Here is a 144,179-nt window from a genome sequence, read left to right on the forward strand (position 1 = left end):
ATATATTTATAGATGACAACCATGAAGTTTCGCATAAATAAATTGTCTATGTTTTTATGAATGTATGTATGTGTATGCGCATGGGTGTATGTACGTGTGTGTGTATGTACATGTGTATATATGTGTATATTTATATATACATATGTGTATATATGTGTATGTCTGTATGTTTATGAATCAAAATGTGTATCCGAATAAGTTTATATTTTGTTTGTCTGTGCTCTATATTAATTTGTTAAGTATTATAATATATTCAAATGTAATTGCCTAGCTTGGAACGGGGTATGTACCCTTGTTAGCTGGGCAAAGTGAATATGGAATTAAAATAAAAAAATAATAAAAAAAAATAAAAAAAACAGCCATTGACAGGTCATAAGCCCTGTAGATGCCTAGACTTCTGTATTACCTTATCTTAAATGTTCTTCATCTCTGTTGTAATATGTTAATAAATTAATTGTGTTTATTTTTCTAAATTATGTATCATATCGCTTTGCAGTTTTACAGCTTTTCCTTTTAATTTTTATCTTTTATATACTTCATTAAATGTGTTCTGTTATGTCAATGCATTGTAAATGTAACTGTGCAGTTAACATGGAAATTTGCGATAATTTCTCAAAAGGTAAACTAGGATCTGACTTGGCAAAATATTTTAATACGTCATCATTTTGAAGAGCGGACAGATTTAAGTGAATCTTTTATGTGACCAACCGGAACAAGATTTTCATCGGAACCAAAACCGAACTTCGGCTTCTTTTCTAGTGTCGGCCGAAACTTATTTAAATAAGAAGACCATTTAAAACTACTTTAAAAAGAGAAAAATTAGGTGTTTTTATTGATAAACCTTTTGAGTTCAATCAAATAAGTGTTTAATAAAATACTCGCACCATGAAATAAAAGGCGTAAATTTCATAAGCATATATTTTTTATTTTTAGAGCTTTTCAATTCGTTATTTATTCTTTTTAGTAAAAATACATATTTGCATTCTTATAATTTACAGAAATATTTCATTTTGAGGGCCATTTTCAACGAGTTGTAAATAACTGACTATTAGAAAATGGGAATGAAGTTGGGGTGGAGTGGGATTCGAACCACGGACCTTTGATCCGTGAGTCCGAGACACTAGCCACGGGACCTCAACCCGATTCTACCCGATCTTCTAAGAGTTCTTCAATGGACATGTACACTTGAGAAACTTTAACAAACTATAAAGAAATTCCAAAAATATAAATACCTATAAAAGATCTTAAAACTCACGAGAACTGGCCACGTAATCTGACACATCTTAACCGCAGGTTTCGGCTGAGCTGAAGTTTCGGCCAATATTTGGCCGAAACTAAAGTCGAGACCGAAACTCTTTTATTGGCCGAAAATGAAACCGTATCCGAAACTTCGGTCGGTAATTACATATTTTTTATATATTTTGCTTGATTTGCACCTTTGAAACCGAAATTGATATCTACATCCTGTTAGTACTTCACCATAAACTTTTTAATTTGGGCTAGTGGCCGTGCTTCAAGCCCTGATAAAAAACAAATCATAAAGTTGCATGATGACAATATATCTGGTTTAGACATTTTATTCTTAACAGTGATATAAATTGTATTATTTGTAAATAATGTCAAAATTAGTTCCAAGCAAAAAAAAAACACTCACGGAAGTATTTACTTCAACTTGTGATTCTTTTATAGTTTCCCTTATATACACACATGTATAAGAAAAAATAAAACAGTTATTATGTAGAAGCATTTTTACAAAGATAATTTCAAAGCGCTACAGTAACGAAAAACTAGGCCGATATTATTGAATCACAAATTAAAGTGCTTCGCGAAACTGTTATTAAAAAATGATTGATGTTTATATCTATACCGATAGAACCGTGGCCACCCCCCAGAGATCCTCCTAACTACCCCTCCTCCCACCTAGAATTCAGGATGGCAATTTTTCATCCCTTGCTTATGACCGAAACTATTTCAGCAGGTGGATTCCCAGATTTTTTTGCCCAAGCTACTCTAAGCCGTAAACAGTTAAATTTGTAAACCCTGCTTTTTTTGAATAATGAAACGCCCTTCTCTAATATATTTTTATTTTATTTCAGTCAGATGGCTACATAGTGCAGAGCTAATTCTACCATTTAAACACAAAACAAAATTTTATATTTGAAGCACTTATGGTGGTCTCAGCATATCCCGCCGTCGCTCGAACAACGGTGAATGGATCCACCCTCCAGTAGCTTGAAGAAGCGCGTTGTTAGAGACTCATTTCTTTCATTTACTGACCACACATTATAACATTTACCATTCTGCCCATTTATGTAATAGACATCCATATTCACATATGAGGGCACAACTTGCAAACCTGGCAAAATCCAAAATCTAAAAAAAGTGATATAATAATTGAAACTTACTTAGAATACAATTTTTTTACAATAATTATAACATAGTCAGTTAAAAGTACGGCTTTGTTTGTAAAAACTTGACTTTTAAACTATCGAGTTTGTTGCAAAAATGGAAACCTCTATTTGAGTATTGCAAAGTTGTAATGTATAAAATTTTATTTATTATTTTATTACTGTTTGTTGACATAATCATGTTTATGTAATCACTGTTTACGTATAAAGTATTTACTGATTATAATAAAAAACATGAAGTTTAAAAAAAAATTGAAGTTAAGAATTGTATCAGTTTTTTGTGAATTGCTCAAAATAAAGAAATATTACTTTTGCAGGGGTTTGCAAGCAGTACCCTCGTATGCCATTTTTTTATTTCTTTGTTTATTACATGCTCGATTATAATATACTAATATTACATTCGCACGCGTTGTGGCCCAATATAAATAATGACAGAATGGAAACAACTAACCACATCTATTATTGGAAAGGGATAAGTTTTTTTTTAGAAATACGTATTCGTTTATTTTTAAATATAATATTTACGATATTATAAGGTATTCTTTATTTCCAACTTTTTTTTCTCTCCTTGAAACTATATACGTTTTGTCCTCTACAACATTTCAAATTTAAAAGCTAACGACGATTTTTTTTTTAAAAACAATAATTTAAATATAATGCGCAGACGCATGATTTTTTATTATCGTATTTAAAGAAAATTTATTTAAATATGTTTGATGTTTACCTCTTACAAAGAAAATTAAGAAAAAAATAGCTTTACAGGCAATAACAGGCCAACGGATGCAAATGAATACAACAAAATAGAAATAGAATATCTACCTTCTCTTCTGTCTATCTCGCAAGCGGCAATAACAAAAAAAATAAACTTTGATATAAATGTATCATAAATTAAGTAAATAAGGAGTGCATGTTATTAAAAATGCACCTTCACTCATTGTAAAATATAAAATGTGTGTAAAGTTTTTCATAAATTGACAGTTTATGTTTAATTTATAATACTACATGTTATTAAATATTTGTAAATAACCACTAGCCGACTTTTCTATGTCTACCGGTTTCGAGACGCACCCGTCTTTTTTTCAGGACACCAATTAAACCAACATGCAAAACCTACTATACACCGTAACCAAAGTTGTTGCGCAAAAATATAAAACCAAAACGACATGCATTTTTATAAGCACATGCACTGATTAGGACCAACATGCACTGATTAAATTGTGAAAATATTATATGTTGTTTAAGAAATAGTTGAAAAAATGTAGAGGGGTTTGAGGGAGGGGGCAATCTTAATAGGTTTAGGGTGACCACTACAGTGGAACATCGTTTAAAGGACTATATTGAAAGGTTGTTTGATTATTGATCAAAGAAACATTGTTTTCTTAAGCGTTCCTGATGTGTAATATTTCCACATTATTTACTTTTAACCCTTTATTATTTGTATGTAAGATTTTAACTCCTGTATTTTTATTAAGGACATGATTTAAATTGATTAGGTGATTTGCGAATTCAGAGAAATTATTATTGTGTAGACGCCTCAAATGTTCTTTAACACTACCTTTTTTCAACCATTTCTCATTCAACATACGAGAATATTTTAATAATTTAATCAGTGAATGTTTGTCCTAATCAGTGCATGTGCTTTTTAAAATGCATGTCGTGTTGGTTTTATATTTTTGTGCAACAACTGTGGTGAAGGTGTATAGTGGGTTTTGCATGTTGGATAATGTGTTTACTTATGTAATTGTTTATTTTTATTAATTTGAGATATCATAAATATATTTAAGTAAATAATTAAAGATTTGAAAAATAAAATAAATATATTTATTTTATTTTTCAAATCTTGTGTTCATTCAAAAGTTTAAAAGAAAAACCGTTCCGAAAATATACAGAGAGAAATAATGTTGTTTTTTATTATGATACGATTATCATGTAAAATTCAATACAAGTATTTTATATGGGACGAAAGAAGAATATATTTTCTGTTATTTACATGTTTGCTATGTAAATTTATTTACCTTTTCCGCATTGACAATATTTATATTATACTCGTTCTTTTCACACTTTATTTCACATCCTGCCGATTCGTACAGTTTTGGAATAATGTATTTGATTTGTGCAAAGCCTATCTGTTTTCCGGATCTACCCTGAATTTTGTCTAAAGGTTCAAATGTGATACGTACCAATCATGCGTCAAGGGTTCTTTTTTAGATTGACTGACAAATGTATGTCTTGATATACAATTGTTGCCAGAAAATAACACAGGAAATCACTTAGTACCGCTCGTCCGGAAGATAACACAATGCCTGATAAAACATTATTTAGTGATCCTTTTTTCCTTTCTCGTTGCTTCCTTCCGGAACTGAACTTTGACGTACTTATTCGTTTCTATAAACTTAAGTGGAAACACTCCATCTAAGACTCACTAAAACAACTTAAGAGAAAAGGGAAAATTAAGTGAGGGGTTTTAGTTATTCGGATGCCTGTTTGAATAAACTCCATTTACTTATCGCTTAAGCACATTGACGTATAAAACACATGTTTAAGATTGATCAACGACATTAAAACATACACACGTCGTCCTCAGAATTTCGATAACATATTATTATTCAAGTTTGTGCAAGTTCTTAATGGAAGCTCATTATAACACTAGTCAACATGATTTTTATCTCACGCGTACCATTTGGTGCACTTTACTCGTGAGCCTGTGATGTCACACTAGTCTACATACAATTTAAGACTTAATATGTTTTTATTTAATATAATATAAATTTACAACATGTTAACAAAAAAAAATATAATAAAGCAAAATTACAGAAACAAAAAGGGAAGCAAAATACCATACCAAAAAAGTAGCAACCTCTTGTGCTTGCTGTGGGATTACAGTATTAATAATTTAAGCACAAAATACAAATGTATTTAAAAAAATAAATGAAGGGATATAAAACATTTTTCATACATAAGTGCATACACATATGCATGCAAATGCGCATGCGTGCGCACCCATGAATAATTTATTTATTTTTATTTTGTGAAATCAAATAAAAATACACACATATATACGCACACTCACAAGTTTGATACAGTTCATTAGTTTGATACAGTTTACCAATTTACAGCATCTAATGAATTTTTTTATATTTCCAGATTAACTTTTTATAATTTATTTGTTATTTTGTTTCAACGCCAGGGAGTGTGAAATGTTATAATTATAATTTAAAATACAAGAAAAATGTTCAGTTATTGATGTATGAAAAACTGCAGAAATAATATTTTAAAAGTCAGAAATATTTATGAATATATTATGATCCAGGAGTGAAGGTCGTTGTCTTTTTACATCGCTCTTATTTTTTTAAATTAGGAAATCGTATTTTCCGTTTTTTTTCAAATTTACATTTCCACACCGATTTTGGAAAGTAAAATTTGTATAATGCTGAATTTTAATATGAAAAATATTTATCCTTGATACGCGAACAATTAATATGTTTAGGAGAGAGCACGAAGATAGAACTCATTACAAGGAAGACAGATACGCTGTTCTGTGGTCGGTGTATGTGTGGAAAAAAATCAGTCGGTTGTTGGCAGTGAGCGGGAGAGCACGCATGTAAGATGCCCGGAGTTTTTATGATTTTTAATTTATTTTACAGGAGTAAATTATATGTTCGTTTTTAAAATTATGGAAAATAAATTATTGAAGAGTATATCTCCATGTTTTTTTTTTTCAAATGTCTGAACTTTAGAATATTTCGTCTTTTGCGTGTAGTAACACGATGTTACATCACCGCGTGCAAAGGAATTATTTATCGCAGTCTTTTAAAAGTAAACGCAGTTTTTTTATCCTGTTTTCAAATACGTATTCAAAATTTCTCCATCACCCTCAGAATTTCGTCAAGGCCATGGAAAATACTCCCGGTTTCATGTACCTCATACGGAAGTTCCTTTATATAAGAGATGTAAAAAATAAAAAGGGAATGTTTGTGGGTCCACAACCACAAATACGATAACTATTGCACGATAAAAAGTTTATGGAACTATTGAATTCACTGGAAATGGAAAAAAATTAAATAATGCAGCTTGGCAAACGTTCAAAAATGTTACTGTATAAGTCAGTGATCGAACAGTTACTATAAAAGTCAACGTTTGAATATCGTGCAGTTGAGAATGGAGAAAGTATTAAAATGTTTAAATTATTTTATTTTATTTTATATGTACAGATTTCATGTTTATACAGAAACTTAATTTAAAAAAAGTAAATAAATAGAAGGGTCTGCCATCCAATAACATGCGTTCAATGAACTGTAATTTGTAATTGTAAAGTCGACTTTGTCGGCCTCGTGGTGTAATGGTCAGCGCGTTTGCCTACCAAGCAAGAGGTCGCGGGTTCGATTCCCGACATGGTTGATTTGAAATATTTGTTTAAAAGGGTGTTTTCACACTTGAATATTTCATAGTCCCTGGACTGGTTTCTGAAGCGTAAGACTGTAATTTCATCATCTTACCTTCATGTAACTAAAAAAAATAATATTTTTTTAAAAAGTTTTATTCATTTTAACAAATAAGTAACATACATAATTGTATTTTTGCTCCCGCAAAGCCGAAGCTTGTCTGCGGGTTACATTACAATTGAAGAATAACATATATTTATACACTTAAGTTTCACTTGCTGTTTAATAATTTTTTGACTATTTTTTTAAATGAAATTATGTTTTTTTCTTCACGATTTTTAGCTGGTATTAAATTGTACAGTTTTGGTACTACACTACCCATTGTTCTGTCACCATAGTAGTTTTTCTGTCGTGGTACCATCAGCTGCTTTGCCGATACTTGTCGGGTCATGATCTGGTGGTTTATTTTGGATTTAAAATTGCAATCGAGGAAATCATTTGTCATTATCTTATACTGACACTGTTTGTTAATTGGCAAAACGATAACAAAATCAAATAATATTTTATTGTTGTCTTTTGCCTCATTCTTTATTTTTACTGGTACGAAAATTTTCAAAATTTGTACCTGTGGGTTCAAGACTATCCGTATAAGATTTAAAACTTAGTCCCTATATTCTTAATCCATATTGAATAATTAGGTCAACTAGCCCCAAGTAAACTAGTCTCAGCACTGGGTATGGTATGTATGGTTTTAAATGGTACATATTAAGTAGGCAAACTCTTAGCTTATAGCTGTTTTTATCTGTTCTTCCCAATTAAAAGTGGAATCTATAATAATACCTAAATACTTATACTTTGATACGTGATCTATTTTTATGCATTTGCAGTCTTGTAGATTGATATGCAAGCATTCGTGAGTGTGTGCATATATTAACAAATCTTCTTTTAGTCTATTATATGGGGACGTAATGTGTAACGCTTTCGTTTTTTTTTACATTTATTGTTAGGCTATAATCACGTGACTATCTTAAAACTTGATTAAAATCTGATTGCAGTTTTTGCTGCGCGTCTATTTGTGAGTCTCCAATAGCAACAATTGCCGTATTATCTGCAAACTGATAGCACAGTGAGTGTTGTATGACACTTGCCATAGAGTTACAGTATATCAGGTATTCTAGGGGACCAATTACTGACCCCTGGGGTACTCCCGTTTTTACTTGTACTTTTTTCTGAATATGTCTTGTATTTTCACAATTATATTTCAATTATTGAGATAGTTAGCGAGTAGTTCTTTATACTTTCCTCTGATCCCAGCATCGTCCAAACATTCTACAAGGCGAGAGTGATCTAAGGTGTCGAAGGTTTTAGCATAATCGACGAATATAACAATCACGTGTTTTTTGTTATTTAAGGCTTGGCTTACATTGTTTGCAAAGTCAGACAATAACTGTGTTGTGTTTTTCCTTTTTTGAAACCCATACTGTTTACAATTTATTATTGAATTCTTATCAAGATATTTTGTTATATTCTGAACCAAGAATGTTTTAAATATTTTATTTATACAAGTCAATATAGAGATAGGTCTATAGTTACAGTATTCCAAGTGAGAGTTTCCTTTGTAAATAGGCCTTATTATAGATATTTTTAGACAATCAGGATAAATCCCCTTTTCTAGACACATATTTATTATTTTACAAAGCAAGTGCCTGATATTTTCCTTTATATATTTTAAATCTCGAACTCTTATTGAGTCTGACGATTTTAGTGAGTTAAGCTCAGTAATATTTTTTTTTGTATTTGAATAGGCCTCGCATATGGGAAACGCAATGATTGCAATTGTTTTTTTACATGTACGTTATCCAATAGAGTTTTAATTTTGCAGTTATGTTTTATTTTTTCTATTTCATTCACAAAACTTAAGGCGAAATCATTTATTATATCATTTATTTCTGTATTTGAGCCAATGTGCTTCATGACAACGTCATTAAGGGAGTTTACATGATCAAGATACGCTGGTTACCAATGCAGTGCCCTATGCACCATTAGGTGCGGGAAGGGAATGATGATGATGAAAGTTGACTTATTTTGATAGCATATTAAAAAATTAAAATATATAAAAAACCACTGAACTTTCTCATTGAAAAGTAATTTATTATCTATTATAAGTTTGCCTTCATAATTTCTTATAAAGTCATTTTTCAATGATTTTTTTAATGACTTTTTTTACAACCCAAGAGTCTTACAATGAATTAAACTTAACATAACATCACCTTAAAATACATGATATTTTTTACTTATTTATCAATTTAACAGCTATAATAATGGGGTTGTTTAAAAAGAGTAGTCGATAAATTCCCCCTGTTCTTGTCACCAAAAGAGTAAACACACAGACAGTTTAAAAGTTTCTGGGGAAAATCTCAAGGCACTAGAAAGTGAATTTCTTCCCCTACAGGATACCTCCTAAGATTATTTATCTTCCTTTTGTTTGTGTGGATGATTTTCTTTTGCCAGTCACTAAAACGCTCATTAAACGAGGTTTCACAAATAAAAAGATTATACTGAGATGTGAAAATACAAAGAAACTCACAATCAACTTGTAAATATACGAAATGAAATGAAATCGTTTCTCAAAATGTAAAATAATAAATAAACATAATGGACCTATAGATAAGCCTCGTTTAATTTATTTTTTTATATTAATTTTAAAAAGTAGACACCGAATCAAGGTTGTTTCATAAAAGTATTTTAAACAGGTTAAAGCCTGATAAAAGGTGAGCAAATCATACGATTTTGCCATATTTAAACGCCGTTTTTCACAAATTTTGCCATCATAAAACTAAAGTAAATAAATATTCAATAAAGCGATAAGCGTTTTAAAGTATACCAGATAAAAAAGTTTACTCAAAGCTAATATAATGAAATTATTTTTCGACCGACAGATTACGCTTCTTGAAGTTTTGATGAACTTTAGGTACATAAATACTCGTTTATTTTTTTTTATGAATAATAAGAGAAAAAAAATGAATAAAAAAGCAATTAAAAAAAAATTCATATGATTTTTATTTTGAAAATAAATAAAAATAACTCAAATTTAATGGCATTTTCATTAAATTCTAAGTTTAGTTATGCCATCAATTTAATTTTTATATATATTATTGGTAAAAAAGATTAGGTCAAGCTGTTTTTAATGGAACGGGATTTTTCGTTTTTTTTTAGGAATAATATTTTTGAGTGTTTATATTTCAGTTTTACAATATGTTTTTAGCAAAATTTTAATATTCATATCGCTCTAAATAACTTAAAATACGTTATGAAATAAATACACAGCAAGATTCAACAAAGTATTTATTGTTTGTTATTGTTATAAACATTGAAATGTACTCACTTCTTGCAGATTTTGACATATTCCTCAAGATGTCCAAATACTCTTCCCTCGTAGACTTTTCCTCATCAAACTGTTTGACCGGAAGGCCCTTGGCTTTCCCGTTAAGAACAGTATGTATCGCTGCGGCAGTGAGGTAGCAGAGGCTGTTTCCTTTGTTGGAGTGAGGACCGTAGTTGTGAAAGATCATACCACATACTTCCCAACCAAAACCCTGGAAAAAGAAATACAAAAATAAATAAAACAAATACTAGTAAATATTTGTAAATAACCGTTACCGACTTTTCTATGATTACGGGTTTCAAGACGAACCCGTCTCTTTGTCAAGACACTGAATCGAAATCCCGCTTACCATATTTTCCATGGTACACACAAAAATATTAAAACCAGCCTGCCGATAGGATACATGCTATTGTAAGCTAACACTAACTTGACTGCTAGCTTCTAATATAATGTTTTCTAACAGCAAGTTGATTTAAACACATTGTCTTAGTACTATGGTGAAGATGCATACTGAGATTTGCATGCTACTGTACATTATAAGTGGCCTAATGAAAAGACAGGTACGTCTGAAATTATGATGTACGAAGCCTATGTCAAAAGTAAATTGAGTTACATGATCGCCTTTTGGGGAACTGGTAACAAGACAGACATAACAAGAATACAAAGACAACAAAATAAAATTCTTAAACTAACATACAACCTACCCTACCTGACCTCTACGACTGAACTGTACAAAAAAACACACCAGTTTGACATAAACTACTTGACTAAAATTGAGACCTTAAAAATTGTGCACAAAATAACACTGGGAAACATACAAGACGACGACATAATATTAGTCAAAAATGCTGACATACATAAATATAACACCAGACAACAAAAACACTATCATATTGAAAAAGCAAAGACAAACACAGGACAGTCAAAAATACTACATAATGGACTTAAACACTACAACGACCTACCTTACTACTTGAAAACTTTTAATGGAGACAAATTTAAAATCAATCTGAAAAAGCACATGATGACTGAACTAACTAGACTAGACGAGACATAAAATGACTAGACAATATTAAATTTCTAATGTTACCCTAACGGGTTTTTTAAAATTGTAAATAAATAAAAAATAAATAAAAAAAACCGGTAGATACGAAGTCGGTTTGTGGTTTAGGACAAATATTTACTTTCATTTGTTTGACAATAGAGATTATTTGTACATAAAATAATATCCCATTTTTAAAGACATTTTTTTTTTATAATGGGCCAACAGCTTTGACAGTTTATTTATAAAGTAGTTTTCTCCTGTAATATTTCTATGTATGTACTTGTAAAAACAATCAATGACCTTTATTCTTGGAAACTATTTTGATAATAACATCCAGTATTTAATAAAATAATGTAAAAAGAAAGGAAATCGTGTCCGGCGGGAAAAACAGATTTCTGTGGACATAAATTCGACTCTATATTTCCTAATGAAAACTCCAAAAAATAAAACATTCTACGAGAATCAATTGGATTGAAAAGGCAATATTTATCTTGTTTTTTTCGTATTCTTTTTCTGTCAGGGTTTGTATTTTGAACGATATATTATTCGTCTTGTTTACGCATGTGTTTTTATAGCGTTTTATGTACACACAACAATAATGATCGGATTGTTTTTTTAAAGCTAAAAATGTGTTTTGACTTTGAATAAACTTGAAAAAGATTTACCAATTTTTTTAAGGTCGATCGATTCATAAAAAAATCTGCCTTTAAAAATGTACAAAAAAGTTACTTCCTCAGTAAAATTTTGTACTTTGGAAATAAATTGTATCAGAATATTTTATGAATTTGATTTGCGAATATTTACTTTGAGATAATGTGTTTTTATACCAGAACTAACTGTATTACGCATTTTAAGGCTGATAAATTTATTATCGGGCTTGTAGTAAAAGTGTTTTTTTTATTAAATTTTGAAATCGTCCATCTAGCGGTCAAACGGTCAGTCAACGCATTTGCTTACCATTCTTTGGTCTCGGGTTCAATTTTAGATATTGTTGTCTTGATTAATTTATTTAAAAATGTGTTTTTACAATAGAATACTTCAAAGTCCCTGGACCTAATATGTAAGTCTGATCATTTATGTTTATGTAACAAAAATGATATATTTCTATTTTCTATAATATAACGTATTTTTATCACAGGATCACACACTTTATTTTTTTCAGCATTACAAAATTTAGTCGGCAATATATATATAATGCTTTTTCTTTTTAATATGAACATGAGTTAATTATTAAATGAATGTATTTAAGCGTCGTTTGTCGGAATTACAGCACTGCAAACTACTTATTTCTGATTAGTCTAACTTCCTAGACCCATATTAATCAACCCTCTCAAAGCTCGCGTTACAGCTGTGAGATATAATATTTTACACCTAAATATGTAATACCATCCCTTGTTTCAAAGGGATGCTGTACAAAACATATTTACCCCTTCAGCGCCCGTCAAATTTACTCCACAATCTTAGCACAAAAAGTTAAGTAAGTTTCTGGGTTATTATAATTTAATTAAAAAATAGAAGATTAATTACAAAACATTTTAAATACGAGAATATTTTCGGTAACTCAACAGGGATGGAGAACCTCTTTGAGAAGGGATTTCGGAAAAGCAGCACTTACGATATTGTTGGATAGTTTACGTTATCATTTTTAACACTGTCACATTTACCATTTGAGGGCAATAGTTGCAAACCCGGAAAAGTCAAAAGAAATTTATTCAGAATACAATTGTTAGCAATAGTTATAACATTTTCAGTTCTAAATTATGCTTTTGAATCGGGTTTTAGTTTCGTGGCTAGTGTTGCGGACTCACGGACCAGAGTTCCGAGGTTCGAACCCCACTCTGCCCCAACTTAATTTAAATTATCTAAAGTGAGTTATTTACAACTCGTTCAAAATAACCACAAAAATTGAAATATTTGGGTCAATTATAAAAACGCTAATATTTCTTTTCAATGAAATAAAAAAAAAGTGTAAGAATCTAACTTTTTAATTATTGTCTTTGTTTCAAATATGGCAACCTCTACCGACTTGAATGTTGCAAAGCGTACAACCAAAATTGAATTTATTACATCGCTACTGTTTCTTGAAATAATCTCCATTATTTCGTCACTGTTTACATGTTAAATATTAAATTTATATGCATAATAATAAAATATAATTCAAAATAATGTTGAAAGTTGTTGCGTTAGTTTTTTTTAATTTGCCTAAATAAAAAAACCATGAATTTCCACGGGTTCGCAAATCGAACCCTCATTTATCCTCGGTATAAACATTCATATTCTTTTGTCTATTCATTTTTAGGAGGAAAAAGAATGAGAAAGTTTGTTGATTTTCTATCAAACTAAGCCAATTTTTTTAATGCATCATATTATCATGCTACGATTTTTAAAGTTTTCGACATTTTTAAATACTCCGCCCGTGACGTCACTAATTTTCTTCGGTGAGTTGTGCTGATTGGTGTGTTGGTTCTATTTTGCAACTGACGAGAGAGTGTTAATGTTAAGTATGGGTGGATGCTTTACCCTGTACTTCTACATCGCAATACCTTTTTTAAATGTGTATTGAAAAATGATTATGTTTAAAAAAAAACAACTCATCATATGCAAATTCAATTAGAATGTAAATGTGCACTTATAATGTAAATATTGATAACTTAGAGAGTCCAGAGAAAATTCCTACTACATGTAACTTTATGATGGGTCTTCTTCTTTCTGAGATATCATATAATTTGCTATTGGAAAATTTGCATATATCCTCCTTTTTAACTAGACGCAAAGTAGCTGTTAGTACTTTGCCTGCTTTTATTAAATCAAAAATGATGTCAAGTACAATGCAATAATTTACCAGTTAAATCGATATTAAAATTAGCTACTTCCTTGCTACTAAATTATCATAGTGATGAAGTAACCTGTCTTTATTTGTTAATATCAATATGTGTATGTGCTCTTAATTCCTTTTTTTTTATTCTTTCAGATATATTTAACAACACTTGGTAACAAATAAATTACAAACTTTTGAATGACTTCTGCTATATCTTCTTAAACATGTTTTTATCGAATTAATATTTTAACCTTTGTATAACTGCTACCTATTTTTGTTTATAAACTTTACTATGTATTTTATAAACAAATTTGTATAGCTAAAGCCCTATGGGCGTTTAATGTATGAAAAAAAAACACAAATAAAAAATAAATAAACTTATTCAGCAATATGATTTTTACGATCATATTTAAAAAATCGGGCTAACCGTAAACAATGCGTTGCTCCCAATAATTAAAAATAAAGCAATCTCAAATCACAAACAACAAATGCACGCCATTTAACTGAGCCAATTTTTTTTATTTATATGTATCGTATTATTTTAAAGGTTTTTTTAAATGGTTTTGTATTTTTTTATTACTCCGCGCGTGACGTCACTATTTCTTTCAGGCAAGTTGTCCTGATTGGTAAGTTAGCTTCCTGAAAATTGGAAATCTATCACATTCATTTGAAGAAGTCCATTTATATTATTTTTTTATGCCTTTTAGAGAAACTTCGCCGTACAATTGAATGCTCTAATTTTTACCGCGGGTAAGAACACATTTTTTATATACAATTTCCCGTAACACTGAACATCTTCTCAATTTGTTTGAATTAAACGTAATTATGCAGAAAGCAGCCAGTCCAAAATTAAAAAAAAAAAAAGATATTGGTATTATCGAATTCAGGAAGGTCAATTCTATGTTCTGTTTTAAACAGCCAGGCCACGTTCTTACAAAAAACTATAATTATCACCTTTTGGAAATTTAATGATGTCAAAATGTCATTAAAATTAATGTCACCTCACACATTCAGAGTTCGTACGGGGTTTCTTTCAAAATTAGATCTGTCTATCATTGAAGTCATTAAATCTGGTCAAATACATAATTCAATCAATTTTTATAAAAAAACGAATGCATGCATCATTTATTATTTGCCAAAGTAAAAACTTTCCAACAGTTGTGTAGATTTTATTATTCACTCTTTTCACAAAAGTGCTATTATCTCAGTTTTCTATGGCTGGTTGTTTTCTGCATAACTACGTTCCATTACACTCTACCCTAACACGAATTCCAGTTTTCAAGAATTATACAGCTTAACCCTTGATTCATAATTGCACACATATTTCAAGATTGCACAGTCTAGGGAACCAGATTAGTTGTATTGACATTTTTCACATTAGCCAAATTAAGTTTAAACTTGCTATTAAAGAAATAGTTTAGGGTTCTGGCTGATGTTTAAGTATTTATGTTCATTTATAAAAAGAGAAAAATAAATGTACAAATAAATACAGGTTAAATATATTTATAAACGTACTAGTAGATATTTGTTTTTTTTTTTAGTTTTTAAAATTATAATTTTTGTATATTTTCATTTTTTTTCATTTTTAATATTTAATTTTTTCAAAATGTATTTTAATGGCTGGACTATAAAAAACAGCTACTTTAACAAAACAAACGTTAAAAAAAACTTAAAATAATAATTTAGTTATTAAGTAAATTAATACCGTTTAATATTATATTGAGGATTGATTAGAAAGCCGGGTAAAAAATTCGACTACCCTAGCAATACTTACAAAATGTACATCTTGTTTTATTTCACAATATGACAGATGGTAAAATAATCGAATTTTTAATTGATATTATTAGTGAATTCGCTTCTTACACGTGAAATATCCCACCCTATTCCCTTTTAATTCCAGCAATATTTTGACCCTAACATACAACATGGCATAATTGAATTTAAATCGGCAATTGCGTACGCAACGCAAGTGACGTCTATGAGTAGCTGCCAAAATGTAAAACTACTAATTAATGAGTAGTTTAATCGGCTTCAGTTTGAAAGATATATTTGGTTAGTTTTAGTAGTAATATTTATGTGCAGAATAACAACGTTTATTATCAGCAGTGCTTCTTACTAAATTGTGTATCGTTTGTGAGTATCAAATAATTATCGTATCTAACCGTATAATTTGTTTTTAATAAATATTTCCGAGGTTAAATTTCGTGTGTCGTTCGTACAATATTGTGTATATGAAGTCTTTTCCGAAGTAAAATTTTGTACGTGCATTTTTACAAAAATCGCGAAACATTGTAAGTTTATTTTAAAATATATACAAATAAATTAACATGCAAACCATTTTTTTTAAATCAGTGTGTAGATTTATACTGGACAAAAATATATGTAAATTCTTTTTCAAAAAAATCGCGTTTGGTAGGTTACGATATTTTACGTAGGTGTCCAATTACATTTTTGTTGCCATATTACCATCTTACATTTTCTTTCACACACGCCAATCATTCCGACTTGTAAATTTTCAAGTATTTGTCGAATACGATCATGCAACGCATTTATCGATTTTCCTTATTTTTCGCATGTATCAATATTCTCGTCATAAATCTTATTGACCATTATTTCGCTATTTATTCTCTCCGTGTGACGTCCAAACTATCGCAACATGCTTTTCCTAATTTTGGCAATAACGCTTGACTCAGTCTTTTATTCTGAGTAAATAATATTACAACATGTTATTTAGTAACACGAGTGCAAAGATAAGTCAGTACAAATCACTGTGCTAGGATTTTTTGGTTTACATAATAATAAATCCTTCTTGTAAGACCTAAACTCCCACGAGCATAATGTTGACAGGAATAATGTTTCACGCTGCCTACTTACGTAAGATAAACATGTGCTATTCCGAACTCGTGTTATTTGTAAAGGCTCAGTTTATCCAAATATTTTTCTCACTACAAAAACTCACCGTATTTAAGTAATAAGCTTCTACTAGAAAACTAAACATACGACTCATTTAATTTTCAAAACGCTCTTTTTAATCAATCAATAACTTTTATATATCAAGCAATCAATAACCATTATATATCATTTTTCTTTGTATGTTGTAATGATGCTTTCATTTGTGCTGGGTAAATAAAATATTCAAGTCAACAACCCTTTGGGTTTGTTTAAACTTTTGTAGACACAAAATGGATTAAGATACTCAACAGAAATGGATAGCATTTAAGAAAAGGGAATGTGTAAGTTGAGGCATTTATATGGCTTATGACCTGTCGTTATCAGGATCAAGTGGCCATTTTACATTTTCATTCGGCCAAAGCTCAAAAATTCATATTTTTTCGATTCTTCCATTTGTTGATTTCATGAGAAATTTAAAAAAAAATTATTGGTGCGAGTGAGACTCACCTGCGGGTTTATATCGCCTACCCAATCCAACATGAAAAAGTATTTATAAAAATTTTATATGCCGTATTTTTTGGACCATAAGACGCACTTTTTTACCGAAAATTTTGGTTGGTCTGATGCGTCTTATTTGCAAAATACGGTACTTCTTATTGGATCAGTTGCATAAAAATACAGTACTAGTCTACATATTATGTAGGTGAAGTAACTCAAACGCCTCAAGAAAGGTTTCAGCTCTTTAATTTCACAAGAATTATCACATAGAAGAATGAAAGGACTGTGGATGTTCAAACACGGGCAGAAAATTAATGTTTTACAGTGTTTCAAAGTCAATGCTTTAACCAGCCAATCACGTATTAAAAGCCCTGTAGATGCTTTGGCTTCCATATCCAAAAAATATAAAAATCCAAAAATAAATCTGAAAACCAGGAATTGAAGCTGAAATTCAATGCGAAATTCGTATCTTTTGCATGAGTTATATGGGAGTCGAAAAAAACAACGAGAATCTCACTTTTTAAGGATTAATTAGGTATATTAATACTCAGCGCATTTTCACATCATCCAAGAGGTGTCATGTTTGATTCCCGGCATGGTTGAAATGAAAAGACCATGTGAAAAGGTGTTTTCACACATCAATAATTTATAGATCTAGGATTGGCACCTTAATGTTACAAAAATGACCAAGATACGCTATGGTAAGTGTGATGCAGTGACCCTGTGGAAGGCATAACCAACAAGCCGTGAAGTTGGCAGAGCCAAACACCGCTTTGGCCCGCATCGCATAATCCTATGCAACGTCAGCTCGGACAAGTTATTAAACGTCGTGAATCGGAAGAACATGCACATTTCAACTTGACATTTTGTGTCACCCGTCCACCAGCTCCTCGCCAGTGTTCGATCTTGTATCTTCCTTCTGTACAAAATTATAATGATCTAACTCGTGTGTATCTACTCAATAAATAACTTCAATTGAAATCCATCTTTCTCAATTCACATCAATTCACGCGCACCTATCTTTACAACCCTATGCATCATTTAGTGCGAATCAAAAATGATGATGATGATGTTAGATTTACATCTCAAGAGACAAAGGAGCTGTGAGTAAGTAACAAATATCCGGAGAAATTATTGGGTAAACCGGTATTTATTATTTTTCGTGTGTAATTTTTTTTATCAAACATACTTTTTTTAAAACCATTTTTGGCACTATGATAGGTCAGGAGGTCCAAATTCAGTGCTAAATTAAAGCACAGAATACCCGGGATTACGAGAAAATATATAAGTCAAGCGTATTATCTATTACGCGATAAACACTGCCATTTCAAAGAACTTTTGCCAAAAAATATAGTTTAAGTCGGTGTTTTTGTGCTGTTTAACCCTTGTTTTACTGTGCTAAAAAAATCTGCGCTTTCCGGTTTTGTGTAATCAATACATTTGATTCAAAATCTTAAAAACTGGACATTAATCAGCAGTTGCTCTAAGCTATATTCGAAATGATAATATTTTAAATATAACCGCTAAAAACAAAAAAATTAAAAAACCATTTGCTAACGCTCACAGTGCAAGCAAACGAACCACCCTAAATGGAGCTCCGTGTACAACTGAGCGTAATGTGGCAGAAGTACAGGCTGGCCTTAGTCAGTGAAATTGTCTTTTTCGCTCGCGAATTCATCTATAGCATCGAGAATAAGAAAAATATATAGATAGCAACAATTCACGGACGGTGTATACTTATAATGCTATATTAAATAGACTCCAGGAGCTTGGCATCTAGGCAATAGTTATTCCCACGTATCGGATATATTTAGTGTAGGATATTGTTCTTATAAACTAAACTTATTGAGCTTTTTCAAAGATGGTGAATGATAATTAAGCCTTTCGTATAACTTTTATATAAAACAGTGCTTCGTGATTTTCCTGTTGTATTTACTTTTGTTTAATTTGATTTTTTAATTTATTTCAATCTTTTTTAAACATCTACTGAATGTGTTATATAATTTTTATGTTTAATTTTTGTTTCTAAATCTTTGTAATGTATGTTGTTTTTTTTTAAATATTGAAACCAAATATGTTAACATCATAAGTTTTGTAAAAGGCCATTTTGCCGTATAGGCATGATAATAAACTAAAAAATATAAAGTGTTTTTACACACAATTGACAAAAACAATCTTAAACTCCGTATATTTTACTTCATCACCGGGGCAATGTGGCAAATCGGTAAGCTTTAAATTGTACAGGCGAATCATGTCCAATTTCTCATTAAATACTATTTCTGTGCCCAATAAGTATTTATTATTATATATTGAAATATTTAAATCAATACGTAAATGTATAATGAAGAAACACCGACAATCTTACCCCAGTATTCATTATATTTTCAGAGATACAAAAGTTATTAGATGCAATGTGTACTAACTACACGTCACCGGAAAGGGAGGGTTAATAAATAAATAAATTATTTTCTAGACAGAGATAAATTATTGCATCGTTGCGCAGTGCGTTAAGTGAGCATTTTAATCAACCGATGATATGACAAAAGCCTTGACTTCCACATTCCCCGCTCAAAAATGTTTTCCGTCTCTGTTGCAATAAATTTTAATAAAAAAATAAAATAATGAAAAAAGTTGTATGTTCTTAAAAAACAGTGGCTATTTCGAATTCACTCACCTTCAGTATATCTTTGACCGCATGTCCAACCATACTGTAGCTTCCCATCATCCGGGTGAGCGTTGGATAGTCTGCTTTGTGCTGGAAGGCTTCTGCGTGCGCTCCTGCCGTAATGACAGGTATCTTCCAAGCACCTGCATACCTGGCCACAGGCGCTATGACGTACTCGCAGCCCGGACCTATAAACGCATCTGCCGAAAAAACTCAAATTAGGAACGAGAAACATGGCGAAACCGCCATTTTTTATTGCTGTGATTTTTTAAACGTCTTTAAAATAGAAAACGTGATTTCACTAGAAATAACGATTGTTTTTACTTAATTAAATTCAAACAAACCGTATCTGTGTTTTTAGTCAAATTTAAACAACAAACCATTGCGCCGTTTCTCCTTAGACGTAGAAAGAGAAAATACTCGCTATTATTACTGATTCTGTTGGAAAATATATTATTTTATAATAAAGATCTTGAATACGTAAAAAAAGAAACAAAACCAGCCGTCTAAAAATCCAAGATAGTTGGTTGATTAAGGTATTACCATATTTACTACTAACACGCCTTTTTCCATAGGAGTAGGCAAAAAGAGTGGACTGCCACGCTCGTCTATCCTGACATACATTCCTTGCTTCTTTTATATTTATACATCTTATCATACATGCCCAATAGTATTTGCTTTTTACATGACCAGACTGAGATTGAGACAGATCACGGATTAAGAGATGGTGGAAATATTGTTTTATGTCATGGAGGTGATTTATTGCTCCAAGTGGCCTAGGCAAAGGAAAACGTAGTCTTTTGGAGAGTTGAAGTATCTAGTATCCGATGTTTCACACCATTTTCTTGCAAAATTGCCTAAAAACCAGCAGTCGTACTTTACAGAATAGGTACCAGAGATCAACTTCTGGGATCTGAGTAATCAGATTATATGTTTGGCCAAAGTACCCGGTTGTACCAAATAAGGTTAGCTACTAGGTAAGCAGAGGCAGACAGTTTGATATGATTGTACGGGGTGAGAATCTATCAAAAAGATAAGTAAGCAAAAAGGTTGGGAGACGACTCAGATTACCCTGACTTCTAGAGCTAGAAATCCACCTTATAACGGCCAAAATTAAGAAGGAATGACAAATTTAGATGTCTTGCAAGGGCTACGTCAGAAGAATGTCGCTTTAAAATGCGATAGAATATGCAAATCTATTGGAAATGTTAAAGGAGTCGTTAAAAAGTAAAAATAGAATAGTATAACAATACGAAAAAAAATGTATGAGGATTAAAGCGGGTGCTATGTCATCTAACTATTATTTATATCTTGGTTTTTTTTATATAACTCACATTTATGACTAACCAAAGTTTGTATTTTGGTTTTGTTAGGCTAAAAATACTAGGAGATGCGTGACAATGTCAAGTAATTATGAATATTTCCATATTATAATAATTATTACCCAAAGTTTCCAAAAACAACATTGTTTCAGAACTTTAACTCCACAAGAAGCTTATTGTGCTTGAATGTTTTACATAAATCTTTGATCTTTACGTGGTGGTTACTCGTAATTTTAGACAAATATGTAACAACGCTGTTATTGAAAGAATATAAAATAATTATTTTATTACTACATATTTCTTTAAGTAGAATATTGATTATAAGATTCGATTCAAGGCAAATAATCCATTGAAACCGAAAGCCCCACATACTTATCTGAACCTGTTTTAAAGGTCTTGTAGCCTCTTTTGACATCCGCACATTGCAAAAACATTTTATTTTTTAGCTATAATGAAACTGTCCGCAACGTACAAATTAATAAGCACATAAAACGTGAATTAGGATCATGTCATCTTAGCTTTTTGACATTGGGTAATACTACAGCCAACTTTATCGTAAAGGTACATCATTAGGCTTGAAATGTCAATATATTTTGTTCTGCCGAAGTGTACACAACGTATTTTTTTAAAGCGTTAAACAAATCGAATTTTATGCCTATAAAATAGTATTTTCTTGGAATTTTACTGCATTACTTATTTCAAATAAAATTTGCAGCTTAAGCACATAGAATTCTTAGAACAACATTAGAATTCTACTTTATAGTTTTTAACTATTACAATAAAAGAATAGTTAAAAACATTTTAAAAATAGAAAAGAAGCATTGACAAACATAAGGGACATCAAGACAAGATCTGGACTATTTATTTAGTGCTCGTTTAAATCGTTGTAAATCTTAACCAAAAAAGTTTAGATCTTGTCTTGAGTTAACAATACGACAAAGACGGGTCATTAGAGAATTAAGGCTACAGTTTGTTATATGCTGGACGATGAACAACATTTCATTGTTTCTCAACCTACGAGTCGGAATATTGAATTTTACTTGTCTCAGTAATGATGGAACATCGATTATACCATTTAGTATGCCGAATATGTAAATGGAATCAATATTAGTTCTACGTTTTTGTAGACTAGACGTATTTAACATTGACTCTATATCAGCATAAGAATAATTACCTCTCTCTAGTCCAAGCATCCTCGCTACTTTTCGAAACAAGCAATGTTGGACTGATTTCATGTGAGATATGTGATAGACATAGAATGGAGACCAGACCACGAAGGCATATTCTAGAAGACGGCGAACAGTTGAGCAATAAAGTTTGATTGTACGGACATAAGTAAAATCAGAGGATATTCTGTGAATGAAGAAAAGTAATTTTAGTGCTTTATATACTGTATTATCTATATACTCATTGTATGTCAGTTTAAAGGAAATTAGTTGTTTTGTTCTGTTGTAAAATTATGTTGGCACCAGGACTTCATTTTAAACTGCTAGTTTTGACTCCTGCAATAAACATTTGTTTTCCAAGCTTTATTTAAGTTCACCGTTCACCCTGTACCCGGCACTCACTCCTATTTCAATATCTTTCTCAATCTTTCCATCTGTAATAAACACACTTTTCGGATATATAAATTATTCTACATTATTCAGTGTATCTTCGTTCAAACTGATCTCACATTAAGTTGTACTTTTATCCCTTTCGAAAACCATTACTTTCGATTTATCAACATTCATTAGCAAATCGCTTTTCTCGCATACTGTAGCAAGTAAAGAGTATTATTTAATATAACTTAAATTTTACAACGTACACGAAAAAAAAAACAGTCAGTAAAATAAAACTTTTGTTCGTAAAATTATTAATATGCATACTAGTCTTTACTGGGAAAGGGGAATAAAGAGAAAAGATAAATGTGTTCGTTTGCACGTGATTTAAATATATATACTCTAGTGGTTTAATGTTAGATTTTAATTTTTGTTTATTATTTTAACGAAAAAATAGAAACGGTTTTTTGATTTTCAGGAGAAAAATTATTTTGACCACATTTTAATTAAAATTTTTCACCAGTGTCGGGTTTCGTCGTAACTTGAATACAACAAAGGATTTTTTTCTTTCTTACTATTCTATTCTTACCATTATTGACGATGTCAGTCACGTCGAAATCTGGTCGCTAGTAAAAAAACTAAATTAAAAATTCGACAAAATACCATCAAAACTCTTTATTGCTCACTAGTTCGACCCCATCTAGAATACGCTTCTCCTATTTGGTCTCCATTCTACAGGACTCATATTGACCACATCAAGTCTGTCCAACACCGTTTTCTAATAAAAGTGGTATCAACCCCCCCTCAAATTTTGATTTAAATACATCGGTTAGTATCGACAGGTCTAGAACCCCTCGATACGTTTATCTACGCATTAACAATGAAAAAAATTGTTCCACAGAGCAATTTTTCCTTTAATTACGATTAACTTAAATTTTTAAGTTTTGAGGTTGGCACTTTTTTCTTAAAAGCCTATTAAAATATAAGAGAGAAATAAATAAATTTTGAAGTCAAATTAAATTCTGATATAACTTTCAGTTTTGGAAACGAGTGGCTAGTTGCAAAAAATAATGTCACTCTATTCTGCTTTATTAACATATAAGAGTATCTAGGTGTAAGGAAGTTGACACTTAAAAAAAATAATTAGTTATTATATTTTTTCCGTCCGTTTTTTTTACTCACTATCTTCCGGAGTGTACGTATCGAGACGTTAAAGGATTCGGCTTTGTAATCGCTAGGTAGATAATAACAGACGATCTTTAAACATACCGTCTCGGTAAATGTCAAAAGTTATATGAAAATCATGTTTAAGCGAGCATTTTTTGCTTGAATTGGGACTCATTGGAGTTTAGTTTTAGTTTGGAGTGAAGAGAGCACATTTTATCACAGAAGCCTATTTACAATCTAAATGATAAATATTTGAAATTTTAATGACGTAAGAAACGCGGACTAAATTGTTGCGGTCATTCATTGGTTTGTTTTGATCATATGATTTCGAGATGACAAGTAGGTAGAACATACCGAGGTAGATAATAATAGTACAGAAGTTAAGTTTAATATCTCGATATATACAGATGAAGATAGTATTCATAATTGAGGCCCTGGACTATAACATACCTTACCTTCGTGGTGAATAACACACACTGCATTTGGTGCACCAATGGAGTGTCATATGCTCCAAAGGGTGCAGATAGGAACATAATGATGATTTGTAGAAATAAAATTTCATATACAATCAACCAACAAAAGTCGATAAAACCTCACATAAATCGACTGGATAATAAACTAGTTTGTCGTAGTCAGACAATTTGATCCTAATATGTTTTTCAACAGGAAACAAATGAAATAGGTTACGGAATTCAACGAAATTCAACAATCAATTTGTTCTAACCCACTTTACGAGGTCGATTGATTTTGACAAATTGGAAAAAGCAAAAATGAAATGGTTGGAAAAAACGTAATTTATTTTGTCAATAACTCAAAATAACAGGATTACTTTTGCAAGTTTATCTATTATACCGTTTTGATTTATACAGATTTTACATTTGGAATAGTAAAAAAACAAAATGTTATGTAAAAGTCTTTATTATTATTCTGGTAAAAAAGGTATTCATTACCCTTTGGGGTAAAAATAAAATCGACTTCGACTTCTTTAATTTATGGCTGACTATCTGAACCGACTCACAGCATTACTTTTTACGAATCCAGAGAGACCAAAGTCCACATTGAAATGTCAAATCACACGAAAGTATTTTTTTACAATTCTCTCTTAACCGCTGCACTTATTAAGTACCAGTAGCGAGAGCAATTATGTCTACGCGTAGCGACAACAATACCTAAAGTTAAACTATTGATAGCGACGTGACAAGTCAAGCGTCAGTACGCTCGCGGTGTTTGACTAGTTTGCATGTGTTTTGGCTTTTTTGTGCCTCAACCCCAATTTTGACATGGAATTGACGTATGGAGGTAAGAACCTATAATTGATATTTTTTAAATGAATGAGATAAACATAGTATTAGTAATTATGGTGCATGAACTTGTACAACTAAATTTGCTGAAAATAAAACATGTTTTCAAAATAGTGGAGAGTTTAGTTTGTTGTAAAGCGGGCTAAAGTGGAACATTTATTTTATTTTGTCTCTACATTTAATGATAAATTAGAGGCACATACACATATTGTGCGATTTTATGCGATATCAAAGTAAAAAAATATTTTGTCCGTAGGTGAACGCCTCAAACGAAAGGACGTGTTTGACATTTGGGAATCTGCTTCTCCAAAAAACCGAGTACGTATTGGGGTTTTTTATGTCTCAAATAAATTAAACGTAAGATAATGAAACTATAATTCTGTATTTTTGTGAACGAATGTGAAAAAATTAGACGGAAATGATTATTCCACTTCTTCATATGATTCATGGCTGAATGAAGAAATACACTTGGCTTCTTTCATGTCCAGTTCTGGCATAAATTTCAGTGACATCACCAATACTTTACACACCAAAATGGGTCGACCTCCAAAAACTTTCAGAAAGAGTTCTATTAAATCAAAAAGAAGAAAAATAAAGCATTTAAATTCGGTCTTTACGTTCTTCCTGCTCAAGTTAGAACAACGTAGCGCATTTTTCATATTAGGTACTGTTTAGAGATAAACAATGGCAGGCAAGGGACACTCATGACAAATAATCGGTGAAGAAGAGATAAAGTGATATATGGAAGATGTCGGCAGAAGCGTCAAAGGCAAAAAACAAGGATATAAGTAGGATCAGGCAATACGATACCTGCAAGAAATCTAGAGTAAGAACAAATTCTGACTTGTTTCTCTACCTGGTGGTGTCTTCAGTTCCATATATATAATTCCAAAAAAATCACAACCATTCATCTCTTAATTCTAATATCTTGATCTTACTGAAGCAATCCATTTATAATAAAATTCATGTTGTAAGATATTAATGAGTTTCACTTATTATATATAACGAAACACATAATTATTTATTATAGTTATAATTTTATAAACCTAAAATGACTTTCGTCCCTTTAGATTTTTTTTTTTTTAATAAAATATTTGCGTTCTTATGATTTACCCAAATATTTAATTTTGAGAGCCATTTTCAACGAGTTGTAAATAACTCACTATTAGAAAATGGAATCAAATTGGGGAAGAGTGGGATTCGAACCACAGACCTTTGGTCCGTGAGTCCGAGACACTAGCCACAGGACCACAACCCGATCTAAAGAAGATTGCTCCAAAGTAATACTATGCGACTCCTTAAATAAATTGTATGATTGATATTAAAATGTATGATTTTACGTAAAATTATTTATTACAGGCCTTTTCGTATAATGAAGTTCAATTTTCAATTTATTTATTTTAAGGATACGTTAATATTTTATTTAATATTGTGGCGAAACTATTTCAAATAAGCACTTTGTCACATGGTTTTTGGCACTGGCTATACTCCCCGTTTTCCGTGGTGAGGTATTCGAGCGGTATGTGACAACGAACGATCTTTTTCCGTGACATTGAAAAACGAAGAGGGCGGGCGAACGCCCTCCGCATATAAAGAATTTGTTTTATTTTGGAACATCGGATCCCATTATGGGGTCCTTTTTTCTTAACATTTTAACCTTTAAATATTTTTATGGCTCTCGATAAAGAATAAACATGTTTGGCGGACACGGGGTATCTAGCCGTTGTTATGCGATAATATAACATATTGCTGCAAGGACTGTTCTGACTGCTTGCATCAATCAGAACTGTTTTTTGCAGACGATCATGTCCAGGATATATTTGTCACATAAACTAGACCAAATGGCGTAGAACTAAATTGATGCATCAATAAGAAGTGAACGCCACGGGCATCTCTAGGGTGTATGAAGCTATGACTGTGAACATCTCATTGATTTCTTTGTGATCCTTGTAAATTTAGATCAATTTTACCCAAGCATTTCACCATTTCAATATCTCCATTCCATACGATTTTATTTATGTCTGCAAATTGTTTTTTTTTCCTGTCTTTTTTCCGAATGAAGTTTTTCGCTACTATCCGTGGCCCTGTTAAAGATCCTGTCAACTATACAGATCTGGTGGCTTTCGAATAGAATTTCAAGGATTAAAAAAAGTTTTTTTTATCGTTTCGGCAAAGTGATCGTGTCCAATCAGTTAAATCTCAGTCAGCAAAGAATCCACTTCCATTTTTTTCAATCCAATGAAGTGCATATGTACTTCTGGATTACTTTCTTGCTACGATATTACAGAAAGCTCCTTCAGGCAGCTTTCCTCGTTTGGCAATGAGCAACTTTTCCGTGTATGTGGGCACCGCCAAGGAGACCTTTTACTCAGATGCGGTGTGCGGTATGTGGTGGGCAAGCTGTCTGCAAATTGCTTAAGCCAATCTTTATTTGCCCGGTTGGGATCCAACCCGCGAAAGTTGCGTCACCATTTTGCTGGTCGTCATGTCAAATAATGAATGAAATATTTTAATACAAATTTTATACTTGAAGCACTAACTTTGTGATTATTTATTATAATAAAATAAATAAAACAACTTTGTTATTGACCAAAATTTTTTTTTTCAATCAACCGGTTTCAAAGCAATAAAGCTTCTTCGTTAAGGTTAACGTAACTAATGAATTAATTCCTGTTTTATTTTTATGATGTTAACTAAATACAATAAATCAAGTCTTTTTTTCCTTACAAGGGTGGTAATTTGATATCAATATTTTTGAAGCTAGACAGGAGAAGACTAAAAGAAATATTGTTTATTTGGTTATTAATTATTGTTTTTTTATTATGAATCGCTTTTTTAATTTCTAAGTTGTCTAATTTTAATATTTTATTTTCAACATGAAGTACTTTTAATCCAGTGTCTTTATTGAAGTTATGATTATTTCCTAATAATTCCACGTGTAGTTAACATGATAAAATTAAAATAGGAATTATTTTATTAATTACGTAAACCTTGACGTAGAAGCTTGTTTGCTTTGAAACCGGTCGGTGGAAAAAAAAATAGTGGTTAGAAACAAAGTTGTTTTATTTATGTAATTGAAATATTTTAACTTCAATATTTTATTTGTAAAATCTCTAGTTATTTGTATAAATTGTTACGAGTATTTGTTATTGTTTTTGCGTTTGGTTTATATATTTAACACTGGAGTAGACAACTCAATTCTTAACTGATAATGTAAAATTGAATTATGTAAAAATGTTCTTTGACAGGTATGTTGGATTTTTTTGTTTGTTCTGTATTTTAAGGAGATATTTCAATTACATATTTTTACTTTCATCACTCTATTTTGGATATATCTTTTTTGAAAATACTTTCATATAAGACTCAAATGCCCCAAAATTTGATGCAGGTTAAAAGATGATTTATTTATTTATGATTTAACTATTTTAAAGAAAAGTTCTTTATTTAAATGTTTGTCTTGTTGCGCAATTTCGCGCGTGATAAGGGAGTATATTTTGTCGAATATTCGTTTTGTACCTTGTTTTACTCCGTCATAATATATTATTTAATATATTATTTGTAATGAATCTTGTAAATGCCCAGACTTCCATATTCCCTTCTCAAAAATGTGTTCCCTTTCTGTTGAAATAAATTTAAATTACTTGCAGTCATTTAGGTATGTAACTAGAGTAAATGAGCGTTTGAAATATGTTCCCTCAACCTGCGGCCAATAGGTATATGTTTGATAGAACGGACTTAAGTCTGTTGCGAGCGTTCACCGGCTATTTTTCTCCTCGCAATTACTGAAATGCTTATATGTACGCTAAGAAACCACACAAATCGATGTGGAAAAGATAGAAAAAGCGATGTTATAACCTTTTACCAGAGAGTGACTACTTGTTTAAAATAGCTATTTTAATGTTACAAAACGTTATATTAATGTGTCACCAATTGTAAACTATCTCCTGTCTCTGTCCTGCTCAGTTAGTCGGGCGTATAGTGAAACGAAAAACAAAGGTGACGCGTATGCGGAAGGGAGCGCCATACTGAATAGAACTTACAGTAGACCAATGTAAAGAGTCCGTGCTTTTAATTTTACTTCTTGTTTTGCTTGTCAAAGTCGACGTGATTTGACGTGACGATACTTGTTCCCTCCGCCGGTCATTATTTTTCCTTTCAAGACGACTTTTTAGCTCGGATTTGTATGGAGTGTTATCTTTATATACTATATCTTAATGCTTGCAGTACCTATTAAACTTAAAGCGATGTGTTAAATACTCTGACTCGTCGTGAGAGAGACAATGGCATGGAGTCATGATCAAATAAAATTATCTCAACTGTTACAGCATAATTATCAAGATTAAAAATTTAACAAACTGTAAACTACTTGTTAAATATAAACGGCTTTTTGCACAGTGATGGTGTTATTTTTGTTAAGAAATGCAAAAACCGCACTGCATAATAAACTCAAAAAACGTCAAATACGATTATAAATAGAGCAGTAAAATAAAAAAGACAATTGAAAGTACCCTGTTTTCCGTTCATCGAGAATAATTGGCCTTTAATTAGCTTAATTTGACGCCTGTGCAAAACACCCCATTTTAATCAGGGTTGTTTAATTTAAGTTTCTATTAAGTTATCCGGGTGCTTTTAGACCTCTCTAGGACGTCAAGGAACCTTTATTTGATTACCATCCCTCCACTGTAGCCTGCCTAATTTACAAATAGGGTTAATGTAGGTGAAAACTCTGTTGATTCTTAAAAGAGCTTTGGAAAGGAATGGCGTTTTTGAGGTAGCCTAAAAGTTGGCTAACTTTCACGAAAGTTAAGCACACTTCCTGAAAATCTAAAAATTTGTTATTGAAAATAAGTCTTAATCATAAATCAAAGGATGGAACAAAATGTTCTTGAATTATATTTAAAGTTTGTTCCTTAATTTTAATTAATTGTATTCCTTGCAAATTCATTTACACGTATTTTGAATAGGGACAAAAATGACAGAAGTTAAAAAATAAATTTTCATGGATCTGCCCAAAAGCGATTTTAGATATTGAGTCAGGGAGTTTTTATTATCATGTCATATTCATGCATAAAAGTTTTTTATTTTTTATTTATTTATTTTTTATTTGTTTGTTTTTCCTTACATATATTATTTACATAGAAATATAATAACAAAAATACACTTGAGAAAAATACGTCTCAAAATTAAGATAAAACATGAATTGGAAAAAATGCCCACAAAGACTACAACGTCTGAGCGTGGGTCATTCCTTTTTTAATTATTAAATCGTTTATAGCACATATATATGGTATGACATGAATATGAAAAGAAAAGAAAAGAAAAAATAATGCACTACAAATCTGAACGCTTCATATCTCGATCATTCGTTACATGAAGGAAGGGCAATATCTGATTACTGATCAGTCTTACGCTTTAAGTGCCAATCCATGGGCAATACAGTATTGCAGTATAAAATTAACTTATATATAATATTTGGTACCGACCATGCCAGGAATCGAACCCGGAACCTCAAACATTGAATGCAACGTAACTAATGTATATCGAATGTATATGTTATGTGAGAATAAAATTGATGTACACTGTCGTTACGCATTCGGAAGTTCATGAGTAGTTTTGCCCATTTTGAAGTAATTCAATCCAAAAATGACTCCTGGGGATCAGTTTTACGAAGAGTTATCACCCGTTTAGTTATGTAAAATAACTACGCTAATTTACAAAGTTGAACATTGACAAATGTAAAATAATATCTTTCTCACCACGAAAAAAAACATATACAATTCAACTATAAACTAAAAAATACTTCCCTTTCAATGGTTTCGTCAATAAAGGATCTTGGCATTACTTTAGATAGTTAACTCTCCTATCGTAAACACATTGATAATATAGTAAACAAATCTCTCAAACTTCTCGGTTTTATCAATAGAGTGACGACGGACTTAAAAAATATTAATACCATCAAAACTCTTTATTGCTTATTAGTTCGACCCCATTTAGAATACGCTTCTTCTATTTGGTCTCCATTCTACAGGACTCATATTGACCATATCGAGTCTGTCCAACACCGTTTTCTAAGAAAAAATAGCATGGTTGCTCGGATTACAAAACGGTCATTATTCAAATTTTGAAATAGAGCAATCTCTTAATCTGTCTTCATAGGAAAGACGTAGAACTGAGATGGACCTTATATGCATTTTCAAAAAAATTAATGCTATAAGTGATGTCCCATCTCTGTTGCAATCAATTTCTTTTCATGTTCCCAACCATGTCACCGGAAGTTAAAATTTGCTATTTATTAAATCTTCTAAGAGCAACTTTTGTTTTTATGCCTCAATGTCCAGAATGTGTAGATTAGTCAATTTATCACATGACTTGGAATTCTTCGGGATAGATCTTCCAGCTTTTCGTCGATCTCTTCGCGACTAAAACAGTGAGAGATGAAGTTGGATTGGCATGGTTTAGCTCGAAGTCTTTTGTCTTTCGTTTTTATGAATATATTGTATACCATTATCGTACTGCCCTTAGTTGTCTTTGCTACAAAGTTTTTTGTTATTTTTGTTCAGTTTCTTGTATTTATGTTTCTTCGTGTAACTGTTTGAATTGCTTAGGCCGAATATATAATGAATAAATAATCATGATACCAAATAAGTTTTTTTAAATATTGTTTAATTAAAATGTTGGTTTGTCAATTATTTTCGTAAATATATCATAATAAAAAAAAATCGTTTTTATACAATAAAAACATTTTTACCAATGTTTTTATTTATATGGGTAGTTATAAAAAATAAAAAAAATATCTTACGGTTTTCAAGCTGTGAACAACATAATTCAAAAAGTAAAATTTCAGAAACTCTACTAAATCTATGTTTAGAGATCAAAGGGTTAATACGCGGCAATTTTATAACTTTTAACATTTTTTCAGACCACCATAATACTTTTATTTTATTTTTTATTTTATTTTATTGAAATAAACGGCACTTAGTGCCTTTTACATATTAGTTACAAATACAATTAAATATACATACATGTAAGCATAATTATAAGTAATACAGAGCATTTAAAACAATATTTTTAATTTAGAAAGTCTAAGAAATATTAACTATATAAAATAATAAAATATTACCAGTTGTAGAATTATGGATAAAAAAAGATAATTTGGTATTAGAAATACTTTGAACCAGTTAAAAAATAACTAAGAAGTAATTTTGAATAACATTAAAAATATATATATATATATATGTATTATTATTGAAAACTAATATTTAGTTTAAACTAATACTTTTAAAGAAAAACCCTATTATAACCCCTAAAAAAAAGGAAATTGATCCATTGTTAGGTTTTTTTTTATTTCAATATACCTACTAACTTAATTTGAAAGTTGCTTTTAATGCGATTCAAATTTTAGAGCTTTTAAGTCAAATCCTACATGACACTTAAGCTAATTCTAAAGTTGGAAGTTCAATAAAGTTTCTACTGATAAAATTTTTAATCCACACTGTTTTCTCTATAATTTTCTAGACATTTCCGTATCGCGATTAGTAAAATAATTGGGAAAGTCATGTCTTATGTCTAACTTTTGGTCTTACGAAACATTCCGCATTTCTTAATGGAGTAAATTCCATGAGCTTTCTGATACGGTCCCTTGAGGATAATCAACTCTGAGTATTTAAGATAGATAGTAAGATAGTTAGTAAATATTAGTATAGGTCAAAAACGGGAAAAATAATTATTTACTGTTTGTTTTTTCAGTATATGACTGATGAAAATTTGATACACTATTTAAAAAAAAATTAACCGATACTTTAACCAAAATGAGTAAGCTTAAGAGGTAAATATGAAAATATATAAATATCGAAAAATCGAATTTGATGGTTTTTGAAAGAAATGAAAATATGACCAAATGTGAAATCACTGGGAATGGAGTTATACTAAAACAAGTAGAGGAATTTGTGTATCTGGGAAGTATGTTTACTAGGGATGGGATGACTGTGAAAGATATTGAAAGGAGGGTGAGTGCCGGGAACAGAGTGAAAGGTGCACTTAAATCAATCTTGGAAAATAAATGTTTGTCGCAAGAGGCAAAATTGGCAGTTCACAACGCAGTCCTGCAACGATGTATGGGAGCGAAGTATGGACTTGGAAAAACGGGGATGAAAGTAGGCTGAATGCTGTTGAAATGCGATCTCTCAGGCGAATTTGTGGTAAAACTATGTACGATAGATGCACAAATGTTGAAATCCGTACCCTATGTAAGGCTGAGACAAGCATTATCGACAAAATCAAGAAAGGAGCTCTGCACTGGTTTGGACATGTAGAACGAATGGACAGCGAAAGAACGGCTAAGAATATTTAAAATGCGAATGTTGATGTATGCAGAAAACGAGGAAGACCGAGAAAGATATGGCACGATCTAGTCCATCAAATACTTGAAGATGGACATGTCAAAAGTCGGAATAAGTTCCTTTTTTAACATATGTACATTATAACGAAAAATATGATTATATTAAATAATATTAAACCAGAAACGGAACAATAAAAAAGCAATGACAAATAAACATAGGTGATAATTTATGTTATTTATTGACAATTCTTAGTTGAATTTTATTTTCATGATTATTATTATTATTATTATTATTATTATGGATAACTGATATAATAATTTATAATTTTACTTTATAAAGTGATCTATTCATTCATTGACTGTCCAGATTTGCTGGAATTGGTGTGTTTCCGTGTACCTGGTCGACATACCCGCCACAGATTTCCTTTTAGTTCTGCAAGTTCTAGGACCAACTATCGCATGCACTCACCTATTCCTAGGCTCCACAGATATGGCAAGCAGTATGAGGACAAGGCTGATATATTTGGTGCTGGACTTGAAAGTTATAAAACGAGTCTGATTTTTTTTTTCTCTCGCATTATAATTTTTAAACTTTTCTTTATATTAAATATTGTTTATCTTTTTTGCTTTTTCATCTTTTTGTATTTATTTCTTTAAAATTTTTGATTGCTTATGTGTATTTACCTACTTGTTACGATTGTTATAGTTATGCAATTTTATAATTTGTTGTTATGTATTTATTTCCAGAATGTTTCAATTTATTAATTTATTAATGGCAGCATCATCATCATGTGATGTTAATGACCTTATCTTCCTTTGTGGATTCACTACTTTTTTTATTCTTAAAGGCGTTTTTTTAAATATTTATTCTGCTTGTGTAGGAAAAGGTTTTTGGCGTATATGTTGTTGTGCTATATTTAGTTATAAAGATGCTCAACTTGCTTTGCTTCTTAGTTGTTCTCAATGTGTTATTTCATAAATATTAATATTATTTATGTCTCGAATCGAGTTGTTGTAACTCCTGGGAATGTAATTCAACGTATTATACTTGTAAAATACTTTATGTTTTATGATTTTTTTTTTTAAAATCTTTTTTGGATGATTGTTACACTAACTTTGTAGTTCATTATTATATTTTAAAGGTATAAATAAAAATACTTTTTATGAACCACTTTTTTTATTGTCACAACCGACTGGTTTCGGCAACTCACGTTACCTTTACCTCAACTCACGTAAGACCGACATTCTTCACAAATAATAATATTGGAAATTTTAATAACAATACTAATATTAAAACAAACAAATAAGATAAATCAGGGGTTATACTCACTTGCCGCGATTGTAGAGCATTTTATATAGGAAAAATACCGCAGTCATTTAAAGTTTTAATAAAATTTGAATTTGAACACATGAGACGTCTCAACAATAACAATTTTTCGGAATTTGCTGAACATATTTTAACAAATAACCACTCATTAAATTTTGAAGATGGAATAGAAATATGACATTCAAATAATAAAACTCATCAATCAAATAATTTGGAAGTTCTTGGAATAAAAAAAGCCGTCAAAGAAAATATAAATATAATAAATAATCAATTAAACTTAAGTCAAAGCCCTTTTCAATATTTTCCCTGTAAAGTCTAACCCTACATTAAACACAGTTATCCCCTTCCCTATCCTTATCGACACCCACTGTTCACTGTTGCTTTTACGTATGTATATTTAGTTATTATATAACCCTGACGAGGGCAACGTGAGTTTCCGAAATAAGTCGGTTGTGACAGTAAAAAAGTGGTAAATAAATCCAAGTAATTTTATTTATACCTTTCAAAAAAACAACTTTTTCTATCTGACTATGAATAGAGTCGTCACTTAAGTTCATAAAAGTTTTCTCCAATCCATAAAATATGGAAACTGGTGGAAATACAAGTATTTGGTAAAATAACAATTTGATATATTCGGCGTCCATACAAAATTATATTCTTGAACATTTTAGTGATGTTACTAGTTTGATTTTTACTTTCAGAAATGGCTGGAAATGGACAAAGGAAAACAAAAAAATTGGAAGCCAGAAAATATAATAGTAGAGTGGTGAAAAGCTGGAAATAGCAGTGGATTTAGTGAAGCGAAAAAAGTGGAAATTTGGTGCTTTTATTAGGCTCAGTAGTAAAAAACCAACAAAAAATCGCAAGAGGAAAAGAATTTGAAGAAGATTTCAATAAATAGTGTATTTTTAAAAACAGTGTCTCTGAAAATATTTTAGATATTATTGATGTGTGCCTTAAAAGTTTGAATACAAATTTCGGTATAATTCATATGTTGATATTATATTTTTGACAACTTTGATCACTTGTCATTATTTTTATGAGAAACCAAAGCCTTAACATTTTATTACATAAGTGCAAAAGTTTTCACGGTCACTTTTAATAATATGTTTCTTTTTTGGGTGATACCGTGTGTGTTGGATTTGTTCCGACATTACAGTATGTTGTTGGCAGGATAGCCAAAGTGCTAAAGAAACATAATATTGGAACAACGTTTGGGACTGTTGGAAAAACAAAGAATTATTTATCAAACCCAAAAGATAAGAATCCCCTGAAAACGGCAGCTGATTATAAACTAAGCTGCCAATGATGTGATAAAGTATACACATGACAAACAGGACGCACAGCAAAGAAAAGGATTGACGAACACAAAAGAGCGTGTTAACTTGGGCACCCTGACAAATCCGCAATAGCGGGACACTTTATACACCAAATAATATAAACAAAGAGAGGCTTAAATTATACTCAACATGGTTTCCAGCACTACATACTACAAAACGAATAGAAATGTGCCTACTGCCGACTGCGACACGGTACAAATTACTAGTACTTAAATACATATTTCTTTCTACAAAACACTCAGTTTACCCTGAAGATTTCTCCTGCAATGGTAGCTGAAACGTTGGAACAAATTCAACACATACGGTATCACCAAAAAAAGAAACATATTGACTTTATTACATTTTAAAAATATAATTCTCAATTTATACATTGAAAAAGACAATTGACACATTCTTCAGCTAGTGATTAATTTAGTTTTTTTTAACGTATTATTTTTTTTAAACAATATTCAAAATAAAAGGTAAGGCCACCACATTTTACGGTATTGGATTAAGGTTGATTATAGCTATAAGGAATTTATTTAATATTGAAAATTATTTTGATAATATCGATGTTGATTTATACCGTCTCAGTATGTACCGATGAAGATAGCCGTTCATAATCTCGGCCCTGGTCAGCACCATGCGAAGGAACTGATAAAAGGGTACTCGCTAAGTTTTGCTTTTGACCTAATGAAGCTCAGCCGAAAGTGAGGGATATTACTAGAGCCCTTACAGGGCACTGCAGATTGAACAAACACCTTGCTAGAATGAACCTTTCTGAAACTTCTATAAATATGTAGGTTCTGCACTGTAGTTAAGGAAACAGCTATACACATTCCATGTAAATGTGATACTTGAGAGTGAGAGGGAGATTTAGCAAAATGTTAACTCTCGCCTTCCACATAGTAGCCAGGCTCTTTATGGACCTGAGCTTGAAGGGCGAGAACACAAACATATGTTCGTGAATGTGATGCTTTACTTCATAAAAGGAGCCTCATCCTCGGGGGACCACTGGTTAAACCTGAGGATGTTTAAGTGCTCTCCCCTACCTAATAGCCCGATACTTTACGGATCTGAACCTGGAGGGGGAGATTTAGCAAAATGTAAACTCTCGCTTTCCACACAGTAGCCAGACTAGCCACGCTCTTTATACACCTGGGTTTGGAGGGCGAGAACTATTCACGGGGACCCGTCGCAATAGATCTTCACAGATCGTAGTAACGTCAGGAGCTTGCGCAGCACTGACCCCCACCACTAAGAATAAGAATAACAGAATTCTATTTATTTTTACCGAATTTTCTGTATGAAAAATTTAATATTCAATTATTTTTTTTACATGTTTTTATTTTCAGGTTACCAACGAGGGTACGGATAATTTCACACAAATATTTACATTATCTTACAGAAAAATCGATTTTACTTTATTGATAATTGAAGATAATTCTCCTAACTTCCCACTGTATTCGGGGCAGTACTTATTGTATCTTTGTTTAATGGCTCGTATTTTTCTCCAGTAAATTATTCGAAAATGTAAAAGTATTGAACCAACGATAACATTTCTTGGCTTGGAATTGTATACCGAAGGAAATTAATGAACCGAGTGATTACATTGGCGAAATATTATGTTTTCTTTCCATTCTAACACGCTTAAATTACGTTTAATATTTGATTCAATTATGGAAAAACGAATTCTTGTTAGGAAAAGTTTTGAAAATGAAAATGAAAATGAAAAAAATATTTATTAATTTCATTTTAATATGCATTTTTTACACTAAATTAATTTGAAAGTCCTCTTCAACTTTTTAATGTTCTGAGATCCATAATTTAAAAAAAATACTTTTATAATAATATGTAACTTTTGAGCTGTCTGCTTTTTAAAAGATTTTACATTTAGCAATGAGTCCGCCAAAGTGCACATATTTATGAACTTAAGGTTTTTATTAATAAATATAATTCCCTGACTAGAAAATTAAATAATCCATAACTATCGAACAGGAGACCATTAAGTGTCCTCTAATTCAATTGTTATAACTAAATGTTTGTCTAAATATTTAAGCACCTAGAGTCTTTTCTATGTACTCCGGTTTTTAAACGTAGCTTACTTTTTGCCAGGACACGAATTGTTGCGATGAGGAAATTCGGTAGTTTTAAAAATTTATTTTATTATTTGTAAATAGACAATTTTCTTCATTTTCTTCATTCCCTTTCCGCACAAAATGGTGCATAGGGCACTGCATTCGTACATCAATCGCAGAGTATCTTGATTTTTTTTTTGTTATCTGAAGGAAAGATAATCAGTCTTACGCTTCAGGTACCAGTCTAGGGACTATGAAATATAGAAGTGCTAAAACACCGTTTTAAATGACAGTTTACAATTTAACTCACAGGCGCGAAGTTGGTTAGACGGCCAACTATGAAACAGGCGTCGCGGGTTCGATTCTCGCCAGTTGCCAGAGAGATTTTTTCTCATTGGTCCGGGTGCTGTGGTGAATCTTTCATTACTTTCTTCAATATCCCATATTTCCAACCTGCTAACAAGCCTCTAAATAAAGGCTTAGCGGGTTATCAATTTTTTTTTAATATACATAAATGTCACGGAAAACGAACCCGAAACCTCTTGCATGGCAAGCAAACGCGCTGACCACCACACTACGAGGCCGACTATCTGTCAAACTAATAAATTATCAAACTAAGCAAAAAATGATAATTTAATGGTTTTATGTATTGTATTGTCAGCCTTATGATTTCTTAAGTTCTTAAAATTTAAAAATTTCTCCGCCCATGACGTCACAAGTTCTCGTCTAAAAGTTCTGCTAAATGGTGAGTTGGTTTCCCAGATTTTTTTGTATCCTCTTGTTTTCTTCATTTGGAAAAAACAGACACATCTTATCTTAGGGACGAGGTTTTCACTCTTTTTAGAGTTCGAGATGAGCAAAAGTTGACGAATCTGCTTTCTTTCCATACTTTTATTTGTTTTTTATCATACTATTATTTTGTATATATGATTATGTGTGAATCTAAACATGTATAATTTATATATATCTGATTATTTGTTTTACATTGTCTTCTCTGGAATTTTATTTTTGATTATTAATACCTTGTTTTTCTAGATTTTTATTCTATTGCATCACACGTAATTATAATTTAATTTTATTAATTTTACTATGTATTTTTATTGTGACTTATTATGGCTTGACACGGGCACAGCCTAAAAAGCCCTAATAATTTCATTGATATTTAAACAAGTGTAAGTTTGAATGAATATATAAACAAATTAATTTTTATACCAACACATTAACCAATTGTGTATCTCCTTCATTATTTTACAACGAATTAGTCAATAATTCACATGTACATATAGTTGCATGCAGCACTAAGCATACGTCATGTGTTCAGTAAAGGTTAATCAGCGTAAAAAGGCGCGACATACAGCTTTGGATTCACACTAAACTGACTTAAACTGTTAGTCTTTTTTACTCTCCTACACGTTTTGCACGTAAATGTTGACTCGACAAGGCTCATTTTTCAGAACATAATTTCAAATTATCATTTTATAAAGCATCATCTCTATTTTATTGTATCTCAGTTATAATTCATTGCATCTTCCCCGTACGCTGCGCAAATTTCACAAGCAGCTTCGGCAGCTTTTAAAAAAAAAATTTTTAGAAAAATAAATATTCGCGATCTTACGATTTACCCAAATATTTCATTCTAAGGGCCATTTTCAACGAGTTGGAATAACTCAATATTAGAAAATGGGAATCAAGTTAGGGTAGAGTGGGATTCGAACCACGGACCTTTGAGCCGTGAATCTGAGACACTAGCCACGGGACCGCAACCCGATTATTTATTCCTTGAACAGAACCCGATCAGGGGGAGGTATAAAAAAAATGTCGCTTTCGTTTACTTGAATTTATATTTTGAAGGCTACTAATCAAATAAAATAATTTATCTAACCTAATAGCAAATACGAAATAAAAGTCTTGTAGAGTAGACTAAAATCTATAAAATGACGCTTTTACCATTTTTTCTTAACTGTTGATGCTCTTATTTTAATTTGGAAAAAAATGGACACAACGTATTTAACGCCTAATACATGTTTTTTTTATATTTACTTTATTTTGTAAAAAAAAAATTTTTTGTTCTATATATTGTTTAATTTTTTTGTGATAAGATATTTAAAATTTTGTAAAATTCTTAATTAGAAATGTATTTCAAATTAACAATTTTATTCTGCAATTTGTATTTTTGTAACGTAATTCTTGTGAACATTTTTGTGAATTTCACTGGTAAAATAAAATAACCAGAAAAGCTCCCATTATTTTTAATAAGCAGACTTTCGAATGAACTGAAGCTTTCACAATAATGTCGCACTTACTACCCTCTATAACCCATTAATACCACCACACGGCTATAATGAAAACAACACATTTAGCTAGAACCTTTTCACTATATATACGTGTATATATATGAAATCCGCAAAGCAATAAGTTTTAATGGATCAATGAAATGCACCAAAAATATTTTAGGACCAAGATAGCTGAGTCATACCGAAATAGAGAAAATAATGAGGATGCTATGCTATTGAAAATTGGATAATTTTTTTATATTTATTTATTTTTAACGCCTTGTTTTTATAAGTTTAAATATTTTTATTTATGCAAAAAAGTGTATAAAAATAAATTAAGATGAATAAGAAAACAATGTTTCCAGTTGGTCAAAACTTTGCATTTGTCAACACTGAGGATTAATTTGTTTTTTCGTAGAGTTACGCTTTGACCCATGTTTGTTACCTCTCCAAATGTTTTCTTAAGCGCGGTAAAAATAAGACCGTTTATTTATACATCAAAGTTTCTCGCAAACAAATGAACTACAGAGAGTATGACCTGTCATAACGGTTTTTGAGTGGCCACTTTACACGCATCCACTTCTCCCATCTGTTCACTTTTGTGAAGTAAAAGAACTGAAACTTTTATTGATGTGGATGAGATTCAACTGGCTGAGTTATTTCACCTACTGGGCACCGCCTGAAAACCATTTATTAATTTCTTCGTATTTCTCACACCGGTTAATTTAATCAACAATGTTTTGAGTATGTCGTCACAAGTTCTTCCGAATACACCAATGATAGAATGTCGTAATAGAACTCACCGACGAGAACTTGTGGCGTCATGGGCGGAGTATTTCCAAAATTAAAACTTTAAAAAATCGTAGAGCTGATAATACGACACATAAAATATATATTTTTTTATTTTTATTTATTTTCAACTCTATTAACAAATAAAATAACACCAAACTTCCTCATTCTAGGTGCGTAATAAAATCAGAACACTACAATATTTTTTTTCGACTAAAAATTCCAAAGTTATGCTATTTTATGTATAAATTATTTATATCCAGGTGGATTACAAGTGTATGTATGTTTGTGAAATAGAATCAAAACCGAAAAATACTGTTTTCGATTAGACAGCTGCTTTGGGTAATCCTAAATCAGCAAATCAAGTGACGATAAGTCCGCCTCGTTGTGCAGTGATTGGCACGTTCACCTACAGTTTTTAAGGTCCTGGTTTCAATTCTTGTCAGGATGAGCGTAAAAAAAGAAATGAAGCAGTATTGAATTGTTCCTGGACTGGCACCCGATCCGTAGAAATTATCACCTCATTTGGTTGAAAAATACAGTGCTCTATTCACCACTTGGTGCAAAAAATCATGGTGATGAATCGATTTTTACGTTAAGTGCCTGAATGCTAAAGAAGTAACTTTTCCACAATAATATGCTCAATTATGTATGCATTTAAAATTAAAAGAAATTTGTATTTGAAAATAGAATCGTCTATTTCAAAAAACCGCTATCTCCCTTTTCCTGCTATAGGTAATATAATATAATTTTTATAATTCCTCGTATCTTAGTGTTTCATCAAGCTTCTTATAGATGGCTACGAAAGTACACATTCTAAAATCGTTTTGAATACTTGACCTCGACGCGTAAAGCGTGTACAAACACACGCCTCTTAACGCGCTATTTTTGTATGACCGGCCCTCCAAGCACGGAAACGGAAAGCGCGTTAACGCGCTTTTGACACTTAACAGGTTAGTAACTTTAGGTTAATATCGATGGCTCAGTTCTATATAGGAAAAAAATACTTTTCATATATTTTTTAAAAACATTCGTTTTCAGTTCTACGAAGGTATAACTCTTATCATTCTTTTAAGGATGGAACGCCTAATATTTTTATTTTTTATAAACTCCAAAAATCTAGTTGTTTTCCTTGTAAGATAGATGTTTAAAAATGGATATAAATGAACTTAGCAATCTCCCAGCTCCATAATTAATTAAATTTATTCAGTTATAATCAATTGTTATCTTTAGAAAATATTTTAAAACTTTCCGACAGAAGAATCCGAGCATACCTAATATTACTTTATAAAGTGATCAATGCATTTATTGACTATTCAGATTTACTAGAGTTGGTGTGTTTCCGTATACCTGGTCGAGATACCTGCCACAGATCTTTTTTTTGCTCTGCAAGTTCTAAGACCAACTATCACAAAACAAGAACTCGCCTATCCCTTGGCTCCACAGATGTAGTAATCAGTATAAGGATAAGGCTGATATATTTGGTTCTGGATTTGATAGTTATGAAACGATTCTGATTTTCTTTTTTCCCTCGAAATATAATTCTTAAACTTTCCCTTATGTTTGAAAATGTTTTTCTTTTTTGGTTTTTCCTATTTATGTATATTTTCCGTTAATATTTTTGATTGCTTATGTGCATTTGTCTATATGTTACTATTGTTATAGTTACGCAATTTTATCATTCACAAATGTTTATATATTTTAAATTTTTTTTAGTGCTCTGAAAAACTTAAAATTTAAAAAGCACTAATGTTGTATTAATATTTAATTTTTTTTAAAATTATTCTCAACTCAACTGTGTTATATTTGTATTTAGAACATAAAATTTTCTCATGGCTCGTATATTCACTAAATTCTTTATTTTTTTATTATTGTATTATTTCATATTATGTACTTCATAATTATTGTGCACCGCTGTTATTATTTCTGTAAATATTTTTTTTTGTAAAAGATTCTTTGAATGGTCGATGTAAAAATAAATATATGTTTCAATTTTTCATATTTATGTTCAATTCAAATTTATATATTTATAATAAATAAAAACGTTATGATAATTTGCATAATTCTTTCTTCAATCCATAACTTTATTCCTAAAACTAATAACTATTACACATATATTGCACATAAATATTTTTTTTCATACAATAGTACTTCACCTATTTACAATAAAAAATATTTTTTTTACAAATAAATTTATAATTCTCAAAATTTTGGCGAGACATTACTCGTATCTAGTGATTTCTAGCTATCTATGTTTGAAACTTAGCCATCGATATGTATGTATTTAAACTAGTTAAAATAACATTTTATAAACTTTTTTATTTACCCCAGAAAGCATTAGAAAAATGTCCTTCGGGCAAAAATAATTTGATTAAACTACTACAACACAATGTTATATTTCATAATAAAGACACTAGTCTTAAAAATGTCGAAACCGGTAACTGGTGAGTCCACTTTGGTAGATTAAGTAACGCTACAGATTCATGTTACATAGCATCAAAAAAAAATTTTTTTCGTTATTTCTTACTATTATTTTCAAATCGCGGGCTCAATGTGTTAATCCTTGTTTTCAGTGAAGTGTTTAGTTAACCCTTTACGCTCCGTTGAGTTATATAATCTGCACAGCTTAATCTGATATCTACCCTAGTTATAAATGAAATGAAACGAAACAGCTAATTAACCAACTGGCGACAATGAAAGTTCTGGGAATCAATTTTAATGAGCATTTTCATGAAAATGGTGAGATAATATAAAGTTAATATTCCCATAAAAGTTCATCATTATACGACAAAATGTTGAACATTGCTCCCAATAATACCTTGTATTAACGCTAGATATTACGAGATAAAACTCAGAGAAAAAAATAATTTATTCGTTTATAGTTTATATCGACAACCCTTAGTCTCGAGTGATGGTTTGTAGGCATACATTTATCGATATTGAATTTTTCTACTGACATTCCTCGGTGGAACTGCATTTTAATTATGATACTAAAAATACGTTTATAGAACATTATTTTTTTTAAATTTTTTTTTTTTTTTTGGTATGTGTATTTTTGTACATACACAAATCTGGATTTCTCCCGAGGGGAGTAGGTATATATTTTTTATCAATATTCCTACAGAGATGAGGTAGAATTTTTTCAAATTCAAATTAACTCGGAAGAGTCTTAAATACATAAAATAAAGTAATATGCTAATTAAAAATACTTAACTTCAATATCAATACATAGATGGTGCTCCAACACGCTAGTGAATGCTTTCTCATTTTAATAAGATATATACAAGAATCAAAATGATACCAATGTCGATATTCGCTAATAAGCGGAATGGGGAATGTTGTTAAAAACGTAAAGTGGCCACTCAACCCAGCCAATGACAGGTCATAAGCCCTGTAAACGCTCGAATATCGATAATCCAGAATTTGAAAAAATTCTACCTCATCTCTGTAGGAATATTGATAAAAAATATATACGTTTATAGTTTTATTCCACTTTTACCAACAAACTTTTAACAGCAACCGGGTTTCGTCTTGACGGACATCGTCAGACTGGTGGGAGACTAAACAAATTTCTATCTTAAATACAATAAATGTATGCAAACGCTGATAATAATAAGAAAATTAAAACAAATATAAATTACAAAGCATTAAAAATAGAAAAAAACATATAAATAAAAATAATAAGGAGATAATTGACCAATAAAAATAACACAAAGTTTAGTAATAAAAATAGTTTACAGTTTATGGTAACGAATTATGCGGGTATGCATTGTTAAAATATTGTCGCACTTCAAAATCTTTTTTACCCAAAATAACTGTTCTCACCCCACCTCAGTATCATTTGATCATCCGCCACAATAAGACCTGTGTAGTGAATTGCGCGTTTATTTTGTTAAATCATCATATACTTTTTTTCACCAACTACCAGTATTCAGCTCCAGATCAGGGGCCTGTCTTAGTGTTGGTGCCGTTCGCAATTTTCCAGTCGGACCACCGCAATTCCATCAAGAACAAACCAGGTTAGTGGCATCCATTCCTAATTCATCTCATTCATTGGGGTTGTGACCGATTGACACTGCATACCGCTTATTGAAAATATTCACTTATTCAATTTAAACTAAAATACAATCCACTCAGCTAAATGATTTTGTAGAAGCCCTAGGGCTTCGCTTCCCGCAATTTCTCACCCTGCACCCGCGTGAAAATTTGTTTTCCCACCAGTATATAAAAAGGTCTACTTCTGTTTTTGTATTGGTTATATATATTTTCAATGAGTAAACGTATAACTGAGCGTTTAAATTTTATTTGTACAACTATCTCAAATGAATACATTACACAGTACACGGCAGGCTGAATGGTGTAAATGCTTTTGCTTCAGGCAAGGAGGGTTCTAGATTCGATACTCTGTAAGATCTGTTAAGCACTTTACATAAAATCCTAACTTATTTTGCAACTGTACAGCACGTGCTTTTTTTAATGAGTTTACTGTGGTTTCCTCTTGTAAAGCAAAACAAATGCAGAAAAGTTCCCATACAGGTCCACAGTTCAAATTTTCTCTGTTTCCCAATACTACTTAGCCAAGAAACAAAATCCGTTTATTGTTTTGGCATTTACTTTGTGGAAAAATATTTTGAATTTATTTTAAATAAAATGCTTTGTAAATTTACCACACAAGAGTTTAATACATTAAAACACTGTGTTTTAAAATCTTGTAAATTATAGGCATGTTCAATAATACTACAACTCTCATATAAAAATGTAAAAAAAAGCTGCAGAGCACACGAGTGGTTAAAAAAAAAAAACCCCTGTTCACATTATTGAAAAATATATTGTTTGAATTTATTTTTTTCTGAATTCGACCACAGATTTCACCCAATTTGTGTATTACACGTCACAGCATTCATCCGGTCAAATCTTGCACAAGATATTGTACCATTTTCTGACATACTTTGTTACACGAGCAGTCATGGCCACAAAATTTCAAAATAAATATGCCATTATCTTTCCAGAATATTCATATTTCAATTAGATTTTGAAATACTCCGCCGTTATTTAAAATCCTAAGGATGTCAAACCAAATTATAATAATATTCCTTCACAAATTTCCCTTAGCACGTAATTTTCTCAACTCGTACAAGTTATAATAAAGTTTATCATTTCAGAGCCCGTATTACAATGGGAAGTTTCTTCAATTTTGCCTTATAAAGTAAAATGAGGTTTTCTGTATGAAAAATAAAAACATGTTCAATTAGATATTACCGACAAAAATACTTTCAAGATTTCGTATTCGTATATTAATATCGATTTTACTTTATTCCTTTATATTTCAAAGGGTGAGAAATAAGAAACCTGGGTATAGTGTTTGATGTAGAACTAGATTTTGCTAACCATATTAACAACATAACAGACAAATGCATGAAAGCATTAGGTTTCCTGCTTCGCATTGTCAAAGACTTTTATTCGCTTAAAGTAATTAATATTTTGTATGAAGCGCTAGTTCATAGTCAGAATATAATAATTTCACTGGGTGGTCTCCTCAGTATAAATTACACATTAGGAACATAGAGAGAATTCACAGAAAGTATTTATTCCCTTAGATAACATAAATTACACGTACTAGAGGCTCGTGAAAAAATAAATGACCTTCTTTTTATTTAAAATTATAAATTCGGAGCTCGATTTTTGTGAACTCCTAAATATTAACAATATTTTGGGTTTGTCCTCCCTCTTTGAACTCCCTGGGGAATCAATAAAAAATGGGGTTCAAATATAGGTAGATTGGTGAATGTTACACAGTGTGTAGAGTGGCCACTTAAACCAGCCATTGACAGGTCATAAGCCCTGTAGATGCCTAGACTTCTATATTACCTTTTCTTAAATGTTCTTCATCTCTGTTGTAATATGTTAATATAAACAGCTCCCCAGGGAGTTGAATCCAGTCCTTGTCTACAAAAAATTGGACAAACCTTTATTGAAATATTCCCAAAAAATAATTGAATTTCAGGGAAAAATTAATTTCTTTTAATTGGTTTCACAGCATTTTAAGAGTGCGTTTTAAGTTATTGTATCTGGGATTATGAAAGAGTTCTTTTTTAATCTCTGTAACAGGCGCACGTTAAAAATTTCGTCTCGAAATTTCAGTCATCGAATATCTTAAGCATTTACATAACTATCCTTATAGAATGACAAATATTAATATTTATTTTATTTAAATAACGGAAAGGGATGTTTAACAGACGCAAAATATACATCTACATACCCATACACGCAACAATAATCACGCGTGCGGGTGCCTGTCAAAACGATTAACCAGAAGTACCCAACTAACGTCACCACTCTAGGAATCGAACCTAGGTCATCAAGCATGGTAGGAGAACGCGCCATTCACTACATTAAGAGGTTATGCGGTTGGAGAGCAATTTGATGAATAGGTTTTATAAAATATAGTTTTTGGTCACTTTCTCGCAGACGCCGCGCAAATTCTGTGCAAAAAAGACAACTGCATATCGGACTTATTACGCTCAACTAAAATCGACAAAATTAATGTCTCGCATTCCCGTTTTCCGCACCCTAAAACTCAATTGATCTAGTTTTTTTAAGAAAGGGACTCAGAAAGAAATTTACTGTGTTGGTTTTTTCGAAAATATTTACGTTTGGATGCCGTACGTCCGAAAGTTTATGAAACTAGTCATTTTAAAGAGTTTTTGTATAGTCTTAGCTGCTACAAAACAAAATAAACTTAAAAATCAAATAAAAGGGGCACGCCAATAATTCATGTATATAGTGTGTAAAAAGATTATCGCTTTAAGCCATAATTCAAGGAGAAAATATGGGAATACGTTTATTTGAAGAAAGGTCAAATGTTAGATCCTCTTGAAAGACGAGTTCTTCTCCACTCGATCTTTTTTACCTGTAAATCAACGATTCAAAAGGCGTTTTTTTTTACTATTCGATCCTCCTCGTAGAAATAAAAATTAATAAATTTTTCGATCTTTTATTCGATTATCCGCATCGGTAGAATACTTTTGACAAAAGTAACTTAATTAAGAAAAGCGTTTTTCTTATCAAAATTCGGGATCATTTTTCAAGAAGAATTTGTTTACATTAAGGATCAAAAGAAAGGGAAAAAATTACGTAATTCGTAGGACGCTAAATCTTTGCAAAGTGATTTAATACAGAAAATCAAACATTTTACTGCTAAATGTTTCATTTCTGATGCTAAGAGTGATAAACCGGTGACATTCATTTCAATAAATCACAAATCGGCAAATTGCCTCTTCTTGGGGATATTTTTGATGGAAGAAATTCCATTACATTTTTGTGTCATTTGTTGAACGTGATGAATCGTTTCCATAATAGTAAAAGGATTTGTATCAAAGCTAATATGTTAAAAAATTATTCTCAATGTATTATTTGTATGATAGAAGTATGTTCTGAAACCAATGTCTATTTATTTTGCCATAAATCAACGGTATTAAATATAAACTAAATCCACTATTATAAGGGTGGATTTTTTATTTATTTATATAAAGATACATATGATGAAAAAAAAAAAGTACTCCTAACTCCATGAGGCCAAGAGCCCTGTGTTGAGTTGGGACACAACATAATAGAAAGTGGAAGCGTGCATATTATTAAAGAATATTACAAATAAAAATTGTTGCATAAGTATAATTTTTTTTTTATTTTTTTTTTTTTATTTATATCCCTACAGAGATGAGGTAGAATTTTTTCAAATTCAGGATTATGGATATTCGAGCGTTTACAGGGCTTATGACCTGTCATTGGCTGGGTTAAGTGGCCACTTTAAGTAGGTACTACAACATTCCCCATTCCGCTTATTAGCGAATATCCACACAGGTAGCATTTTTGATTTTTGTATATATGTTATTAAATGAGAAACCATTCACAAGCGAGTTGGAGCGCCATCTATGTATTGATATTGAAGTTAAGTATTTTAATTAGCATATTACTTTATTTTATGTATTTAAGACTCTTCCGAGTTAAATTAAGTACTAGTAATCGCCTGCAGATGACTCTGCAATTTATTTTTACTTATATTTTGACCAGATCTTATTACACAACATGTATGTACAAAATACACGTACCAAAATAATGTTGAATAATAAATAATAAATTTTAATAATCATCTAGACAACATGATTAATAGTACTATTTATAAATTAATGCAATGTCTCGCAGCAGTCTCCTGCAATGGTCACTTCCTTTAGACGAAATTCAAATGTGTACACTTCTCCCGAAAATGGCTTTCGTTTTGGAGAGCTAAATATTTTCATCCAGGACATTGAACACTCTTGAGACCACAAAAGAGAAATGCCTCTGAGTGAAAATCATACCTGTTTTCGATAAATAATAATTTAAATTAAAGGAAAACCTCGTAAGAGCATTCTGCTGGGATCTCTTCTTGTAAAGGGAAATGGAGAGAATTTCGGATGAGGATTTTTATAGGAAATTTTCCGCATTTGCTTTGTTTTACAAGAAGAAATCACAGAAAACTCGTTCAAGAGAAACACGTACTCTGCCGCTGAAAAACGAGTAAGGATTTTTTTTTGCAAATAACAGATCTTTGCGTCTTTACGACTCCTTCAAGAGACACCATGTGCTCTGCAGTAGCAAAACAGGTGAAGATTTTTTTCGTAAAGCGCCCAACAGATCTTTGCGTCATTGGGACTCATTCAAGAGAAACATGTGCTCTACAGCTGCAAAATGGGTCAGGATTTTTTCGCAAAGCGCCTAACAGATCTTTGCGTCAATATCGCATGTCATTCATACGGAAGTCAAACTTGGTAAAGATAACCAGATAGCGGAGTTACCCAGAAGAATAGGGCTAAGTTGGGATGCTTTCGGCAAACTAAAATATATTTTTGAAAATAAAGAAGTCCCTATATTCTTAAAAAGACAAGTACATGAATCGTGCATATTTCCGGTGACAACATACGGACTAGAAACCATGTCTGTAACACAAAAAAGTATCCAGAAATTAAAATGCACGCAACGATCCATGGAAAGGCAGATGCTCGGTGTATGTCTAAGATACAGAGTAAGAAATGAAGAAATAAGGCGCTGAACCGGAGTCATGGATATCATGGATCGTGCAGCGAAATTGAAATGGCAGTGGGCAGGACACTTGGCGAGACAAAATGATGACAGGTGGACACCCAGAATAATAAAGTGGAGACCATGGACAAATAAAAGAAGTGTTGAAAGGCCACCAAAAACATGGGTCGACGACATTGCCTCTGTCGCCGGTAAAACATGGTTGATGAAAGCGGGTGATAGGAAGGAATGAAGACCTTTGGAAGATGCATACGAAATTTTGATGAACGTCTTTTCCGAATTATAATATCGTATGTATATTTTTACAAAAAATATTATTAAGTTTTTTGTGAGCTTAAATGAAAAAAGATACAAAATAATTGTACATATTTTTTTTTCAAAAACTGGTTTACATTACGATTTATTTTACTCGACTAAAATATCTTTAAATCTTTCCTCCTGTCAAACCGCGTTTTGTGTGTTAGGATATTGTTCATTGGAGATATTTTAAAACAGTCTAACTATACGGCAGTTTTAAAATAAGTAGGAGAGACTCGTCTAAAATGATCATTTCGAGTCAATGATCTCTCTCAATGTTTATGCACCTACTAACAACATCCAGTACAAAAACATACCAATTACATAGCACCGTGTAAAGTGAGCAGCTGTAGGAATATCAGAATGTGGGAACGGATCATTACAAAATTATTTACGAAAAACTAAAATCTGTTTCTTGTTCCTATGTTTTTTTTTACTATTGGCTTTATTACCGAGGTATTTATGTGTATTTTCTAGAAGAACAACTAATAAATTTAAAAAATATTAATCAATCGCTTCACTCCAGTAGGTACCACAATGAAGATTAAAGTCCGAGAATGGAATCAGCGGCATCCTATAGCGAGCATTTTAAGGAAACGTCGGTGGACTTGGCTTGAACACATGTTGCGCATGTCTCAGGAGAGCCTAAACCCATGTTGCCTCTTTTTTACACCTGCAAGCTCCCGCTGACCTGGAAGGCCGTCAATGATTTCTCTGCTTTATTCGGCGGAACTGAGGGACGCGATATTGACGTGGAATAAGGCGAGGGTGCTGTCTGGCGATAGAGTCTCCTGGAGGCGAATGGTGATTTCCTCGTGCCCCGTTAAGGAGCGACGGTAAAAAAAAGAGTTTATACATATCTGCGGATAAAATGATCCCTTTGGAGAATGTTACAGCAAAAATTAAAAGAAAACCAGAGAAATCGACAAAAAAAATGTTTTGGAGATTGTAAATAAGGAACCATAATTCACCATACGTTATTCAATGGTAAAAATACATTAATTCGTTAAAAGAATTCGTTTATATAGGTCATTTTTGACCATTTTCCCCTAATTAATTTAAATAAGCTTAGGCAACTCACATGAAATCACGATTTGAAGAAGTGTATGGAGGACGTTAAAGGGATTTTGCCATGGTTGTTTAATCTATACATGGACAACTGCATGAAATAGATATAATGTATAGGTCTTGAAGCAAAAATTGATCAGTTTTTAGTAAGTTGTTTGTTGTTTGCTGATAATGTAGTTCTGTTAGCAAGCAGCAACGAGGATTTGCTAAAAATAGTCTCTAAAATGTATGACGTATGCCTTAGGAGAAAATTGGCGATGAACGAAAATAAGTCAAAAGTGATGGTATTTGAAAGGGTAAGTGAGGTTACTGACTGCATAATAAATGTAAATAACGAATGTTTCGAACAAATAGAAGCATTTGTGTATCTAGAAAGCATGTTTTCAAGATATGGAAGAGTAGAAAAAGATGTGAAAAGGAGAGAGAATGCGGGCAACAAAATGAACGGAGCACTAAGCACAGTAATTGCTAATAAAAATATGTCAATTGAAGCTAAACTGGCAGCGCACAACGTTAGTAACAACACTTATGTTTGGAAGTGAAACATGAAACTGGCAGAGGAAGGATGAAAGTCTAGTGAACGTGGTTGAAATGCGATCTCTTAGACGAATGTGTGAAAATTCAATGTATGATAGGGTTACGAATGATGAAATCAGGCGAGAGGGTAAATCTGAGTCGAGTATAATTGATAATATTAAGAAAGGGTCTCTGAGATGGTTAAGTCACATAGAACAAATGGACGGCGAAAAAATGGTGAAATTGTGAAAATGAACGGTAACGTGAGATGAAAACGACTAAGGAAGTCTTGGCATGATCAGATAAACCAAAATCTTAAATCTGGTCATATCAAAAGCAGACAGATTCGAAGGGTATGTATGAAAAGATGTATGATTGCAGAAGAAACTAGGAATATATGCCTGGATAGACGTGTGTGGCAGTCCATTCTCCATCATCGAAATGGCTTTATGGTAGTAGTAGTAGTAAAGGGATTAAGGTTTATATTATTGTTTAAATAAATATAATAATTTATGTTAATATTATTGTTAGAATATATACACCGCATGTTCTAGTTTCAGAACAAATAAATATATAAAATAAATACGACTGATAAATTTCAAATTCTTTTTCTAGGTATATTAATAAAGGGAGCTTACAAGAAAAGTTTTTCTATATACGAGTAATAATTCAGCAAGTAAATGGAAACTAGTTGAATTACCAGGGTCAAAACGAGAGTTTGACATTAGAAGTTTTCTAGTATATTTTCCCCGCGTGTTCTATGCATCATTAGTTCAGATACTTGTATTACATTCGTTCGGAAAAGTTTTCCGAAAAAATATACATTGAATTTAACAGCAAGTTTGCGTCCAGTCAAATAACTTGATAACCAATTAAAAAAGGTACCTCGAATGCCTAGTTTTAGGTAAGATTATCAGTCTGATGAATTCTCGGGTTCGATTCCCGACATGATTAACATGAAATGTTAATTTTAAAAGGCGTTTTCATTTATTATTTTATTTTGTAAATTTATATCATAAAATTAGTATCCGTATTTAATAACAGGGAATCTATATAAAACTAATGAATAGAAAATTAAAACGGAGTGTTCTTTGTTTATGATAGTCTCCATCTAACATGGCTCAGCCTGTTACGCTAGAATATTTAATAGTCCCTAGACTAACACCTGAAGCGTAAGACTGATCATCTTACCTTCATGTTACAAAAATGATCGAGGTACGCTGCGATTGGTGTACAAATGCAGTGCCCTATGCGCCCTATGTGCGGGAAGGAAATGATGATGATGATGACTTTTTACATCGTTTTATTTATAAACAGTTCATCAGATTCAATCGTTTAAAATGGAATTATTATTTTTATTAGTCTTTTCGACAAAAAACTTGAGTCCTTTTGTTATCTCCCGTGAATAGAAAAAAGTCGTAACTAAACTCCCTTGCGGAATAAACGTCAAGATGAAATTACGCATCCCTTTTTATTTCTGATAAAACTTTATGTTCGTAATTTGTTGTGTTTATTCTTTACATCCAAAGCGTGTTTTAGAAATACATTATCATTTTATCAACGATGTTAAGAAAAAAGTAAGTAAAGGGAACATTCGGGACAAGTTTTTTTAAATATTTTTTTTTATTGAAATTTTTTTCACATAAGCATTCTTCTAAATATTTTTTTTGAATTCCTGCCAAACTGCAAAAGCAGTTTTTTTGCCGGGATTTCTCTGTTTAAACATTTTGGTAACACAACATAATAATGTACACATAAAAATATTAAAAAATCCTAAATATATCAATAAAATCAAAGTTTAAAAAATTAAATACAAATAAATCAAGTCTTTTTTGATACCGAAATATATAAAAAATAATAAACAAACACTTTTTTTGACACTGTTTTAAATTGTTTGGTTTACCCATTTAAAAAAAATAAATTTACACACTAAACTTAGAATTTAAGAAAAAGATTTTTAAAACCAATTTTACTTTGTTTTTATTTATATCGCTATTCTTTATTTCGTCCGGGAGTCTCTTTACTATGCGAGGGAGTATATACGCCCTAGTCCTCTCTCCATTCGCATTTAGAGCTCTTCTTTCTATGAAATTTTCTTTCACTTTTTGGCGCGTTTCATGCCTATGTGATATTGGCGTTTTGTAAAAATCCATGAAGTCCTCTGTTACCAGGCGATAGTATATCATGTGTAAAAATAATGAATATATCTTAGCTATATTTCATGAATAATTTTAAAAATTTCATTAGCAAAATTAAATTTGATTAGATTCGAAGTTAAGTCGCTTTTTAATTTCAGTGCTATAATACCTTTGCGGTTAAATTATTAATTCCCGAAATGCATACACTGGATGCGGTACTAAATACCCGTCCTGTGTTACAATCAGTTGAGGCTTCGGAACCTATCATTTATTTGGTGGGAAATAGTACTGTAGTTTAGTGGTTCGTAAATGTGAGGAGACGTGTCCTGGTTTTATTTATTCAATAAAAAAACATTCATTTTCACTAACCTATTATGGCTTTTTAGGCTGTTTCCAGTTAAGCCATAATAATTAACATAAAAAAATATGCAGAAACTTAAAATAAATAGTGATTAAAATATAATATTTACAGAGTAAAAATCCAATTGGAGGATATAACATTAAAAAATAGTTCCAATTTAAGCTATGCCAAAAATAAAAAAAATAATTGTGGAATAACTTATTAGCTCAGTTATCCATTTTGTGCCAGAGGCCAATTATTATTCTGTTCAAATTTTTTTATCATTTGCATTTGTTTATTTTATAATATATTGGACAACTGCACACGTTATAAATATAAAAACCCACAAAAAAATGTAAACCTGCTAAGGGGATTAAATATAAATAATTAATATTAAAAAAATAAACAAAACATTAATTTTTAAACTAAATAAAAAACTAATAAACCTTGCATGAAATAAAATTTATGTGTTAATTTATTCTAAGAAAAATGCCAAATAAATTGTATAAACATTTTTTTTAAATAAAATAATTTATCTGCTTTCTACAGGTTTGTGATATTACAATATCTTAAGAACAATAACAATAAAATCTATAAAAAAAAAACATGCTGACAAACTATTTGTTTCATTCACCACTTGTACCCATTCGGCTGAAGCAAACCAAAGAACGTAATGAAGTCGAGAAATGAAAGACATGAAAGATATGAAAACACAACTGATACGAACATGCGAAAGATGCAGAGATATGATGACCTGAATGAGCCGAATGAGCAAAAGATACATTCGTTCAATAGAACTACTTAAATGATTCGGTCACTTTGGTGATGCAGATCAAGTGATACGTATCCTCTCGGTGAGAGTGTCTTACCCACATCTAAAAGAAAGAAGGACAAAAAAACTCAACATTTACATTTATACATATTCATCTTGATTTTTATGTAATTTAAGGAGCGGTGCTAACATCAGTGGGTAGATTATTCCACCATCGAGCAGCTACTTTTGTGAAAGAGAATGCAAAAAATAAGAGCGGTATTGAAATGATTCTCTCGTTACCATACCCCATTCATCGACACTGGCCCTCTTTACACGTGGACGCCACAAGCCTAAGGCGTGGAATACGGACCGTCTAGACAGTCTTAGCCAAGTGTGTAATATCGAAATAAAAAATATTTTAATGACTGGAAAAAAATTACATTGTAAAAACTGTAATTTTTAAATAATCAGTAAACATTATTTTTCCCCACTGTTTATGTTTGCAATAACTGCATATCTACATTTTTTTTATGAAAAGTATATCAATATTTAAAAATACCTACGATTATATAGATACTATTAAAAAATAAGGCTCTAACAACTAACTTCGTATATTGCCATTATAATGTTTTTACAAAATAGTAGGCAGAGAGAATAGAACGCCACACCATTACAAATGTATATTTTTTGTGTTCTCATGCATGTTTTCCACAAATTCATTTGAAATTAAAAGTCAGTGACAAATTGTTGATTTTAAACGTATTTAAATATATATCATCTTTAAAGCCTTATCCGCACCTTATAGAACATAAAACGCTTTAAAATAAAATAAATGCAGCTTATCGAAACTATTAAATATAATGTAAGGCGATCGGTCTCACGCTTCAAGAGCTAGCTTAATAATGATAAAGTATTACTGTGTGATACGACCCATTCAACAATTGTTTCATGTTGACCATCTTGGAATGAATTCTTGGGAATTCAACCCATTCTATACAATGGCGAATGGTTCATATGAGTGATTACAAACAGCTTATTATTATATATTATTACTGATATTAATGTTTTGTTCTTGTAGTATTTATGGAAAAAGAAAAATATTATTTCCAGCGATTGTATTTCACTCATAAATACAATTATCTGTAAAGCGTAGCCAGCCCGTTCCTAGCAAAATAAGAAACTAGCCGATTACAACAGCTTATTTCTCCGCAAATAAAAGTCACTTAATTTTATATTTTAGACCTTTGAATATTATTTAAAAACTTTCTTTTTTAAAAAATGAACTATTTTTCTTCGATAGAATACGGTTGACATTTAAGACCACCAGTTTTTTTCATTCATCTGATTTAACATAGGACGCGGCATCTTTGACGTTTTCGGAAAATATATAACAGGATTTCGCATAATTGGTTTGCTTGAACTGGAATAAATCACTGTGATAAAATGTGGATTAACCGGAGAATGACCAATATATATGTATAAATATAAAGTGTAATGAAAAATATAATAATCCTAGTCCAATAAGCTGCTTTAATTTTACACCAAAGTCTGTAGTTTTTACCCGCCCGGACACAGACACTTCATGCTCACTAATATTGCTTTATTATTAATTCACCCATAAGGATTTATAAAATCTCTGTTTTGGTCTTGTTCATTTAATTTTCTAAAACTTTATGCTTTGTACGTATACCTACTAACTTGAATCAATAAGTAACTTAATATTCTTGCTTTTTTTGAATTTTATTTATCGAAAAACATTAAATGTAAAAGTTTTGAAAAAAGAGAGCAAGAGATATTAATAATTTTGATTGAAAAACTGGCCCCTACCGATCACGCGAGTGTCACGTATTTCCTTTGTTCATTTGGAGGATCTTTTTAAAATGTATTTACTTTAGAAGATTACTTTTTTCACTTCTTAATTATGCACACGTTACCCAAATGCTAATTCTGAACTGCGTGATTGAAACGATTGCAGAATGTCTGTGTACGTTATATATTTCATCTACGCGAATTCGACCACATGCCCTAATACCGCTTGCAATTACACTGGCTCAGTATCAGGTACAGAAGAAACTTTCACATTATATCACTTCACATTTTTTCAATTTTTCGAAGATCACTTCTTCACTAAATAAAAAAAATATCCTACTTTGCCTGTTTATCTGAGACAGCTCTTTCAATTTTTATCAGAACATAGGGCTATATCTTCGTTCTAGTAACGATAGAACCCTTTTAATACCAATCACCTCTCTGATTGTTTTGCCTTCTTTTTCACAGTAGTAGCTGCTCGATTGTAAAATAATCAACTTACTAATGTCAGAGACGCCTTCTTTTTAATTTACATGAAAATCAAGATTTAATGTCACTTTGTTAATATTTGAGTTTTTCCTTTCTCCTCCTTTCCTTCCCATTCCCTCTACTCTCATCTCGTAAAATATAGATTTTTAGTCAATTTTTGTTTTTATATAAAATGTGTATGGATATTAATATACCTGGAATACGTCTAAGTACCTACTATTTATTTTCTCAATCTGAACAGTTTGGGTAGGTAGCAAAGTTGCCTTAAGTTGCCTTAAAACAATATGCCCGCTCGTATTTGTATAATAAAGTATTTGCCTTTACTGCTTTGTTGTATTTAATTAATTAAATAAAATTGGTTTTACTATTTTGCAGTTTGCCTACTTGATTATTAAAAAATAAAATTTGAAAAAGTGAGATAATACCAGTTTACTATTGATGCCACGTTAACTGTAAACTGTAAAACGCTTTATTGTTAAAGCTTTCTGTAAGCCGTCCTTTTTAGAAAATTCACCACTCGATTTCGTTTCGATAAAATCAACATTTAGCAATCCTTTTACAGAAAACAATCGATGAAAGTTTTTTCCAATATTAACATTGAAATTCAAATACCCATAGAACATTCAAAACATTCAACTCTCAAACTCTCGCATTTCCATGCAAACTTTAGGACTACGGCTACATAATATTATATTCTTCCATCCCCTATAAAATTGCTTCAATATACCGTACCTATCACATTCTTTGCGATGGAGATATTTAACCCTCGGATAAGAAAAATAGAAAGATTTTCTACAAGCTAACCTAATATTTGCAAAATCTACGAGACTGTAATTTAGCTCCCTCGAGCATTTTTATAATAGCTTTTGAAAATATAATAGGATTAAAACATAAGGATCAGATTTATCTCCTTTAGAAAAACGTTTAGTAAAAACATTTGTAGTGAAATCAAGTTTTATATTTTCGCGAATATTTGAAATCACGGCAGTTGAAAAATGTTAGTTCAAGTATTCAAAATAATAAAATTTAATATAATTTTAAAATAAACTCACCCGCTGCTCCTTTGATGTAAAACTCAAAAGCCGCAAGTGGACCATCGATGGAAGAGCATTTTGAGTCTCTGTAGTTGACTTGTATGTCCCAGGATGGCAGGAATCCTTTCTTTGGTTCGGTCACAGCTCTGGTAGCCAACTCGATCATCGGCAGTACTTTTCTGAGCGCCAACTCCTGCTCAGAGTCGTTCGGCAAAATCACTGCTAACTTCACCACTTTATCACGAAAACGATGAAGACTGTGCGGCCGTAAATTGACAGAAATATTTTGCACGAAAAATGGAGAAACGTCGCCGTGCAAGCCACCGGAATCAACAAACGCGCGTGATGTATCACGCGTATGTCTGAGATTCACAGAATTACTAAAAATATCCTCATCACCTTTGATTATATTATTTGCTACTTTGGTCAGTTGTTGATCGATTGGTTGTTTGTGGTCCCCACTATCAAACGGATTATCATCAACGTAAATTTTATCACTTAATTTATTGTTTCGTTTGGCGAATCTATTAACGTCATCTAAGGATTGTTCGGAGTGCGATACGTCTTTATTATTCCACCCAAGAGAACCTGACGTGTCGATGGGTTTATCTACTTCTCTACCCCGGAATTTATAGGGCTGTAACAAATCTGAAATGGGTTTTGAATTGCGGTTCGGACCCAACAATTCTTTATCCTCGAGAGATAGTGACGACTGAGGAAGTGCATTAAACTTGGTTTCGAATTTGATTTCACTTAAACTAATGTCTTTGTCTACTTTATTAATAGTTTCTAAAATAACCCCGTTTTCACTTGCATTTAGTATCGAATGCAGTCCCATAACAACAGCAATCCAGTGAGACAAGAGAAGATAAATAATCAAAGCTAATTTATGACGCCACACGCACTTAATTTTATTTTGAATTTTATCCGAGTCGAAAATACTATTTATATCTACGACGCGGTTTTTATTGCATTTATGACTAAAAAATTTCAACGTTCGATTTTGCGATCCATTCATATTATCTAAATTCTTTATGTTTCTGTCACATACACTGAGATCGTGAGTTACTTTAAGTCTGACGCTTTTTGGATGGGGAGTGCATGTTAATTTGTTAGATAATTTTATCATTTTTTCTATTGGGTCTTTAGTTTTCATCCTGTAATACTTCCGTATATCCCATCGCGTTTAGTACTTTTACCGCACGGAGATTTGAAAACTCATTTTCTCGATCAACCTGCAAAAATACACAAGTTTTAAAACATAATAAAATTAAAACATTATTTGATTAACAAATTATAATTTAAGCAAATGGTGATACTTGTTTACATCTTATTTCCAAACTAATGTAGAGTTTCTCTGTACAATGTAGGTACCTTACCTTTTATTTCAAATTTATAATTGGAATCCATTACGACGATTAATTCACTCGCGTGGTAAACAAATTGATATCGAAATTCAGTAAACATACTTTGATGTGTTTATCGTAGGTAGTACCAACCACTCTTACAAAACGTATTAATCTTTCTTTTAATGAAAACAAACTGCTCGTTATCTATGCATAATAATACATAACCTTTTAAGTGCGGATGTAAGGGAGGGGTATTTAGTAAAATTAGCGAAAGGTATTTTTCTGAATGTTTATTATTAGGGAATAATGGTTTTTGGTATAAATTATTGTGAATTATGAGTTTTCTCAAATTTCATAACAATTTTTTTTTCAATTGGACTTAATTAAGTGAATATTATTTTGCAGGAAAAACACAATTAATAAATGGAATATAGTGAAATAAAATAGACCCTTTTTTGAAGTACGAGGCACATTCAGAAATTAAGTGAACTAGATTTTTATATATTTTTTAGAAAAAGTCTATTAGAACTAAAGTTACAATATATTATTGGTAAACTTGTTGATTATTTTTTCACATAATTGCTATCTCATTCAATGCATGTGATGAGCCGTCGCACAAGCTTCTTCATGCCCTTCTCGAATAACTCTCCCGCCAGCTACTTCCCCCACTACAGAACCTCTTTCGGCGTCTGCTCGTCGGTCGAACATTTAATTTCACCCATATGTGCCTTCAAGGAGGTGAAAAGATGATAATCTGAAGGTGTCAAGTCAGGAAAATACGGGAGGGGCGAGGCGGTTCAAAACATTAAAAAAAAATAGTCCAAGAGCGCCTTGGTGGCTATGGCTGTGTCAGAACGGGCTCATTTGGTGGGGATGTTTTAAACCACCCGCACCCCTCCTATTTTCCTAACTTAGCGCCTTCAGATTATCATATATTTACCTCCTTGAAAGCATACATATGTGGGATTAAATTTTTAACCTACGAGCAGATGCAGAAAGAGATTTTGAAGGGGGTGAAAAGGTTGGCGGGACAGTTCTTCGAGGAGGGCATAAAGAAGCTTTTGCCACGGCTTACCACATGCATTGAACAGGAAGACGGTTTTTTCAAATACACTTTTCTTTAAAAAATATGAAAATCTATTACATTTACTTTCTAAACTTGCCTCATACCTAGCTCTTCCTAATTTATCTAACTTCTTACATTCTAAGCAAATATTATGTCAAATTTAAACATTTAAAAAAAGTTTTATTAAAATTATTATTAATTTCCTCAAAAGCGGTTTCTTAGTATACCTATGCAAAAGTGCAGTGTACTGCCAATTTAAAGTGTGAAAAATTAAATGATCAATTTTAAAATATGTATTACAAGCAGGGATTTATTGCAACATGTATTTATTTCATTTATTTTTATTTAACATAACATTTTTTTTCTGTATGAACACCTGACAAGTACTGGCGTCAAAGGATCTAGCGGGCGACCGTATTGTCTCATCATCTCACGCGTGCGCTAATTATCTTCGAGATTATTTTGTTTTGCACGAGCTCTTACCTTATATTTTGTGTTGAAAAAAAAACAGATCTGGTAAAACCGAGGCTTAACTAAGATAGACTATGCTTCATGGCAGTAAATCATGTGGTGGATGGATGGAGAATACAATATATATAATCCATGCAGTTCCGGCGCATGCGCATATATGTAGCTCACTTGTAACGTCACTTTGAACATGCGTACTGAGAACTGGCTGAATATTGTTAAAAAATTGTGATAATATTAGTGCGTATAAAACAGTATACAAACACAAAAATGGCGGATTAAGCGTTCATGAAGTTTTACATTATTTGTTTATAAACTTGTATAAGTCAATTGAATTTTTCATTACAGGTTGACTAGTTTATTTACTAGTTTACCTCATCATCGGGACTTCTTATTGTTTTTTTTTTATAAATACGGCCTAAGCCAATGACAACAGTTATATGAAGAATGTATATAAGACATTAATCAAAAAGAACAGAAAACTTTGTAAGTAGAAAAGGCAAACAAGAACAATATAATAACGGTATACAATATATTTGAAAACGCGATCAAAAAACAAGACTTCGAGCTAACATGCCAATTTATCTTCATTCCATACTGTGTTAATGGGCAAGAGAAATATGAAAAACCGGAAGATCTATCCCAAAGAATTCCAAGTTGTGTGACAAATCGACCAATTAATCTACACATTCTAGACATTGGGGCATAAAAATAAAAGTTGCTCTTAGTAAATAGAAGATTTCATGTGCCTAACTTTGTTACCGGACTTTGATTTCTGGTGACACGGTTGGAGATATGATAAGAAATTCATAACAACAAAGATGGGATATCATTTATTGCGTTAATTATTTTGAAAATGCATTTGAGATCCAATTAAGTTCTAGGTTTCTCCAACGAAGACGAATTGAAATATCGCTCAATTTCAAAATAGGAATGATAACTCCTTTGCAATCCGAGCAACCATATCACTTTTCTTTGAAAACGGTGATGAACAGACTCGATATGGTCAATATAAGTCCTTTAGAATGGAGACTAAATTGGGGAAGCATATTCTAGGTGGGGTCAAACTAGTAAGCGGTAAAGAGTTTTGATGATAATAATATTTTTGTAGTCCGTGGTAATTCTATTGATAAAACCAAGTAGTTGGAGAGGTTGGTTTAACAAGTGGCATTCAATGTTCCAATCCAACGGTTACGAAATAATAATGTGCTGTTCCTCGATCAACACAACACAAACTATGGCTTGCATGCACCAATGTCCCGATTGTGTCGTATTGTAAACTCGAGACAAGATCTGGACTTTTTTGGTCTAAGTCTTTATAGATTTTAAAAAATCACTAAGATAGACCGGATCTTGTCTTGAGGTAGTAATTTTTTTTGTCTTAGCTTTTATTTTATTTAGTTGTATTTTATTTTATTCATGCGTGTCTTTATTATAAGCAATTGTGTTTACCATCGTTAGAAATAAGTCCGTCAAATAAATAATATTAATGTGTTTCCATACTATGAATGGCAATTAATTCCAATGTTTTTCAGTCTTTAAATATTATCATTCGCTGTAAGGCTTTTGTTTTTTTTATCATGGCTAGTTTTTTATATTATTTTTGAGCAATCTTTTATTGTATGTGGGCACTGGTAAGGAGACTTAGGTCATCAGATGGGGTGTGCAATATGTGGGGAGCAGATTGTTTTGTGAATTATGTTACCATTGTATAGACACTTGCAACACAGGACACATCAAACTCCGGGTGACATACCTGCCAACACAAAAACGCAACACGGCGCTGGCGCTAACAACCGAAAACTCAAATTGGACAATCTCCGACCACCATTGATTCCGGTTGCCTTCAAAACGACATTGTAAACCTGATATAATATTTATCGTTTAATTGTTACAATTTCTACTGCTAGGTATCAATAGTATTCATTTCAGTGTTAATTTGTTGTATTTTTTTTATTTCATACACGCTACCTAGCAGCAAAACATTGGTAAAATAATAATTGTAAATAATTATCATAACCACACGAAACTGATTTCACTCCTGTTGTATCTCGGTTTAATGTATATTCTCCTTTTTTTAAAAAAACTTCATACATCACAGCTAAACAAATTCAACATTTAAAAAGCTACATTAATAATTTTCACCTGCATACAATGGTAATAAGTAAAAAATGGCGAAGTCTGTTAATATTTTTTTCACAATAACGTAACAACCTCGAGATTAAATTCTGACCTGTATTATGCCAAAACAGACGATCAATCAAACCTTACAAAAATGTGATAACACGCAAGCTCTCTCCCACCACTCTCCGTGAGAGCAAAAATGACGTCACACTTTCTCTTTGATCACTTTGACATGTCAAGTCACGTCACAAGCGTATCATTGTAAAGGCGATATGCTCCGAAACCGCCGACCGTGGGCCACAGCATGTCAATATGAAATATGATTTAGGTTTGAAAGGAATTGCGTACATCCCGTTTTATAGGGATCACGATAGTGGTCGAAAATAATCAGATTTTAACTTTGTGTTATAAATTACACGTCCGATGAAATAGATCGTCAATCTAAAAATCTGATTTTTATTTAAGTTCTCATAATCAATTGTTTTAAAAACTATCATATACTTACAAATTGAGATAACAAGAAAATCTCACTTTTTTACAATTTCAAATTAATAAGGGTCCATGAAATACTGTCGAGTAAAAAAATATTTTTTTATTAATTATTAGTAGCTTAAAAAATATTTATAATTCTGAATTCCCGTGAAAACGGTCCATTGCATTACCATATTACCAAGCCCCTTTTACTTAACGATTCGATTACATTTTAAACTTTGTTTGTGACCGTTTAAATTAAAATAGGACATCGTCACGAATCTTGACGTCACAATTGTCAAGGCCAAACATGTCGCGTTTCTAAAGAGGCAATTTTTTTAATAATATATATTTTTTAAAGATATGTAGCAAAACAATTCTCCGCAATATCCATATTGATTTTAAAAATATAATTTGTTTTTCTTAATTCACTTTATATGTTTTTACTGATATTCGTAGTATATGATATTTCTTTATTCTAGGTTTACAATTTACCCACTTGACTATATGTGTGTAAACAATAAGCGGGCTTCATAATGTAAAAACAAAGTATTTGAATAAACGAAAGGAGCAAGATGGACCTACCTTTAATGCGATTAAGACATTCATCAATATTGGTGCGCTGGATTATAAAAGTTCACAATGATTATGATATTTAACGACTAACGATAAAGACTTTTACGTAGATGCGCGACGATTCCAAGAATTTTTATGCAATGTGATGTGATGTCAAAATGTTTCAAATTCAAATTTTCTATTTTCGTAAATCTTCTATCTTGACGTTAGGTAGGTACCATAAGAATGGGTCCAAGGGAAAGATTAGAAAAAAGGTAATCAGCCAGTTGTAAAATCGATTATTTCTTTTTTATACTAAACCTAATCTGAAACTAAATATATTCGCCTTTTCTGGTATTTTTAACAAAGGTTATAATATAGATATACTTTAAAGAAAGAAGTTATCATTAATATAAAACAAAGAAAACAAGCATAAATAAAAATTAAGAAAATAAAACATAAAATAAAAAGCAATAACGTTTCAAACAGAAAGTTGTGTGATTTTTTTTTAATGAACTTAATAAATAGTAACAAAATATAACAGAATGACACAAAATAAAAAAAAGCTAAACATATGATGCAGTGTTACGTAAAAAATATTGTTTAAACAATAATATTTTTAAAAAGTAGTTAAGCAAGATGATATTATTACGATGTTAGAATTCACCATTTTGACAATATTTGAAGATAAATTTCGTCTTTTATTCTTTCATTGGTTGATTTTTTTTTAAATTCCTCCAATAAAGCTAGCAAATATATCAATAGCATGACAAAAATTGCCTAGACGCCAGTCTCCATATTTCCCATTCAAAAATGTTCACTCCCTTTGGAAAATAAACAGTACTTGTCTAAAAACATACTTTTATTTTGAAATTATAAGTACAAAAAATTAACGTTTCTGGTCTTGATAAAGTGATTCTAATTTTTAAAAACCTCCCAATTTGAACCAGTTATTAATTTAGATTCTGCGCATGCACGCGTATATAAAATGATTATCCTTAAGAATGTATTTTCTTATTCAGAACTTGCGCAAAATATACGCGTTAAGCTAATTCATCTCATACGCAAATATTACACAATTTCCATAGTATAATTATTTTTTTTATACTGAAATATCACGTTTTTTTTACATTTTCAAAGTAATAATAATCTTTGAAAAACTGTCCGGTATAAAAAAAACATTTTTTGTTACTTATTACTAACATAAAAGATATTTTTAAATTTGCTATTTTTAATTCCCTCAAAAAAGTCCATTCCATTGGCCGCGCCCCTTATATGACACGATTCATGTTTATTTGTTCCTGACCATTCAGATTTGTTAAAAACATTGTCATGAATCTTGACGTCACAGCTATGAAGGCCAAATATGTTGCGTTTTTCTAGCGAAGTATTTAAACAAAGTTTCTTTCTTAAATTTTCTCCACAATATCCATATTGATTTGAAAACACAATCAATTATTCTAAATCCATTTCGTATATTTTTATCGGTTTTCGTAGTATGTGATATTTTTTATATTCTGTGTCGATTCTGATCGATACCTTGTTCATTTTTCTGATCAACGTAAATCGGAGTTTATTATTAAATTGAAAAGAGAAATACATTCCCAAATTCGCATGTAGCTACACCAATACAAAACAATGAAATTAAGGTGACCTGTCACCAGAACTTTACCAAAATACGTTTTGTTGGTATTTAACCCTTAACTGGTTGGTGACTAAGTCGTTGGGAACAAATTAGATGAAATTCTTTTACGAAAATTCCTGTTTCAAGCTCTTTGTTGAATGCGTTTTTTTAGTGAAGCACGTAATTTTATTTATTTTCTTTTATTCAGAAAACATACCATACGGTTACATTGTATTATATTTTGCACAGTTAGACTTACCTCTAATGGACCAGTAAAGTTTCCATATTATATAATAATTATATCACCTACTAGGCAACACCTGAAAACAAAATCCTTCTCAAAAACTCTATGTTGAAATCAATTTAAATATGAATAACTCCCTAGGGAGGAAATCCAGCTAGTTTGCAAGCATTTGGACATACTCAAACGTTGTTGAATTATTACTACCTGGTAAAGAAGAAGTATAAAAACTGGAAAATTGTTTTCGGGCGTTGCCTAGTAGGTATTCACAGCCAGCCTCCGAGCGGGATGAGTGTGAAATATAGTTCCTCTCTGCAACTTAAGTTTAAAATACACAAAAATGTGTTAAATTGTTATAAACATTCAGTTAAGTCGCATAGGTGTGGACATGCCATAAACAAAGAGTGGGATTATTAATTTAAAGCATTGTTTTATAAACGTTATTATATTCAACGCTTTGTTCTAACTAACTAACTAACTAACCATCACGCCATTTCCCCGGAGGGGTAGGCAGAGAGGATAGAACGCCACACCACTCTGTCCTGGCACACTTCCTTTGCTTCCTTCACATTCATACATCTTCTCATGCACGCACGTCGATTATTCCGACTTTTCACATGACCACTTTCAAGAATTTGTTGTACTTGATCATGCCATGTCTTTCTCGGCCTTCCTCGACTTCTACAACCAGACACATTCGCATCATAAATCTTTTTAGCCGTTCTTTCATCATTCATTCGCTCCACATGACCGAACCATCGCAAAAGACCTTTCTTAATTTTGTCGATAATGCTTAACTCAGCCTTGCATTCTGCTCTAATTTCGACATTAGGGCACCTATCATACATTGTTTTTCCGCACATTCGCCTGAGGGATCGCATTTCAACAGCATTCAGTCTACTTTCGTCCCTTTTTTTCCAACTCCATGCTTCGCTTCCATACATTAGGGTTGGTACCAGAACTCCATTATGAACTGCTAATTTAGCCTCTTGCGATAGACACTTATTTGCTACGACAGACTTTAAGGCGCCATTAACTCTGTTACCGGCACTAACCCTCCTTTCAATATCCTTGTCCATATTTCCATCTCTAGTAAACATACTACCCAGATATACAAATGTTGCTTTGTTCTAACCTAACCTAACCAAAATATATTCAAACGCAACAAACTCTTGTGATTTTATAACTGTGCTTCTGTTAAAACTGTTTAAAAAAGTGTTTATTTATGAAGATCAAGTGCCGAAATTTAACTATTTATTATAAAACAATTTCTGAATGATATAGTGCTACCTCTCTATGTTCATTTAAAAATACAAATGATACCTTTTTTCCTGTATCACGTAAAATTGTACGAATATCAAAAGTACTACACAAGTTTATCTGACATCTTAATTAAAGTAAAATAGTAATAATCAGAAATTTTAGGCGGGAAACATGCGTTATAACAAACAAAACTAAAAAGAAGCGAATATATTCCTTGGTACCTACACTCTGCACTACGCAGATGCGTTTCTACTATCATCTCCCAGGGAACAGCCAAATGTGAACCAAGTGTTTTTACAGTTATTTACTAGGAAAAAGACAATAGATCCTGTTTACTGCATACGAAAATAAAATAGGGACGAGTTTGAGTTTGGGTATTGTCTATTGTCTTGTTAACCTTAATAATAAGTTAAGGAAAGCTATCTTTGTTTACTTTTTTATATTTTACTTTTTGTGCTGTTACATGTTCACTTAATTGCCATACTTACTAGTTCTTTGCTCAATGTATTATTATTGCGTTTCTTAAAATTATTTTTTATTATTAACTTTTTAAAATTCTTATGTTGTTGAAATTCCATTTGTCGATACGTTTTGAAGCTGCAAGACTTTTTGTTATGTTAGCTATCATATTATGTAAATGTTATCAACTATCAAATATCTAAATTTAGTAAATGGGGTCTTGAATTTCAACCGTCCATCGCTCAGTAGCTTTTATTTATTTATTTATTTATTTATTTACGGACAAAGTCCATTATAAACATTACAATTAAAATAAATTTTTACAAAGGAATAAAAAAATATAAGGAACAGAAATAAGCAGCAAAGACAGATGATAGATTTTTTAGATTAAGTAAAAAGCATAGGCTAACTATACAGATTCTTTAGCTGATTTGTAAAGAAAGACATCCTTACACCATAATAATCAAGATCTTGATGATCGTTCACCCGCCTGATCATTCTGGGCAAAGGCGACTGTGCACCATAATTGGTCCTGTAGTGACCGAGGAAAAGCATTTCATTATTTCTTAGTCTACGGGTGGGAACGTTAAAAAGAATCTTTTGCAAAATTTCAGGGGCATCAATGAGACAGTTCATAATTTTATACATGCAGATTATATCTGCAATGCATCTGCGTTTTTCAAGACTTGATATGCTTAAAAACCTCTCCATATCAGAATATGAATAGTCTCCTCTTTCCAATCCCATCTTCCATGCAATTTTTCTTATAAAACGATGTTGAACTGATTCAAGGCGCTTGATATGAACAGCATAATGAGGGGACCAGATTACAGATGCATATTCAAGAATAGGGCGAACTAAAGAGCAATAAAGTGTTTTAAGTGTAAGCATACTTTGGAAATCAGACGTAGTTCTATTAATAAAGCCTAAAATTTTTAAGGATCTGTTTACTTTATTATCAAAGTGTTCCAGAAAAGTTAGTTTATTATCTAGGATCACTCCAAGATCTCTTATAGAGGTGACAATCGAAAGAACTTGGCCATTAAGTTTATAATCAAAAATAAAAGGATGTTTACATTTATGGTATGAAATAATTTTGCATTTATCGATGTTAAGTTCCATGTTATTAGTTTTGCACCAAGTATGAAATGCATTTATGTCTTCTTGGAGTCTGACACAGTCATCAATATTTTTAATTAGCTTAAGTATCTTGTTATCGTCAGCAAAAAGCCAGAATTTTGTAAAAGAAAAAACATTAGCAGCATCATTAACAAACAGATTAAATAGAAGAGGGGCCAAGTGGGCACCCTGTGGTACACCAGAAGTTACTAGGAAGCTATTTGATATGAAGTTATTGATTTTTACACTTTGTTTTCTATGTGAGAGGTAGGATTTTAAAAACGATAAAAAGGGATCTCTAATGCCTACAGCACGAAGTTTAGCACATAAAATGTTGTGATCAACTTTGTCAAAGGCCTTGGAGAAGTCTGTATACACTACATCAGCTTGAAGATTATTCTCGAACGCTGTAAAAATAGTATCAGTAAAAGAAAGCAAATTGGTCGTCGTTGATTTGGCTGTCCTAAATCCATGCTGCTCCTCAATCAGCACATTTTTAAATATAGGTGTTATTTTTTTTGTAATAATTGATTCGAATAGTTTAGGTACAGGAGATATCATTGAAATGGGTCTATAGTTAGTTACGTTAGATTTATCACCAGATTTGAATATCGGTCTTATTATAGAAATTTTCCAAATATCAGGAAATACACTCGTTGTTAAAGACATATTAAACAGTAAAGACAGAGGCTTGGCAAGACTAGATTTACAATTTGATAGTAGTATTTCAGGAATACCATCTGGACCAATACATTTACCATTACCAAGTTTACTTAGAGCGATTCTGACATCCTCAGTTGATACTTCACAATTATTCAGGTCTACAGTATTAGTATAGCTAAATAAGGAATTAACATTGGAAGAATTATTAACATATACTGAAGAAAAATGCGTTGCAAAAAGATTAGCTATGTCGGTACCATTAGATGCGTGTTTATCTTTAAGAAACATACTTATTGGCAGATCGTTATTGAAACGCTTATTAGAAACAAAACTCCAAAACTTTTTGGGATTTATGGACAACATTGTTTCAGTTTCATTGATGTATGATCTATAACAATTGGATGATTCAGACTTCGCAAGTTCTCTTAGTTGAGAAAATTGTTGATAAAATTTGAGATTCCCAGTTTGTTTATAAAGTTTGTGGATCCTTTTCTTTTTCAAAATCAGAGTCTTTAAATCAGAGCTAAACCATTTTGGAAACTTAGGTTGAATAAAATTTCCTTTTGGGATAAATTGTTCCATCCCAATTGCGACTTTATCATTAAATAAGATGACTGCATCATTTATATGAGAATTGCTTAGAATACTGTTCCAATCAATTTCTGAAAGATATTGACTGAGGCCAGCATAATCACCATCTTTAAATTTAAGATATAATGAGTCATTAGGTTTGAGTAAGTTATTAGAAAATGAATGGCAAATATCTCCAGAAAGTGGAGGGTGATGTTTATCGACTGGTAATAATGGATCAATGGATTCAATGACAGTAGAATTAGAATTATTGCTAAAGATTAGATCAAGGCAATAGTTTGAGCAGTTAAGTATAGAATTCAATTGGAACATGTTTAAATATGAGAAAATGTTAACAATTAGAGAAGCATTTACAGATATGGGGTTTGCCACATTAACGCCTTCATTGTCGTTGATCCAAGTTACTTTAGGCAAGTTATAGTCTCCGCAGATGAAAATAGAGTTAGAAACTACCGATACTTTTTCCACCATGTCAGAATGGGATTTGTAAATATCAATTGACGATGTCGGAGGAATGTAGACACACCCAATTACAAGTTTTTTGTGACCAATTCTAACACACAAATATATTTGATCAGCTACACAGTTTGATGAATCAATTACATTACAAGATATTCTTTTGCTGACACAAATCATAACACCTCCTCCTCTCGTCTTGCCATAAGTTGTAGAACGATCGCATCTAAAAATATTGTAGTCAGTCAGCCCAAGTTCAGAAGATTCGATACTATCATTTAGCCATGTTTCGGTGAGAAAAATGATGTCATAGTGGCAGATAGCAATATTGCACATGAGAGAATTTAATTTAGTATTTACACCTCGTACATTTTGGTAGTAGTATGAAAATGAGTTAGAGGTTGCAACTGGACGATTTAGTTTTTGGCTAAAAAATCGATCTTTGATAATTCCTTGGCTTCGGAAGCTTTTCTCGCTGGACAATCAGAAGACCCTGTTGGATGTGTGGCAGGTTTTCGGAAGAATGTACAAGTGGCGCACACTGGAGGCTTGTCTAGCTTCGAGCACGAATTTTTATTGTGTCCGGTTTTAGCACAATGGGAGCAAGTAGGAGCATCTGATGGGCATTTAGTGGCTATATGGCCATAAAGTTGGCAGTGGGCACATTTAAGATTGTCGATCCAGTCGCGCACCTTGTGGATGTCCCAGTTATAAGCTAGTCTCGCCGAGGTTATTAGTGAGTGTCGGACTGCAAGACTTGTTGCTGTCTAAATTCTAATTTTATAAATCTGCTTTTTATTTCGTTTTTAAAACATCACTTAAACTCTAAACTTCATTGTAAAATAAAAAAATTAAAAATAAAAATGTAAATAGGGGCTAGATTTCTTATTGTCCATGCGCTCTGTAGCTGCAAGACGTTTTGTTATCTAGCTCATATATATCATAATTGTAATTGTAATATATCATAATTGGAGACGAGGAACTAGAATCCCAACCGTCCATGCGCTCTGTAGCTGCAAGACGTGTTGGGATATTTATTTATTGTACAGCGCCCTTGAGGTGATTTTCACAAAAATGGCGCTTTATAAATTATCCTAACATTATTATTACTATTTATTATTATTAGGTGATTTGGTTCAGACGGATGAATCTCACGCACGTGATAAAGATTTCAGCTCTTTTACTAAACAAAAGTCAACAGATGGAAGAGTTGAGGAAATGTGGATGTTCAAACATGGGCAGAATGTTACACAGTGTGTGTAAAGTGGCCACTTAAACCAGCCAATGACAGGTTATAAGCCCTGTACATGCCTAAACTTTCATATTCCCTTCTCAAAAATGTTTTCCCTCTCTGTTGAAATAAATTAAAATAATAATTATATGTAAGGTTATCAATGAAAGAACAAAAAAAGAAGGGAAAAAAACGTAAATGGAAGTTGTTTAAAAATTAAAATTAAAGAAAAAAAAGTTATTTAAGAGTTTGTAGTTAGTATTTACAAATGGAAATAATGTTAAAAATGAAAGCGTTTTACTATTTCTTTATCAGTATTTGTTTATGTGTATATATATATATATGTATGTACAAATATATATCGCACATTTAATCATATAATAATGACTAAAAAATGAAATTGCGCGAGTTCTGTGTTGATGTTGAAAATGAGGAAGACCGATAAAGACATGGCATGGCCAAATCTAAAAAATACTCGATGATGGACATCGGACACGTCAAAAGTCGGAATGATCGGCGCGCGTGCATTAGAAGATACATGCCGTTCTATCCTCTCTGCCTTTTTTTCTATGGAAGTAACAAATTTTTCTACTTGCTTTTTATCTACAAGAATTTTTTTTTTTTTTAATCTTAACAAGAAAAATACTTGAATTTTTATTATTTACTCAAATTTTAAAATTTTCAGACTATTTCCTAAAAGTCGTAAATAGCTTGAGCTGGAAACATAGAAATAGAATTGTGGTAGAGTGGGATTTGAACCTCAAACCTTTGGCCCGTGAGTTCACAATACTACCACGGGACCACACCCCGGTTAAATTTTTTTGAAAGTGGAGTTTTCTGCTTTTTAATAAGCTTCTATTTTACCTTTAATTGTTGAGATAATCATCATCACTCCCTTTCGGCACCGAATGGTGCATATAGCACTAAATTGGTACATCAAACAAAGCGCATCTTAATCGTTTTTGTTACATAAAGATAAGGTGATCAGTCTTACGCTTCCGATGCCAGTTCAGGACCATGAGATATTAAAGTCTAAAAACACATTTTTAATTGAATATTTCATGTCAACCATGTCGGCAATTGAACCCGAGACCTCTTGTATGGTATGCAAACGTGCTGACCATTACGCCACAAGGTGGGTTGTTGGGATCAGGAGGGATTTTTATAATATATTTATTCATTCAAAATAACACTTGTTGAAATATTAATGACCTTGTTAGGGCTTTCTAGGCTTTGTCCGTGTCAAGCCATAATAATTAACAATAAAAAGGACAAAGTAAAATTAATTTAATTAAATTATAATTACATGTGATGCTAATACAAATAATAGACTTCCAATGAAAATGTAAAAAAAATAATCAGATATAAATATCAAAAATTAAATTGTTCATATTGAGATTCATACATAATTAATCATAATAGAACCATTGAAATCAATGAAGAAAAATACAAAAACATAATTGAAATGATAATTGAGATATGTTTTTTTATAAACTCACTCTACTATAGTCAGAATTGAAAGTAATATATAATATGCCAAACAACAGTGTCTACCAAATGAAATTATACAAAAATACATAATGAAAAAACATATAAATATCAAGATTATACATCTAAAAGTAAATAAAAGTATAAAATAAAGCAGATTAGTAAATTTTCGCTAATCTCGAACATTAGCTGACAGCGAAGAGGAACTGCAATCCTTGGTTACAAAGGTTTACGAAGTGTGCAAGGAGAGTGATTTGCTAATGAATGTGCAAAAGTCGAACGTCATGGTCTTTGAAAGAAATGTAACTATGACTGAATGTAAGATTGTAGTAAATGGAGATAGTTTGAAACAGGTCGAAGAATTTGTATATCTGGGTAGTATGTTTACTAGAGATGGAAATATGGACAAGGATATTGAAAGGAGGGTTAGTGCCGGTAACAGAGTTAATGGTGCCTTAAAGTCTGTCGTAGCAAATAAGTGTCTATCGCAAGAGGCTAAATTAGCAGTTCATAATGGAGTTCTGGTACCAACCCTAATGTATGGAAGCGAAGCATGGAGTTGGAAAAAAAGGGACGAAAGTAGACTGAATGCTGTTGAAATGCGATCCCTCAGGCGAATGTGCGGAAAAACAATGTATGATAGGTGCCCTAATGTCGAAATTAGAGCAGAATGCAAGGCCGAGTTAAGCATTATCGACAAAATTAAGAAAGGTCTTTTGCGATGGTTCGGTCATGTGGAGCGAATGAATGATGAAAGAACGGCTAAAAAGATTTATGATGCGAATGTGTCAGGTTGTAGAAGTCGAGGAAGGCCGAGAAAGACATGGCATGATCAAGTACAACAAATTCTTGAAAGTGGTCATGTGAAAAGTCGGAATAATCGACGTGCGTGCATGAGAAGATGTATGAATGTGAAGGAAGCAAAGGAAGTGTGCCAGGACAGAGTGGTGTGGCGTTCTATCCTCTCTGCCTACCCCTCCGGGGAAATGGCGTGAAGGTTAGTTAGTAGTTAGTTAGTTAGTTAAAAATATTATACCGTGGGTCTTGCCTACTCTTTAAGGGAAGCGGCGTGATGGTTTGTTCTTGATTTATTTACATAGTTTTCCAAAAAAATATTGGTTAAAAAAGTTTTTAAAATATTCTGTTATTTTATACCTCTAAAATACGATATTATTTTCATATAGTAAAAAGCGTTTGTTTATTTTCTCAAGTTTTGATATCAATTTTGGCAAATATTCAGAGCTAACGAAGCACATAGAAATTTAATTCTGGAATTTTCATGTTTTAACAAAGGTTCATAAACATGTACTTGTTATCTATGAAGTCTTTGTTCTAGTGGAAAATTTTAAACAGTATCTTTATTTTCTGTTTCCCAAACTGAGTCCCTTCAACATTATATATGGCTCTTATTTTCTCACAGACTGTGGTTAAACTGGAAGATGAATTTAAGAGATTGACATCTTTATTTTGAATTAGTGGTAATCTACTGATACATTTAAATTACCGGACAAACGGTTTATTTATTTCAAAAAACGATCAAATTAATAGTAGATTTTCAACAAAATTAATTTAACAAATCTTTTTCAAAAAAAAGTGTTTTGTTTGATTATTAAAAAGTTAATACATAAAAATAAAAATTTTATACAATTGTATAAACTTATATGTTTTTATATAATATGTAATATATTTTATTTACTGACTTTGTATGCTTTGTGGAAATCTGTTATTGGTTTTGAGTTTATACACTATATCTGTTTGTTTACTATAAATATGTAAGTAGAACTGTAGGTTTCCCAAACAAAATATAATAAATAAACATCACACAAAAACCTAATGACTATTCTCAAATAGTTTGAAAAATAAATAAATGAATAACAATAAAATTATCAACTACATAAATACACAGAATATGTGAAAGAATTAAAAAAATATGAATGTTTAAACATAGGCAGTTACTGACTTGACTGGCCATAAGCGGATTGCTAGACTGAAAAAAAATAAACAAAATCTATGCTGTAATGTTCCTCAATTTATATATTTTTTAACCGATGTATCTTTAAAGATGTTTAATTATTGAATTCTTCTCCTGTTTTTTTGTTCATATTATAATTTAACGCCGTTAAACTCTGTAGATTATTAAAAGTCAAGGGAAAAACGGATCCTGTTTAAATTGCAACCCGTGTAACATCTCGAGGGGTAAAATGGAGTCTTTTCATCCCCTAAGTGGTTCTATTTCACCACTGGAGGGAGACTACGTGACTCCACAGTATCTAGAGAACCCCCTTATATAGCAGTTAGGGGTTACTCTCCTGTAATAAGTGCACTGCAGTCTACCTGTGCACAATGCACTCTCTTATCTTATTGCATTTATGTTATAGACTTTATGTTTCAAGTATACCGTTACTAGATCGATTAAATTTATTGCTTAGTTTTATTAATTTACCAGATATTCTATACTTGTTGTACCTTAAAGTTTTAAAACTGTTAAACAATGATGAATAATGAAATAGATATGTTTTAGCGTAAGACTGATCATTTTTACCTAATGTAACAAAAATGATCAAGATACGCTGCGATTGGTTAAAGAATATAGTGCTCTATGCACCATAAATTGCGGAAAGGGAACGATGATGATGTTACAGTGGGAAGAAAATAGCATTTCAATTCGTGGGTAATTATTTCCTTCTGACTTTCATAATAATGACGTGACGATACGTTACCAATAAATTAGGACATTTTCATATAATTAACAATAACAGTTACAAAAACACTTTATAAATCTTTTGTTTTTAATCTGCACATATTTTTAATCAGCTCGTTCATGTGATGTGACCGGCGATGCGAATCGCAATAATTTGGTTAATATATCGGCAAATACTACGAATATTTCCACTAATTTCTTCGTTGTCTTGAAGTAGACATTTACGCATAAGAAAATAATTATATCACGTATTTAGGTGTATTAAATAATTTTAAATTAAATGTTTGATCCACGAGGATCTCAGAAAATGACAAAATGTCGAGTACCCTGACACAAATATACGAAACATTCTTTCGGGAGAAAGAGATTTAATCTAATTGGATCACTAAGCAAAACAAACGTATAATTTTAATTTGTTGGAAAGCGACATTGGCGATCATTTCCTAACCTCGGGTTACCTAAGGTTAACCTTTGATAACATCAGATTACCACACAGTGACTCGAGGGAGTTTTTTTACACAGTATGTTAAAAGGTAATTATATTTTGTAGATTTAAAGCGCATACTTTGTGATTAGACATTTTACTAAATGACCACACTTTTCTATGTCTACCACATTTAATTTATAATTTAAATGCCTGCTATTAAAATGCGATTCTTGTCCTTCAGTTAACGCTGGATGAACATCAAGAAATTTTGATATTCTTGTTAAAGAACATGTGAATTGTCTCCACAATATCAATTTCTACGGATTTGTCAATCACTTAATCACCGAGACACTCCTTACATGTTGGTCCAAGATCCTTCAATCTTCTAACCAAGGAACTACAAAACATTAAATCAGCGTCACAGTATAAAGTAGGTTTGAGGTCTTGGATTAGCATGGAAGGAGCAGATAGGAACATTATTTTTAAGATTTTTTTTTTAATTAAAATTAAAAATAAATGCATACTGCAAATAAATCATATTTTTGTAGTATCAGCATATGTTAATTTGGTTTTTCTTTAATTTTCTTTTTTTTTTCTTTTCATGGTCATGTCATACCTGTAGTCTTTGTGGGCATTTTTTCCAATTCGTGTTATAGCTTGATATTAAGATGTATTTTTCTAAAAAGTTTATTTTTGTAATTATATTTCTATGTGAATTAATATATGTAAGGAAAAATAAAAAATTAAAAAAATAATAAAAATAAATAAATAAAATAACATTTTGAAAAAAAAAACAATTTTAGTAGTGACTTTAATAAATATACAGGAGTTAAAATCTTACGTACAAAAAAAAAGATGTGAAAAGTATTTTTCATAACTAAAGCGCCCTTAAGGTGATTTTCACAAAAACAGCGCTATATAAACTATCCTAGATTAATCATTAAAAATGAACCCAAAACTTAACCATACGTCTTTTCATAATTCAGAGCATATTGTAATGATAAAGTAATATTATAAAACCCACAAATAACGTCGAAAAAGCAACATTAAAACTGGGTCTAATTTGACACGTATTTTTTGAGCCAGCGGCGTTTAAGAGTTAACTTGTTGTATCTTAAAGTTGTAAAAGTTTTCAACAATGACGTATATTAAATAGATATGCTAAAAGCACGAAAAAACGGTTTTTCAATTCGTGGGTAATTGCCTTCTGTACTCTCATTCGCAGACGGACTTTCATAATGATCAGTCGCGACGTTTTGATACATTAAATCATTTGTACCTACCAATTTATTTACTTTTTAACACAAAAACTACACAAGTCAAATGTGGGTATGTATAGTTGACAGCGATGTAGTAGTTGACACTCAACTTACACACAGTTTAAATTCAGCTGTACACCAATCACAGTTGCAGAAACACTCTTATATAATGTCTTTGTATTTAATATATACATGTTTTAATGTGACAATACGGGGAACCCCTATTTTGTAGTAGACATAAACACATGCCGAATAAGTCTCGAGTGAGCATCTATTTTAATAAAATTTGAGCATTTTGAAGAAAGTAAATAGATTTTATGAGATGCTTTTTATATTTTCTTGGAAAACTCTTTTTTAATTAGGATTCCAAAAACAATTATTGAATTTTCATTGACCATTTAAACATGTCAATACAAATAGTGTCAGATATACACAATTTTGCTGTTTCAGCTACTTGTTTAGGGGTGAATTGTTCTTGTTTTTTAATTTTAAAAAAACTCATTCAAAATATCAATATTCTGAGAATAAATTTTAACAGTTTTATAAAATGTTGTTTAATTCAATATTAATACCGAATAGTCACTTTATTTTAACTTCAAATCAAAAGTTGTCAAAGATTTTTGATTAATTAAACTGTCAACTACTCCCGCAGTTACCTTAGGTGCATATTTTCACCTAACTTTTTATGCTCATCTTTTTATGTCTTATTAATAACTAGCGGACAAGACAGACGTTTTCCTACCCGAACATTGGCTTGCCTGCTATTAGCTTGGAAAAAAACTTTTCATTGATAAGTAGGTACTTCGTCACTTAGGTGCGAAGGTTTTCACGGTCACTGTTATCAATATTATGTATCTTTTTTGGGTGATACCGTGTATGTTGGATTTGATCCGACGTTTCGGCTACCATTGCAGGAGCCATCTTCAGGGAAAACTGTGTGTTTTATAGAGAAATGTATGTGTTTAAGTACTAGTAATTTGTACCGTGTCACAGTCAGCAGTAGGCACATTTCTTGTTTTGTAGGAAAGAATAATTATGTTTATGTACTAGTAATTTGTACTGTGTCGCAGCCGGCAGTAGGCACATTTCTATCACACACACTTCGTCACTTGTTTATGATTGAATTCAAAAACTAAAAATTATTAATATTCAAATATTGAATTAAGGTGTTAAATTCCAAATATTGAACCTAGGTACTTGTTTATGGTTAAATTCCAAAACTAAAAATTATTAATATTCAAATATTGAATTCTTTTTGCGAATGTCAAATTCGGTTTTTTTCACTAACAGGGGTGCACTTTATTCATAAACGCAATTTTCTAAAATGTATTGAATGTCAATCAATATTATTTTTGTATTACCAAAAATCCTCTAAAAATAAGTAAATGGATAGAAATTATAAGGAATTTATGAAAATAATCTAATTGAGATCCACAAAAAACAACATCCTTCCATTTTTTGTATATGCATTCTCCTCGAACGCAACCCTGGTAGATGGATGAATAAAACATTTATGCTCCTTATGTTTTACATATGAGATTAAAGATTTAAATATCTACAAACATGCGCAACGCAAAGATCTACATTTCTCTGAAAACCGTACGTATTGAGAAGGAGTTCAGTGACATCACACGTATAGAAGAATTCGTTTTTAAAAATAATAAGACACATATCTCATTAATATAACGAATAAAAAAATCTTGAGTTCCGAACATTAAATTGTTTTTAGTTGTATGGAAGCATGCTTTTACGCCCGTACTTCTTAGTATTGCAATACAGAAAAAATCAAGTTTGCCGTATCAATAACGCATAATTAGTTTTTTTATCCCGGATGAACTTGTATGTAACTGTTTGCCATATAAAACTTGTATTACAGATGACTAAGCAACTATTTGAATATCTGACGTTACTAAGAAGACGCTGACCAAACTTAAAAAAATGTTGACATGCGCAAAAAATATTTGCGTAGGTAAGTGTACATTATAATATGACCGAGCAAGCCAGACTTTGTGGGGCCAAGTTATAAATACGGCCCCTCTGAATTATAAAAAACATTTTTTACAAATGCTGCGTTTATTTATGCAACTTTCTTAACATTTTTACAAAACGGTTTAATTTATTTTGTTGCTATCCATTGAGATATAATGTACAGAGATAACACTCCAATAAATCCGAGCTAAAAAATTGTCCCAAAAGAACAGGGATTGACCAGCGGAGATGGCAAATATAGTCACGTCATTTAACGTCAAAACAAGTAGTACAATAAAAAGCACGGACTGTTTATATCGGTCAACTGTAAGTTCTTTTCAGTATGTCGCTTCCTTTTGCATACGCGTCACCTTAGTTTGTCGTTTCGCTTCACACCCGACTAACTAAGCAGGACGGAGACCAGAGATAACTCAACAATTGTAACATATTAATAAGACGCTATTTGGCATTAAAATAGCTATTTAAAACAAGTAAATATTAAGATTGCTCTACAGGGTTGAAACATGGACTCTCAAGGTGAACTCTATGAACCAATTAGAGGCTTTTGAAATGTGGCTTCACCGAAGAATGCTGAAAATCCAGTGGACAGATTTAGTGACCAACGTGGAGGTGTTGAGACGAGCCAGTGCCGAAAAAAACTACTGTCCTCAATAAAACAGAGAAAACTCGTATATCTGGGCCATATCATGCGCGGAAGCAAATATACGCTTCTACAGCTTATTATGATGGGAAAGATCGAGGGAAAGCGTGGAGTTGGAAGGCGACAGATGTCCTGGCTGAGAAACATCCGCGACTGGACGGGAGTGCGTGGGGTTGAGGCGCTGTTCCAGTTGGCGCAGGACCGGAATGCCTACTCTAGAGTGATCGCCAACGTCGGGGAGACCTGATATGGCACAGAAAAAAGAAGATTGATTAAGATAAGAACATTACTTGCTGGTGAAAGGTTATACCATCGCTTTTCCAGATCAATTTGTGCAGTATCTTAGCGTACATATAGGCATTTTAGTAATTTCGAGGAGAAAAGAACCCGTCAAAGGCTCGCAACAGACTAAATTTCGTTCTATCAAATATATGTAGATCAATTGGCCGTAGGTTAAGGGAATATATTTTGAACGCTCGTCTTAATTTAAAAAATACAAAATATTGATAAATCATTGCGCTGACAATACGATACATATTTTTTTTTGGCTTATATTAAGTCTATTAACAAATAATAAAAATTTTAAAAATTATAGTTTTTATATATATCACCGTATATATAATAACTTAATGCTTTTCGAAAAAAATAATTTTATAGGAGCGATTTTTATAAAATAAATATTTTTATTTATTAAATTTGCTAACTGAGAAAGCAAACTACTTAAGTATATTATTTTAACGTCCCGTATTACCCGACTTCAATTTTTTTTTATGATCAAGATAATAACTTATTAACTAGTTACCCTACCGTCTAAAACATAAGTCAAATTTTAAAATTAGCATTTGTTAATACGAACATCAACAAAACCTGTTTATTCTCAGATATGAATCTACTTTCTATAAATGTAACGTGGTAATGGGAATCAGTAACTCATAGAAATTATGGACATTGTTTTTATAAATCGTAGCAAAAAATGCAACATCGAAGCTTTTTATGTCAGTAAATTATTTAAACTGATATTTTAACAAATATGAAGCAATATGTCGGGGCAGCACTAGGCATCCACATAAAGTTAAAGTCTTTACCGAGTAAAGTTCGATTCAAATTTTACTCGAAAATGGCAACGTTAACCTTGAAATCGTATCTAAAATGACGTGCCCAAATTTCAGGCCGCTACGACTCGCCGTTTCGGAGATATGACGGACATACAAACTAACTCAACACCAAACTTTGGTTCCATGAAGTTGGGATTTATGTCTCAATAAATGTAACACAAGTAAATTGTGAATAAAATGAATAAATAAAAAAAATAATAAACACACACATGTATTTTCAATTAAAAAAAATAAATACAGGGGTATTATGGAAAAATAAATTGGAATAACCCTGCAATAATAAATACACAGGTACATATTTAAAAGTATTTACAATGCAAATTTATATCCATTTGGCAATTTTTGACCTGAGTACGGTCCATTGTTTTGCTGCGAACTGTAGCTTACTTAATACCCAATAGTCACAGAATGGTTTTCCTACGTTTGGGCTCCTCTATAGCGCTGTATTACTCTGAGTAGAGAACCTTTCTGAAAATATATTATGAAGTCCATGCACTTAGAGGCTGTTTTTGTAGTAAAGTGGTTTAGACGCTTGACTCGCGCACAACAGGTCCGGGCTCGATTCCCGGTGAGAGCACAAAAAAGGTGTTTTTTCTCAAGTCTGGGTGTTCTGTGTTATGATTTTCCACTGTAAATGGGCCTCCTGGCCTGTTATGGTGCAAAAGAAAAAAATGAAAACGCGATGTGGTTTTTCTCTAGTCAAAAGTAATTCCGTATTTTCTTCCTGGATCATGGCACTAGAGCAGTGACTTTTTTTACATACTACACATAATTTAATTTTACTATTGGCGTGTCCTAATCAATTTCCTTTTTTGATTAATTGTTTCTCATGGGACCATCCAAAAGTCCATAAATAAGGTTAATGTTTTTTGCCGTCCTCAAACTTACAATGTACAAATTTAACAAAGTTAGTATACGACCTCTCATATCTAACAGCAATTTAAGAACTCTATAAACAAACTAAGCAATTAAATGTAACTGAACTCTTTAAACAAGAATCCTTAAAATTTATTCATAAATTAGCCACTGATGTCGTTGTAGATGAAGAACACTAAAACTTGAAAAAAATTGTAGTAAACATGGATACAATACCAGAATATTAAAAAAATATGACACACAACCTTCTAAAACGAGACAAGGACAGTGGAGACTAATAAACCAGGGGCTAAAAGTATACAATAAAGTACCAGACAAAACTAAACAAAAGACTCAGACAACCTTTACAAAATATGTTTAAAATATTATCATTAACAGTAGAATATGAATTTTAAAAATAAAAATATTTTGTTAAATGTACGTGACCCTAATAATAGAATTTAATTTTTTTTTTAGAAAAACGCAAAAACTGTTGATACAAAATTTGTTTGAACACTTTTAAAAAAATAGTTCAGCTTTGGGGTGCAAAAATCGGGAATAAGAGACCTCGGTTCTGTCGATTTGAGTTAGACATAATCAGTCCGACATGTGTTAGAAACCATGTTCAGTTTAATTTAAGCCCGTTGTCTTTGTTTATGTCATTTGTGTGTCTGTGTATTTCAATTGCCTCTTTTATTATCCGTGCACTGTTATTACTGAGTTTACATACTACAAAAATGATTAGAAATGTGCCTACTGCCAACTGCGACACGGTACAAATTACTAGTACTTGAACACACACTTTTTTCTACAAAACACTCAGTTTACCCTGAAGATGGCTCCTGCAACGGTAGCCGAAACGTCCGAACAAATCCAACACACACGGTATCACCCAAAAAAGAAACATATTGATAACAGTGACCTTGAAAACCTTCGCACCTATCGAAGTCTTGTATTCCCGTGTTCCGCTCCCCAAAACTAAACCAATTTCAAGATATTTTTGTATTTCTTGCTTAACGATCCTCTGTATTTATTTAGCGATTACAAGGCGGACTCTTAATACATTCTCTCAGAAATATAGTAAAACAGATGGAAAAAAATGGAACGCCTTGTACGTTAATAGTACTCTTATACGTTAATAATATAATAATACTCTTATTCGTTAATAGGGCAGAATTTAACGACATTATTTCTTGCATCTAGGCGCTCGTTTTCTTAGCTGACAGTTATGTCAGAATTTAATTCGACTTCAAAATTTACTTATTTCTATCTCATATTTTTAATAGGCTTCTAATAAAAAAAAAGTGCCAACCCTGAGGTTGAAACGTTCTGAAACGATTAAAAATTAAATTAATTATATCGTAATTAAAGAAAAAATTGCTCAGTGGAACAAAATGTTTATCACTTTAAATGCGTAGATAAACGTATCGAGGGGTTCTGACCCGTCGGTACAAATCGATGTACTTGCATCAAAACTTGATGATAGGGTAATCGGTAGTGTATCTTTGTAGTCGGCCGGGAGAATTTTATCTTCGACTATGACGTCATACTGAAGCTACGTCATTTTAGTGCGTAGATATGCGTACCGTGACGTCATTCGTAAGAGATAGACAACACAGACCATTTTTTCTTCCTAAACGCTGGACCAATTTACTATTTACAGTTGATGGCTGTGGGGAGGTTGATTGGCCTGTTGAGCAGCCCATCAAGAGAGGTGAATCTGACCCTTTTTTTAGGATTGTCAGTTTTAAACTCTTCCTCCATATTTATGCATTTTTATCTACATGTTCACATGTGTGTACTCGTATGTACCTTCAAGTTTTTATTGTACACTTAAATTAGGTATTTTTTAATATACTCATATGAACACTGTAATTAGCAGGTGAGCTGTAATGGACATGTAAATTTTATATCAGATAAATAAAATAATTACATTTAGCACTGTCAACATTTTTATCATTATTTTAATTTACCTTAGTATTTTAAGTATATCGTATGGTAGCATAATGCTATCTACAAATGTTACTTTAAAACCGCTAATGTGTAAGCCAATGTCGTGTTTGTGTTATTTTATTGAAAAAAATTATTGGTTAACATAAGTTTATTATTTTTTGTGTAATTGAATATTGATGTTTAATGTATTTATGTTTATAAAAGATACTTGAGCTTTGCCTTGTAAACCGATAAAATAAAATAAAAATAAAATATTTTTGCATTTTTAAACATGACAGTTGTTTCAATGCTTCCATTTACTGATTTTAATTGATTTTATTTTCAATTAAAACACATCGATGTACAAAAAATCCTGCTCTAGAGGATTTTTTTACCGTTAAAAATATCACAAAAAACAATAATTGTTTTTAAATATATATGAATGGGATCGGGTTTTGTTGCTTAAATATTTATTTTGATATTTAAAAATTGATATCCTCGCATTTTTTTCCATTCTTCCAGTACTTGTTTTATCACTCTTAAACTCAGTCATAATATCGAATATGTATTTGATTAGAGAAGTCTTCATTCAAAACTACAATTGTATTATTTAATAAAATAAGTGTTTTTAGCATATATAACAAAGTTATTAGATTTTCCATTATGAAAATATCGTCATCCCCCTTTTCACAGCTTATAGTGCATAGGTCACTGCATTGGTAAACCAAATGCAACTTAGTTTAATCATCTGTTACATGAGTAAGGTGATAAGTCTTACACTTCAGATGCCAGTCCAAGATCAATAAAATACTAAAGTTAAAAAAACCTTATAAATATGTATTTATTTAACTCCCACCCCGCTAGAAATCGAATCCAGGACCTTAAGAATAGTGGGCGAGCGCATCAACCGCTATACACGGAGGCGGATTTATCCCACTCGATTTTTTTTTACCTATTAATTACAACTAATTATTGATACCCTCATGTTTTTTTTTAACCCCTCAATGCCCAATTTTCCCAGTTATAACTTTAAAAAATATTTTGTAATGTATCTTTTTTGATGCAAATACAGGCAAAAATCATGAAAAAAAACCTTTTTTTTTTTCAGTTTTAATTTCATGCGCATTAAAGGGTTAAAAAATACAAGAATGTTAAGAAAACAAGAAATAGCTATTCTTATGAACAACTTTTTATATAATATGAAAGTTGCGGAAACAATCATAACTTTAAATCTTAAAGAAGAATGAAATCACCCTTTGAACTTTAGCTAAATTATGTTTTTGACAGAATACGCGTAACTTGACTTTTTGTTAAAAATTTTATTGAAAAATTTTACCCTAGTGGCGACTTCTTAAAAAAGATTATCATGGTTAGTCTATATACAATATAATATACTGGTCACCGAGTGATAAACATGTTTGAAATCACTTTTATACACCGATTATCGGTATGTAGCAGATCGTCTACATTGGGCATTGTTGGGTTATCATTCTTCCAGAACTGGTTTTGTAACTACGTCTTGTTATTAATATTTATTTTGTAGTCGATTGTAAGAGTGCTTTTCCGAAACAAAGGTTCCTTTTTTTAAATAAAATAAACGATTTTAACATGGAAAACAAAGTTTCTATTTTACAATGGAAAATTAAGTAACTTATTTGCGATTGCTTCTCCTGATTATTATTATTATGGATAACTTATAAAGCGCCTTTTTCGTAATATACTACCTCAAGAGCGCTTTGCAAAGTGATCTGATGGGATCTGATGAAACGACTAACATATCAGCAGTTCAAAGAACTAAATATGTTTTAGTAACGCGTTTAAATAAAGAAACAACTTGCGATGAGATAAAAAACCATTTGAAATCACACAATATTGACGCTGTTGCATACGAACTTTCCACAAAATCAGGAGAATATAAAGCATTCAAAGTAGGAGTTCCCGAAACTAAATATGAACAAATAATGGACGGAAAGATATGGCCGAAATTCTCAATAGTTCCGTATTCCGCAGAAAACTGAAGAAAACCATAAAAATAGTCATGAATAAAGCATTAAAAATAATATCATTTAACTGTCGTTCAATACGCCGTTCTGAGAAATATATAAAAGACATTTGCAACGAATACGATGTTATTTTACTACAAGAAACCTGGCTTCTTCCTTCTGATATCAATTACCTGTCAAATATTCATCCGAAATTTTCGAGTTTTGGGACATCAGCTGTTGACTTATCTAATGGACCATTAGTTGGACGACCCTATGGTGGGGTGGGGATCCTTTGGAATAATTTTTTAAAGGTTTCAATTGTAGATACAGATGACCCGAGAATAGCAGCGATAGAAATCGAAACCATAAGTGGGACACTACTTGTAATGACAGTATATATGCCTACCAATTCCCCGGACAATTTACCAGAATTTTCAATATGCTTGGGAAAACTCAATGCTATTACGAACGAAAAGAATGCTACAAATACTATGATTCTAGGGGACTTCAACGCAGACCCGAGAACACTATTTGGGAGAGAACTGAATGCATTCTGCTCAGATGAACATTTTATATGCCTTGATATGCAACGTCTACCTGTGGATTCATTTACCTATGTGAGTGATGCTCATGGAACTACCAGTTGGCTTGATCATTGTATTATAAAGGAAAGTCTTAATATACCAATAAGGGAAATTAAAGTCATATACGATGTAGTTTGGTCGGACCATCTGCCTATAGAGGTTAGTCTAGACGTAAGCAAGCTTCCTAGTATACAAGATAGAACTACAAACCCGAGAGATCCTGCCAGTTGGAATCCAAGATCAATTCAAAACATTGAAAATTATACACGTCTTGCAGATATTACTATAAAAAATATTATAATCCCTCATTCGATCACGTTATGTTGTGATCAATGTGAAGATTTTTCACGTAAAAATGATATTGATATACTGTATACAAATATTATAAAAGCGGTTCGCGAGGCGGCGACAACAGCATTCAAAAGGGACCGTGTCAATCAACCGAGGTACATAGTCCCGGGATGGAACGACAGAGTTTCAAATGACTACTCAGAATCTAGAAGTGCATTTATTAAATGGATAGAAGCAGGAAAACCAAGATCAGGAGAAATTTTCGAATCCAGAAAAAGATTAAAAAAAATATTTAAAAAATCTCTCAAACAATGCCAACGTAACTCTAATCAAATTCAAATGGACAGTATGACAATTGCCTTACAAAATAAAGATTTCAAAAAGTTTTGGAGAAAATCATCAGCAATACTTAACAATAAAACAAAAATGCCTCTTTGTGTTAACGGAACTACTGGTGATGGAATTATAGCCGGTTTATTCAGAGAATACTTCTCTGAAACTTCCGGCTGTAATGATAATACAAAACCAGACTCGATTTATCTGTCAGCTAAATTTGGTAGCCTCGCTGCAATCAATAGTAAAGACATTGATGTTGCCATAAAACAAATTTCACCAGGAAAAACTGCTGGACACGACGGTATCAAAATAGAACATATACGTTACGCCGGCTCAAACATATCACAATATCTTTGTGTTCTTTTTACGGCGATACTAAACCATACACACCTACCGAGAGATATGACAAAAACATTGGTGATACCTTTAGTTAAATCTGGGCAGGTAAACTTGTCGGAAAAACAAAATTACAGGCCAATATCACTAACAACCATGATATCCAGAATCTTCGAAAAATTGGTGTTAAGAATTATTTCGGAGAAATTAAATACTTGCGGAAACCAATTCGGATTTAAAGCAGCTTTGTCAACAGATATGGCAATATTTGCCTTAAAACAAACAGTGGCCTACTATAAATCAAGAAAAACAAATACATACGCATGCTTTCTGGATTTGAGTAAAGCATTTGACCGCGTAAATCATAAAATATTATGGAATAAAATGGAGAAGAAAGGAATTCCATCTTGTATTATTAATACGTTGGCAGCCTGGCACACACAACAGGAAAATATTGTAAAATGGGGAGATGCTACATCTTCGCCTTTTTATTTGAAATGTGGAGTCCGACAAGGAGGTTGTCTGTCTCCGGCACTTTTTAATTTATATATGGATGATCTCACCGTGCTTCTTAATTTATCCAAAGTCGGATGTCATGTTAACGGCGTCTGCGCTAACAATATTAGTTATGCAGATGATATGGTATTATTGACTCCATCTATTAATAGTATGAGATTGTTGCTCAATATTTGCGAAAAATATGCAATTGACCACAATATGATATACAATGCAAAAAAATCTGCCGTACTTATATTTAAACACAAGACGTCACTTTCTGAGTTCGTGAACCCATCACCACCTGTATTCCTAGACAACAACAGTTTAATGGTAACTGCAAAAGTCAAATATCTAGGGCACATACTGACTGATAATTGTAAAGACGATCAGGACATAGAGAGACAGAGAAGAGCCATTAATGTCAGGGCCTCTATGCTAGCGAGACGCTTATTTCAATGCAGTAACGAAGTGAAGAAAATCATATTTACTTCGTATTTGACGTCCATGTATACAGGTGAACTTTGGAACAACTATACGCAAGGAGCGTGGAACAAATTAAGGATCACATATAACAACTCATACCGACAATTATTCGGATTGCCCAGGTACTGCAGTGCCTCTGAAATGTTTACAGCTGGACGAATAAACACCTTCGCTGCCCTGCTTCGCCAAAGAGCCTGGAGCCTATGGGAACGCCTAAAAAAATCTAATAACGAAATTCTCCAAGCCACTGCAGAGTGGATCCAATCACCGCTGTTGAAGCGATGGCGCGATATGTTAAGACCACCATAAGTGCTGCAATATAAAATTTTATTTTATGTTTATATTTATGTTTATTGTTATATTTATGTTTATTGTTATATTTTTGTTTATATTTATATTTATGTTCATGTTTATATGTTCATATGGTAGAATTGGCTCTGCACTTTATAGCCATTTTACTGGAATAAAAATTTAAATAAATAAAAAAAATTTAAATAAAAAATTTAAATAAATTATAGAAATAAATCAATTGAATTTCAACTTTTTACATTTGTAATTTATGAATGAATTTATCTCCATCAAATGACTTCATTAAAACATTTAAAAAAAACAACACAGCTTTAAGATTTGGACATACAAATGCTTATAATTAATTCAATCGATGACAAGTATGTACGTGGTGATCTCAAAACATAATTAATAACTGGTACCTGAATTGTAATAAGTTTTGTATAGAGATATTATGAACAAATGCATTGAACTAAATATAATATTTTTTTCTTTATGTAATTCAAAATGGTTTTTTTGGACCTATCGCGTGTTTTCATGTAGTGATAAAAATTTCGAATAATACTTTTTCTTGTGAAACTAATGGTTTTTTTTTTTCATTTGTGCTCTGTAACAATACTCAAATTATAATGGAACGCCTCACTCGATCAACACTTAGAAATCGTGTAAAGGTCTCCAAAGATCTTAAACAACTATCATTGTTGATAGCCTGTATTACTCGAATACTACATTTTTTCGTGTAATTATTAGTCTGTGTCGTCTGTAAGCGCGGAATGCCGAAGAGTACAGAATGAGGAGTTCCACGGATAGGAACCCGATATTAAATATTTCCGAAAATTTTCGGGCCATCAATCTAAATATTGTATGTGGTTGCGGTAGCAAAGCTGAAGAAAAAAGAGAGATAGAAATTATCGAAATACTTAAAACATAAACACTAAGGGGTCAAAACGTAAAACTACTCATAAATGAGTAGTTTTAATTTGTTGACGTCACTCACTTTAAAATTAATAACTTGTATGTAAATATAAGTTTTTACATCATTATAACGGAATTCCATCAAGAATTGTAAACAAATAATTTTAATAAAATTAATGTAATGTTTTTAATAATAACATATTTATTCGTTTGATGAATTGAATCATGGACCCCCAAGATCAGATCTATAAACCGGCTGGAGGTATTCTAAATGTGGATGCGTCATCGAATGCTGTGCATTCCATCGACCGATATGATCAGCAATTCAAATCTGTTCCAAAAAACAAGCTCCAATCGCGAGGTTTTTAAGAGAGACTTAATTTTTAAATCGTAATCTTTCCAGAACAATAGATCGTGTTTTTCTGTAATTTTCGTGTATAAATGTTATAAAATATTTGTAAATTACCACTTACCAACTTTTCTTTGTCTACCGGTTTCGAGACGTACCCGTCTCTTCGTCACGACACCAATTAAACTAACTTGCAAACCAACATGCAAAACCCACTATACACCTTCACTATGGTTGTTGCACAAAAATATAAAACCAACACGACATGCATTTTAATAAGCACGTGCACTGATTAGGACAAACATGCACTGATTGAAATATGAAAATATTATTTTGTTTGAGAATTAATGAAAAAAGTAGAGGGGATGGAGGGAAGGCGTAAGCTTAATAAGTTAAATAGGGTGACCATTACAATGGAGCACCGTATAAAGGACTATATTGGAAGTTTGTCAGATTATTGATCAAAGGAACATTATTTTTAAAGCTTACCTAGTGTGAAATATTTCCATATTATTTACTTTTAATCCTTTATTAATTGTGTGTAAGATTTTAACTCCTGTATTTTTATTAAAGTCTTGATTTAAATTGATTAGGTGATTTGCGAATTCAAAGAAATTATTATTGTGAAGACACCTCATACGTTCTTTAACACAAATATCAAAATTTCTTGATGTTCTTCCAACGTAAACTGAAGGACAGGAATTGCATTTAAATTGGTAAATACCTGAATTATTTAATAAACTATTTTACACATGAATATTTCAGTTCATTTGTTTTTATGTAATCAGCGTACGCTTTAATTTTTCAAAAGTATTATTTGTGTATCTATTGGTGTTTTTTTTTGCAAATCTGAGTGGAATTTAGTTATAAAATGGGTATTATTTGTTTTTATATATTTTAACAAAAAAATAGTAAAAAGCGTAAACAAACAATAAATATTTTTACAAAGAAAGGCAAAGTTGAAGAGCAAAACATTAATCTAAATAGTGAAAATAAATCAATTCGTAATAACTGTGATGGGACCAGATCCAGGTTAGTAACTGAACACGTTTCATTTTCAATTTAATGTCCTCCCCCCCCTCTCCTACTCACTTTTCTCCCACGACACTATAGTGTACTTTTTTTAGAACTACTCCACTAGAATTCTAAATTCTAGATCTTTTAATAATGCATCTGCAATAGGCACATTGTACGAGTATGATACATTTGTTCGCAGCATACTAAACTCTGTTCCACAATTTGCCACCCTTCTGAGGCGAACACAAAGAGGACCAAACTCAATGTTTGCTCCGCTTGTATCTTAAAGAGTAAGATTTCTATCTATTTTTATAAGTAACATTATTTCTAGAGTGGATGCTGAGAAAATATAAAGAAGAGATTCTAGGGTGTAGAACCCTAGAATCGCTTCTTCGTATTTTTCTTCGAAAATAATTTTATGAACTGCCCTACCAGATTAACCAGACAAGTCCGACTTTTTTACAACCCTGTATCATCTAATAACTTCGCTCAAAATTCCTTCATCAACCGTAGCTGCACAGAATATAATAAAATGTGTTTCTCCCTTCATATATTTGATTCAAAACATACTCATTTTCTTTAAAAATTGGAACTACTTTAATTAATATGTATTAATATCAAGTTATTCTCCTGTCTCTATTTTTTACAGGCATTTTTAGGGTAATCTCCTCAACAGAATTTTTTCCTATTTTATCCTAATATTTTCTTATCCTTTTCATTCTTCTTAACGCTTTGGGAACGAAATCATAATTATTTCATTTAACCATTTCGTATATTCTTCTTTCTTTAAATATTATTATTTACTAGTAAAAATTATTATTTTTTCATCTTTTCATTAGTAAATCTACAAAACTAAAAATAGTATTGAAAAACTTTAATTGGACTCATACACTACACTTTAGTATGAATTGCTTTTAAATTTACGGCTGTTTTTCCAAATAAGTAAAAATAAAATTAGCTGGTACCTGGATGTAAAATATATTGAAACCAGAGCAAAATCTAATGCACTATTTTACGCACCCAAGTCAGAATGTATCTATTAATAGAGCAGTTCGCTTTCTAAATAAGGCTTCTGCACATAATATGGACGTACTTTTCTATACCAATCAGCAGATATCTGCTTTTTATTCATTAATTTTTCGTTCGTTGTATTATTCTACCTGATATTTACATTACGTAATGGGTTAAATAAAATGAAAATAAATGCTGACTGCAACAATTGTTAAATGAATAAATAAATATACAAAAAAAAGCAAAGTTTTTAGTACCTATTTTCTCGGAATACTGACTATTAGACTGAAGCAATAGTCCGCTGCGGTCGACTGAAGACAAAACGCCTGAAAATATCTGGCGATGAAATAATCTAGGGTCGGTATCTCTAGTAAGTTTATTTAGTATACAGCGGTTTGCCTTAATATTATGTAATGGAGGGAAAGTCAAATTGGGTTGGTTTGTCAACTCACGCGTTCAACTTCTGAATTACGTGGAAAACTGGATAAACCTAAAATTCTATTTTTTTGTATTTTTTATTTACAAATTTACACCCAAGGGATGTTTTCATAAATAACATAAGAACAAACGTAGTAATGATTTAAAAACAACAGAAATATGAAAATAATAACAGTTAATAATTTCGCCTATCAATATAGGCCGAATATAAAATTGTGTATTCTATACGAACGAATAAATTTATATGTGCAATATGTGAACAAGTATATGAATCCATATATGTATTTATAAATATGTAAATACTAGTAAGTTTATATTTTATTTGTCTTTTCTTTCTTTAAAACAAATTGTCTTGTTAATAGTTATTACGTATTTAAATGTAATTACCTTGTTTGGAACGGAGTATGGACCCTTTTTAACTGGAAATAGTTTTTCACAAAAAAAATAAAGGTTATAAAAATGTACAAATAAATAAACAAAAAACTATTAACCAAAAAAACATGCTGATAAAAATAAAACTGATTATAATTTTTTTTTTAATGTAAAAACATCGCCGATGTTTTGAGTATGGCCTAATGTTTGTAGACAGGTTGGATCTCTTCCCTAGGTAGAAATTTAAATCTCAATTTGTTGCAAAATCATTTTTTGAGAAGGGAATATGGAAGTCTAGACATTTACAGGGCTTACAACCTGTCATTGACTGGTTTAAATGGCAATTTTACAGACAGTATAACATCCACCATTCTGCCCAATGACAGGTCATAAGCTTTGTAAATGCCTAGACTTCTTTATTCCCTTCTTAAAAATGTTTTCCCTATCTGCTCACAAATTAAGATGTAAACACATTATCATTTGTATAAAAACTACGTAGATATGTACCAATTCTTTCGGTGACCTATGCACCGTTAGGCGATGAAAAAAAATTGAAACGTAGGTATTTAAGTATTGTTATATTTAATAAAAAAAAATTTAAGTTGAAAATAAGATTATAATTCATAATACCGAGTTCTTGTAGCTATAATATATATTGATAATTGAATTTCTATAGGGTGGCCGGAGAAGTGACGTCCAAATGTAAACTATTTGTGCCTTGCCTTATATTGAGAGGTTTCCGAATCACCCCATGTATGTTCTGCGATTTTGCGTAGTTTTCGAGATATTATTATTTTAATCGGTTTTTTTAATTTTCGACCGGATTGGTTTTCAATAATTTTTTTTGATTTCTGGCAGGTTTTTTGGGAACTTTTTCTCAAACTTTTTATTTTATATTGTACTTTTACGCACAAAATAATCAGCTTCGTAACCCTAATGGAAGCTGCAAAAGTTTTAACCTAAAATGCAAAATTTAAGTTCGAGCGAGTCAGACTTAAACTTTCAACTTAAAATTATATTTCCAAAAAGGCAATTTCTTAGTTTTAGAGTAATTTAAAAAACTGCGCTACATTAAAATGTTGTAAAAATACAAAAAAAATGTACGTTATAGGCTATTATTTGCTGAAATTAGCCTTTAAAGATACTGAAGTGGAAAATTTCTCAAAATCTTTATGATAGAAAGTGTGTAAACTAACAAAAAATAACTGTTAGAGATGAAATGGCGACAAGAATAGCGGTAAAACATTAAATGAGAGGTGAGAATGACTTAGAAATTAAAAATTTAGTATTTTTGAAGGCTGATTTCAGCAAATAATAGCTAAATAAGTACTTTTTTTATATTATTACAAAAGCTTAGAATCTAATGCAGCTTTAAAATTTACTTAGAAACTAAGGAATTTGCTTTTTAGATTTTTAATTTTAAGTTGAAATTTCAAGTCTGACACGCTCAAACTCAAATTTTTCATTTTCGGTCCAAACTTTTGTAGCTTTCATTGATGTTACGAAGCTGATTATTTTATACGTGAAAGAACATTTTTTTTAAAGGGATTCAAAAACACAATCCTGAAAAAACCTTCCAGAAAATAATAATAAAAATTGAACAAAATCGATCACGACAAAAATTTTCAAAAACCCATTAAAAAAATCATAACTCGAAAACTAAGCCAAATAACGGAACATACATGGGGGTGATTCGGATACCCCTCAATATGAAGCACCTAATGTTTACCTTTGGACGCCACTTCTCCGGTCACCCAAATGACGTAAAAACTATTTTCAATTATTTTTTTTACCAAAAATCTTTACCTTAGAACGGATTTGGCTATGTAAGATGGATACTAACATTACCAGAAAACATTGCATATTTATATAAAACGCGTTTATGTTTATTGATATTCATTTTTCTTTTTCTTTTCAACACCCGCTCCTAAGTGGAGCATGTGGACATCAACAGACGCCTCTGGGTGACCCTATTGCCAGCCAGCACTCTCATCTTCTCCCACGTCAATCCCGCGTCTCTCAGTTCTACCGAAAGAATCCAAAAGATTGTCATTGAAAGCTTTCAGCCAAGACGGCGCGGCGGGAGCCCGCAGCTGTTAAGATGAAACAACTTGGATTTTAGGTCTACCGAGGCATCCTAGCTCATAGTGATAATTACATTATGTATAAATTAATAACTTTTTTCATAATTCATTGTTTGTATTTTTTGTACGAATATATTGTGCAATAATTATTTATTACTTGAGTTCTTATTAATTTAGGTATAGTGAGCTTATTTTTAATATATTTTTCAGAAAGTTTAACGTCACATCTCATCCACTTCAGGGTAGCGAGAAGGGAGAATGTGTCAATCAACTGACAACTTATGGATGATATTTGTCATTTTCTAAGATTAGCCCTGAAAATCTCTCGACAAAAAGATTTTTATCAAAAATGAGGGCGGTAAAAACTATAAATTTTTCACAGAATGACAGCACTTAAAATGTTTGTATATATATTATGAACGTTTTGCAAAGATATTTCGTTTATATTTTGTGTGGTTTTGTGGCTGAATTATTTTTATTAAATTTCGATTTTTCGAACAAAAAACAATTCATAATTTCAGTTAAAAATAATGAATTAAATTAAACATTGAGTCCTCTTTTTAAAAATATTACTGTTATAATTCATATAATCCCTTTTCTCTTTCTTTCTTTCATTCTCTTTTTTTCTTGCACTATTTTAATTCTAGGTAAATGAATGTTAGTAAATACAAGTATTTAACCACTTAACGACTTTTCATGTCTTACGGTTTCGAAACGTAACCGTCTATTCGTCGGGACACTCACTAAACTAACATGCAAATACTAAAATACACTATTACCTTTACCGTCACCGTAGTATAGATAGTATTTACGAAAAAATACATAAATTACAAGCAGATTCAAAAGGGGTGCAAAAACACCATGTCTTAACATGCACTATAATAAGGTTAATAATATTAAGCGATATGTCGCGGAATTTGTAGAGGAGGAGTTGGGAAAGGGAGGGGCTAAGTGGTTGACCGTTACACAATTGGTTAATTTTTTAATAAAAAAATGTGCTAAACTGAAAAGTTATTTGATAATTAACTAGGGGATTTAAATGTAAACTCGCGTATTCTTATTAAAATTGTGATTTTAATTTACGATATGATTGGCGAACTCTGAAAAACTATTATTATTTATACAGCTCATGTGTTCTTTAATACAAAGATTAAAGCTACATGACGTTCTCCCAATATACCTTGGACACGTATTGCATTGCATATGAGTTGTTCAATAAATCATTTTAATCTTGCCAGTTGAGTAATAATTTTACAAATTATTAGTAATTTAATTAAAATGTTTGACCACAAAGTTAATTTTTTGAACATTTACAAAATTCTAGGTTGGTTAAAGTTCTGATCATGAGGAAGCGACCTCAAAACCTGTCGACGTATACAAAGTTTAAGTGGTTTCTAAAAATGTATAATTAATAAGTTTAATGTAAAATGTCATACCGCAAAGTGAAAAATATTTTTGGTATTAAAAATATATTTTTTTTGTTATTAACTGATCACAATCATTTAGCAATGTAGAAAATTCATTTTTTTATTTTATTTCAGTATACCCCTATTATATTTAAGTATATATAGTGACAAGTTATTAAAGTTAGTACGGGCACGCACTCACACGCTGCATTTTAATTGATTGCAACACCGAGCGTAAGGCGTACACGGGATCTGCACGACACCGGCGTGATCGAGGCCTGGCAAAATCTCCGTGTTCCTCGTTGATCACAGTTTGTTTGCGTTAAGCCCTTTCTAAGTCTTTCAAATGCCCACTTAATTTAAATTCGTGTCACGGTTAATTATTCATTCGGAGTTTTACTTAATTTAATCATTATTCGTATGATCTTGTATTTATCTATTATCTATTTAAGCCTAAGAATGATATTATTTTTTGGTATGTGTATGTACAAAAATACACATACCTAAAAATAATGTTGTGTTATAAGATCTGGTCAAAATATAAGTATAAATAAATTGCAGAATCATCTGCAGGCGATTACTAGTACTTAATTTAACTCGGAAGAGTCTTAAATACATAAAATAAAGTAATATGCTAATTAAAAATACTTAACTTCAATATCAATAAATAGATGGTGCTCCAACACGCTAGTGAATGGTTTCTCATTTTAATAAGATATATACAAGAATCAAAAAATGTTACCTGTGTCGATATTCGCTAATAAGCGGAATGGGGAATGTTGTAAAACGTAAAGTGGCCACTCAACCCAGCCAATGACAGGTCATAAGCCCTGTAAACGCTCGAATATCGATAATCCTGAATTCGAAAAAATTCTACCTCATCTCTGTAGGAATATTGATAAAAAAATATAAACCTAAGAATAATGTAAATGAATCTATCATTCGATTTAACGCAACCTTACAACAAAACTGGGGTTAGTCAAACAAACTTTTTCATTTAAACAAAAGAGTTCACAACAGTACCATTTGAAAAATATATTTAAAAAAATAAAAATTATGCCCGAAGCACGCCATTTACGGTTAGTGTACTGTTTGCGGCTTGCGAACATCATTTTTCCTTCGAACCCAACTCGCAATCGACCTAGAAAGATCAATCATGTCAAGAATTACGTAGTAGTCTCTTTATTTCCGTTTCTCGTAACATTTTATTTCATTTCTAATCCTATATGAACTTACCAGAATAAGATCATTAATTTGTATTAAAATAAAAAATATTATTATTTATCAAGAGTATTTAAAAATATAATTTTTGAAAAATATGAACATTTAATCATACCCTTGTTTAATGAGTAAGGTTACAATATTTTTAGTGTGTTGAAGATTAAAACTGGATCATAAATAAAATAATTAAACAACTCGCTAATTCTGTTTTAAAGACTTGGCTGCAAGTGGGAAAGACAGGATATGGAAGGGAATGATGAAAAATTCACCACGACACCCATCCCAATTGAAAAAATCTTTCTTGTGTAAATCAAATGCGTGACGCCAGTTTTACAATTGGCTGTCTAATTAACTGCGCTACGGCGCCTGTTCCTTTGATTACACATAAAATAAACATATCACAACAGAGAAAGAGAAAATTTTAGAAACGAAAATATGGAAGTATAGGCATTTAAAGGACTCATGATGTTTAAGCTGGCTGGTTTAAGTGGCCACATTACACACTCTGTAACTATGTTTGAACATCCATGGACGAGTATCTTCAACCCTTCCTTATCTTGGTTTTTATTCGGTTTTATTTTGTAACTGAAATTAATAAAAGTAAATACAGTTATGGATACCATTTGTGTATGCAATATGATCACGATAAATAATGATAATATTTAACATAAGTCCTCCATATAATTTGACAAACAATGGAAAGGGCAGTCAAAGCAGTAAAATCAAAACAAATTTAATTTTCATTTTTAAAGAATAACTCGTATTAAAAAATGTTTGTTGTCTTAAATGGTTTTTGGCAATGTGGAGGGAGTGCTTTTACTGACAATTTGTTTGAGGCTAAATAGCTGAATCCTTTTTTGATGTGGGTGAAATTCGTCTAACCAAATATTTTCACCTACTGACAAATAAAAGAAGTTCAATCATTAACATAGAAAATCAAAAAGCTTTAAGTATTTATTTTTTTATTTTTTTTTCATTTCATTGAATTATTATACTCGTAAGTTAAAAAATAAGGTTAGTTGATCGTACAAATGAGCATTTAACAGCTCAAAAAAGCAAAATAACATTAAATTTGTATTCTTTGCATAAGGAGTTGTAAAAATATAATGGGCAGAAGTAATTTGAAACAATCAATTCCCTTTGGAAGGGTTTGTTATTTTTTTACCATAATTGAATGGCAGTTATTCTTGTTGAACTTTGTTAAATACGATAAACTCAAGAAACTGTTAAAGAAAAAGACTTGTATTCCAAATTTATCTTCCGACAGCGCAGAATCAAATCTTTTGAAAAACTCGAATATTTATATTGATCATATTAGTATTGTGATTACATTATCTATGTTTAGTTCCAATTTAAATTAAATTATAAAACAGAACACCAGGGAAACTGTTTTGACTGTACTTACTGGTTAAATATGTTATAATTGATAACTGCATTTAATATAAATGAGTGACTCCTTTTTTGTCTTTTTTTTAATCAATCTATAATGTATATTTTGTAATGTATTCAGAAAAACCTGGATACTTTATAATATTCTCAATGTTAGTAAAAAATAAATAAATGAATTATGATTTTTTTTATTTGTGGGACTGTGTAACTACAAAAATACTCGGTGTCGGCAGTTTGTGTCTTGGGCCTTAATGACAAATTGCAAAAACTTTAATTTCAGTCAGAAAGTTGGGATAGGTAATTAATAATCAAATCGAAAACTAAATTTAAAAGTAGTATGTTCGGAATGTGCAAATAAAGCTGTCTGTATGTCTGAAAGTTTTGGGCAAATCATCAAATCGTCTGAAAGTTTGATCTTTGATGCGAGGTTTGGCGTTGTCTGAGATAATTGACCAACTTTTCATCATAAGCCCAATAGAAAGCTCTTGAGTTTTACTATGTAAGCTGAGATTCATTTGCCGTCAATATGTTTCAGTTGTAAAATCTTACAATAGTCTCAAAGAGATTTTTAAAATGATGTGTGATTTAAGTCAAAACCATGTAGTTCCAATGTTTTTTACTCTTAAAAGCCAGTGCTAAAAAAATCATTAGGAACGGTGCTGTAACGTCCTATTACATTATGCAAAAGACAAAATATTCTGAAGAAGATATTAAAAAAAAAAAACGGAGAGACAAGCTGTTTAATTATTCTTTTTGCACACAACTTAGGCCTGTTACAGCAAAATAAATTAAAAATCATATTTTTTGGAGGTCTTTAACTAGCGTACGCTTTCGCGCACTGCCTATAACCGATTGATTTGAACGAATGAGAAAAACGCATACGACTAACGTTTTCTTTGTCTAATGCATGGTATTTGTATCTAATCTGGATGCCGTTGTCTCTTTCAAACAAACACTGGCCATAGAACAGCGTCTCTTTTTCCCTTGTTATCAGTTATATTCTCGTCCTCTTTCTTTTGCAGTTAAACATACTTATTGTTGTATTGGCATCACTATCATTCATTTAATGATTCTTCGCATAAAAAGGATAAATATTTTTTATATTAAAATCCTGCATGTTTGTACATATTTTACTTTCTAAATCCGGTGTAAAAATAAACATTTGAAGATCACAAAAAACATAACTTCATAATTTAAATAAATAAGAGAGATAAATCAGTATTGTATAGTATATAGACTCATAACCAACAAGATTTTAATTATTTTTTTTAAATACAGAAATATTTTAAAGCGAAACTTTTATTATTTTAAGCCTTTTATTTAATTTATTCATATTTATGTAGTGCTGAATATTAACATAATATTACATAAAACATCAATCTAACGCAACGCGAATACAATATATATAGGAAGGACAAGATGAATGAGAATACAAATGATATTTACTCTTGAAATTTATTGCAACACAGAAGGAAATCAGTTTTGATAAAGTAATATAGAAGTCCAGGCATAAACAGGGCTTATGATTTGTCATTGGCTAGGTTAACCCTTTGCTACCTGAAGGTACAAATGTATCTTGGTGTAAAATAACGCATATATCTTTTGTTTGATAACACATTTGATGTAACTAATCATTTTCGTTACATATTTGGACATTTTTTAGTATTTTTGGCCGTTTTGAAATAATTAGTTCCGAGAATTCTGAGAATCAGTTTTGCGTAGAACTATCACATTTTTGGCTGTGTATTATAAATACTACTTTATAAACCTTAAAATTACAATATCAAGTACGTTCTTTTTTCAAGCATGTTTTTTGTTTAATAATTATTATGCCAATTTTTCATTTACATATTAAAAATACATCGTTTTGATAAAATAACAACATTTCAATTTCCTGACGGTACAAAATTGTACACATTTAAAAAATAAAAAAAATAGTTTTAAAATTAACAGGAGAAATGTGTAATAGTTTTCAAGCTATGATTAAAATATAAAAAGTTCTAAAACTCGACTATATCTATGTTCAGAGGTTAAAGGGTTAAGTGGCCACATTCCATATTGTGTAAAAATCACTACCAAACCTTCTACCTGTTTCTCTAAGTAAAATAGCTCAAACCTTTATCGATGTGTGAGATTTATCTTTTGTGTAAAGTGGCCACTCAACCCTTTAATCCCTGAACAGCTATGCTATCTAAATGCTTAAATTTCTATATCCGCTTCTCAAAGTTGTCTTCAAACATTTAAAAACTAATATATTTTTTATTTTTTTTGTGTTTGTGTTGTTGTTATTATTGTTTGGTGTGTTTGGAGGTTGGTGGGTGAAGTGTGGAATGCAGTGGAGAAATTAAACATGTCCAAATTGTGTATCTTTTATTTTTGAAAATGTACTGATTGTTAAATACCGTTATTTTACAATCCAAATTCATTAGTTATGCATTCTTAAAAATGTTTAAAAGCGAATATCGTAAAATCTCAGGTTGAAATCCAAAATGTTTTTAGGGTTTGAGGGAAAATAATTAAAATTCACAATACATTTCATTTTCGTGAGTAGATTTCGGATAGAAAAATCGGGAACATTCACCCTCCAATTACTTGTATTTTCCTTTGTAATACAATATTCGATTTAATATTTTTTGTACAACTTAACCGTGGAGATTTATCTTGCTAAATTTAATTTTCTCGAGCTTTCTGGAGCATCAATAGAAACATTACTGGAAACGGAGATTATAAAACCTACCGAACGAAAAAATTCTGCGCATCAAATCTTTAACATACCAAAACAAGTTAAAATACGTTGACTTACATGTTGACTGTTCAATATAAAAATTTCATATTTAAATGTAAGGGACATTTATTTTGAAACAAAAATCATGCCTTTTAGCATGCTTTCCTATTTCGAGATAACTGACACTATCATTAATACTACTCTCGACTCAATGCACAGTAACATAAAGCCAGCTTTCATTGGAGACATCCATCGGTACAGTACTCGATCAAAAAACAATATATATATTGGATCTGTGAAGTCTACGAAGTTTGGTACTAGATCTTTACAATACATAGGTTTCAAGGAATTTAATAAATTGCCACAAAAATTTAAAGTACCTATTTCAAAATATAGAAACAGGACGTGCGAATTGAAGAATTATTTTTTCCAGAAGTACTTTGAATAAATAATGTTAGTTTATAGAGAATGTGCATCTTGAACATATACCTTTTAATATTTCACCGTTTTTGCTTGTATATGTAATTTTTAATACTATTTAAATGTTATTTGTGTTTTTTTCTTTTTATATACTTTTTTTGGCTTGTATACATAATTTAAATTTTTTCAACGTTTTTGATAAAAAAAATTATCCTGTATTGGGTGTGCGCATATTTTGTTAATTAAAAAAAATGATTTTATTTTGTACTAGTTCAGTATGTATATATACATCCATGTAATTTTTAAACTTTTTCAATTTTCTTTCCCAGATTGCATAATGTAAACATTATTTTGAATTTATTTCCATGCCTAGTATTCTGTTTATTCTGTTATTTTCAAGTATTTTTCATACCCTTTTTAATTTGTAGTATATCATAATTTTAATTTTTCTGCTTTTGTTAAATAATATTATAGTTTAAAATTTAAAAACGTCTCTAAAAAAATTATTATCTGTATGTCCCTAAATGAGTTTTTTTTTTAAAAACTCCTTGGGAATATTGTATATAATTATGTATAATATGTTTTCAATATAATAAAAAAAAAATTTAAAAAAATTCGACAAAAAGTTATTTTGTTATTCTTATCGTATTAGCTAAAAGCACAAAAAGTATATTTGAAACAGTAACTAGTATACTAAATAAAAACCATAACGTATGCTTAATTATATAATGAGGAAGACCAGTGTCTTTTTTATTTTTTAAATTATTTTTTTTAATATATAAATTTACCTAGTTGCAATATTACCCCACAAACTTACACTGAGTAAATTATTTATTTTTCTATTTCAATACACTACTAAAATGTTTGAGTTATGCGTTTCGAGTTAACTTTCTCATCATATCTCACACAACTCAAAAATGTAAATGGTTTATACAAATTTATTGACGAATGGTGTCTTACCATGAAATGAAAAATATTTTTCATATAAAAATATAAGATTAAATATTTTTTATATTTGTGGTCTTAAGCAAGGCACTACAGTGCGTTCTTGATTGCCCTAAGATTATACCACTTATTTATTTTAGAGTCTCAGTAACGCAGACCAAAAACCAGTTTATATTTAAAATTTCTAAATGTTTCACTAAATATTTTCAAAATTCATTTGCAAATATAATGCAATATGTGTAATCAAAAATTAATTGTATAGATATTTATAACATATTTTAAACTTCCTTAAAAAATTAAACTTCCAAAAATAATTTAAGTTATGATGTTGCGCCTTGAACCCGCAGCCTATAATATGCAGGTTATTTGCAGTTCTGTATGTAGGCACGTAATATATGTACACTGTATGGTCAACTATAGTTGTATTATATATTATAATGTGCAACTATGTGACTAATACTTAAAAGTAGATATATTTTTAGTAATATGTAATACATTTACATTTTTAGCAATATTATAAGTTTTGTATGATTAGTTATTTTATGTTATGTATATTTTTTATGTGACAACATTTACAATAACAATATTATGTGGAATCCTCTAATTGGACTTTTTGAAATGTATTTATGGTATGATTGTGTCTTATAAATTCATAAATGTCTGTTAGCTTTCCAATGAAATAAAATAAAAATTACAAGAAAATAAAATAATGTTTAATTACACTATGGTAATGTATTAAACGTGACAGAAAGTTTACTTTAGTGTGTCTCTAACACAAACGAAAATTGTACGTTAACTTGGTTAACCGACAGGCGCAATACATCAATATAGAGTTATTAAACTTTCGAAAGCATTGTATTGGGTGTCAATATAAGTTGTGTCCATTTTTTTCACAATTTAGAAAAGAGCACCAAAATTAGAGGAAAATTTTCTGGTCTACAAGATATTGTGACATTCCATTTTGAAGACTTGTGTAATAAAATAAAATAATGTTTGTAACATAAAAGCAATCACAACATCTTTTAAAGCAGAAAAATTTCTTTCGAATGACCATAACCCTTACCACTTTTTTTTGCTTTTGGAGCTCATTTTAAATATTGGAAAAAAATGGACGCACCTTACGTTTACATCATCACCATCACCATTTCATATCCACTCCCTAATTGGAGCATATGGTATCCGCAAAGAGCCTTTATGCAACTCCATCGGCTGCCAACTCCTGTACGTCCCCCTGAGTCAGGTTCTCTTCCCCAAGTTCTGACATAAACTGCCGACAGTCAGCAGTGGACGTCCAGGACGTCGAGAAGCTGATGTCTTGTAAATTATACAAGCGTGGTTAAGACTCAAAAAGGCATCCGCAGTATATTAACTAGCCAACCGTATCGTCTTCACTTGACGACAGTTGTCACCGGAGTTTGGTGCGCCCATTCTCTTATTACTTCATTAATCACAAAGTCAAACCATTGCACACCCAAGATTCTTCTCAGACACGTGTTCTGGCGTTAACACTTCATTTTTACATATTTAAAAACTAAGTAACAAGAACGCTGTATTTTTGGGTGGGAATTTGGAAAGGTTTTCATTAAAAAATGCACAGTGTGCAATTCCGGAGAGACCAAGGTAATTATAAGGTCTTTAAGTGTACCGTAATTCATATTAGTTAAGGTAACATATTATATCCCAGTTCATACGGTTAAACACATGCTAGAGAAGCAGATAAACTAACAACACCAATAAATTCTCCAACTATATGACTAGATTCTAAATTAACCAACTTATTCCATGAAATACAAACAATGTTTTGCTAAAACTAACGTTGGAATTCTCATTTTACTTTGGCTTTGAAAGATTAATGCTTATAACTTTGTGGTTTTAATGCAAACACGTATATAAAGAGATGCTGACTAAGTAAGATTAAGGTATAATTAGTCTACTCGCCAGGGCCCAGATAACAATGGAAAGTAAACAGAGAACTTCAATAAGTAAAAGCGTCTTTGAAAAATATGCAGACCAGTTTTTGGAGAAGATAATCAGTGACATGTTTGGTCTAACGACGAACTGTGAAGCATTCGGTATACTTAACTTCTGCACTATTTCAATTTTATTTATTAATATTTATGTATATTATAAAATGGGGTATCTTAATTCACACAAATAAAAATAATAATAAAAATTCAGTAAAATTAGGTATATAAAAATAACACGCAAGTATAAATAATATCTTGTGAATGATATAATGTTAAAAAAGTAAGAGAATCTTGAAACGAAAAACTCCCTCAGAGACAGAAAAATATCAATGTCCAAAGTAATATTGTTCAACATAGAGATAACCCTTCCAACGGCACAGCCATCGGCAGGTTTGTCTTGTATATCGGAATATGAATCAGTCTTCGACGCTATCTAAGGTAACTATCCGGAACATAAAAGCTAATGCTCCGCATAATTTCAGGGTTGTCAATAATACCGCGCAACATAGTTAAATGAACATTCCTTCTGATCTTCAAACTGTTGTGACCGAGCATACCCTGGTCTATTTCTATCTACTCCGGTATGCTCTATCGATTTGTTATCTCTGACGTCATATGATTGAATTCAACTAATAAATGACGCCGAAAATTTACTCCGCGTTCCTTACTTGATTAAAATTTAAAATAGTTTTCATTCATATTTTAAATAGAATTCTGTGATAAAAAGTAGCCATTTATGTAGTAGATAGTATCGCAGAGTCCTTACTAGACTTGCAGGTACATACCGATGTACCTATCTCAAAACTTGAAGTTTGGCCCGTGTTATATTTATATATTACGAACCAATTTTTTTTTTTCCAAACACAAAAAAAATCAATGAATTATGTTATTTAAATTATAAGGTGTGAATGTGGAAAGAAAAATCCATTTAGTATTATGTTACATTAAAATAATTTACATGTCTAAGGTTTATTATCTAGGATTTGAAGTTGAAAATTTGTCATAACAACTAATGTGTTTAAAGTAAATTAACATCTATAGGAACTATAACAGAACGGTAAGAAGGAATGGAAGAAAAAACGGAAATTAAAATTCAAGCTTACTTTATATATTTACTTTACTGTTCATCTCGCGATCAAGAGGTAAGTGCGTTTGACTACCATGCAAGATGAATCCAAATGGAGTTTTTTCCTACTATGCCGCATAAACAGAACTGATCTAAAATTATCTACTCTTTTTAATTTTAATTTTTTGTAAATTTATTGATATAATTTAAAGTTGCTAGAATTCCACTCGTCTATGTGCTTTGTAGCAGGACGATTGGTAATCTTGCTTTAATATGTAAATGTTCTCAACCATAAATTTTGTCGATGGGGTCTAGAATTTCAACAGCCCATGCGCCCAGTAGCTGCAAGACTTGTTATAATCTAACTCCTATTTTTAAAATGTTTTTTCTATGTTTTTATTATATAAACATAAAAAATTAATCGGAACCAGCATGAACACGATCACAATACTAGAGAAAAGAATAAAATTAGACTTCCATTTAGGAAAAAGGCAAAGTCACAAAATTCAATTTTATTTTAAGCAATTAAAAAGTATTACGAAATGGAAAAAAATATTTAAGAAGAAAAAAACATCAAAATTTAAAATAATGGTCAAGACATATGTGATAAACAATTTATAAATTAAATATATTTGCAATGTTATTATTAGAACACACATAACAATATGTATGATATGTGTGCCCTTCTTTAAGATTTAAATAAAAATAAATAAATATCATTCAAACACTTCACTTCACTGTCAAATTAAAACCAAATGTGTATGGGAAATAGATTACTTATCGTCCATGCGCTTTGTAGCTGCAAGACGTGCAGGTTTACTTATTTATTGTACAGCGTCTTTGAGGTAATTTTCAGAAAAATTGTGACAAATAAATTATCCAACTTAAACTATATACTAATGAAGAATTTCAAGGCTTTTATAAAGTTTTGTTATAATTTTGGCGAATTCATGTTCGATCAATTTAATTCCTGTCAGGGGAAAATTCCCTTTAATCTTTTTCTCGATTCAATAAAAGATATTATTATGTACTTCTGGTTTACTTTCTTTTAGCACAAATACGCTAAGACTACCAGATTAAAGAGAGCTTTTTCGGGCAGGTTTTTTCGTTCGGCAACGGGCAATTTCCCCTTGTATATGGACATTGAAGATTGAACTCCTCAGATGCGATTGGGGGTATGTGGTGGGCAAACTACCATACAAGATTTCTTGGGTTTCTATTCTCGGCAAGCTCGATATTAAATAGTTTCTAAAATTTTTAGTAACAACTTAAACAAAAAAAACGAAAAAAAGAATTTAGGAATTTAAAAAATACTACTATTGAATAATGAAAGTTCGAATGAATTGGTAATTGAATGGATGAATGAGTGATTAAATGAATCAAGGAAGGAAATAATGAATAAATGAATTGAATTTATTATTTGAAATATCTGTTGGTATCCTGGAGGGGGAGGGATAGTCACAATTCATTTCTTTAAATTAATTTTGAAGATGCAGACTGAATATCCAAATTCCGTTGGCACTCTAGGCAACAATAACCGAAACGCTCATCTTGTTTATCTATGGAATACCGAAAATAAATGATTGATAGAATCAATTCATTCGATTTTTTATTCGTTCAATTACTAATCATTACATTATTAAATCCACTCACTTATTTTCATTTCCAAATTATTACCATCATGATTGTGACCAATGTAGTGTTTTTGACAATAATATGTGCAGATTAATAAAAGCTCTTGAAAAATACATGAAAAATCATGAATTCCAGTGTAAAAATTTTCATGTGACTTTTCAAGGGTAATAAATTGTTATGCGAACAACTTTACTATGTATAGTGTAAACCGGTAAAATATTCCGTAACGAAGTTATTATTTATACCTCCGAGTCACTCCTATGAATCCGAATCTCTTTTGTTAACATAATATGTTCGAAAAAAATAGGTAATATTATTCCTGGCGTATGTTTGTTTGACAAAACGTTCTTGTCAGGATGTCGTTAGCGCGACAATTTTGGTAAGGTGTCAAGTATTTTCCTCCGATCTTTTGTTCTACGGCGTATTGTTATTTGACAATACATCTACCGGCACCATTACACGTCCATGTGTGTATGTACATGTGCATATTGTACCTACATGCGCATGTCGATTTTCGTTCGTTATTTGAATTCTGATTTTATTGTCAAAACGAACAAGAGAATTTTTCGTTCAGGCAAAACTAATTTACTGCGGTGTTGTTTAATTTGGTACGCAGCGTAAGCTTTGTTCAGTTCGCCCATTAAAAGTAATTCTGTCCAGGTTGATCAGTTAATATTTAAGCTCTGTACAAAAAAACTGACTTTTGTGAGTCGATTGCTTAATAGAATTTTACACGTTTTTTCATATTTTTTATAATAAAAAAATTAATCACAGTTGTATGTTTTTTCTAGAATAATAAAAATGTTTTCATTTTTAATGTTGTTCAATTATAACAAATGCAAGTTTTATAAGAATCTTAAAAACAATAAGAATATTTATTTAAATAATAATTTTGACATACAAACACACCCACAAAACCATAACAATAATAATAATAATAAATCTTTATAAATCATATTACACATTCAGTATAAAAACAAAGGTATTTACTCGTATGGTTAAATCGCAGACTTACTGCCACTAACAATATCTCAATGTCAAACAAAAAAATACGTGCATTTTTTTTTAACATGTTAACCGTAAAAATATTATATTTAATGTTATTTCACACCTAGTGCTTGCAATACTCACATTTAATTCATTTACATTTAAAATTTATATTTTAAGCACTTACTGTGTGGTTATTCTAATAATATAAATAAAACAACTTTGTTCTTTGGTTTCAAAGTTAACAATCTATTTGTAGTTAAAAACAAAATTGTTTCATTTATTTTCTCATTTGCATTTTTTCAGTTACGTCTTATAAATACTCATTAATCGTATGGTAACATTTATTACTATGTTTTTTTACGTAAAAGTGTTTATACATTTTGAAATTTAAAGAAAATAGTATGTTTAAAAATAATGTGGTGCTTTACATCATAAAAGGAGCGTCATCTTCGGGGGACCACTGGTTAAACCTGAGGTTGTTAAAGAACCCGCCTCCTACCTAATAGACCGATACTTAGATAACTGATCTGGGCTTGGAGGGGAGATTTAGCAAAATGTGAACTCTCGCCTTCCACACAGTGGCCAGGGTTTTATAGACCTGGGCATGGAGGGCGAGAAATAGTCACGGGGACTTGTCACAATAGATCTTCACAAGTCGCAGTGATGTCAGGAGCTTGCCTAGCGCTGACCCCCACCATAAAGATTAAGAACAATATTTGAAATAACTAATAGTTCGTTAATAAAAAAGTTCAACTTGACTCTGGCAAAAGCATAAAATTTAATATGCAAAGTTAATTTTAATGCCGTTTAATTAAAATATATATGAAAACGATAAAAAATCGTCAAAACCTCATTTTTCCTTATTTTTAAAAACGTAAAAAAACCGAAAAGTTTTACATGAATTTTATGTGCAAAAAATGAATAATTTTAAAAAATAAATTCCAAAAATATTACTCATTTTTGTATTGAAAATTGCATTTTGCTTTATAGTTAAAGACAAGTGAAGATAATTCTGTTACCTTTACATTGCAATACGGGCCCAGTTTTTAAAACAATAAAAATAAATTAATCATGTACGAGTAATAATACGTACTAAAGAACACGTGTTCTGAACACTTCGCATGTTCATCGGATAAAAACATAGGAATGCAAATTGATAATGAATGCCATAATTACGACGAATCTTGGATTACAGACGCATTATGCAGCTTGGTCAGCAGAGACAACCGTGAACAAAGAACAATCTTGTTTGTGAAATAAACAAATACTTGAATCTTCTTCACACCAGTGCAGTGTGAAGTATCTGAATCACTTTGTAATTATAATAAAAATAGTAACATATGTATGTTTTTATATAATTTTTTAGTTTTTCAAATAACATTTTGTCGATTCAGTTCGTTTTTATCCAACGAAACAAACTAAAACACAAATCTGCCAAAAAAAAGTAGGCAAAAATAATGACCATAACTTAAGGTGATTCTAAACGAAAATATGACACTAATATTTTATAGATGGCGCTTTTATAGCTTTTTATTGGAAAATGTCATTTTTACGTTTATTTTCAATGGAAATATTACACCATATTAATTGTAACAAATACCATAACCATATAATTTAGGTATTTTTCACAAAATGGTGTACAAAACAAAACAATATTTATGACCGTGACAGGCGCCGCGGCGCAGTTGGTTAGACGGCCGACTGTGAGACTGGCGTCGCGGGTTCGATTCCCGCCAGTTGCAAGAAAAAAATTCCAAGAAAGATTTTTTCTCAATTAGTCTGGGCTTGTGGTGTATTTTTTATTACCTTCTTTCATATCCCGACAAAGGGATTTTGAGTATTATTAAATTAAAATCTATAACCTTCTTCCACTATCAATCAAAACAATTAAAAAGAAAAAAAAATTGCTATAGAAAATGGATAGTGGAGCTAGGTAGAAGTAAAATGGATTATCTCATTCGCCTAAACCAATATTGAATCAACTGCTTCATAAGTGTATAGCTTATGTTAGGTTTTTGTTATTTTTATTGTGCGTTTTGTAATATAAATAATATAGATGTACATATTTACCTAGTTTTTAAAACAGTCTGAATATTTTGTTAATTATCTCAGTTTATTAAGCTAGTCTTTTTTTTTATTCTCAAACGTAAAACCATTTCAAAAAAGTGTATTGTTAAGTGTCTTCGGCACGGGTAACCTCAGTGAGGTAACATTGTTTTGATTATTGTATATAGTTTTTAAGAGTAAAATATGAATAAATAAAAAATAAATTTAAATAAATAAAGACTAAACAAAAGAACGTAGTTATGCAAAAAGCAGCCAGCCACATATAAGTGAAACTGAGATATTAGCACTTTTGTGAAAAGTGTGAATAATCAAATTTACAACAGTTGGAATGTTTTTGACTTTGACAAAATGATAAAAAAATTAATAAATTAGTTTTTTTTTCTATATACGTATTACAAACAAGAATCTAATTATGTATTTGATCAGTTTTTATCATCATCATCATCGTTCCCTTTCCGCACCTAATAGTGCATAGGGAACTGAATTGGTACACCAATCGCAGCGTATCTTGATAATTTTTGTTAAATGAAGGTGAGATGATCAGTCTTACGCTTCAGGTACCAGTCCAGGAACTATGAAATATTCTTGTGTGAAAACACCCTTTTGAATTAATATTTCGTATCAACCATGTCGGGAATCGAACCCGAGACCTCTTGCATGGCAGGCTAACGCGCTGACCATTACACTACGAGGCTGACCAATTTTAATGATTTTTAAAGTACCTTAAGATTTTTCTAGTTCAGTGGGTGTTTTGTGCAAATTGAGAAATGCCGTTCTTATGATCGACACCATTTTCAAAAGGTGATTACTATAGTTTTTTGTATGAAAGCGGTCTGGCTGATTTTAGTAAAACACAGGATTGACCTTACTGCATCCGAAAACATCATTTTTTTTTTTAAATTGTGGACTGGCTGTTTTCTGCATAATTACGTTCAAATTATGTGTCCCGAGTACCGACAAATAATCATTTAGGTACATTATTTAACAACAAACTACTCAGCCCAGTGCAAACATCATTACTAAGTTTGTACATAAACATGTCAATATAATTATACATCGTTATCTTAGTAAAACATGTTAACTAAGGCATGTTTCAAAATAACAAATAATGTCTCCCTTCGGCACGGGACACCCCGTTATCTTTAAAGTTAAAAAAAATACATAAATTTTGAAATAATTAATGAACACTTTAAGCACCGGCCGAATACACACAGAATGTACCCTGTGCCCGACCCATTTTTATGAAATTTCATGATTTGTGAAAGCTTTCTTAAAAGTATCATAATTATTATGAAAATACTGGGTGAAATCAATTGAAACTTTTGAATGATAGCAAAAAGACATTTTTGAATCATAGTTTTGCAAACATTGGCTTTTATGGAGAGCCACATTGCAATGTTCGCACGTACACAGGGTTTCACTCCTTTTTTGTGCTTTATATCCCGGAGCCGTGTAAACATGTGATTATAATAATCACGCGTTGTGTCCCGGTCCCGTGTTTTCACGTGGTTTACCAGCAGCGAAAACGTACTAATAAAAGTCACTAGATGTTAATAAAATGCACTTTTTTAGACAGCTGGTAAACCACGTTACAACACGGGACCGGGACACAACGCGTGGTTATATAATCACGTGTTTCCACGGCTCCGGGATACAAAGTGTTAATAAGTAAAATAAAAAAATACAACAGAGATGTAGAATATTTTTGTGAAGGAAATAAGGAAGTCTAAGCATTTACAGGGCTATGCCCTGTGATTGGATGGTTTAAATGGCCACATCACTGTGTAACATTGTTCGAATAATCATATTTTTTTAATATTCTTCCATAAGTTGACTTGAGCGAAAAAAAATAACAGAAATCTTTATTGTTGCGAAGAAATTAATCTGGTTGAATTATTTCACAAACAAAGCAACTGGGCAACTAAAAATAATTTTCCGATTTCTATACTTCTTCTTGGACCAGCTGGTTCAAATACAATATTTTGATTATGATAAAATTATAAATAAACTTATCAATAAAACTTCTTGGTTTAGTTTTACTTTTTATTATTTTGACCAACGACAACATCTTCAAGACTTGTGAATTGTTTACAACGTTTACAGTTTTTATACTATTCTTAACAAATTTTGGAGATAAGATCAAATAATTATTTTTACCGGGGACAAAAAACATAAATATTTACAACTAGTTACAAACAGCTCATTTTGAGGAGTTTTGGGATCGAAATTGGGATGAAGCTTTTATTACTGAGAAGGTGGGAAAAGAACAGAAAAAAACACATAATTTTATCATAATCATGAACTATGGAGCTTTATCAAGAAATATCAACAAAAAAACATCAAATCACAATATTTTGAGTTTGTAAACAAAATACTGTATTTGACCCCCTGGGGAGTTATTAAGATTTACACTTAAAAAAAGAGACGGAAATCGTTTTAGAAAAGAAAATATGGAAGCTTAGACTTTATGACCTGTCTCATAACAGAGAAAAAGTACGTTATCTATGAAAAGACGTAAAAAACTGAAAATTATTATGACGAATTCGGTAAGCATCTGGATTTATTAACTATGTTTTGACCAATCTCAAAGATATCTCGAAAGTGATGAAATCGGTGACTGCATATTCTAAATTTGTAGATTAAAGTATCACTCGTCTTTTATTTCTATAAAAAATTACAATGTTTTGTTTTTCACAATATTTTTCTAGATATCATAATATTGTTTATTAGTTAAGGTACAATTGTTTTTTTACTCTTTTTTTATACAACTGGTATCTTAAATAAAAACATAACATTACAAAAAATATTTTTGTCTATTTCGATACGAGTTTTCATTGTGCATTAATTCAGTGGAAAACAATACAAAGTGATTAACCTCAAATGGGGTAATTGTAGCGGAATACATTAGGGATATAATATATATTCTAAGCGCAATACCATATTGGCGTGAACACGATACCAGAGCTTTCTCGAAAATCAACCCTAAGAACATCACACCATAATGCCAATCTCAACATTAATTAAACTCTTGCTCGTTAACACACATTAAAGACAATAATTGCCTGAAAGACACAACCGGTAAATCTAGATGTGTTCATTTTCACCACAGGTTTGATATACTTTATTTACATTCACATATATACACAATATCTTTTGTACTACAGTTCATTTGTTTATTTACTATTTACGGTATATTATATATATATATATATCAAGGGTGAATTGTTCAAATAAGCGATTATGCACGGCTTGCTAGTATATCTGACTTTTGATAATAATGTTTTATAGTAACTATGTTTATGGGAAAATAAATTGAGAAATTGTTTCTTATATAATTCCCCACCACCGTTTATATTATCTTACAAAAAAATAGTCTATGAAGCGCGCCCGAACCGTTCTCAGTGAACGATGAAACTAGCCAATTACCTCAGCTTATTTCTCCATACAAAAAAGGTTGCTATATTTTACATAGTTAACCTAGTCTGGTTTTAAAGGATTAAAACAAGCTAACAGATTTCAAATATTATTCGAAGTTTCTCTATTTAGAAATTCGTATTTCGAACGTTATTTCCGGCGGACTATTTTTTTTCGATAGGATACCGTTGACATAGTATGTATCACATAGAACAAGTGGCGTTCAAAGTTGCCGTTTTTGGCATTATTCATTTTAAAAGGAATCGGCCAGTGCTTAGTGTTGAAATTTAAATCATAGTGGAAATATCTACTGAACGTCATTGTGGTAATTTTAAATAAACTTTTGTACACGTATTCAATTTAAATATTGTAGAATAAAATTACGTATTCCGCGTGGTAAAGAATCATTGTTTTTCGAGTTGATTTTCACAGAACCACATAAAACATAGTAATTTTGAATTATATAACTTGTATATTATGTACTTATACGTAGGTACTAATTAATATGATTTTTGTAGATTACCTAAAAAATAAATTTCGGTTTGTTGAATATAAACCCCCAGAAGGTTTTTACATAATAGGTGTATGGTATAACAAATTAATATCTAATGAAGAACACATTACTTTCATTTTTCTATTTTTTTAAATATCAAATGAATTGATGCTTTAAAGATATAATATTAGGTACATACTTAATTATTATTACAGTTTTAGGCAAAAAAAATAAGTTTACGGAAGGTATTATTTATGTGTAGGTCAAAAAAAAGTAGGTGTGATTTTTACAGCATTCGAATAATGCAAATTATTTTGATTTTATCGCCGTAAAAATTTTTACTCTTTAAACTGAAAATGAAAAACAAAACATATCAATTTCTCCATACTCGTTTTCGAGCCGGTGTAGTCTGACGATTGGAGAATAGAAAAAATATTTCTGTCTACCAGACGCCGCGATGAAGCTAGACTGTAATCTTTTACACCTATTTGGTACTTTAATACTTATCAGTCTCATTTAATCAGAGACGTCCAGTGTGCCATTTGCCATTTTATGAAAATTGATCGAATCATTAAGAATTCTTTGCTTAGAAAGGGATGTCAAGTTTAAGAGGTTAAGTAAAAATATATGATCAATCTGTTCAGCTGGAAAATGAAGTTTAAAATTTATTAAACTAATCAATTTATTTTGATCTTTATTCCAACTTCATTACATGCACAGTGTCATAAAAGGGTAACCTTATTATTGAGTAATATTCCAAGTTACTTCTAACTAAGGCAGAGAACAATGTTTTAAGGGAGTGTATGGATTAAAATCTTTAACAGTTCGAAGTAAGTACCCGAGGCATTTCATCCCCTAGTAAGTTATCTCATTATGTGAGGAGCAAATGACAATTTACCATCAAACAGTATTCCTAATTCTTTTATTTGGGCAACTCTTACTAGAAAAATGAATTTAATTAATAATTCGAAATAACCATTCAAAAAGATACATGATTTAACAAAAGGGCAAATCAGTTTGAATTAATTAATACGCTATCATTATTTCCTTATCCGCACCCGGTGGTGCACTGGGAACTACATTGGAATTCCAATTACAGCGAATATAGATCTTTTTTGTTACATGGAAGGTAAGGGGATTTGTTTTGAAACTCTACCAATCCAGGAACAAAGAATTATGGCACTGTTCAAATCTTTTAAACACACATTTCAAGTCTACACTGTCAAGAATTAACTCCAACAACTTATGAAAAAAATGTCATTTGGCAATAAGACAAATTTACGAATAATATTTCCAGAAAGTAAAATAATTGACCAAGTATGACCATGTTCTTCTAATTTAATTAATTAATTAATTCTAATTGACCAAGTATGACCTTTCGCTTCGAACTCAAATCGCTTCATTTTTATCATTTTATATTATTCTTCACAACCCTTGCGCTCCTAAATATTTTTCAGAGAATTTAATTTACCTTTCTGATCATGGTATTTTGCTTCGCTCTTCTCAGGAGAAAACACTTTCCATTCCTTGACATAGCACATCATTTTTCAGCTATTGCTTTTCCGTTAAAGCTGCTAGACTTTGGAATGAGTTACCTCTGCATATAAAAAGTGTACTTCCTCTAGCCACCTTTAAAAAACGTCTGAAATATTATTATATATCCCCAGAATCCTAAACTCCCTGAATATTTTTTTCTTTTTTTCTTTCCTCGGTTCCTTTGTCTCTCTTCTTCTCAACTCATTATCTGTTTCTACATTCCTCATAATTTAACATACAAACATGTGTGCAAGTCTTATCTATTTATATAAAAACAGCTATACGTTTTAGTTAATAAGGTTATTTTAATTTTAAATATGTATCTTTTGATAAGTATAAAAAAATATACCGGTACCGATAAGGGCAGGTATGAAGGTCATAAAAATGAAATTAAAATATCGTTATAAATTAAATATTACAACCAAAATTATCTTCTTTTAAAAAAGAAGAAATACAATACTATAAAAAAAGGTTTTAACTAAAATATTTTAAAAAAAAAATATTTTTTAAAGTATTACCGAAGGCATAACTTTACGTAGAAATAAAGGAAAACGTCACAAAAATGTATTTGATTTAAAATGCTTGTGTTTTTTTTCGAAAACAAAAAGTTAAAATTTTGCTTCAGCCACTTCAATGTTCAAATTATTATCTTTAAATTGTAACGACAAATTTTAGTTCTCTTTATTAAGATCCTAGATACCTGTCTAAATTTGAAATGGCGTAATTTGCCGGTCTAAAAGTAAATATATTTTAATTATATAAACCTTTAAAGTATATTTTTTAACAAAAAATATTGTTTTTATCTAATTTATGTTATTTGATTTTTTTATTATTGCACGATTAAAAAGAACATTCGTTTTAAAATGGCAAAATCGTATGATTTCTTCATTTTTCGTGCGTTTTACCAGACTACAGCCGTAACCAAACCGTTATTTAGTTATATAATTAAAAATCATGTCACCAGTGAATATTTTCTTTTGCAGTGTTCCATATTTAAGAACTTTTAAAGTTATTATCGACATTACTAAAATGATATTAAGGACCTTGTTAAGACTTTCATTTTACCTCCCAAATCTGATTCCTATAATACCTTTGTTTGTTATCGCGAAGCTTAATAATTAGCAGTTAAGATCGATGAAAACAAAATAGCACATGTACTTAATATTGGATTTGTTTTGTTTTGTCAATCGCTTAAGATTGGAATTTTATTATATTCACAATTATCTTCTTATTGAATAACGAATCTATTTGAATTAATAAGATTCTTTACAATTCATGTTATCAAGATAATTCTATGAACTGAAAAATTCGTACCAAACATATTTTTTTATTTTCTATGAATTTAGGTGATGAAAGCAATTAAATAGAATTCTAATTATTGAGGATTTTACAGTAATTACTATTACAATTAAATATCACATTTTTTATAAAAATCAACCTAAGGATGCTGTACAATGAGTATTCCAATACGTCTTGCAGCTTCAGAGCGCATGCATAGTTGGGATTCTAGTTTTTTGCTTGCAATTATCAAATAATTTCATAACAGAGAAAAGATACATAGATTACAACACATATTTCAGCTATAGAACGCATGAAAGGTTAGAATTCAAGATCCTATTTACGAAATTTAGTAATGAAATAATTTTACAAATAAATTAATAAGGTCTCAAAACTCACTCTTTTCAGAGAATTAAAACTCTACAATGAGTTTTCCGAAGAAACAAAAGAAATGCGAAGCCTTAAATCCATAAAATTAATTTGTAAAAATATTTTCTTGGAAAGTTTTTCCTAAAATTTTATGAAATAACTTAATCCGTGTGTCAATAATGTGAGTAAAATTATTAATGCGACAGTGTGTATGTCTTTTCTTATGTGTTTCCTTCACGTTGCAACGGAGCAACTGATCAACGTGATTTTTAAATAAGAATAGCCGAAGAGCTAAAATGGGCTCGGGAAAATTCTTAGTGGAAAAAAGCATTATTCCATCACATTGAAACGCACCGACCGGTTGACGTGCATCGAGACAGCAAGAAAGCTGAGTGTAATAAGCTTATTTTAATCCCGAGGAAAACTTTTAGTTGAAAGTAAATTGTTTGTGGAAAAAATAATTACTATTGAAACAGAATAACGTTGCTACGTTGCCATAGATTTACCGATCGTCATTTTTATGAATTATTTTATTATTATACATTTTTTTTACATAACAATAGTTGGTGGACTGTTTTCGACGAATAAGGGGTCCATGGTTCAAACCCCACTCTACCCCAACGTGATTCTTATTTTCTAATAGTAAGTTATTTACAACTCATATAAAACGGCCCCAAAATTGAAATATTTAGATTAATAATATGAACGCGAATATTTTGTAAATAGTTAGTAAAAATTTCTACATTTCTTTCTTTCTTTCAAACCACTTCCTACCTACTAAACTACTAAACCTACTTTCACCGTCCATTAAAACAAAAAATAACGAGAAAATGTTCAAAAGGGCTATAAAAAAATGGATAGTGGAGCTGAGTAGAGGTAGAATGGATTGTCTTATCGGCCAAACCAATATTGTATCAACTGCTCAACAAATGTATGGTTTATGTTATGTTTTTGCTCTTTTATTGTGCGTTTTATAAAATAATAAAAGGTTTACATTAATGAAATATAAACATTAATACATAGTGTATAAAACTGTCTGAAAATCTTGTTAATCATTTCTGGATATTAAATATTATTTGTATATTCTCACATATAAAAATATTTTGGAAAAGTATATTGTTGTCCTCGACACGGGTAACCCCAGTGAGATCACATTATTTTTATTATTAATCATTGTTTATTACGTAAAAAAATAATAATAAAAAAAAACATCAAATGTGTATAATTATCATACTATGTATAAGTAATATTATGCTGTTTTTTTTTTCTTTAAAACATAGCAAAATGTAATTTGTGTGCGAAACAATTGAGTTCTACATTTTTGCCAGTCCCAGGAGATTCTTCCCGAAACTTTTCATATAACTTAGCTACTTGAAGAAGAAAAAAATTCAATTCTTTCCCCACAACAAAACTTTATCTATCATGATAATGTCGGAGAGTTGTTTGAAACATAGACACTCAAATCACTATATTCGTTTTTTGCTTACTTTTTTATGAAGTTTTAGGTTTTTTAAGGTCTCTTTATTTTTGTCAGCTACGAAGAGTGGTGAGTTTATTTTACTGGAAGTTTATTAAATGTATAAATATTTATGTGGATAGGTCATTTGTTTTCAGTTTGTTTTTTTACAGTAACTGACAGTATCATGACGTTTTTGAGACTCGCGTAAGCTTCATTGGAATAAAATAGAAGTAAAATAAAGTAAAATAAAATAAAATACTGTTTTCAGGAGAAGTGAACAAGTTTGGATTTTGTCTAAAGGAAGAGACAATTGCAGGAGACTGATGCGAGACATAGCATAAATTTATATACTATTAAACGTTTTGTCCAGAAGTTTATTAGAATGTATGTGTATATAATAAAACTTTTTTTTAATGTCCTTTAATACGAGTAATATGCATGCTACCACTTTCTATTATGCTTATCCCAACTCAACACCGGGCTCTTGGGCTCACAGAGTTAGGGATACGTTATTATTTTTGTTATATTTATATTTGTATCAATATAGCAATAAAAATAAATAAAATTGGGTAGTGGTCCCGTGGCTAGTGTTGCGAATTCACGGGCCAGAGGCTCGAGGTTCAAACCCCACTCTACCCCAACTTGATTTCCCTTTTCTTATAGTGAGTTATTTACAACTCGTTGAAAACGGCCAACAAAATTTAAATATTTGGGTAAATTATAGGAACGCTAATATTTCTTTTTATTAAAAAAAAAAATTAAAAATTATTACTTATTACGTATTGTAATTCTTATTCGTTTTATATGACTACTTCCCAGATGGAGCATATGGTTTCCATAAAATCTCTCCAGACATTTCTGCCGGCGACCAACTTATGTAGGTACATTAAAGAGAACACAAAAAGGAAACGGGATGTTTCTCAAGCCTGAGAGTTGAGTTATGTTATTCACCACTTCATATATACAAATATACACCATTCAAATATACAGATGTATATATTTAATATGCATACATCTATTATTTATAAAGCGTTTTTTTTTTTTAATTGACTTGATTACGTTATAATGTATCCTTTTACTGGGAAATCGCATTGCGAGGAATACATTTTACTTTTTTTGTCAATTTTTTTTTTTCTATTTAAAAATAATTTAATGTAAATGTATAAATATATTTACTCGTATACTATATAAAAGTTATGTAGAATTCAATACATAAAATAAATTTTAGAAATTTAAATGTTTTTTGAAAAAAAAAGAACTATTAATGCCATAAAATTAAGTAAATTTTAAATTAAGTAAGTAAAAGAATTGTTAGTAAATAATTTAAATGAAATAAATAAAATATATGACTTAAATTTTACATGTTCTTTGACGAACACTTTTTTTTTAATTTCATAAATACACTATTAAATACAGGTTGTAAAATATGTTTTATACCATTTTAATGTATTTGAACAAAGAACCAATTTATACCATAAAAACCAGTTAATAAAACTTACACCATCCATTTTATGCGATCTTTGAAAAAAAACGTTTTGAAAATGCATAAACTCTACTCGTCTAATTCAGAATGTTAAATATATTTTATGCAATTTAAATGATTCTTTGGTGGTCAAAAAATCTTTTTTTTAATCAAACGAAGACACTATAAAATTCTGTAAACAAAACTTTGCTACACAAACATTTATGTTTACATCATGATCATCATCATTCCCTTCCCAAACCTAATGGTGCATAAGGCACTGTATTGGTACACCAATCGCAGCGTATCTTGATCATTTTTGTTACATGAAGGTAAGATGATCAGGTACCAGTCAGAGGACTGTGAAATATTCTAGTGAGAAAACACTCTTTTAAATAAATATTTTTTATCAACCGTGTCGGGAATCGAACCCGAGACCTCTTGCATTGTAGGCAAACGCGCTGACCATTACACCACGAGAACGATATGTGTAATAATTACTGTTCTGCAGAAAACGAGCCAATAATACGTCACAAGTCCGTAAATGCCGAGACTTCAACATTCTTTTCTCTATAATCTTCTTCATCTCTGTTTTTAGTTGAAGCAAACAAACATTATTATTTCATTCCGATGAGCTGAAACATGTCTGGCTATGTTATCATTAGAAATAGTTGTGATACGGATGTAGAATTAACAGAATTAATCCAGTATCAAAATACTAATTTCTGTTTTCAATCTTAATCAAATAATTAAAAGGGAAAGCGATATTCGAACAACGTAGTTTGTTATTTAAAATAATCATTATTCTGTTGATTTTGCTAGGAAGTGGGCATAAAAATGTATTATGTAACTTAGTAGACATTATAATAATAAATATGTACATCTCCCCCCCCCCCTCCTTATCCTCTCTTCAAGCATTTTTGTCCTTTTTTGTCCTTATCCCGCCCAATTTACAGTAACTTAATGTTCTTAAAATTAATATTTAAAAAATCTTTGATTATTGAGTACTTGAAAATAACATTTTTATATGTATAAATTGTTTGTATTTATTTGATATGTAATATATATATTCTTTACTAACTTTGTATACTATGTGGAAATCTGTTATTAGTTCTGAGTTTATACACTATATCTGTTTGTTTACTAAAAATATGTATGTAGAACTGTTGATTTCCCTAATAAAATAAAAATAAAATAAATAAAATAAATAAAATAATTCATCTCTTAACGTAATCACAGACATCAAAAAAGTAGACCTGACATTTACCTGATTTTGAATAACGATACTTACCTACATAACTAACTAGAGCCCTAAGAATATCACATGAGCGTTTTAGATATTTGATTTATTTGATTTAATAGCATAATTATACATGTCTACAATTAAAAAAAAAAAAATTCACTTGTTATATTTTTCTAAAACTAAAATCCCACCAAGCCACTTTTTGTAGCTTGCTGGTGAAGATTATATTTATACTGACTTAATAATATTATTTACATTTATAAAAACAATGAATAACATATAAAAATTAACAGCCGGAAAGATCAGAATAAACATGTTTATACAAATAATAATTTATAAAATTTATTTTTTAAATACAAGAAAATATATGAAAAAATAAAATATTTACACCTAAGCTACTATTCATATATAAACTCTTGATCGAGTAGCCACTCTCTTATTTTGCTCTTGTTACAATGTGAGTTAAATTTAAGTTCTTTTGGTAATAAATTAAAAATTCTAGGTACTAAATATTTGAGAGTTCTATTTAAAGGGAGTAGCAGTAACATTTACCGTTTCACTAATTAAACTGTTTCATGAAACGGTTTCTAAATTTTTTTGGTCAGACTAGTATGAGCCATAAATTTGGAACAAGCAACTAGTGAAACAGTATCACACACACAACACCTCAAACGAAACATAAATAGTGAGATCCTTGGGGCGGGGAGTGGCTACGAGTTTTGATCACACTGTTCTAAACTATTATTGTAGATAAGTTTCACATATCCTGACTTGTTTTTCGTTACAGTTTAACTTATTTTTGTGAAACAGTTTCAGCAGCTTAGTGGTTTTTCTTTACTTCTATTCGATTAATTCCTGAGAAGATCCAAATAAAGTATTGGCATTAAAAGTGGTTTTAATGTTGTAAATAAGTCACTTTAAGAACAAAATAATCAGGTCGAAGTAGAGTCGCGTTTGAACCTTGGACCTCTGATCCTTGATAAGGAAATTCTATCTAACAGTGTTATAAAATTCTATTAACCATGCTTAAGGCCCCGGGTTCAATTTCTGGGAAGGTCCACATGCAATACTGATTAGATCGGTGGTTCTTAACTTCAATATTACATATTCCTGGACCGTTATCTATAGCGTAAGGCTGATCACCTTACATTATTTTAACAGATGATCTATATATGCTACATTTTGTATACCAATGTAGATTTTTATGCATAATCTAGTGTGGACACGGATGTAATGGTGATGTTTTTTTTATTGAATCTGCCACCGTAATAGTTTAAGTTTTTGTTATATTATAGTAATTATATCATAAAGAAACGAACACTTGGCTTGGTCATATACTGCAAATGATTACAGATGAGATCAACCCTGTTGCTTTTAATACCAGACCGTCGACGACTGACCATAGATAGTTTTCAGCAGAACTTTCAAAGGCTAAATAGTCCTGTGATAAAGCAAAGTAACTTGAAACGGACAAAGTGAAATGAAGGCTTGTTGAGGCCAAGAGGGAGTTTGGTTATTATCCGTGGCTCTTTGCTACTGCATTCCTGTTTGACATGCTTGGGAGCAACGGTTTGCAACATAAAAGAGATAGGTTTACACTGACTCATTTTTTCAGTCTGATCAGAGGTCTTATCGAGCACTCAGCCATTTCTGGAAGTAAAGATCTTTTTTATGTTCCTGATGGTTATCTCCGACAGCGTCAACGCAGATTGTTTTACCTCTTGGCTTCCAGAACTAACCTGCCTCTGATTAAGCCGATTGGGAAAGCAGTCAGGTAGCTGAACATTGTCACTTTAAAGATCGACATCTTGTACATGAATATGTTTAAGAGCAAATACTCTTTATTATATGTATTATACTTTAATTATGTTAAACTATTGGTCAAGGGTTTCTGGTTTTATATGTAGTCCCAAAATAACGGCTTGAATATTTTATGATATTTATAATGTTATTAAAGACCACGGCCTTCACAAAAAGAAATGTAGAAAAACTCAAATGTACACAGTGACCCATGGAAAGATCCATTTTGGTATAAGGCTAAGAGACAAAATAAGAAATGAAGAAATTAGGAACAGAACCAAATTAACTGATATCACGGATCGCGTAGCAGGACTGAAGTAGCAATGGGCAGGACATGTTGCGAGACAAGATTCCACAACATGGACTCAAAAAAATTTAAGATGGAGCTTGGAAGAATAAGCGAGGCGTCGAAAGATCTCAAAAAGATGATTAGACGACATAGCTGCTATAGGGCAACCAAGAAGCAACCGACCGAGAAAAATGGAAGGATATAGAAGAGGCCTATATTCAGCAGTGGTGAACAGAAAGCTGAAGAAGAAGAAAAAAATTATGTTATATTGGTAAAATTAATTCAATTGAATTTGAATTAATTTATAGTAGGAAAGAAACCGGAATGATCAAGAAATGTACATAACCCCTTTTCTCTACCGACTCGCTTAGAAAATTATAAATTGAATTACTTTTGTAGTTCAAAGCAAATTATTAAGTGGGTATTTTGTGTTTATTATAAATAATGTATTTTTCTCCGTTTCTATTTAAATTTATCAAATAAATATATAAAGTCTCTCTTATTGTAAGTTTTGTTTTATATCAAACCGTTTAGTTTAGGCGTCAATCAAACTTTTTGACCTCTTGACACTTGTTTGTAAAGACATTTCAACACTTCACTTAGTGAATACTTTTCCATCAATCCATTTGAAATTTACAGGAATATTGAATAATGAAACATTTGAATGAAAGCCAAATTCACATAATAGCATTCAACTAATTTTTTAAATATTTTTTTTCTTTACAACGATAGCAAAAACAATCGATACACAAAGTTTATATACAGTATTACAAAATGCACAGTTTGTTTACTTATTTATTTATATGTATTAACTTTCTTTGTGGATATAGCTACTCTTGTGTACTATTTTGTTTATATTTCAGTGTACTTTTACATAAATTACAATGTATTTTTGGTTTCTTAATCTCTTGATTATTTTTTTTTTTAAATGAGAGAGTTTGTAATATTAATGTAGTCATTTAAATTTTGAGACCATTTAAAGTTAATCGAAAATATTAGTTGAAGAAAACTAAAATAAAGTGATAGAGCCAGGTTCAAATCTTAGCCTTTTAAACTGCAACCTGCGTCCACTGCTACATTACGTCACAACCAGTCACAAAATGTAATTGAATAGTTATATTTTTATTTTATTCAGTAATTAATTTATTTACTACTACTAGAAGGCTATCACATAACAGCTACAAAATTCAAGCGTTTCATTATGTAAGTTTAATATAAATACGTTTCTATAATATTAAATTCAAAAAAAGATTTTGAGTCACACTATGCTTTATAGATGTATAAGTTCGATTTCCGCCATCGTTGATGTGAAATATTTATTCAAAACAGTGTTGTAATACTGGAATATTTTATAACCCTTGGACTGGCACCTGAAGCGTAAGGAGATCACCTTTCATCCATGTAACAAAAATGAACAAGAAACGCTGCGATTGGTGTACCAATGCAGTATTCTATGCGCCATTAGGTGTGGAAAAGGAATGAACAAATTATAGATATATATAAATAACTGAATTACTGTTATTGAATTAACTGTGACTTGAATAATAAAAATAAACCTTTTATTTTATTGGTTGGTTGGAAGAAATTGCCATTTGGCAATAAGCCCGCCAATGTACAAATAACATTATGTACAAAAAGTTAAATTAATAAAAATAACAGTTTTATGCAAAAACTTAAAGTATAGAGTAAGTAGTATTTAAGAGTAGGGAATTGAAATACAAAAACTCAAAATGATTTTTACCGCCTTTAAATAATGCAGGTTATTTTGATATTATCGCCGTAAACATTAAAATCTAAATCCTGACAATGGAAAACGAAACATCAATTATTTCTCCACAGTAAAAAAACGCTTTCAAGAATAAAAAAAAGTTGTGAATCTACTAAGGGAGATAAGATCATTAACATCACATGCCACGGAAACGATGCAGCTATAGTGATGATGAGAACATATCCATCTCGGTAAGTAAACATCTGGATGCCTAAGAAATGTCGTATAGTACAATGAACACATGATTATTGGAAACATAATAAACATAAGTTCTAACTAATATTAATGGACATATGTTTCCAGAGGTTATGAAAAATTGCCGCAATCAATTATTTCTCCATTATTTCCATTCTCGTGTCCGAGCCGATGTAGTGATGTGAATTGCAGAATTTACAAACTAATTCTATCTATTTGTTGTTGATATGATTTTCCTTGCAAATAGACCGCATAAAATGCATTTTGCTCACAATCAAGTCGAAGAGAAAGAGTTGCCTTATAACCTCAGAGTATATTTACAAATTAACCGCATGGACAACAGCATTGTGTTGCACATAAATTATGCTAGTAAGGTTGTGCAAAGTGCAAACAGCATGTGAAGTTTTAACTAATATTAATGGACATATGTTGCCAGAGGTTATGAAATGTTGCCGCAATAAATTTTACTTCAGGGGGTTGAGAAACACGTACCGGGGTAAAGTGAGAATATAATAATTATCAAGAAATATTTGATAAGATTTTTACATAAACACGTTGAATATTTATGCAGTTGACTTAAACAGTAATCAGAATAAATGTTCCAAAAAGTTGTGGCGTTCTATCCTCTCTGCCTACCCTTACGGGGAAACGGCGTGATGGTTTGTTTATTTGTTTGTGTTTCTATGGGAAAAAAACAGCACAGACGGACAAGAGTTCAGTTCAGACAACCGATGCTTGTACCTCAAAGTATTTATTTATCGTTACTGATTTGGTACTCATTTGGTACCCTTACTTATGTAGGATACATTCTTTTTGGATGTTTTTTTAAAAAAATAAATCATTGAGAAATATGTAAATCTAGGCTTATGACATTTCAGATTATATAGCATTATTACATATTGCTAACTATTCAACCTATGTTTTAACATCAATATACATTATTTCGTTCCAGAATTTTGTGAAGCAATAATATTTCATCTCTTTGGTAAGAATTGTTTTGCTGTAAACACCAGTATCTTATTTTCCATTTATCTCTGTCCTTAGCGGCTCTTTTTAACTAGCCATAAACATGACGTATAGTTTCTTCATATCTCCATTAAAATGATCGAGATAGCCTCGGCAGGGTTCTGCTTTACGGTTCCTGCCATATGTTCCTTCCGAAATAATGTGCCGAGGATATTTGTGGCGTTAAATATGACCGATCAATTTCACACGTTTTTTATATGATATTTAAGAGGTGTAGTATCATCACTAATTATCTCTATAACTTTATAATTTATACATAATGTAATATTTTTCTTGTTTTATAAAAACACTCTCCCCACTAACCCAAAAACCGTTGTAAGGACCGAAGGTTTTCCTATCGGTTTTGTACACACTAAAAAATCATTTTGTTACCAAAAATCCGATTACCAAAATTTTTTTTAATCCTAATTTTATAAATCGTAATATTAATTAAACCTTGCTCTGCTGTTTTCATGACCCTTTTCATTATTAGTTTGGTCAAATTATACGAAGGGCTTTTATCGAATATTAGCTTTCTTCATTATTACCAAATTGCAATTACAAAAACAGTAGGAAAAATGTTTAATTCACTTATTAAATCTACTTTAAAAATTATATTAACACAATGGTATTAAATATAAAGTATAGAACATTGCCATATTCTTCCGGCGTCCTTCACACCAGTCATAATTTTTCTAATTAATTTTTGTAATGTCTAAGTGTGATTTCTAGTACCGATTCTTCTGTAGGACCACTTCTCAAAAGGCCCTAGACTCTCTCTTTTATTATGGATAACTTATATAGCGCCATTTTCGTAATATAATATCTCAAGGGCGCTTTGCATAGTGATTATATTGTTAAATAAATTTAATTGAAGCTTTTAAATTTGTAATTTAATTAAAACAATTTATTTTGTTGTCACATACTACGGATTTATTCAAATCATTTAGAGAACAAGTGGGTTTTCAGTTTTTTCCGAAACATCACTTCACTTTCACAGCCTCGCACCTCTGCTGGGAGAGCGTTCCATGCCATAGGGTCTGCGACCGCAAATGCGCGTTCACTAAATTTAGTGCGCTGTTTGCGTAGAGGTATAATAACTTTTCCTCTCGCCGTAGACGTAGCTGATCTAAGCGTGAGACGCCTGTCAGCTAGTTTATTTGGAATTTGGAATTCCGGAGCAGAGTTGTGCAGTGACTTATACATAAACCAACAGAGTTTGTATTCGACCCTCTTTGGAAAACGCAGTCAGTGTAGTTCCCGAAGTAGTGGAGTGATATGTCTGAACTTAGAGATGCCGAAAATAAGTCTCGCTGCAGCATTCAATACAGATTGTAGGTGAGTCATTTTTTTCTAACGCATCGTGTCTCACAGTCATACGATACTCCACAGATAGCACCATCACTAGAATTCTAATATGAATTTAAGTTATCTGATCACTTATACATACGTGCATTATAATTTAGACCTGTAGTAGCCACTTTTAAACGACTGCATTTAAATAACATATTTTTATACTTCCCTAAGCATATTTCATAACGTATTTTCCACCGTTATAGTTTTACGACTCCGCTGTTTACGACAAGTTAACAGCGCTAGCGGGTGTTATGTTGCGCGAACCCGGGGTGTATGAAGAATGATTATGATACTCACTGACTTGGCATCTAAAATAATATAAAAAATATAGTCCTACAGTTCATACACTGCGATAGAAATCACATTTTTCTTAAACCTAATTAAATTTACGAAAGTTAAGTTAAATTAAAAATAACGTGACATAAAACAAACAATGAAATCTTTCAACCTACCAAATAACTTTTTGTGGCTTCTTGGTGGTGATTTTTTCTTACATAATACTTTCATAGCAGTTTTTATGATGCTTAAAAAAGGCAAACAAGTCTCCTTTTCTAACGGTTGATGCTTTTTTAGAGTTTATAACCGTTATTTTGAAAAAACGTGTTTGAAAAGGAAAAACCATAGTAAACAGATAATATAAACGATTTTTTTATCGATTGAAGTCATCTTCCACTAAAATATAGCTTCAATAGCCTCGCAGTATAATTAATGTTTTGCATATTTTGGGGGCGCAAAGAGGAGGAATTCTCAGGAATGTAGAATTGCCACTTGGAATGTAAGAGGACGTATGACTGATAAGATGAATGAACTGTGTGATATAATGAAGAATAAATGTATAGATTTATTGTGTGTCTCTGAGACTTGGAAGAAAGGGAGTGGTTCGATGGAGCACGGTGATACTCTGGTTCTCTGGTCCGGTCTCCCTGAGACGGACAGAGCTTGCCGGGGTGTTGCTGCGTTTCTATCGCCAAGAATGATAGAGGGCATGAATGAATATGAATTTGTAAGTGAGAGACTCATGTTTGTCAGATTTAAGGTCGGACTGACAAGATTGCTTGTTATCATAGGATACGCTCCTGTCAACTCCGACTGTGAATCTGAGAAGGACGAGTTTTGGACGAGTCTAATGAATGTGATGAATGGGAAAAAAGATAGCGAAAGGATAGTTTTGGCTGGAGATCTTAATGGTTGGGTGGGAACAAGGAGAGATGGGCTGGAGTCAGCTCTAGGTATGTTTGGGGATGCAAGAGTGAATGACAATGGGAAAAGACTGCTAGAGGTATGCCTGGAATGGAACCTTTTTGTATCATATACATTTTTCGAACATAAAGGAATCCACCAATACACATGGGAGAGAGGAAATGAAAGGTCGATTATCGATTATGTCATCATTGACTCTAGATTGAAGCCTGTAACTGTCGACACACGTGTGTACAGAGGGGCCGAGATGGAATCAGACCATTTTTTAGTGGTCTCAAGGGTGATTCTGTTTAAGGGATGGCGGTCCCAAACAAACAAAGTCCAGGCTCCTTCTAGAGTCAAAGTTGAAAAACCGCAAAATGCTGACATAAGAGATAATTTTGAAAGATCTGTGAGTCACAGACTGAACGAAAAAGATGTAGAATGTATGGGTATAAACGATATGTGGGAGTGTTTGAAAATAAGTATGTGCGAGGCGGCGAAAGAAGTGTGCGGTGTGACAACGCTAGGGAGAAAGAAAGGTGATGCGTGGTGGGACGACGAAGTCAAAAAACTCGTTAAAGAAAAGAAGGATGCGTGGATAAATTTGCTTGCTGTAAAAAATAATACAATTGAATATGAATCGGCTAAACGCGTGTATGGTGAAAGTAAGAAAAAGGTTAAGCAGGGTGTATGTGAACGGAAGAAAAAATTGAAGGATGAAGAAGGAATGAAAATGACACACAATTTCCATGAAAACATTAAAGTTTTCTGGAAAGTTGTGAAAAACTCCAGGAGTAGCAGTGAAAGCGGAGGCATGACAGTTGTTAAAGATAAGGATGGAAAAATGGTGACTAGTGAGAGTGGAATAAAAGAGAGATGGAAGGAATACTTTGAGGAAGTTTATGAATCGCACACTGGTAACTCGGGCGGTGCCGATGTATCGACATTATCCGAGGTGTGTCTGAACGCAAATGATGAGGTAAGTCAGATTAGTATGAAAGAAATTATCAGCGTTGTCAAATGTATGCGGAATGGTAAAGCGCAAGGGTATGACTGTATTGCAGCAGAGTTTATTAAGTCGGGTGGCAAATTAATTCTCACATGGCTACATAAACTTTTTAACTTGTGTCTCAAGGAGGAAAGGACTCCACCTGATTGGAGGAGGGCAGTTGTTATGCCGTTATACAAGGGAAAGGGTTCTAAGGTGGAGTGTGGGAATTACAGAGCTATCAGTCTTCTGAGCGCTGTCGGCAAAATGTATGGAAGAATACTGATAGAAAGAGTTAGAAACGTGACCAAGGAGAAAGTATGGGATGTACAGAGTGGATTTATGAATGGTAGAGGATGTATGGATCAAATATTTGCATTACGCAATATGACAGAAAAGTTTTTGGCGAAAAACCAGAAGCTTTTTTGCGCTTTTGTTGATTTGCAAAAAGCATTTGATCGAGTTGATAGGAAAAAATTATGGATGGTTCTATCGGAGTATGGAGTGAGTGACAACCTTGTCCGCGCTATTGCTTCCTTGTACAAAGATAGTGTAGCGTGTGTAAGGGTAAATGGGTCATTAACTTCCTGGTTTGACATCCCTAAAGGAGTCAAACAGGGATGTGTAATGTCACCGTGGTTATTCAACATATGCATGGATAAATGTATGAGAGAATTGAAAAGTATGGATGTGGGAGCAAAAATGAGTAATCTTACTGTCAGTTGCCTTCTGTACGCCGATGACGCAGTCCTCCTAGCTGACAGCGAAGAGGAACTGCAATCCTTGGTTACAAAGGTTTACGAAGTGTGCAAGGAGAGTGATTTGCTAATGAATGTGCAAAAGTCGAACGTCATGGTCTTTGAAAGAAATGTAACTATGACTGAATGTAAGATTGTAGTAAATGGAGATAGTTTGAAACAGGTCGAAGAATTTGTATATCTGGGTAGTATGTTTACTAGAGATGGAAATATAGACAAGGATATTGAAAGGAGGGTTAGTGCCGGTAACAGAGTTAATGGTGCCTTAAAGTCTGTCGTAGCAAATAAGTGTCTATCGCAAGAGGCTAAATTAGCAGTTCATAATGGAGTTCTGGTACCAACCCTAATGTATGGAAGCGAAGCATGGAGTTGGAAGAAAAGGGACGAAAGTAGACTGAATGCTGTTGAAATGCGATCCCTCAGGCGAATGTGCGGAAAAATAATGTATGATAGGTGCCCTAATGTCGAAATTAGAGCAGAATGCAAGGCTGAGTTAAGCATTATCGACAAAATTAAGAAAGGTCTTTTGCGATGGTTCGGTCATGTGGAGCGAATGAATGATGAAAGAACGGCTAAAAAGATTTATGATGCGAATGTGTCTGGTTGTAGAAGTCGGGGAAGGCCGAGAAAGACATGGCATGATCAAGTACAACAAATTCTTGAAAGTGGTCATGTGAAAAGTCGGAATAATCGACGTGCGTGCATGAGAAGATGTATGAATGTGAAGGAAGCAAAGGAAGTGTGCCAGGACAGAGTGGTGTGGCGTTCTATCCTCTCTGCCTACCCCTCTGGGGAAATGGCGTGATGGTTAGTTAGTTAGTTAGTTAGTCATATTTGACTATTTTGTTACTTTACAGTGTACTTTTTTAAAAAATGCTTATACCTTCAAAACTCCAAAAAAAACTGTAAATTTTTAATCATTTGCAATGGTGTATTTTATTCAAACGTATTTTTTACACAGCTACGCCGTAATGTTTCACAGCTTTTCTATATTGGCACCATATCGTTTCCTTAAGTTTAATAATCATGTTCCCATTATCATGCTTTATTGAAATCGATGTACCAACCCAGTACCCAGTGTACTAATTTGTCAAGATGAAAGGAAGACGGAGCATACTGTAGAAGAAAGACAATGCATTCCTCTTGGGCATTATTCGTATTCTTAAGGGTGGAAGTCAGTGCTATACAAGCTCCTGACGTCACTGAGACCTGTAAAGATCTATTTTGACAGGTCCCCGTGAATGCTTCTCGCCCTCCAAGCCCAGGTCTATAAAATGCCTGGCTACTGTGTGGAAGGCGAGAGTTCTCATATTGCTAAATCTATCTCTCCAAGCCCAGATCCGTAAAGTATCGGGCAATTAGGTAGGGAGCGTACTTTTTAACATCTTCAGGTTTAACCAGTGACCCCCCGAGAATGAGGCTTATTTTATGATGTAAAGCATAACATTCAAATAAAAATATTAAGGAAGATATTTGGTGCTGTCAACTATAACGGAGTGTGGAGAAGACGGTTTGATCATGAATTAGAGGCACTGTATGGTGAACCCAACATTGCACAATTCATCATAAGAAGATTACAATGGTTGGGTCATGTGCACAGAATGAATGATAACCGTACCCCAAAAAATATTATTTATACCACTCCGGAAGGCAGACAAAGCAGAGGCAGACCAAAATCAAGATGGCTGGATTATGTGGAAAGTGACATTAGAGCCATTATCCTGACAAAGTGGAGAAGAACAGCAGGGTGCAGGGATGAATGGAGACAAATTCTGGCGAGGCCAGGGCCCACAACGAGCTGTAGCGCCACTGATGATTATGAAAGCATCACATTCACATAGCATGTGTATCCTTTTGGGTATACTGGGGACCAAAATTTTGCAACATAGAATCAATGGGTTCACCCTGACCCTGAATGATTCTGACTCTGGTTATGCCGATAGGATAACGAGGATAAGAGCAATCAGGCAACTCATGATCACTTTAGAGATTGCTATCTTTCGGATCAGTAAAACTATGTTTTATAAGCAAATTAATACTCTCGCTGCTGAATATTGTCACCATCATAAATTCGACAGCGATGAGTATGCCTTGGCTGAATCTAGTCTTTCACACTTGCCGGTCTGCTGTCCTTCCTTTCCAGTTTCTCACTTCCAAAGTTGTCGTATCTGCACTGATGTAGTCCATCTATCGCATTTTTGGCTTTTCTGGTCTTTGTCGTCTTTGTGGCACAGAGAGAATTGGGTATTTATGGGGTTTTTGTCGCCCATTCTAATTATTTGGTCAACCCACCTAAAGCACCCTACTTTGATAGAGTTGATTACATCGGGCGCTCCGTAGATTTCATATAGCTCTCTATTGTAACGATGACGCCTATAGTCGTTTTCTCTCACAGGACCATCGACAACTCTAAGGATTCATCCTTTGAAAGCTGCAATGGTCCCCTCAATATTCTTCGTCATAGCCCAGGTTTTGAAAGCATAAGTCAGAATTGGTTTGATCAAAGTTTGGTACAGTATATTAGTGTATCTTAGTATTTTTTTCGTATGAGTTTGGAATGAAATTGTTTCTGAAGCGCGTAGTAGCAACGGTTGGCAGCCATTATACTCCTTTTAATATCTTCCTGTGCATTGTTAGAATGTATTGTGCCGACATAATATCAAGCCTTTGCTCAAAGGTTTCTGGTTAATATTGTCTAATATAAGACCTTTAAATATTTTATTTTATTTATGTTATTTTGGTCCAATAAAAATGATCAATAAAATACATTGAAAAAAAAATGATGCAGGATAGTTAGTTTACTTTATCAAATTAAGTGATATGCTATAAATATTTCAATAAAAATAGAAAAGAAGATTTCGATAAAGCAAAAATTTTTCATTTAGCTTTTGCGTTTTACAAAGGTGTTTTTTTTAATAAAAAGACATCAAATTCTTACCTAAAAATTGCAATTGTGACAAAAAAAAACATTTCTGCCAGATTTTCCAATATTCTGATTTCGCTTTCTGTTCTTCTACAAATCTCTAACGTGTACGGAATATATTATCTATTCGTCCCTTGAGTCATAAAATAGAGTACTTTAAGTAATTTATTATTTTTATCATCAAAACCAGTTTACTCCTTGGAGACTGTTGGTTACAAAATAAAGAAAGTATTTTTAAGGAGAGGAATGAATAAAAGAACACATTTTTTAATGATGAAAATTGTCTAATCAAAAAAAGGATTTTCGGTATTTCAATGCTTTTTCATACGCTGTGATTATTATGAAAATGCTGATTTAATTGTAACCACGCAAATCCTTTTTTTCCAAAACCTTCTACAGGCGAAGATGACGAGACGAGGAGATATTTCACCATCTCCTTTTAATTCCTGATTAGCTTATATGTCCTGCCAAATCGCATTTGAGTTTTAAAATCAATTTTACTATCTCTGATTATAGCGAAAAAATGTTAATCTCATTTGAATCGTTTCTAAAGTTAACTAAATGAATTTATAATATTTTAAAACGGCGTCGCGCGCGTTATCGTTTTGACAGTTCAGCTCAAACTTATATGGCGTTGACAACCGTTTATAATAGATATAATAATATGAGTCTCTAAGATTTTATTTTACATTAGGTCGTTATCTTATCAACAAAATACAATTAAACTTGATCAGGGAGTGTATAAGGAAACGTTACCTCCATAAAATATTTTATTTTTTTACCTTTTATTTTTGATACTAAAAATATAAAAGTTTTTATATTTTTACTATCAAAAACATTATTCACTTTATGGTACGACATTTTACACTATTTGTTTATAAATTTGTACGACCACGTACGTCGCGTCGACCGGTTTCGAGGTAAATACCTCACCATCAAGACTTACACTAACTTAGAGTCACACGCGTTACTATTTATACTGTAAAATATTGTAAAAAAAATAAAAAAATATCCCTGTTAAGATTCATACTATATTCTTTCTCTATTTCTCAAACTCTTTTGTTTTTTAAAAATAATAAAAATATAATTTGAGCAAAAACTAATAGAGTGACGGTCAATTACTTTCATAATATTCAAGATTTTTTTTCTGTTGACAACAAATCGTTTAAAGGATGTTGTGTTTTTTAGGATTAGTAAGTTTTTTGCCTGATTCCTCATAAAAAATAAAATTGATCGCTTTTAATAGTGCAGTATATCTATTTAAGTATTAATAATTTTGGACATTTAAATAAACGTTTTAAATTCAGTTTTTTTTCTAATTACAAAAATAATATAACGAAACAAAGAAATACCAATGCAATTACTGCATTTTATTCAATTAAGACCCAGTTGCACCAAAAAATACGTTAACCCTATGTTCCTTGAACAAACATAGAGATTTAGTAAAGTTTGTGAACTTTTTATTTTTGAATTGCGTTATTTTAAGCTTAAAACGATAACGTATTTTCATTGTTTTTTTTTAAATCTCTTTACATAAAATAAAATAGTGGTACAAATTTGAACTGTCAGGAAATTGCTAAATAAAAAGGAGTTTTTTTCCAATACGACGTATTATCAAAAATCCGCAAAATATTTATATGGCAAAATATTATTATGAAAAAAAACTTACTTGCTAATTAGTTGCCATCAAAATTATAATATTGAGGCTAGTAAAGGAGTAGTAATTTTACACAGTAACACGGGTGACAGCTCTACACAAAACTGATCCCCGAGAGTCAATTTTTGGAATTAATTACTTCGAAATAGACAAAGATACTCAAAATCGTCCAAATATATACTGACGGTGATAAGTTATATCAAATACATTTTCATACAAGATTACGAAGGTATTAGAAGCAAACTTGGAAATCTCCACCAAAAACGGAAAATTAGTTGTTGATGCTATAATAAACTATACATAAACGCCTACCTACCTAAATGATAGGATGTTTTTTAATCTTGCAAAACCAGATTTCAATTATACTACTTGACACTGCAAACATAGCATTCTCCATTGAGTTAGTGCAGTGGTCGGCAAACTCATTAGTCAACAGAGCCAAAAATCAGCAGTTAAACAATTAAGATTTTCTTGAAGAGCCAAATTCCCTAATGTTTTAAACTGTTTCTTCTGTATGATGTGCCATATATGTGTTTTTTAAAATATATTTTTGTGTTTCTGATCCCACATTTGTAGTCATATACTCATGTGTCTGTCTCAACTAATTGCTCGTCTGTCTCAACTAATTGCTCGTCTCACCTCAACATATATGTCTTAAATAATGTGTAATAAACTATATGTATGTAAATAAATAAATAAATGGCCATGGACTTTAATAATAAAGTACGGGTATAAGCAGCAGAAAATATGCGTATTTGCTCTCCATTTTAATTAGAAATTCTTTAAAGTGGCGATGATTAAAAGCTTTAGCTTAAACTGTGATGACAATATTGATGATGAAAACATTTCTCTTGGAAATATCTGCGCACAAAGCGGTTCTTGTTGAATAATGCAATGGTAAAGAAGTATCTTGTAATTAATTTTTGACATCAAAATATTTAAAAAAAATCATTTTGCCCCATTTGCATCATGGAAACAATTTTATCGAGTTGAATATGCTGTTTTTCCATGCATTTAATGAAAGCATTTACAATCTTCTCGCCATGTGTTGGAACTTTTAGTGGCAATTCTCCTGAAAGTTCTTTTTTAGAACCGGTAGACGAAATAAATCGAATGAAGGTGAATCTTGCGCTGTGTGAGCCGCGGTCAAGTGGCTAAAGAGCCGCATGTGGCTCGCGAGCCGCAGTTTGCCGATCTCTGAGTTAGTGAGGCATAATTAGAAATCTCATAATTCTTTCTTCAAAGTTATTCGCAAATATCTCAGTAACTTCTTTTAATGGAGATTTCTAAGTTGGCGTCTTATACCCTCAAATATGAGTTATTTTACACCAATTTTGAACTGTCGGCATCGGGAGCAAAGGATATAATTAAGTATAAAAATAAACGATTGTTGCGTTTTTACATATTTGGATAATTTTTACAGCGCCGTTTTTGTAAACATCGCCTCAAGAACGCTGTACAGTAAATAAACATCCCAGAACGTTTAGCCGATTCTAGTTCATCGTTTCCAACTATGATTTATTATAATTATAACTGATAGGAGCTAGATAACAGCACGTCTTGCAGCTACAGAGCGCATGGACGGTAAAAAAACGTAGACTGTATTTGCATTATTGTTTTAATAGACAAAAAAGTTTAGCGTTTTAATATTATTTTAAAAACAAGGAAAAACATTTTTTTTTAACTTCTTGATCAAAAGCAGATTTAAATAGCTTTTTTTTTTTGATGAATAGCATATTTTGCTTTGATCTTTTAAATTTTTTTAATAAAAAAACAATGTTCTATTATTAGCATTTAGATTTATTTTTTTTAATCTGTCGTTTTATTCCAGAAGCCTTTATTTAAATTTAAAATTAAATGTATACCCACACACATTTTTTTAAAGTATTTAGTAACAATTTTTTTGTATGTGTAACTTATTACTTGCTTTCCGTAAAAAAAAAACAAATTTATAAGTTCACAAGTTTTTGTAAAGGTTGTTTATATCACAAACTAAAAAAATCAGATTCAATAAAAAAAGTGATACTCACACTTTAAAAAGAACATTAAAATTAAAACAATATCATTAAAAATAATTTAATAATGGGAGGCGGCTAGTGATCTGGTGGATTTGAGATCTGATGTCAAATCCATGCTTTACCACAATTGGTTTTCATTTTTCCAAAATTATTCTGGACAAAAAGTGTTGCAAAATAACGAAAGATAACAAGCCATTTATTACACACGTATCTTTGGGTGATCCCGAGTAAGTAACTAAAAAAAATAGGATATTTGTATTAGTAACAGTGACCGTGAAAATCTACCCACCCTTTTTTCCGTTTCTATAAAATGGCATAGATTATTTCATTTTAAACTTTTTTACTTTACCAGTTTGCGATGCAATTAATCTTCTGTTAATATAAATCATTTTTATAAATTGAATATTTGCTCATTCACGATAATTTATTTGTGTGTATTCTATTTACGTTTCCCAAATACTAAATGTAATTTACTGGAATATAATGAAATAATGCCTTTCAAATTAATTAATAATCCGATAAAATAATACAAAGCCTTGTAATTAAATACACCGTATTGTCATGTTAATGTGATATCTTGTTTATCGTTTAATTGCTTGTAATAATATTCATGTGGTTGGAGCATATTGTACAATATTAAATTAGATCCATAAATATTCGAAATGCGAGAATCGAAAATCTAGACAATGTACTGAGATTCTAATTCTAATTTAGATATTTAAAGGTGGCATATGTATCGTCTTTTTTGGGTGATTTCGTCAAGGATGGATTCGTCCCGACACGCGACAGCGCATTATTTATATTAGGGTATTCGTTGTAGTGGTTGACAGAAACAAGATTTTTCGAATTTCGAAACCGAATTTAGGCGTCTGTTCAGTAGTGGTTTCGGCTAAAGCCAAAACTTATTTAAATCATTGTTATAATAAAAATACGTTTATAGGTTTATCTACTTTTTTAAAATAATTTTTACCACAGACCAGGTTTCGTCGTGACCGACATCGTTAGACTGGTGGGAGACTAATATGTTATGAACAAGTGCAAACAGGTGTTGTATATCATGATTTCATATAATTATGGGAATGAAAGAGTTTAAATAAAAATAATATGAGTATAAAGTAATTACAATTGTAATGTACAATAGTCGGTCACGACTACACCCGGGCACTGGTAAAAATTATAAATAAAAGTGGAATAAAACTATGTACGTATTTTTTAAATTATAATTTAAATGCAGTTCCTCCAAGAAATGTCAGTAGAAAAAGTCAATCTATTATTTAAATCAGTAAAACCACTTAAAGATACCTCAAATTGGACGTTTTTCTTGTTAAACCTTAGGAGTTCGTTAAAATAAGTTTTAAATCAATTGCATTATTAAATAAGAGGCATAAATTTAATGGTTCGTTTTTATACTATACGTATAACTTATATGAAACAGTTTTACAAAGCGTGTCTAAAGTGGCCACCTAAGTGGATCAGAAAGGTTTGAAATTCGAAAAAAATGATATTAGATTATTTACATAATTGGTCAATATTGACGCAAAAAAAACTTCAATATTCGCAAAATTGAGTTCAAGAGAACCAAAAATGTAAGACCGTGTATGGCCGGCAAAGTGTCCGTAATCCTGTTCCAAAACTCTGACTGCGTTTTTATTCAAATAACATTTTCCGCTCGATTTGCCGCGATGATAATAACGGCTAAAAATATCGCCTTATTTTTTTCAAAAATTGAAGATAAAGATGTAAAACAAATTAAACCCATATCTGCAAATAAGATCAATTTTTTGAATACCGTTTTAACCACAATAAGCTTAAATTTTTCGAAGTTTTTGATTTCTTGGCCGCCATTGCTCTAATTTTGACGATTTTTTTATTGAATTTAAGTTCATTCTATAGAGAAAGATCTCACCAACAAAATTATTTTAAGAAAAAAAAAACTCCAACTCGTTCACCCGGAATCGCAACAAGAAAAAAGCAGTTCGCGAATTGCGCGATCGCCCTTAGATAAATATACCTCCCAATTATTAATATTTTCGGAAATTTTTAAGCTTGTTTTGTTCATCAAGAATGCAAAAAAAACTTTTGAAAAAGAAAATTTGTTTATGTTTATTTGTTCGTCCACAACCGCCATTTAAATCTCACCCAGTTTTCAGCCGTGGAAACCTTTCTAATCCCCTTAAACCAGCCAATGAGGGGTCGTAAACTCAGGAAACGTCTGGACTTTCATAATCCCTTATCTGCTCTACTGAGTTATGTTAATCTTAAGAGAAAACGCGGTCTGACTTTCCTTTATACAAACATATTCACGTATTTTCTTCCAAGCTTATGGCAGTAGAGCAGTGATTTTATTACACAACATACGATTACATATTTTCCATTGGCGAGTCTCTATGGTTTCGTATTTTTGATAAATGATTTCTTATAGGAGCTTGGACCATCTAAAAACTCTTAAAAGTTACTCAGTTTTATCTGCTATTTTTGGTCGTCCGATATCTATACAAATAAAATAAATAATTTTGGAAAACGGAAAACATCCCGGGAAAGAAAATTATTTTAATACTCTTTCTAAAAAAAAAAAACAAATCAGTTCGGCATAGTCAGTCCGACGTGCATTTGTGTTTTTTGCACAGTACCGGGGAGGCGTTTGCGAGAGATCGTCAGAAAAACAATGTTCAAATTGTGATTCACGAAAATTGGCTGGCACCGCGTATCGTCTTAATAACTCACAAGTGGGTCACTCCAGTCCATGTCCACAAAATTTTGGACCAACTGAAAGTAATATTTTATTAAAATTACATTACGCATATAGATACTATGCAAATTGACTTATTCTATCGTTTGCAATTTCATTGAAATTTTAAAAACATATTTTCGTTTACGTTCAGTGTGAAAACTATTTTCATCAAAATGTCTGCCAAAGACTCATTTAGATTTTTATCCCACAATGTTGTGAAAGCTGTCCAGATATACTATATTACAAACTACATAAATAGATTCTAGAAAATAGTGTTTCTCACGTCTTTAAAATAACATTATAAATTTATTTATTTTCATTCAGCTTAACGTAAGCACTTTATATACATAAACGGTTAACATATTATATATATATATATAAACACAAGGCCGGGCATACAGATTCAAAAACTGATCTTACTTAAATGAAAGACATAACCCCAACAATACAACACATACAAATAATACAATCACTAGGTCCTCAACACTAATACATAATAAACAAATACAAACTAATACCACTTTCAAAAAAGGGATTTTAAATATCATGCAGTTAAAATCTATAACCTACTTCCACAGTTTATTAAAACAATAAGAAATAAGAAAATGTTCAAAATGGCTACATAAATTGATAATGGAGCTGGGTAGAAGTAAAACGGATTGTCTCATTCGCCCAAACAAATATTTAAAAAAAACTGCTAAACAACTGCATGGTTTATGTTATGTGTTTGTTATTTTATTGTTCGTTTTATAATATAAATAATATAGGTGTAAATAAATTAAATATATACTTAAATATGTAGTGTTTAAAACTTTCTGAAGATTTTCTTAAGTATCTCTGTATTTTAAGTCTTCTTTGTTTATTCTCACATGTAAAAATATTTAAAAAAAATATATTGTCAAGTTTCCTCGGCACGGGTTACGCCAGTAAGGTCACATTATTTTATTATTTATCTTTGTTTATAATGGAAAAAATGAATAAATAAATATTGCTTAAGGACAAAATCTCCCTATTTACCCAAATCGACAAAAAACAAAACATTAATATATGTGTATACATACAAGTATTTTAGAAAAAAAACTTAATATCTACACTATACTATGAAAAAAGGAAGGGGTAAAGAGGGGTGGAAAGAGGGGGGAAAAAAAACTCAAATATTCAGGAAGTGACGTTTCATACGTGATTTGAATGATAATAATGAAAGAGCATCTCTGACATTAGTGGGTAGATTGTTCCATAACTGAGCAGTCAAAGAGTGGATGTTTAAACATAGGCAGAATGATGAATGTTACATAGTGTGTGAAGTGGCCACTTTAACCAGCCAGTGACAGGTCACAAGCGCTGTAACTAGACTTTCATATTCCCGTTTCAAAAATGTTTTTTTTTCTGTTGCAACAAATTTAGTTACTATTCTATTCAGATAGTTTCCGCTAAGGAAAATCTAGTCCTTCACATCTCTCTTGAATTACTTTTTATCCTTGAGAGCTTAATACGTTCTTCCAAAATATTTAACTCTATCTTCGATAAAAGAGAGATGTTTCTGAGCAAAATTCATACGGGTTTTAGGTAAAACAAAATTCGTGCTCTGGGAAACCCTCGTACGAACATTTTGCTGAGATCTCTCCTTGTTGTTCGACCAGAAGTGTGTCAGTGCTTCTTTTAGTTAGAGTTCTCTTATATTTAGCACATTCATGCATTTAAGCAACTAAACATAGTTGCAGAAAGCAGCCAGCCATAGAAAAGTGAACCTGGAAATAAAGCACTTTTGTGGAAAGAGTGAATAATCAAAACTAAACGACAAAGGAATGTTTTTTCAATGATTTTTTAAGCCTGGCTGACCACACAATCAAAAGATGTGCATTTCTCAGAAAATAGCCAGCCCTAGTAAAACTCAGATTTTTTTTTGAATCTAGTGCCGAAGGTGTTTTTTGTAAATCGAAAAATGATTATTTCTTTATTTTTGTTTAAAAGCCGCCTGGTTTTTATCAGAACAGAGAATTGACTTTACGGCACCCGATAACACAGATATCTCATTTTTCAAAAAATGTGGACTGGCTGCTTTCTGCATAGCTATTTTTAACTGTTCTAAAGGGTATGTTGGAGGGGAGCGGAATATGATTCAGGGTAATAAGCTCTGTGAAATTTCGAGAGGCTTTAATATGGATGCCGCACAACTTCCTCAAGCCAATTATTTCATAGGTTGCAGTGGAATCGATAGTTAAAATAATAGTATAAAAAATTTAAAAAAACGGGAGACGGCTTGTGATCTTGTGGACAATT

At 31.4% G+C, this 144,179-nt stretch overlaps 2 protein-coding genes and 1 long non-coding RNA gene across 3 annotated transcripts; 2 read left to right on the top strand and 1 right to left on the bottom strand.

Annotated features, from left to right (window-relative positions):
- Positions 1-10,175: 10,175 nt before the first annotated feature.
- Positions 10,176-98,346, bottom strand: LOC148283052 (atrial natriuretic peptide receptor 3-like; the record flags this gene model as incomplete). Its single annotated transcript, XM_088224130.1, has 4 exons — positions 98,293-98,346; positions 59,090-59,719; positions 20,103-20,293; positions 10,176-10,386 (listed from the first exon to the last, which is right to left on the bottom strand). Coding segments are annotated over exons 2-4 (550 nt in total), but the record flags the coding sequence as incomplete, so codon positions are not given.
- Positions 25,345-36,007, top strand: LOC148283053 (uncharacterized). The gene is made up of 3 exons (XR_015821945.1): positions 25,345-25,422; positions 25,681-25,742; positions 35,791-36,007. It is a non-coding gene; the product is annotated as an uncharacterized LOC148283053 (long non-coding RNA).
- A 32,095-nt stretch (positions 98,347-130,441) lies between the features above and the next one.
- LOC148283054 (protein CFDP2-like) lies at positions 130,442-135,054 on the top strand. The gene is made up of 2 exons (XM_088224132.1): positions 130,442-131,069; positions 134,966-135,054. Exons 1-2 carry the CDS (start codon positions 130,442-130,444, stop codon positions 135,052-135,054), a joined length of 717 nt encoding a protein of 238 aa, XP_088080258.1.
- Positions 135,055-144,179: the final 9,125 nt, after the last annotated feature.

The sequence above is a fragment of the Micrasema longulum genome, unplaced genomic scaffold, assembly GCF_059751315.1.
Source record: "Micrasema longulum isolate JH-2025_06_02 unplaced genomic scaffold, ASM5975131v1 h1tg000265l, whole genome shotgun sequence".
Classification (NCBI taxonomy): domain Eukaryota; kingdom Metazoa; phylum Arthropoda; class Insecta; order Trichoptera; family Brachycentridae; genus Micrasema; species Micrasema longulum.

Excerpts from the sequence above, each read along its gene's own strand:
- LOC148283054 (XM_088224132.1), top strand. The coding sequence starts at position 130,442 with ATGAATGAACTGTGTGATATAATGAAGAATAAATGTATAGATTTATTG. Across the intron at positions 131,070-134,965 it reads GCCTGTAACTGTCGACACAC|GACCATCGACAACTCTAAGG; the intron begins GTGTGTACAGAG and ends TTTCTCTCACAG.